Source organism: Ceratotherium simum, chromosome 13 (assembly GCF_057802395.1).
Source record: "Ceratotherium simum simum isolate JZ-2026a chromosome 13, ASM5780239v1, whole genome shotgun sequence".
Classification (NCBI taxonomy): domain Eukaryota; kingdom Metazoa; phylum Chordata; class Mammalia; order Perissodactyla; family Rhinocerotidae; genus Ceratotherium; species Ceratotherium simum.
The window spans coordinates 26856271-26996813 of NC_141912.1; the positions used below are offsets into that span (position 1 = coordinate 26856271).

Below are 140543 nucleotides of genomic sequence, written 5' to 3' on the forward strand. Positions count from 1 at the left end.
TTTCACTTAACTTTGAGATGGTTTTTGTCAATGAATATATATCACATTCTAGACATCCACTTCTGATTGGCAGACACAGGAAGCTGTTTCTATTTTCAGGCAATGACAAATCCTTCTGTAGGGAGCATGCTAGTACCCACCCCCCTCCCACCCTTGGCCCCAACCCCTACAAGTTTGTAATGTCTCTAGGTTCAGTACTTCGAATTGCTGAGTCTTTCAGAATCTGTTTTTAAAAATGTTTTTCTAAACCCATCTCCCATATTTTCTTCTAAGCATTTTAGAGTTTTGCTTTTTCATTCTAATGTTCAGTCTTGTAGATTCTTTTTCCTTTTTTGGTATGGTGTAGCACAACGGTCTAATTATTTCTCCACATTGAGAAGCTGTTATTCTGGAATGATTTTTTGAGTATAGTATCATTTCTTTCCTGATGTGAGATGCCATTTTTACCATATACTCAGTTTCTATAATACATGGATATGTTTTTAGACTGTATATGTTTCCACTTGTTTGTTATTTATTAATGCAGCAATACCAAAGAATTGTAGTCCTTATAGCTTTTCAACATATATGTATTCAGGATAATATGGTCTAAAAATGACTAATTTGTTTTTTCCTAACTTTTTAGTTTTTATTTCATTGTGGTAAGAACACTTAATATAAGATCCACTCTCTTAAACAGATTTTTAAGTGTACAATACCGTTTTGTTAACTATAAGCACAATGTTGTACTGTAGATTTCTAGAACTTATTCACCTTGCATAACTGAAACTTTATGTTGATTAGCAACTCCCCATTTTCTCCCTCCCCCAGCCCATGGCAACCATCATTCTACTCTCTGATTCTACGAGTTTGACTATTTTAGATACCTTATATAAGTGGAATCACGCAGTATTTGTCCTTCTGTGACTGGGTTATTTCACTTAGCATAATGTCTTCAAGGTTTATTTATGTCATTGCATATGGCAGAATTTCTTTCTTTAAGGCTGAATACTATCCAATTGTATGTATGTAAATGACTGTCACTGGTCATTTAGGTTGTTTCCACATCTTGGCTATTGTGACTAGTGCTGCTGTGAACATGGGAGTGCTATCATCTCTTTAAGATCTTGATTTCAATTCTTTTGGATAAATACCCAATAGTTCTATTCTTAATTTTTTGAGGAACCTCCATACTGTTTTCCATAATGGCTACACCATTTTAGATTCTACCAACAGTGTACAGAGTTTCCAGTTTCTTCATATCCTCACCAATACTTATCTTTTGTTTTTTGATAACAGCCATCCTAACAGGTATGAGGTGATATCTCATTGTGGTTTTTATTTGCATTGTCCTGATGATAGTGACATTGGGTATCTTTTTATATTACCTGTTGGTCATTTGTGTGTCTTCTTTGGAGAAATGTCTATTGAAGTTCTTAGCCTATTTTTTAATCGTTACTAGTTTTTTTGCTATTGAGTCATAGGAGTTTCTTATATATTTGGGGCATTAACCCCTTATCAGATACGTGGTTTGCAAATATTTTTTCCTGTTCCATATGTTGCCTTTTTACTTTGTTGATTGTTTCCTTTGCTGTTCCTTTTCAGTTTGATATAGTCCCACTTGTCTATTTTTGCTTTTCTTGCCTGTGCTTTTGGTGTCATATCCGTTAAATCATTACCAAGATCAATGTCATGAAGCTTTTCTCCTATGTTTTCTTCTAGGAGTTTACAGTTTTAGGTCTTAATTTTAAGTCTTTAATCCATTTTGAGCTGATTTTTGTGTCTTTTCTGTAACTTTTAGACCTCTGGTGTGTTAAGCACTATGTACTGATCAGGACCTCCAAGGCCCAACCATGGTGAATGGTAGGGAGATAACAGGCATCCTTGCCTTGTTCTGAGTTTATTGTGACTGCTGCTAAAAGTACAGCTTTATTGAAGACACGCACACCGATGTATGTTTAACATTCTTGTTAAAAAACAAGAAAACAGGCCCAAAATGGAGTCACTTATGCTAAGCCCCATGTCACCAAACTGAGACTTAACCAATTACAATTTTGGCTCTCCCAGAAATGGAATCTTTTTTTTTTTTTTTAATTTTGTTTATTGCAGTAACATTGGTTTATAACATTGTATAAATTTCAGGTGTACATCGTTATACTTCTATTTCGGCATAGATTTCATCATGTTCACCACTCAAATACCAATTACAACCCATCACCACACACATGTGCCGAATTATCCCTTTCACCCTCCTCCCTCCCCCCCCACCCCCGTCCCCTCTGGTAACCACCAATCCAATCTCTGTCTCTATGTGTTTGTTTATTGTTGTTATTATCTACTACTTAATGAAGGAAATCACATGGTATCTTAAACCAGTCAGTCAGGAATCGACTGATCAGCACTAGTTAGGTAATTGGCCCTGTCATCCCCTAAACGAAAGTACCCTTGCAATAACCAACCTGCTTTTTTTGCCTAGTATATTTTATAGTATAGCATCTTCCTTGTTCCCTCTCCCTTCTGCCTATAAAAGTCTTTCATTTTGTACAGCTCCTTGGAGTTCCTTTCTATCTGCTAGATTGGATACTGCTCAACTCAAAATTTTACTCAAATAAACTCTTAAAATCTTTAATATGCCTCAGTTTATCTTTTGACACTCTGGATACTTTAATACTATTATTACTTGTTTTATTTAATGTGTATTAAAAAACAACTTGAAACACTTTAAAATACTTTATTAGTTCTATGTAAGTTCCGTGGAGGACAGGAACCATGCATTTTTTATAGTTGTACGCACAGTGCAGGGCACATAATAGATCCGCAAATATTGTTGAATATATGGAGAGCTCTAACTCTATGTCCAAAAATGATCATTTAAATTAAAGTAAATAAATTGTGCATGTCTTGAATTCATATATATTTCAACATGTCTCTGCATTTGTAGTCATCACTTTTTCATTCCTTCCTCTGTAATAGAGATCTTCTTCCTTCTCCCTAGGAAGAAGGCCTCTTCTTCCGCTTCTATTTGATTTCCTTCTGTTTTCTCAGGAATCCATCCACCATCCTTTTTTTTTAATAGACCTAATTTTTTTAGGTTAATGGCAAAATTGAGCAGAAAGTACAGAGAGTTCCTGTATACCCCCTACCCCTACACATGCACAGCTTGGTTAAAAAAAAATCTTTAGACTCTCCCTATCTGCTGCATGTTTCCTGTCATCAATTAATCATGCTCAAGTCCTAAGTTGAACACAAATGCCTTTAAGCATCCCTATTCCATGCCCTCTTCCAGCTACTTATCAATTTCCCTCCTTAGCAGAATTTTCATGTTTACTGTCTCCAACCACACTCCCTCCGTGCTGTCTGCAGCCCACTCCAATGTGCCATTAGCCTACATCACTACCAATGACCTTGTTGTACATTCCAATGGACAGTTTTTGGTGTTCACGTTACTTGCCATCTTGATATTTAAACTTCTTAAAACTCTTCCCATGTCATCAGTAATACCATACTCTTCCTCCTTTCTCTCTTGCTCTTTCTTATAAATTCCCTTCTGTGAGGCCATCTCCAAGCCATTTTTCAAAGCTTAGTCTTTGGCCCCTTTTTTCTCTCCATTTCATATATAATACCTTGATATAATTGTTTGTTGGCCCTTCAAGAACCCTTGTTGGTTCTCTTCTCATATCTGCAGTCCAGAACTTGCCTGGTGAGCATCTCTACTTGAGTAACTCAGCATATGTGAAACTGAATACCTAACATCCTCCTTTCACCAAAAAGGATGGAAGAAATCTTGCATTCTCTTTTGCTCTTTATTGTTCCATTTATATTTGCAGCAAAGCAAATCACCCCACTACATAGTAGCTTAAAAGGAAACATCATTCACCTTGCTCCCAAGTCTGCAATTAGGTCAGGGTTGGCTTGTCTTTTTTACAAAGTGGTTTCGACTGGGAAGGCTCAGTTGGAGGATCCACTTTTAAGAGTTCTCGCTTCCATGCTTGGCAAATTGGTGCTGGCTTTTGGCTGGGAGCTCAACATGTGCCGTGTGCTGGGGCTATGGTTCTTTTCAATGAAGGTGGATGACCTGAAAGTACACAACCCAGGCTGCTGTGCTGGTGCTTATCAGGGGTCTTTCATCATGAAGGCACAGTAGGAAGTGTGCAGATCCTTCAGAGCTACACATCAATTCTTGGAGAGCGTCCTCGGTCCTTAGGCTGTGAGAATTTTCAGCTGCGTGATTAGGGAAGCACCAGCCATAGTGTAATAGGGGCCGGGATCCAACAGCAGCATGAAGCAGCAGAAACTGGGCTCCAGCACTGTTCTGCCAGGTCAGCATTCCTAGGAGTGGAGCACCAGCTCTGCCCTGGTGTAAACAGGGGCTAGAGAGTTTGAAGCTTACAAGTTAGACAGGGTAGACAGGTAGCCTGAATTGCCGCTCCAGCACTCTGTCTTAAGCACTGGCTGTAGACAGTTTCCAAGAAGCTGTGCAGGAGGCCAGCCCACAGGGAACCTGTCATGGAAAAATTCACCCATATTCTCAGCACTTCAACAACCCAGAAGACTCCAAGCATCCAAACCCTAAAATAAAACCTAAATCAGGGGTGTAGGGGGGAGGTGTTCTCCCAGTTAGTGGCTTTAGGTTTCAGATGCCATCAACATCATTTCATAAAAAATGAGATTTTTAATCCCATACAATTTGGAAGTATCCATTGGAGAATAAAGAACAAATTGTTAAAGAACAAAATTCGACGGAGTAAATTTAAAGCATCTTATTGGCTTTATTCAGCAGTTCATGAATCAGGCAGCATCCAATCCAGCGCGTAGAAAGAAGCTCCAAAGAGCTGTACAAGCCAAATTTTTAGAGACCAAAGTGAGCAGGAACAAGGATGTTATGCTGGCATTTGCTGATTGGTTAAAGCAGAGTTAGTTTCCTTATATGGAGTAATAAGATTTCTTAAAGCCAGGTCAGGTAACCTGTGCTGAGCCAGCAAGCCCTGATTGGTTGGCCTAGGCCTTCCTTTTCTGGGAGAGCTGAGCATAGATACTTAGTTAAGCTTTGGTTTGCTAACATGGGGTTTAGCATGAGCGACTCCATCTTGGGCCAATCTGGTTACTTTAATGTCATCTTAAGAAAAGTCCCTGTGGTATAATGGGAGATGTATTTGGTCTTTCTTCCTGGTTCCTGGCACAGATCTCCTAAAACTCTTGGAAGTCCTGAGTGATAGGAGTGTCTTTTGTTATAATGAGCCCTTTCTGAGCATGCCTGAGTTTATGCTACTGAGGTGACTTAGGGTGGGACCCCTAGATAGCCTTAAAATGGGGGCTAGTCACCTGAAAGATCAAGTGATTAGAGGGTTGGAACTTTCCGCCTCACACATGGACTTCTGGGAAGGTGGGAGGAGGGGTGGCTGGAGATTAAGCTCTATAAAAACTCTTGAGATGAGGTTTGATGAGCTACCCTGTTGGTGAACACCTGAAGGTGCTGGGAGGTGGCTCATTCTGAGAGGGCATGGAAGATCCACACCCTTTCTTCCATACTTTGCCCCATGCATTTCTTCCATCTGGCTGTTCCTGAGTTGTATCCCTTTACAATAAATTGGTAAACATATAAGTAAATGTTTCCCTGAGTTCCTGAGCTGTTCTAGCAAGTGATCGAACTCGAGGAAGGGGTGTCATGGGGATCCCAATTTATAGCCAGTCAGTTGGAAGTACAGGTGACAACCTGGACTTGTCATTGACTTCTGAAGTGGGAGCAGTCTTGTGGGACTGAGCTCTGGGATCGGATGCTATTTCCAGGTAGACAGTTGTCAGAATTGAGTAAAATTTGTAGAATACCCAGTTGGTATCTGATGAGAATTGGAGAATTCCTTGGTGTGGGAAAAATCACCACACATCTGATGTTGAAACTGTTGAGAGTGGAGGAGAGAAATAGAATTTTCCCTTATGTCTCTTACCATTTCCCTGATTTTCTTCCTGGAGCTGCTGGCAGTGAAAAACAGTGTTTCAGAACCAGTGAGTTGGGCCAGCCCCATGGCTTAGCAGTTAAGTGCGCACGCTCTGCTACTGGCGGCCCGGGTTCGGATCCCAGGCGCGCACCGATGCACCACTTCTCTGGCCATGCTGAGGCCGCGTCCCACATACAGCAACTAGAAGGATGTGCAGCTATGACATACAACTATCTACTGGGGCTTTGGGGGAAAAAGAGGAGGATTGGCAATAGATGTTACCTCAGAGCCGTTCTTCCTCAGCAAAAAGGGGAGGATTAGCACGAACGTTAGCTCAGGGCTGATCTTCCTCACAAAAATAAATAAATAAATGCACTATTAAAAACAAACAAACAAACAAAAAGAACCAATGAGTTCATTGGTGTGCCAGAAGTGACATTTTTAAAAGTTTAACACAGAAAGTGGGAGTTAAACCTGGATTCAAGAATTGCCTCACTATTTTCTGGCTTAGGGATCTTGGCCAGTCAGTCCTTTTCCCCATGCCAGGACTTGATGTCCTTAGCATAAAATTAGAGTCTGTGTTTGACGACATGAATTTCAAGGTTATTTATGAAAGAGAAGAAAACTGCACACACTTGCAGGCTGCGTGCAGTGGCTGTAACCCATGACAAGTTACCTTCGGCCTAAGTGGCTGTTTTAGCAAGAAGCTGTGAAGGACAGCAGCATTTTCCCGACTATACAGAGAAGAAATGGCTTATGCTCACAGCCTCAGGAATGAGACCTTGGAGTAGGGCTCCCTCCAGAAGTTCGCACCCATGGGTGCTGGTGTTTTACACTATTCTTTCCCCTCCTGATTTTCCTGAAGGATTAAGAAGAAGGAAGCCCCAGCTGAGGGACACTGAGAAAATCATGCCTGTTCCAGCGGTACAGAGTGTGTTGGCAGGTCAGCAGGGTAAGGACCCTGCATGAATCTTCTCTGACTCATACATGGGAAGGAAGGGGGTGGAATTCCACTGGTCTAGCAATTTCATGCCTAAAAAGTAAATGAAGGATGTGGCGGAGAATAATGGCCTCCCAAAGATGTCCACAGCCTAATCCTTAGAACCTGGGAATATGTTACCTGATATGGTAAAAGAGACTTTACAGGTGTGATTAAGGTAAGAATTATGAGATAGGGAGATTATCCTGGATTCTCCAGGTAAACACAATGTAATCACAAGGGTCCTTATAAGAGGGAGGCAGGAAGATCAGTCAATAGTAGGAGCTGTGGGGCCGGCCCCATGGCTTAGCGGTTAAGTGCGGGTGCTCCGCTACTGGAGGCCCGGGTTCGGATCCCGGGTGCGCACCGACGCACCGCTTGTCTGGCCATGCTGAGGCCGCGTCCCACATACAGCAACTAGAAGGATGTGCAGCTATGACATACAACTATCTACTGGGGCTTTGGGGGAAAAATAAATAAATAAAATTATTAAAAAAAAATAGTAGGAGATGTGAGGGTGGAAGCAAGAGGGTGGGGTGATGCGAGGAAGGGGTCACAAGCTAAGGAATTAAGGCAACCTCTAAAAACTGAAAAAGATAAGGAAATAGATTCTGTTGTCTACCCCTCCCTCAATGTAAATGCGGAATCACAGTATCCACATGCTAGGAAAGAACACGGGACACAGACCAGCCAAAGAGGGTATAACACGTGTCCTGGAGTTCACGTGATAGGATGGCTGATGCGACTGATAATCCATCAATAAACCAGGCACGTGGCAACCCTGAAAAAGACTAACAGAGCTGGCAGGGTCCTGGGATGTCATCTGGGACTAGGACCACTGCTACCCTACTTGTGACTTCATGTTAATTAAAAAATATTTCCTACTCTGTGTGGGCAAATTAGAAAAAGTCACCTTTTCTGGGCAAATGAAGCTCTGTCCCAGGGCACATGGCTTCAAGAGCAGAGGACTTTCCATCCTTCTGCCCTTGCTTGGCCCCTTGACCGCCCTTGCTTGGCCCCTTAACCACTTGTATAGTGCGTGAACTGCACAGTCATCCATGGCAGCACTGCCTGGATCTGCCTCTCTAGAGGAAGATTTGGAGTCTGATGTCTAGAGGGACCCAAGCAAGCTTCCCCATCTCTGATTCACGAGTAATAATACCTAGTAATACCCAGTGCTGGATATTTTTTGTTTGACCCTCTAGATTCACCCTCAACCCTCCTCCACTATTCTGTCTTGGGAGACTGACCTCTATGGACTATTAAATTCCTTGCGTGCTGGCTTCTGGTTGGATTCAGCTAACAAGAAGTACCAAATGGAGATTGAAGGGTGGGAAAAGTGAGACACCAGGCTATTAATGCAGCCGGGTACGTGAAGCTTACTATAAATATTCAATAAGACCTTTCTATCTTGTTCCCAACACAGACATAGATGAAAAGAAGTTAATCCTGTCGATTTGCTGTTTTCTTGTTTAACCTGAGGTGTGACTCAAGGTCACAAGGATTTATGAGCTTGTTTTACAGAAGAAAGAGAATGCCTTCAAGAAAGTTACAATAACCGGATAACCAGCCCCAGCTGCCATTGATGCCCAGAAGTCAGATTGCCCAAGGGCTTATCTGGAGTGAAAGAAACATGGATTACCCCTTTGTCTCTCTGAAACTCCTTCTGCCAAGCCCCTTAGCTCTATAAAACCCCCTACTTTCTTCTTTTGTGAAGGCAGGTTTGAGAGAACCTATCCTTCTGTCTTCTTGTTTTGGCCAATTTGAATAGACCTTTCTCCATCTCCAAGCACCTGATGTCTCAGTGATCGGCTTACTGTGCATCTGACACAAGAACTTAAAATTAAGAGGTTCGGTCTCATTAATTCCCTGATTTCTTCCTTTTCAGGCCATAGGTTGGCAATGGAAATATTGTTTTATAGAAGCCCACAGTTCCTGTTGGGCAGCTCTCTCTGACAGCTACAGGTCTCACCAGGTTCTGGTACCTACTCCCTCTCATGCCTCTTCTAGCATAAGAATACAAGTAACTTTTCACTGTTGTTGGCCCTAGGGTTACATTATCACCCCATGTTAATTTCTCTCAACTCTGCCCCTACTGTTTAAGCAGTTAGATAGTCCTTTCATTTAAGTCTTCAGTGACTCTTTTTGAATCTGTCATCCTTATTCTTGGAAATCACCTCACAGCATTGTAGTATAGATAATATTTGAAAGTACATGTTGAGCTGTTGTAATATAGTGATATAATAAGAAATATATATTTGGTCTTTTTCCTGGTTCCTGGCAAAGACCATCTAAAACCCTTGGAATTTCCTAAGTGATAGGGATGAGAGGAACATCTTTTGCTTTTAAGACCCTTATAAGACCCTTTCAACCATACCTGAGTTTATGGTAATCAGGTGACTTTTGGTGGATCCCTAGATAGCTTCAGGATGGGAGCTGGTTGCCAGAGGAACCAACCATGTGATTAGAGAGTTGTACCTTTCAGACAACCTCCCCACCTCTGGGCAGGGGAGAGGGGCTAGAGGTTGAGCTCAATCAGCAATGGCCATGATTTAATCAATCATGCTTGTATAATGAAGCTTCCATAAATACCTCTAAATTGTGGGGTTTGGAGAGTTCTGGATGGGTGAATGAATCCATGTGCTGGGAAGGTAGCACACCCAACTCCACAGGGACAGAAGCGCCTGTGCTTGGGATCCTTTTGGACCTTGCCCTATGTACCCCTTCATCTGGCTGTTCATTTGTACCCTTTATAATAAACCAGTAATAGTAAGTAAGTGCTTTCCTGAGTTTCTGGAGGGACCTAGGCAAGCTTTCTGTGAACCATTCTAGCAAATTATCAAACCTAAGGAGGGGATCGTGGAATCACTGGATTTGTAGCCAGTTGGTCAGAAGTATGGCAGACCTGGGACTTGCGATTGGTGCCGAAGTGGAGGCAGCCTTGAGGGACTGAGCCCTTAAACTGTAAGGTCTGCACCTATTCCTGGTAGGTAGTGTCAGAATTGAATTAAATTGTAGGATGCCCAGTTGGTGTCTGGAGAGTTGGAGATTGGTTGGTGTGAGGAAAAAGCCCACACACTTGTTGTCAGAAGTATTGTAGGTTGAAACAGTTCAGAGCTGTTGAAAAAGAATGGTGACTATTGTGACTAGTGAGAGAAAGGAGGTGTGGAGAGATGAAGTGTCATAGGCAGTGATCCTGTGGCAGAGCCTGGGCTCAGAGCCAGCACCCCTAAATCCTACATGGTAGAGTCCCTTCCACCAGGCTGCCTGGTAGGGGAGGCAAGGTGACAAGACAGGAGCAGGAATCTTGGAGGCGCACTAAGGGCTGCTCCCATCACCCTGCACATCAGAGCACTTGATGTCTGTTTACTCCTGGAGCCATGTGGGTTCATTTGTGAGCCCAGGTAGCAGGACTGAGAGAGACCTTGCAGCAATGGGGAACCTTCAGCCTTCACAGTGGACAGTGTTTATTAGAGAGATATTGAGTGGGACTTTTCTAGTTGTTCTTGATTAGAGACTGTGGGGTTTATTCAAAAACAAGACTTATTCAATACTCCACATTCTTAAAAATGCTGCCCAGAATGAGGCCATCTGCCTTTCTCAAGGCTTACTAAAGGTGGTAGGACCATCTTGAAGACGAGTCACCATCTCGATCTCCCTTCTCTGTCTCTACAGGAAGACCAGGGAAGGAGAGAAGAGTGAGAGGTCAGTGCCACTGGCCTTGTAGGGAGTGCGGTTTTCAGGTGAGGGGTTACTCACAGCTGCACCCACACAGAAGGTGTCCAGCCCAGTCCTTATTAACTTGAGAAGCAGCAACCACAATAGAGAGGCCTCAGGCAGCAGCCAGTTAAGTGAGGAGACAAATGTTTCTTTCCCTCTTATCCTCCCCAAACAATGGAGGAGCTGGGCCTTGAAGAAGTGGGGAGGGGGATGTCTCACTCTCCATCTGACCCTGCACCCTCCTCTACTCTCAGCAGACAGTTTATCCCCCCTCCTCCACCTATCCCCCCGTCTCCTTTACTTCCCTCTCCGTCCCTTCCTCAGGCCTGAACTGTGAGGAGACTGAAATCAAGAAATCTGGTTTGAGACGGAAGTTTTTAACTACACAGTTTTAATAATCAAATATATCCTCAAATATATGGAATTTTCCCACAGGGTAGGAAAGAGAGATTTAATAAGACATGTCCTAACACAGTAGTTCGAGAAAAATTAAGTCATTTCATGTTGAAATGTCATGGAGTTGAGACTCCCCACAGCTGTATGGGTTGTCTTGAATGTTTGCTAGGACAGATCCACGGCCTCTGGGCACTTGGTGAAGAGTGACAGATGCCACGGGAACAAGCACACACTGACTGAGGTACACTCACTCTCTTTGGGAGCAGAGGGACCTGGACCTAGGGACAAAGAGATGGAGTCCATATCTTACTCTGGCTCCATCAGACTAGGGGTCCTGGCAGTGCAGCAGGAGCAGAATCCAGGCTGTCTCTAGTCCTACCCTGAAGAATTGCTTTTTTGATAGCCTCATCACATTTGGCAGTTTTCCAAGGAGGACAAAGTTTATTAATTCAGCAGCTCACTCTCCTGTGATCAAGACATTAAAACAAGGCCTGAGACTCAGGAAGCAAGAAGTACAATAAAATTGCAGCCATTCTTCAGGAACCAGTGCAAATGCCTTCAGCCCTGGGGAGTCTTCTCTGATCATTCCATTTGGCAGAGTCACTTCCCATGCAGAGTTCCTTGACGACAGACCAGAGTTTCCTCTCTAGTGCTGCACCTCTTACTCCACTGCCTAGTGGAGTAAGTCTTGGTATAGTGTAGGGGCCCATAAAGAATTTGGGGTTACAGAGGTAAGAGAGGGAGCCTCCTACGCCAAGTGAAGGGACTGAGGGTCCCTTGAATCCTCAGATTCCACAACTGTTCAGAGTCTCTCCAGAATTTAGCACAAGAATTTTTAGAAGATCCATTATCAGCCAATCCACATGTCAGCAGCAGAATAGCACTCGTGACCCTTTCTGTTGCAGAGAATAACTTTCCTTTAGGGGGTAAGAAGTGCTCACTCACTCATTGCACAAACGTATGAAGCCCCTCTTGAGAGCAGGGGCTGACAGAAGTTCTTTAAAAGAATGGAAGCCCCAGAGGCAGGACTTCTGTCTGTTTTGTTGATGCTCATATCCAGAGCCTAGAACAGTGTCTGGCACAGAGATAGTGCTCAGTAAATATTTGCTGGATGAATAAATGAATGTTTCTCACAACTTGTTTTTTCTTCAAAGACACTTTGGTGCCCAGGACCCCTGCATTGCAATCGTGGTGAGAGGAATCTGACAGTGCACAGTGAGAAGTAGAATCCTCAGGAATAAGCATGGCACCCACACACACACCCACTCAGCACCAGAGTGAAGAATCAGAAGCCTGCACTTTGCACTGCTGTGGAAAATCTGGCTGGATTTTAAAAGTAAACGGAGAAAGGGTATAATTCTGATGATACCTGGTCTATTGCAATATAATTCTGATGCTAACCACCTGGAGTTAGCGCAGATCCTACAAGCTGAAAGGCAGGGTCCCCAACAAGAACTGCCCCTACTTCAGACGCCAGCCACAAGTGGAGTTCTCAGGCCACCTAAACATCTAAACAAATTCTGAACATCTGGCTACAAATTCGAAGTGTTCCATGACTATTAAAAAGACAGAGCAAGCATCAGGACTAGACTCATATGGCAAATTTTTGGAATTATCAAACCAGGAATTTAAAACAACATGATTAATATGCTAAGGGCATAGAGGAGGAGAAAGTTTCCTTGCCCCTCTTAGAGTACCCAGCTGGATCTGAAAATTAGACTGACAAAGACAGATTAACAGGAGAAAAACATACAGATTTATTTAACATAAGTTTCACATGACATGGGAGCCTTCATAAGGAAATGAAAACTTGAAGAAATGGCTAAACCTAGAGGCCAACCCAGTGGTGTAGCAGTTAAGTGTGCGCGCTCCACTTTGGTGGCCCGAGGGTTCACAGGTTTGGATCCCGGGTGCGCACCAATGCACCACTTGTCAACCCATGCTGTGGCAGCATCCCGTATAAAGTAGAGGAAGATGGGCATGGATGTTAGCCCAGGGCTGATCTTCCTCCCAAAAAAAGAAATAAATGGCTAAACCCAAGTGTTTTTATGCTAGGTTTGATAAAGAGTGGAAAGTTGTGGAAAGATATGATAGGACAAAGAGTGAGCTAAGTGTAGTAAACTGGGGGAAACTTAGCAAGGCGTGTTTGTTCTGGTTCCTCGGTGTCCCTTTATCTTCAGAGATAAGGATGCTCCTTTCCTTTCAGAAGAAAGAGTATAAGGAGGGCACCTCTCACATGAGGGTTTTATGACCTGCTTCAGAGGAAGGTCAGAAAGTCCTTCCTGCACATGCCATTTCTCAAATTCCTTCAGCTTGAAATATTCAATATGCCAAAGTGCCATATTTTGGGGTAGTGTGCCCTAAACCCCTTCAGGCCTTAATAGAAAAAGTGGACAATAGGTAAGAACAGAAGAGTAATGTAAGCAGACAGATGGAAATTCTAACAAAGAAACCAAAGGAAATGCTAGAAACCAAAAATGCAGTAACAGATATGAAGAATGCCTGTGATGGGCTCATCAATGACTGGACATTGCCAAGGAAAGAATCAGTGTGCTTGAAGAAATGTCAATAGAAACTTCTGAAACTGAAATGCAAACGAAACAGAATGAAAGAAATGGAACAGAATATCCAAGAACTGTGGGACAATTACAAAAGGTGTAACCTTAACCTATGTGTAAAGGGAATACCAGAATGAGAGGAAAGAGAGAAGGGAACAGAGGAAATGTTTGAAGTAATAATGACTGAGAATTTTCCAAAATTAATGACATATACTAAACCATAGATCCAAGAAGCTCAGAGAACACAAGCAGATAAATAACCAAAAATCGACACTAGGCATATCGTATTCAAACTGCAGATAGTCAACAACAAACAGAAAATCTTGAAGAAGCCTGGGGACTGGGGGCCACAAACTTTTCTTCCAGAGGAGCAAGGACAAGAATTACATCGACTTTTCTTCAGAAACCACTCAAGCAAGAAGAGAGTCAAGTTAAATATTTAAAGTGTTGAAAGAAAAAACAACCAGCATAGAATTCTGTATCCAGTGAAGTTATTTTTAAATGAAGGAGAAAAAAAGACTCTCTCAGGCAAACAAAAATAGAGGGAATAAGTTGCTATAGATGTGCTTTGCAAGAAATGTTAAAAGAAGTACTTCAGAGAGAAGGAAAGTGATACAGATGAGAAACTCAAGTCTACACAAAGTAAGGAAAAATATTAGAGAAGGAGAAATGAAGGTAAAATAAAACCTTTTATTTTTCTTATTCTTAATTCATCTAACAGATAACAGTTTGTTCAAAATAATAATGGCAACAATATATTCAGTCAGGATAGCTTATGGATAAGTGAAATGAAAGACAGCAAGGTGATGAGGAATGGGAGGGAGCAATTGGGAATATTCTGCTATCAGGTACTTGTACTACCCATGAAGTAGTACAGTGTTATTTGAATGTGGACTTGGATTAGTTGTAAATCTTGCAAATCTTGTAGATATAGCAAACTATAGGATAACCACTAAAAAACATAATAAAAAAACGAAAAGTATAATTGACACGCTGAGAGAGGAGAGAAAATGAGATCTTATTCAATGCTCAATTAAAGGCAGAGAAGGCAGAAAAAGAGTGGAAGACACAAAAAGAAAGAACAAGAGCAACGAATAGAAAACGGAAACAAATATGTTAGATATTAACTCAACTATACTATAGTCACTTTAAACACCAGTGGTCTAAGTACACCAATTGAAAGTCAGAGATTGTCAGAGTGGATGATAAAACAGGACCCAACTGTATGTTGTCTACAAGAAACTGACTTTAGATATAAAGACACAGATTAAAAGTGTAAACTTGAGAAAGATATACCATGCTAACACTAGTCAAAAGAAAACTGGAGTAACTACATTACTGGGAGCTGGGGGATTAAAGGAAGGTGATAAATCTCACCCTTACAGGGTAAGTGGCAGTTCCCAGGACTCCAAATCTGGTGGTCCCAGGTCAAGTCCTTTTGGGAACTAGATCTGCTTGCTCAGGATCGAACTTGTCCACATGAATCATTCCCACCAGTTTTCTCATGCTTCTGTTCTGTAACATCTTCCTAACCCCAATATATCTGCCCATGTCTCAACCTGTTTCTTAGAGAAGGAAAAGAGAAAACTCAAATGGAATTGCTGGAGAGTGAAGGGCAGCAGAATGTGCCACTCCAAAATATTCCACCTTGGCATAAGGACTTTTCGAGCTGAAGGCAACTGAGAAGCAGCAGATGCAAGAAAAGCTCTCTGCCCTCCCCCTATTTGCCTAAAAGCAGGACATAAATTTACAAAGGTGTTTGTCCTTGCATTTCTACTAGGAAAGACAAAGATTAGCCTTTGGAGACATCTTTAGACCCTTATCAATCAAGAAGGCACTGATTTAAATCTGTATACAAATCTTACTCTTGTTTACCATGCTTTTCCTCGTCACCTGCCCATAACTGGCCTCCTCCACACTTCTCTTTCCTTTGTCTTTAGCTGAAGATATTTAAGTCCGAGTTCTAAGCCACCTCTAGGAGTTACTCTTTTTTCCCTGGGTATCTGCCAGGTATATGTGAAGTAGACATGTTAATAAATTTCTGTTTGTTTTACTTTTGCTGATCTGTCTTTTGTTAGAGTTCCCAGCCAAGAACTTAGAAGGGTAGAGGAAAAAGTATTTTTCCTTCTCTACAAGAATAATGGCCATCAACCCCCTACCTGTCCTGGCACTGGAAAAACAATTGTTTAAGAAAGACAGAGAAACCCCTGAAAAGACAGAAGGAAATTGGTGAAGGAGCAATAGGAAAGCTGAGGAAAGGACTTGACCAGCAAAGCACAGGATAAAAGGCTGTCAGAGGTCTCTATTCAGGCCTGTTGGTCTGAGAGAGCCAACATTCCCTGAGGGCGGGAGAGAGCTTTCCGCAGACAGGACCTAAACGGATAGGAAGCCTCTTTTCACGAATTCAAGGACAGAGGCCTGCACGGGTAGACCAGATGCTTGGGAAGCTGCAAATGGCATTTAGTCAATACATAGAAATGCTGCTTCTAGTTTCCTCAAATTTTCTTGAAGATGGGAAATGGAGTGTGCTGGTTAATATACTTCCTCCCCAAGAATAGTAAGTCTGACTTCATGCCTTCTCCGGTTATCCCAGAGGAAGGACTTCTGAGGGCTTTGCTCGACATGCTTCAGAGTTCCTTCTCTGAGCTCAGAGCAGCTCCTAAAGAAAAGATGTTAGAGCTTGACGCAGCTTTGGCAGACTGGGGAAGTGCAACTCGGCGGAGTGACTGCTAGAGTCATCTGGTTCTTGAGGGAAGTGGTCTTAGAGAGGCCAAGAAGGGAAAGGGGAAAAACGGAGAAAGTAAAGGAAAAGCAGACAGGAAAATGAAAAACATTCATTTTGGCAAAGTGGCTTATTTTTTATATGGTAAAGAGAAGGACAATGCTGCTGAGCCAAGAGCAGAGTGGCGCAGCGGAAGCGTGCTGGGCCCATAACCCAGAGGTCGATGGATCGAAACCATCCTCTGCTAACTGTTTTTTTCAAATAACTTTGTTCCAGAGTCTCAGGGAGAAGATGGTCTCTGAGAAACTCTTTGATTTCATAAAATTCACCTCTGACGCTGTACCTGATTTCTAGAAATGCATTTGGTATTTTCCTTCCTTCTCCTCCAAAGGATTGCATAATTTCCTTCTCACTCGTTTCAAAACAGAGGCAAATCTTACTGCCAGAGTAAAGGAAGAGGAGGTGACAAATTCCATGTTCCAAAAAATTAACCTTCTACCTTCCAGTGAATAGAATATGCATTGAATTAGAATATGATTTTATATTTTTCTTGCACTTTTTCTTATAGTCAAAGGAAAAACATTGTTACTTATTTTTGCCTGAAAACATTGGTTACTGTAAATCCATGTTGCCCTTTTACTTGGGGAGAGTCCTGCTCTTTTCACGCTTTTGTTCATTCCTGTGCATGATTTATTACATTCATTTCAAGTTAATGGTGACGTGCTGTGAATTCTTCTCTAAAGCAATCTATGTAACGATAATTGGGAAGACATCTTCCCAATTACTCTTCCCTCTCCCCATCCATACTTACATAAACTAAATTTATGGGAATGTTATGAGAAAAACAAGAAGCAAAGAAGTTAAATGTGAAGTGGTAGAAAACATCGGAATACATGAAAATAAAAGGTTTTGTGCAACAGAATTCCATGGACACACTCAGAAGAAATATAGAAGTTTTACTGATATATTTGCAAAAGAAATTGTGAGAAAATTACTAATTAAAATATTTTTTTAATGAGTGCCTATAGTATTACAAGAAAATATAAACTTTTTCTTTTCTTGAGGAAGATGGACCCTGCACTAACATCTGTTACCAATCTTCCTCTTTTTTTCTTTTTTCTCCCGAAAGCCCCAGCATACAGTTGTATATGATATATGTATTTGATATAGTTGTATATCACAGTCATAGAGTTGTAGCTCTTTTACATGTGGCACCGCCTCAGCTTGGCTTGATGAGTGGGGCCTAAGTCTGCACCCAGGATCTGAACCCCGGGCCCCCAAGCAGAACACATTAACTTAACTGCTATGCCACCAGACCAGCCCCAAAATATAAACTCCTTTAAACAACGAGAATTCACAGAGCAAAATATCAAAAGGCAGGATATTAATAAAAATGTGCAGAAGGTGAAACTGTTTTGTTCCTTTACTTTGCTGGTGAAGATGTTCTTGTTTGGTGGACCAAACATCTTCAATTTATTTTGCTTGCTTACTCCCTAAAAGCATTTTAACTAAGTTTAAATGTACAGGCATAGGAGACTGGTTGAATAAACTGTGATACATGCACTCAAAGAAGTGCTGTGCAGCTACAAAAAAGATAGGGAGTGATTTCCAGGAGATAATAAGTGGGGAAAAAAAGTGCAGATGAATATTATAGTATGCCATCTTTTTTCCCCATATCTTTTTCAAGGTGTAGGAAAACATGCACGTGTGTTTTTCATTCTAAAAAGAAAACATAGCAAAGATAAACCAGTGAGGCTGGCTATCCAAAAGGGTTGTGACAGGTAAATGGAGTATAAGGAATATGGGAAGAAATTTTCTCTGAGTGTACTTTTTGGTATACCTTTATCTTTTGAAAGCATATGAATGTTCTACAGTCTCAAAAATTAATATTAAACCAATAAGGATCAGAAGTAGAGGGGAAAAAAAACTAAACCGAAAACAAACTCAATGCTGTTCCATTGTCATAACTACACAGAAGAGAAAAGAACGTAATCTGTGAACATGGCATCTGATGGTACATCTTTACTCTTGGCCAAGAGGGTGGGGGTTAGTGGGGAGAACTGCAAACAAATCTTTAACTCTTTTTAGTAGACGTTTTTTGGTAGTGGATGGCCAAAGCAATTCTGAAACTATTGTAGGTGCATAGGAAACAAGTGAGTAAATGTGCTGATATTGTTGGAGCTGGGGTCTCCGTGTGGAAGAAGGGACACATACAAATATGGAAGGAGGGAATGCAAGAAAGAATCCTACAGATAGATTGGAGTTGGAGGTATTGGTGTGAGCTCATGATTTCTAAAATACGTACATGTGTGTGTATAGGTATGTCTATGTGCACATATATGCATGAGCATGTGTGTAAGTATATATGTATATGCACACATATATGCACACGTATGTACATGCACACACATTTCCCAGGTCTTTCCGTTAAAAGAGCCAAGAAGCAGACATCATAGAAGCCGTTAGTACACTAAGCTCCCAATATTGTTCTCTAACACGGTTCCCCACTGAAAGAAAGCAGGGAGTCTCTGGGAAACGGCTGACTTCAGGGCTGGGGCAGAGTGGATGAAAGTCAAGCCTTGAACAATTTGTTATGCCAGAAAGTAAGAATGTGCTCAAACAAATGATGGTGGTACGTTATGAGGACTCAGAAGCCAGCTAGAAGGGGATCCCTCTGGCTAAATATGGGTTAATTTGAACACCGATATAATTAAGGACAGTAGTGAAGTATAAACCATTGAAAAAAAATGATTCAATGAATCCGTATTGATGATAGATATTTAATTAATGGAGAATAGGGAGGACCCTTGCTTAAAACAGAACACTGAGTGCAGACTGGTAAATAAGGAGAGGTTACTCCGAGGAGCCCTTTACAGCTTTGTTTCTGCTGCTGCATCTCCTTCCTCAGTCCTCCGTCTTGTCTTCCAGGCCCCAGCTATGGTGACATTCTTTCCTCCTCAAGCTCCGTGTTCTCCTCATTTTCTGCCTGCAACATTCTTTAGCCCTCCCCTCTGCTCTCACTTCACCTCTTTAGTTCTCCTTCCTCAGATCTCATCTCAGGCATCACAGCTCTTCCTACTGAGGCTTCTCTGGCTTCCTTTATCTGGGCTTAGCTGCTCCCATCTATGTTTCCTCAGCACCCTTATTTTTGCCCTTATCATACCACCACATATTTTAATTGCTTGTTTAATAATATCTCCCTCCTGCCCTCTAGCAATATCCCCTGAGGCCTTGTTCTCCTAAGTATCCCCACTGGCTAGCACAGTGTCTAGGTCAGGATAAGAGTTCATAGACACTTGCTGGGAGCATGTCCTGTAATTTACCCTGTTTTGATCTTCCCCAGAACCCAGGATGGCTCAGTTTCCCATTTTGTCCCAAGTCTGTCTGCTCTGTTTGTTCCCAGATTTCTTCTCCTCCTTCCTTCTTCACTGATCCCAAGCTTGCTTGCTTCCTAAGGGCACGTGTTACACCATGATTAAAACAGAAGTGGCTGTGAAGCCACCAAAAGATGGGGAACTTGACCATTGTTTGTATGGTAGAGAGACTTCATCTTGGAGAAAAAGGTTCCAGTTCACTCTATTCTTGGCCATTGGCCTGGAGAAAAAGATCCACACTTGTCTTTTTGTACCTAGTTGTATACATTTAGCTGTTAGTTGTAGAGGCCCCATCTTCTTGTGCAGTGTCTGTACTCTGGAGGAATCACTAAAAGTTTATGGAAATGAATGGAACGTTTTGAGAGCTTACCCACAGTCATCAAGGATTTATGCTGAACTTGCTCACCATTCTCCAGCCATTTCATTCCTGAGGCTCCACTTCAGAGGTATCCAGCTTAGAAGGAAATTCTGAGTTTTCCCTACATAGGGTAAATTCTCTGATTCATATCTATTATAAAAACCTCAGTGTGATTTCAGGATTTGAAACTGCCATCCGATCTGTAGGTCTCTTGCAGTAACCATTTACAAACATGCTTAATGTTATTCAAGTGCTTCTGACAGTTTCAAATCTTAAATGCAGTCCTTCAATTTATCTCAAAAAGAGCATAATTTGCAGTTGGTTTACTTTACAAGTAGACAAGGAAGAGAATAAAGAAAAAGAACGGGGCTAGCGGGAGACATCGAGAAGGAATAGGGAATAGTGGGAGAGAGAAAATAGGAAGGTCATAGACAGTCCTTGAGGCGTGGATCATGAAAACCAAAAGATGTGCCTCACAGATTGCATCCTTAGCTTCATTTGTACAAACTATGAGCTTTATCATATTCCAAATATCTCATATGGTATTCCAAATATCTCATATTATATTGCAAATATCTCAAACTAATGCTGAAGCCCTTTTATGACCTAGGGTTGTTATTTTCTGGATCTCTCCAAAGCCTGAAGAGTTCACCAAGAAAACTCTATTGTGCTTAATGAGACCAATGTCCTTACTATGAGTAAGTAACTAACCAAAGATCCAAAAACTGGAATCCAACTCCTGGGATTTCTCTACTCCAGGCAACTGGTTCATAGGTATGCTCATCAGCAGCCCAATTTGTTCTCAATTCTTTACCGGAAGCTGGAAATTATAAAATGAAACATTATTTGAGTCTCCAACTTCTCCCTCTTGATCTTCTGATTCCCCTGTACCTGAAAATGTCAAATACCAGGGGAAGAATGCTCTTGGGGAAGTAAAATGTACTAAGAGAATATCTAATCAGAAGATCTTAGCATCATCATAAGTATACACAGAGGGAAATAGATAAATTAAAAAAATGGATACAAAGATACATGGAACTTAACATATGACAAAGTTGATATTTCAATTTAGCAGGCAAAGGTGATTGTAAAAATAAATTGTCATGACTCACGACTAACTTTGCCTATGGAGGAAAACAAAGATGGACATTTACTTCTCAACCATGTAAAAATCAAGTTCCAGATAGATTAGTGATTTAAATACAAAATATAAAATAAAACATATAGTTGCAATTAATAAGGGAACTCAGAAAAGAAATATTTACTTGGAAACTATTGCATAGGAAATAATTGAGCAACAAAGGCTTAATTAAAACGTGCGTCAGGGAAAGCCTAAGAAATCATAATAAAAATACAAATCACCTTAAATGTAGTCAAACAGGAAATTCACAGAAGAAAAAAATCCACCTGAAAGTTAGAAATGAATGAGTCTGAGATGATGGGGAGGGGGCTGCTGTGGTCCATCACTTCGTTGTTTTAACCAAGGACAGTGTCTTCAAGCTATTTTAATTCCTTAGAGTCTTTATGAATTGTCACAATATTTTTGTGCTCTCAAACATTGTTTTCCAGTGGTCTTCTAAAATGTTTCTTTTAAAACAACAACAATAATGAGAACATGATGTAATCCATGCAGAAATAGAAGTATAATGATGTACACCTGAAATTTATAGTGTTATAAACCTGAAATTTATAGTGTTATAAACCAATGTTACTGCAATAAACAACAACAACAAAAATAATAAAACAACAACAATAAACAAACACATAGATATAGAGAACAGATTGGTGGTTACCAGAGGGGAAGGCGATGGAGGGAGGACAAAAGAGGTAAAGGGGCACATTTGTATGGTGATGGATGGTAACTGGATTTTTGGTGGTGAACACCACATAGTCTATATAGAAGTCAAAATATAATGATGTACACCTGAAATTTATATAATGTTATAAATCAATATTACCTCAATAAAATAAATAAAATAAAATTTATGAACTTCTTCATAAATTTAAATCATTCCAAAGAAGGTTATTACCAGTAAATCGTAAAATTTGAACATTAAAAGAGTTTAATCGCTCATTGAATTTTGTCCGTTGGAACCTAAAAACTAACAATTTGATGTGCACTAGCATCCTTTAAAAATATACTTGACATTTAACAGTCGAAAAATGTTTATGAATTCTTTTTGTCTTTCAAAGGCGTTTCTATTCTATATCTACCATGGAATTTTATCCCAATATATTACATTTTTACACTTAAAGGCTGTGACTGATTACACTATCATACTACTCTGAAACAAAAATATATAAAAATTGAAATATGATTTTTGGTTATTTCCAGTGTTTGTAAGTCTCTATTATAAGTGTTTTTTTTTTTTTTCTGGTTTGAGTTGTTTTTAAATTTAATAGTAGCATGCAATCAATAAAAAGCAAATATATAATTTTTGATAAGTACTTATACAGTATATGAAAAATAAAATTGTACTGAAACTTAATGAAAGGGACCAGACTTTTTTCCCCCAGTTAACTCATATGTCTGCAGATAAAAATTTCTAGGGGCTGCTGTTTAAACAGTAGTTAACGAATGTTAACTAAACTTGTTGTGGTGATCATTTTGCCATATGTACAAATATCATATCATTATGTTGTACACCTGAAACTAATGTAATGTTATATGTGGATTATATCTCATTACAAAAAAAAAAAATCCTTAAAAAAAAGGCTGTTAAATACCAAAAGCCTACAAATTCCAGAAAAGTGACATAATGTTTTACTAATTAACTACCTGACACATCTCTATAATATTTTTTTCCTATATTGTTTTGGCTTTGTAATCTTTGATCATCTCTCCATATGACAAAATTTTGTCATATTTTCTACACAGAGTAGTAAGATAATTCAATCTTTCCTCTAGCAGGGTTGATTGAAATCTATTTTCTACAATTGGTTGCTTAGAAAAGAGTCTCTCTGGTTTCCAAGTCATTATTAGTAAAGTCATGTACATTTTTAAGATTGTCCTGAATTTTAAAAGTCCTCTATTTTTGTTCTTTTAATTTATGAACTGCTGCAGATGCCTTGTTTTTGTAGTACTGCTTCAGATTTGCCTGAAAACTCTGAAATTCTGATAAATGTGGTTGCATGTGATTCCCATGAGTGTAGGAAAGAAAAAAATACATACAGTGTATTAAAATCGTCTATGCTGCATTTTTAAGTGTATTCCTGATGGGAAAGAACTTGCATTTGGACTAGAAACTGAATCTTCCATTTACCGATGATTGGAAGAATGTTCCACAGACTATCTTCTGGCTTCAAACATTTCAAACCTTGTTTCTCCTCCACTCTCCTCATACTTCCAGTGCCAGATGACGCAGAACATGTCCATGTCAAGGATGGCCTCTGTCCCTCCCCTGCATCTTCCCGTCACAACTCCCAGTGAGTCGGTACAGTGGGCTGTAGGAGCATTCCTAGCAATAGCTTAAGTACATGGAAGAGACCACAGCACGCATAAAGATATCCCACTAAACCCAAACTAGATGTGTGTGTCTTCAGCTCAACTTCCTCAAAATGCCCATGGACACACACATACCACTGACAAATGGGGAAAAATGATGGAAGAGGATTTGCGGTAGAAGAAACAGGGTCTTCACTGATTGTGGTTAAAATATCTCTTGCAAATTTTATTAAAACGATTTTTTTTCTAGGAGCTGGGATATGAAAGATTGGGTAGAAATGGCAAAATGACCAGTAGTTTGCAGAGAGTAAATATGAGAATACAATTAAATGGATTAGTTTAAGGTCCCACCGAGATTTGAACTCGGATCGCTGGATTCAGAGTCCAGAGTGCTGACCATTACACCATGGGGCCTACCGGCTATCACGGCTTCATAAATTCTTTGATGACATAGTTCTTCTAAATCCCCTGATCTGGTTGTCTAAAATGTATAAGCACATTCTGCCTTTCCTCCTCTAGGATTAAGTCATGGACGCTTGCCTGTCACTTGCCTGCACCCAATCATCCTTTACCCAGGATCTTAATGAGAAACATTGACTTTCACGTGTCAGGAATCCTCCCCTCCACCCCAGCATTTCCTCCCGAGTGGTTCCGGAACTTGTGCTCCGCAGCCTCTCTTCCTTTCTACACTGGAAAACAAATAAGGTCGTTAAGACTGAGCCCTTACCCAGGGCTAGGTTGTGACAAGTGTTTGTATTGTTACCTCACCTAAGGCTCACAATCACCCTGTGAGATGGGGACCTTTGTCGCTATTTTACAGGTGAGGACCTGAGGCAGAGGCCTGAGCTCCTTCACTCTGCTTTATCAGATCCTATCGCTTTCACGGAAAATCCTCTTTCACTATGGTGGTTTATGCTGCTTTTGCGGACGCATGATGGAAAGATTTTACCAAACTCACAGGGCAGACATTGGTGTTAAGGGAAAACTGAAATAAACGTACTTGGACGCCGAGGCTGGAGGAGGACCAGCAGCCCTGGGAGCGCAACTCCGACTTGGGGGCGGTGATGGGAAGAGGGGTGAGGAAAGGGCCCCTCGGGAGTTTTCTCAGGACGGAGCACAGCCCCGCGGTCCTCCTGCTCCCCTTTCACCAAAGGAAAATATGCGCAGAGGAGACTTCCAAATGGACGCCAAGAACATTCCCCTCCCCCGCCTGCCATATCCGTTTCCCGCAAACACACAGGGGCCTGCACTTTACGAAAACCCACAAAACAAGTCAGTTTCTGTGATGGATCTTGGTGAATGTTCTGAGTCGCTCCTAACTTGGTATCTTCGTAAACTCCCCTGGTGGCTTTTTGCCGGCTCGGAGAGAGAAGATATTCAGCAGCACGAGTTTAGGAGTGAGGGCTTCGGCAATTTCTTTAGTGGTATAGGGGAGTCCAGCTGTGCTCCAAGTAGTTTACTACGATTCGATGGCTGTCGGATGAGAGCCGGCCTAGTGGAAATTGAATTTCAAGGCTTGCAGTTTGGGGCTGCCTTCCAGGACTGCAGGTTTTAAGCCAAGAAACGCTGGAGGAGGCTTTGAGGACGGCGCGCCTCTTGTGGACACAGACCATAGGCACCACACCCACCCACCCACGCATAAAACACCCCAAACACACAGACACACACACCCATACAACACCTCAAACAAAAACGAACAAAAAACAACAACGAAAAACTCCACAACCCTGTAACTCTTCCTGTAAACACCAGGCTTCTTGTAGGATCCCTTGCAGTGGGATTTTTGCAAGGTGGCTCTTACTGGACAAAGTCTTCAAATTGGTTCTGGAGGAGAACGACTATATCACCCCAAAGTGTGCACTCTGGCATATTGATTATTTTGAGTTAAGTTTACTTAAAGAATCAGCCAGTGCAAGAAGGACACTTTGACTCTCCTTTAACCCCCTGAACGCAGGATGCAACTCTGCCATATGAAAGGTACCCTCCCTGTACCAGGAGGTAGAGAGACATCCTTATCACCAGAGACAGGGAACTTAGGGCCCAGAAGGCTGTATAAACAAATTTTGTTACTTCTTCACTAATTTACTACCCCAACTGCAAATTTCTTTGTCTTGTCAATTCTTCACAAATTTATTGTTTCTTCCTCTAAAAGATATAAAAGCTGCCTGCCCCTCCCCCGCTCCCAGCCCTCCCTACCTTTAGTTATTGAGTGGCCTCATTAAGACAGTCATGGTTGACGTTCATCTCCAGGGAGACTTCTGCTCCAGTCTTGGGCAAAGACTTGTTCTTAGACTGTGCGTAGACTTGAGATCATGGAAAGAAAAGGGGTGAGAAGAAATCCGGGAAGAAACAGAGCAGCATGTTTTGGAACCAAACATGGACATGAGCTATCCTGGGTTCTGGGGTGACCAGACCAGATTAGCAGCAAGTTCATGCATTCAGCAAGTATTTTTTAACCCCTATCAGGAGCCAGGCACTGTGGGACTGAGAACTGAAAGGTGAACAAGGAAGGCCACAGTACTGGTCCCTCTGCTGGGAGAACTTGCTGTCTAGAGCAGGAGGGAGGGCTTATTAAACAAGCTATTAAAATATGAGATTATATGAGAAGGGGATTTTAGGATGCTGAAAAAACACAGATGGGGCACTTAAGCCCAGATAAAGGGAGTCAATGAAGGCCTCAGTAAGAAGGGCTGAGAGATCTAAGTTAGCATTTGAGGAATGAGTAGAGAGTTAGACCTTGTAACATGAGGGCAGAGGGGGGGAGGGCAAAAACATTTTGCAGGTAGAAAATGTGGAGAGGAGAAAAATGGAAGAAAAGAAATAATTTGACCGTGGCTGGCGACTAGAAGCTAATTTTGGAGTATGTGTGTGGCAGGAAGGGTGACAAATGGGGCTGGAGATGTGGGCAGGTTAGGGCAGTGATCATTAAAATGTAGAAAGCTGCCCCAAGCAAAGTGGAAAGGACTTGTCCTGTAGTAGAATTGTCTAAGGTGACAGCAGAGGCTGCTCACTCATGGGCTGCTACCTACAGTGGGAAGAACAGTACCACACAGATCAACTTAATCTCAACTTAAAGTGCGCAGGTATTACTAAAAGTAAGTCTACTAAAGAATCTAAGAAGTTTGCAGCTACGTAGAAAGAAGTGGCTTAAAAGTGGTTAAGGCCACAGACTGCTAATCCATTTGCTCTGCTTGTGTGGGCTTGACTGCTATCCTCCCAGAGCGTGCAGTGGAGAGTAAAGCCGCCAGGGAGAGCAGAAGCACTCCGCCTTCATCGCTTTGAAATCAGATCGTTTATCACTTCTCAGTTCAGACTCCCTTTTCCAGTCGCAGAGTAACGTGGCCATTCTTTTAAAAACAAGAAATCCTTTTTTTATGAACACACAAATTCCTTTCTAGGAATCAAGCCAAGCGGAGACACCGGAGAGACGAGCCCTTTCTCACCCGGATCTGGGCACAGGTCATAGCATTGGCGGCTGCTTCCGCCGTGCTGGTTTCTGCACATGGCCTCGCTCCAGCAGACGGGCTCAGACTTCCGAAGGCTGACAGCGACACTTCTGCTTATTACGGCTGAAGTATGGTGGGCTGGATTACAGGGAGAATGCTGATGTTAAGGGACGAGATCACGTGGAGAATAATGAAGAAAAAGTAAGGGAAGGTCCCACCGAGATTTGAACTCGGATCGCTGGATTCAAAGTCCAGAGTGCTAACCATTACACCATGGGGCCAGCAAGTAAAACAGCTTAATAGGTATCTCTTGGGGCAAATATTCATGACTGAGGCACTAGAACCTACATTTTGAACAACGGTTTTAACAAAACTATACTGCCCCCTAGAGGGGTATTTTGAAAATTCGTGAGTATTTGGTCTCAATAGCTGGAGGCACAACTGGCTTTTACAGGTCAGGCCCAGCAATCCTGGAAGTCCTGCGATGCTCAGGACAGTCCTACACAAAAAATTATCCTTAAGACTGCACAATTTTTGTAAAACGACCTTGTATGTTACGTCTGGATTTTCAGGGGCCTTTTCTAACAGTGAAATCCCTGCTCCCACATTGTACCCTCTCACTGAATCATCTTATATACAACTGGCAATGCTGTGTATGATCTTGTTAGGATTTTGACTTTCATTTTGAGATGGGAATTCACAGCTTCCGTTCGGGTGTCCTAAGAGACATGCCTTTGGAATCCTGAGCTATCCTAAGAGAAGTCTGGCCTCTCCGAGGCCACCATACTGTTAGGAAACCCAGACCACATATACATGCTTTGGCGGCCAGTCCCAGCAGACAGCCAGTATCAGTTGCTAGACAAATGAGTGAAGATGCCTACAGATGCTTCCAGCCCTCAGCAGCTATCCCAAGAATCACCACAAGCCAGTGAGCTTCCACCTGAGGCCCCAAACATCTTGGCGCAGAGAAAGCCATCCCCACTATGCTCTGTCCTCATTCCTGACCACAGAATAATCCATGAATATAATAAAATGTTTATTATATTATAATAAAAATGTTTGTTTTACACCACCAAGCTTACTATGCAGTAATAGTAACCAGAATAACTCCGGAAACAGGGATTTTCCTTGTCTACTCCCTTAGTATTACCCAATAGGACTGTCCCCAATTTTTTGCCACCATAATTCTTTAGTGAACATCAGTGTTCATGTCTCCCCGTGGCCTCTTTAAGAATTTATGTATTTTCGAAAATCATGATTGGTTATAAAATTGTTGGCCCTGAGAGTAGAATGAAATGTGAAAAGTAAAAAACATTAAGTGCATGATTAGGGATAAGAAAACTTCCCAAAAGACACCCTCTAAACGCTATGTATTATAAAAAGACATTTGTCAGGATGCCTTTCATTCACCGTACATTCGAGCTTCTGCTCTTGGTGCTGGGGGTACGGCTGAGAACAAGACTCCTTCATTAGAATTCACCTCTTTAGGGACGGTTCTACAATATTGTTTGGTCTCCTAGATCTAGCAGAGGTGGGGCCATTTTCTCTTATTTTACAGTGCATTTTTCCAGCAGCTATTTAAAGAATCGCAGGTTTTTGAGGCTCTATGAAGAAATTAAGTTGGACTAAGAAAAACAGGCAGATACGTGAAGCTCAAAACTTCTCACCCCAGGGCTCCCTGTGCTCCAAATCCACTAGCCTCTCTTGCTGCTCCCAGAATACGCTACAGAGACCTGACTTGGGTGGTTTCTTCCACCTGGAATGGCTTCCCCCAGATAGTGACTCTCACCACTTTATGCCAATGAGGTCTCAGTGGGGCCTTGTCTGCATACTCTGCTTAAAGTCACAATCCCCAACTCCCTACCCCTTCCCTGCTTTATTTTTATCCAAATCACTTATCAAGTTGCTCACATATTAAGAATTTTGTTAATTTACTTTTTGTCTGGCTCAATCCTCCCCTCAAAGTGCCACAAGAACAGGAATTTCACATGTTTCTTTTTTTACTGTGTATCCTCAATTCTAGAATAGTGCCTGTCATATAATAGGTGCTCATGTTTTATGATTAAATAAATTAATTTTTTTTACACTGGCTGATTAGGTCACATAGAGGTAAAATTACTGGCTCTACAATGATTTGCCTGACTTATAACTAGAGATTGCAATAATTTCTATATTATTCTTCTTCCCTTAATGCATGATGCTGAATTATTTCCCTGTTACATATATTTTTACTCGATTCAAACAACTTCCTGGTGAAATTGGGCTAGTTTTCAACCCCTATTTTGCAGATAGCTACAATGAACGTCACTGACTTGTCTGTGATTGCACAGTGACCAAAATGGCATTTGCCTCTTTGTGGTGGTGAAGTCACACCTCTGTGATCTCAGATCCTCAGTTTTTTTTTTTTTGTCAAGGAACCAGGGTCCCAATATCTAAATGTTCCAACTCCTATCTTCGCTGCATGGAGAAGGACAGAAAGATCTGTGGGTCAGAGTGGGAGGTTGGACTCTTTTGCTTGGTTAACCATGCGGGTCTTCTTGTGCCTTTTTCTTTCTTCCTACAGCACAGCTTTTATAAGTGACAAAGTCTTGTTTGAAAATTCCGAGTCTGTAGTCTTTTTTGTCCACACAGATACTGAGATTCCAAATCAACACACTTGAGAGCCTGAACTGTGCTAACCTCTCCAATACGTGAGTGCATCTTTTGGAGCTGTCATCCAGGAATTCAGTTTTACAAGCCTTAACTGAGGTTCTTTCCCAGAATTTGAAGAGACAGTCAGAAATAAAATATGGTCATAATATGAATAGGAATAAAACGGATGAGATTCTTACAAAGCACTTCCAAGCCTCTACTATTTCTCAGATATTGAGAAATAATGCAGTCAAATGTAAAATGATATAAAGTGAAACTCCAACAATCTAATGACACATGTGCATAGGAGTTTTGATGTAACGCTTAGAATCTGAACAAAAGGAAAACTGAAATGTGAGGACTGTTGACAAGCTATACCTCAAACCAACCGAGGAAAGACAACTGGGTCAAGCTAGATTGGGAGTGTGACTGTTTAAGATACAATTATACCAAGAGGAAAGAGAGACAAGCTATAATGCTAAAGATTTATGGAAATGTTCCTTAGGAATCTGGCTACTTCGTTTACTTTGACTCTTTGCTCACAGAAGCAATTTCTGATCAATAGCTTGCGGTGAGTTCTTAGGCCAGGCATATTTCCCACTACAATTTATACAGTGAATTCTAGTTTGGTGACTATCTCTTGTGAGTTTTGTTATCATGAATATATTCCTGAGATGCAAGCATCCTAATAAAGTCCTCACTTGAAGCACTCCATTGCCACATCCAGTTTATTACAGCAGAGGCTCATGAAACACCACAGAGGAAGACAGGCAAGGGGAGAATGTCAGGTTTGCAGGACCCTGCTTAAGGTTTTCCAGCCTTAAGCTCTATGGATTATTCAGGCCTTTGTTACAGCTCAGATCTTATAAACTTTCTGAGACAGATGGAAGAGTAGGTTCTTATAGGAGACTATGAGGGTATAGGGAACCAATTTAGAAAAAAAACTTGCATGAAAGAAGATGGGGAATGTACCTACAGTAAACATATGAAAATAACAAAAACCAAAGAATACCCTTATTATTGACAATCAGCCAATGTGTACATTAGAATGAAGGACCTCCTAGATGGTGGAAGATAAAGCCCTGTTGAAGGACACTACATGCCCCCTATTCTCTTGTTATGAAATAAAATCCTCTTCAGCCTCTTTTCTATTCCTCCATGTAAAATATGAACTCAGGCCTGCTCTTTCTTGTAATATTGACTAATAAAATTTCAGAACCTAGCCTTAGAAATCAAAGTCTATAATAAGATGATTGTCAAAACTAAGGAGATAGTCCCTTTCCCCTGAAGCTACAGGTACAAATCTCTTTTATAAAAATATTCAAAAGAATGTGATCTAATGTGTCGTTAGATTCTCTCTTGTCCAATATGGGGTTCTGTGCCAGTATTCAAAACGACTAACAAGTTGCTTGTTCTCAGTTAATAAAAATGCAGACTGTCATTTGATTTGTAAGGGGTCTCCTAGGACATCCAAACATTAGATATTGCCGCACATCCCTTAGATATATATCTATGCAGCATGCAATTCTATCCATTGGCTTATTTGATCACATGCTGTGAGGGTTGCAATGTTGTATTTGACATCTCTCTCTCTTTTTTTTTTTTTTTTTTAATTTTATTTATTTATTTATTTTTCCCCCAAAGCCCCAGTAGATAGTTGTGTGTCATAGCTGCACAACCTTCTAGTTGCTGTATGTGGGACCCAGCCCCAGCATGGCGAGAGAAGCGGTGCGCGCCAGGGATCCGAACCCGGGCCGCCAGCAGCGGAGCTCGTGCCCTTAACCGCTAAGCCACTGGGCCGGCCCTGACATCTCTCTTTTTAACTGGTGAAAAAAAGACTATGTACTATTTCCAAAAGGGACCAATGGTACTTTCATTTTCTCCTTCATGCTCTGAGGAACAAAGAAAATCCTGACTACTAGATTAATTTAACAAATAATTTGAGAGTCTGCTCCATTTAAATAACCATACAATGTTAAATTGGCATCTAGAATTGTGCATATTTCAGAATCTTACTTGATAAGCTCTTCACAGTTCATACCTAGTTGTTTTATCCTGAAGTTCTGTCATCATTTTGAGAAGCCTGCCCATAGTATAGAAGGAAGCCCTTGGTGTAACATTCAGTCAGACTACTTGCTCAGCCCTTTGGGCTGCTCCCTTCTGCCCACCTCTGTAGACTTTAGCCCCACCAACCATTTCTGATTCCTTGAATGTGATCCCGATTTTCTTACTTCATCTGCCTAGAATGCTGTTTTGTACTCTCTCTACCCCCACTGGTAATATTATTTATTCTGTGCTCCGTGGGCTTTCCATACACATCTCTACCAAAGCATTTATTATCTTTTGTGTTTTATTTATTTACTTATTTATGTATGGACAATGCACACATACGATTCAAAATTAAAGAGCATAAAAGGGTTACAATTGAAAAGATCCTCCATCCATCCCTCCCCCTAAGCCATCTAGCTTTCTTTCCTCAGTGCTAACCAATGTTAGCAGTTTATCTAGTATCCTTCTAGAGATATTTTACATTTATACAAACATACTAATACAAAATTCGACTGCATACTATCCTGTACCTTGCTTTTTGCACTTGACAGTAAATCTTGGACATCATCATATTATCAATACCTGGAGAGGTCGTATAGTACACAGTGGTTACAAATATGGATTGGGAGGCTAGACTGTTTTGAATTATGTTTTTACTACTTATTAGCTGTGCAACCTCAGGCAATTTTCTCAACCTCTCTGAACCTCCATTGTATAATCTGTAAAGCAGGTATAATGCTGGTAATTTAACTCAAAATGTTGTTATGAAAATTAAATGATTTAATGCATGTAAGGAACTTTTTAGGATACTTTCTGGAACATAGCAAGCAATAAATACTAGCTGCTATTATTATGAAAAACAGCTGTCTCATTTGCTTTTAGCATCAAATAGAATGATGTATTGTGATTTACTGCTTTATTTTTGATCATTCAGATCGCTTCTAGTCTTTTGTGCTACAAACTGGGCTGCTGAAAAACCCTGCACATATGTCATTTTGCACATTTTCAAGAATGGTAAATTCCTAGAAGTGGGGTTGCTGGGTGTAAAAATATATACATTATTAATTTTGATAGATATTTCCAAATTTTCCTCCATGAAATTTCTACCAATTTTCAGGGCCACCAGTAGTGACTGAGAAAGTCAGGAAGTCTTATTCACGGTTTTCCATTCCTATCCCAGCATACAATGACTGACCTATAGTGAATAGTAGATGCAGAAAAAAAATGTTAGTTAATTGGATGGAAAAATGATTTAGCAAATACAGTTGGGTTTAGGCGGCAGCAAGAAAAACATTTTAAAATCCACTTTAGTATTTTGTTTGCTGGTAAAGTCATTGAATATTATTACAAGGCAAGGTAGAAATAGTTAAGTTTTACTGAACATTTTGAGCTGGTCTGTTATAACAGATATTTCTTTTAGAATCTTGAAAGGGAGATAGAAAAGCACTACTGAAGTTTTGTTAATACTGTAATGCACAAAGGTGGCAGGAGATCATTAATAGAAATTTGGCCAGAACTCTATTGATTTACTGGCTTTCTTGTAGACAAGTGCTTTGTTATTGTAATGGTGTGCCTTCACATTTATTATCTCATGTGATTCTGATACATATGCAAAGACACAAGAGCAAAAAGGACAAAAGAACATGGAGTGGCTAAATGCTGCTAAGCTTTAAATTTATCATTGCAAATCTTCAAGTTATTCCCCTTTTACAGACAAAAGATATGGAGTCGTATACCTTATGTAACTTGCTGCAAGACAGAGCCAAGTGGCCTAGTTGGGCTAAGGATCTAGCACAGCACTCGGAATGTGGTCAATGCCCAATAAATTTGAATAAATGAAAAGTTACCATGTGAGAGTGACCGATAAAGCAAAGGCCTATTTCAGTGCTTCATTTGCACTTTGTTTCCACAGAGGTGGATTAGGACCTAAGACAGGCAGTAGATTCTACTGCTAATAATACAGACTCAATTTTGGCTGCTTAAATTCCATTCACCCTATTTTTTGTGCCGTGACCTTGGGTACATTGCTTCTGTTTTGCCTTACTTGAGAAAGGAAGGTGATGACAGCACCTACTTCACAGAGCTATCCTAACAGGTTAACAGACATGGAGCACTGTAACATGCCATGTCGTGCACCGTGTGTTTGCTAACAGCATGTTCACTCTACAGATCAATAATCAAGAGTGGGTAAATTTATCTATGGTCACATAGCAAATAATGTAGCTGGGGTCAGAAGCCAGTCCTTCCATTCCTAATCCAGCTTGGGCTGCGAGCTTCATTATATCCTGTGTTTACATCTGCAGTTTGGCGGGTAGCAAGTGGAAACCCATATTCACTGACTAATCGCTTTTTCTTGCCTAAAATATTTACATCTCTGAGTCTACAGCATCCTTTCTCCCCTCCCAGGGCACCGCACAGCCTGCCTCACCTTTATCCAAGAGGCCTCAGCGACTCGGGAGCAGCCTCGGCTGGTGCCCCCTGCTCCACCTTTGTTAGGAACACGGAAGGGGGTGGATCGAGAATTGCGAGGCTTTCCCGCCCGCGTTCTTCTAGTTTTCAATTTGGTCCGAAGGATGCAAATAAAAGGCTGGCCTCTTTTTTTTTTTCTCACGAGAGCTCCGTTTTTCGACTTTTGTTCTTAGAGTTCTGGTCTATACTCTCAACATCATGTCCGGCCGTGGCAAGGGTGGGAAGGGACTAGGTAAGGGTGGTGCCAAGCGCCACCGCAAGGTCCTGCGCGACAACATCCAGGGCATCACCAAGCCCGCCATCCGGCGCCTGGCCCGGCGCGGCGGCGTCAAGCGCATCTCCGGCCTCATCTACGAGGAGACCCGCGGGGTGCTCAAGGTCTTCCTGGAGAACGTGATCCGGGACGCCGTCACCTACACCGAGCACGCCAAGCGCAAGACGGTCACCGCCATGGACGTGGTCTACGCGCTCAAGCGCCAGGGCCGCACCCTCTACGGCTTCGGCGGCTGATTCCATTGTATCTTGTAAAAGGCTCTTTTCAGAGCCATCTACTCTTTCTTGTAAAGAGCTGAAAGGCTGTTCAGACTGCTGATTTGTTCCTTCCTTCCTGCACTTGTGTAGGTCATTGTGATCTGAGGCAAAGTGCTAAGAGAAAAGACATGGGTGTGCATAGTGAGTTTGAACTTCAACAGAGGAGAGCTTCAACAAATAATTCCTCTAAATTGAAGAAACTTTTTGATATCAGAAATGCTTGCAAATGTGCAGCGGTAAATGTCCATTTTTCAGATACCACGCGCAGTCGCCCCAAAAGCACAATCCCTTTTGAACTGATAGGCAAAGTGCACCAGCTCTTTCTTGGGTAGTTAAGTGGCTCTGAAAAGAGCCTTTGGGTTGTGGGTAGCTGCGGGCCTGCTCATTTGGAGCTGGTGTACTTGGTGACGGCCTTGGTGCCCTCGGACACGGCGTGCTTGGCCAGCTCCCCGGGCAGCAGCAGGCGCACGGCCGTCTGGATCTCCCTGGACGTGATGGTCGAGCGCTTGTTGTAATGCGCCAGGCGCGACGCCTCGCCCGCGATGCGCTCGAAGATGTCGTTGACGAACGAGTTCATGATGCCCATGGCCTTGGACGAGATGCCGGTGTCGGGGTGGACCTGCTTCAGCACCTTGTACACGTACACGGAGTAGCTCTCCTTGCGGCTGCGCTTGCGCTTCTTGCCATCTTTTTTCTGGGCCTTGGTCACCGCCTTCTTAGAGCCCTTCTTCGGGGCAGGAGCGGACTTGGCTGGCTCAGGCATACTGAACGGTGGCGAAAGTGAAGCAAACAGACCAACGGCCTCTCTTTAACTATAGTGGCTTATGCAAATTAGGTGGCGTCGAGGTCTCTGGTGATTGGCGGGTATCCTTGGTTACGTCACAATCCAGTTTCACCCAATCAAGATACGCATTCTGCATAGTCGCGTTTCCATTGGTCTAAATGAAAATAAAATATTAGCCAATCGTACACCTTCCTTTTCGCGCCCAGCAGGGCCTATAAACAATGTGTTTCGGTACTTTCGCTTTAGTCAGTCTTGACAACAGCTGTTGCGCGCTTAACCATGTCTGGACGAGGCAAGCAGGGCGGCAAGGCTCGCGCCAAGGCCAAGACCCGCTCTTCGCGGGCCGGGCTGCAGTTCCCCGTGGGCCGAGTGCACCGCCTGCTCCGCAAGGGCAACTATGCCGAGCGGGTCGGGGCCGGCGCGCCGGTGTACCTGGCGGCGGTGCTGGAGTACCTGACGGCCGAGATCCTGGAGCTGGCGGGCAACGCGGCCCGCGACAACAAGAAGACGCGCATCATCCCGCGCCACCTGCAGCTGGCCATCCGCAACGACGAGGAGCTCAACAAGCTGCTGGGCAAAGTCACCATCGCGCAGGGCGGCGTCCTGCCCAACATCCAGGCCGTGCTGCTGCCCAAGAAGACCGAGAGTCATCATAAGGCCAAGTAAAGAGCAAGATTGGAAACAACTACACAAAAGGCTCTTTTCAGAGCCACTTACATGGTCATAAAAAAGGTGACACTTGTGTTTTCAGTTGTTAATTGTTCAGTACAACTTGCTACGTGACACTTACACTTACTAGTTAAGCTTCAGTTAGTCCTAGCTTCTTTAATCTCTTTGTCCACATTACAGAACTGGTAGTTAGGAATTTTGCCAACAAAGTAAATTGGCATTTGTGTTACGAGTAGGACTTAAAATACATTAAGTTGAATCAGCAAGATCAACAAATTGACGAAGGATAATTACCTCGGTTCATGTCTGGAGTTAGCTGTAGGTGACAAGCATCTCTTGTACACAGGGGTGGTTTCCATAAATGATGCACAGAAACCCATTGGGGTGTCAGTAGGAAGACAGTAAATCTTTTTTAAAACTTTGAAGGATTTGTTTTCAATATGCTTACTGAAAGTCCTTGAATATAATTTATATTTATATCCTACCTGACTATGTATATTACCATACTGCCAAATGAGTAGATGTTAAAGTTTAGTAGTCCAAGTTTGGTTGTAACAACAGTGGTACTGGATGCTATTAAATTGATTCCAGAAGCACTAATGATACCTATAGTTTGAAAAAATATGGATGCCTCTTCTGAAAATACCAAAAGCTATTTTGAGAATCGTGATATCAAAGATTCTGGTATGCTGTCCATATTTCTATATGGGCATAGCAAGTTCCTTTTATTCTAGGCCTAGGGAAGGATTGAAACATGCCACTTACCAGTTTGCCAAGCCAAACCAGGCACAAAAACTACTTCTTTTGTTTCCCCTTAGATTCTAATGTACTTAAGCTTTCCACAAATATTTACTTCACACTTAGGGTCCATGCATTAAGGATACAATGTTAAAAAGACACTGCCTATCCTAAAGAAACTCAATCAAATAGGAGAAATACACAAAAGCAAACAACTAAAGCACAATGTAGCAAGAGAAGTAAGCACAGGATATTAGGGGAGCATAGAGAAGTAAGATCTGTGAGAGGTAACGTCTCATCTGAGAATTAAAGAGATTGGGGAATTAGAGCAAAGTGTAGGGATTCCAGCAAAGAATGAGCATCACCAGACTCATGACTTGTGACATGTGCAGGCAAATGACAAGAAGGTGGATATTGGCAATAAGGAAGAGGTTACAAGAGATAGGAAAGTGCCAGAAGGGATCTGCAGGCCTCTCCCTTGATTTTAAATACCTTTTATATGCTAATAACTCCCAAATCTTTACATCCATCCCAGACTTGTCTCCTGAGTTCATACATTCATATTCATCTACTTTCTGAAATTCTTGTATATCTCCAGGAAACTCAAAATCATATCTTCTTTCGTTACTTGGTATCATCATCTACCCACTAGCATGAGCCAAAATGGTCCAGTGTCATTGAGCATTCTTTTTTGTGTGCCATTACTATAGTAAAATTCAATTCCTTGTATGGGGTGATGAGAGCATGTTGAAAGCCCAGAAAGAGCCTAGGTAGAAGGCTACCAGACCATCAGTTTAGCCCATGGAATGTTTTGAGAGACATGAAGTATCCGTATCCACATACTTAGGAATGTGCACATAACTAGAACTACTCACTGCCCTTGAGTAATTCACATAATCAGAGCTGAAAGATTAATTTGGAGAAGTATATTGACTGCATATCTCCAGGAGAGAGTGCCCTACCCAGCCAGCAGAAGTATTGATAAGTGTAGAAAGGGCCATCTCTGTTGTGGACCCTTCCTGACTTACTAATACCTTAGTTTCCCAACCCGGAAGGAAAGAAGGCACCGCATACACACTCAAGAATATCAATCTGTTTAGAAATTGGCCTTAGATTGGATCAGCAAGGCCCCCAAGGAGGGGGTGCCAGGGAGGACAGTACTTCCTTCCAAATATTGAATCTTCCTTTCCAGAGGAAGGCTGATTACTGAGAGCGGACACTCAATGCTTTATTTTGCTTAAGGTGTTGATTCAAATAGAACATATTAGAACATTTTAAACTGCTAACATATTAGCATTATCCTGAATTCCGTATGTGGAAATCGTAGATTCTACTGCCCGTGAACCCATTCACCGGAATGTAATGAGCCTGATTATGATCGAATAGTTTGACAGTTGCACTAGTTATGTAACTGTTAAAAAAATGTATTTGTAGGTAAATTCTACTTGAATGCTTAGATTAAAAATATTTTTGTTTTGGGCCAGCCCCGTTGCTTAGCGGTTAAGTGTGCGCGCTCCGCTGCTGGCGCCCCGGTTCGGATCCCGGGCGCGCACCGAGGCACCGCTTCTCCGGCCATGCTGAGGCCGCGTCCCACATACAGCAACTAGAAGGATGTGCAGCTATGACATACATCTATCTACTGGGGCTTTGGGGGGAAAGAAAATAAAATCTTAAAAAAAAATTTTTTTTTTTGTTTTACCAGGGGGAAAGCGTTGTTGTACACCACCACAGCCACAGTTGGAAGGTAGTGTAAACTGGGGCACTAACCTGTCAAGACAGCTGAGAGAAAGAAAAAAAAAAGCACTTGTAAGGAACTTCTGCCCGATAGTCTCCACTGGAGAACAATCTTCAGTCTCTAGAAAGCAAGATTGTAAAGTGCCTGGAAATGGAGACTATCTTGTCACAGATAAAACTAATACCATTAAGGGTTACAGGGAAACAGTCCTTTTCAGGGTATATGTGGGTGGCTCTGAAAAGAGCCTTTGGAGATGAGTGGGAGACCTTGAGTCTTAGGCCCTTTCGCCGCGGATGCGGCGCGCGAGCTGGATGTCCTTGGGCATAATGGTGACGCGCTTGGCGTGGATGGCGCAGAGGTTGGTGTCCTCGAAGAGCCCCACCAGGTAGGCCTCGCACGCCTCCTGCAGCGCCATCACGGCCGAGCTCTGGAAGCGCAGGTCGGTCTTGAAGTCCTGCGCGATCTCGCGCACCAGGCGCTGGAAGGGCAGCTTGCGAATCAGCAGCTCGGTGGACTTCTGGTAGCGGCGGATCTCGCGCAGCGCCACCGTGCCGGGCCGGTAGCGGTGGGGCTTCTTCACGCCGCCGGTGGCCGGCGCGCTCTTGCGGGCCGCCTTGGTAGCCAGCTGCTTGCGGGGCGCCTTGCCGCCGGTGGACTTGCGAGCTGTCTGCTTGGTGCGAGCCATCGTCTGAACGTTGGATTCGTGTAGGAAATGAAAGCTGGCCGCATTATTTATACTGAGAGTCAGAAGCTGATTGGACAAAAGGAGACCAGGCCCACCCAACTGGTAACCGGATTGGTTAAGAAATCGAAATTTTTATTTGTTGTGCCTCAAATCCTCTGATATTCTTAGTTGTCCATAGTCTCAATATTTTTTTTTTCCTATTTTTCCTGTAAAGTTATTCGCTCTATACCAGCCATTTCCGGTAGAAATTAAATGCGAGCTACGTAAGAAATATAATGTTTCTAGGATCCACATTCGAACAAAATAAATCCAGGAGAAATTACTTTTAATAATATGTATTTTACTTAACCCAATAGATCCAAAACATTCATTTCAACATGTAACCAATAAAATTCTTAGATATTTTTCATTCTTTTTTTATTTTGCACTAACTTCAAAATCATGTGTGTATTATACATGTACAGCACTTGTTCTAATTCTGATTAGCCTCGTGTCCAGTGATCACTAGCCACAATTGGCTAGTGGCTACCATACTGGATAGCTCAACTCTATACCCTTTCCCCTCAATTTTCTATCCTTTGAACAATTAAAAGCTTAAGAATTTTTTTTATTTTTCAGCAAGAAAAATATGATTTGCATGTGAGAAATTCTAGGGCTAATAACTTCCTAGAGAAACGCATCCTTAGACGAATTTCTTTTCATTTTCAGATAATATAAAACAATTCCATTGCACCATAATTTTTCTACTATCCTAGAAATTCAAAAATTTAACAGAAATATACTTGCTCTTGTTTTATTAATTTGGGGGGGTGGAGGGGTGCTGGCTTCACCAGTGGCATGAAGCAGTATATGTCTCTAATCTAACCGGGTTACTTGTAATTCCTTTGCTCTTAAAGAATGTAATTCCCCCCTACCAGTAACCTGTGGTTAGGACAAGCTAAATCACTCCTTGAGTTTCCATCCACATCCAATAGTTCTAATCAGCAACTGGCAAAACCATATGATAGTTTCCTTGCGTGTTAACTGATACATCTGACTGCCACTCCAAGGCCTAGAAGTGACCAAAGCAAGCAGTTACAAAAGAGAATATAAGTCCATCCGTGCATCAACAAGATCTTTAAATCACAATAAAAAGACAAACACATTTTAAAAATAGAATTTAGCATTTTTTATCCTGACACAAATGACCATCACTTATCAGGCACCTCAATTAACTTTTCCAAAAAAAAGGCTGACTAAAATTTTCCTTAGCTTAATTAAGAATATGAAACAAATTTATATGCTGATATGAGATTAGGTCTTTCTCAGAAACCTAAAGGCTCAAAAATGAGCCTCTGGCCTAGCATAAGGGTTTGGGTATACCCCTGGATCCACGGTATGTTAATTGCTAAGACACAGAAAAAAGAAAACAAGCGTCTTAAAACTGCCACATTTGCCCCGGCAAAAGCAAATAGTCCCATTACCAGAGACGGGGAGGAGGTGGGGGAATATGAGACTCAGCCAGACTCTACGTTACCTAACTCAAGTTATGAAACTGATGTAGTTATCTATAGTGGGTTTTAGAAGTACCCAGAGTTGAAACCTTTAAAAGCTAGTGCTCAGTTCTTCCAAGCAAGTGGTAGGTGGCTCTGAAAAGAGCCTTTGGTTTGATTGGGAGGCTTGAGTTGCTGAAACTAGTAACTTCTACTTGCCCTTGGCCTTGTGATGGCTCTCGGTCTTCTTGGGCAGCAGCACGGCCTGGATGTTGGGCAGGACGCCGCCCTGCGCGATGGTGACTTTGCCCAGCAGCTTGTTGAGCTCCTCGTCGTTGCGGATGGCCAGCTGCAGGTGGCGCGGGATGATGCGCGTCTTCTTGTTGTCGCGGGCCGCGTTGCCCGCCAGCTCCAGGATCTCGGCCGTCAGGTACTCCAGCACCGCCGCCAGGTACACCGGCGCGCCGGCCCCCACCCGCTCGGCATAGTTGCCCTTGCGGAGCAGGCGGTGCACTCGGCCCACGGGGAACTGCAGCCCGGCCCGCGAAGAGCGGGTCTTGGCCTTGGCGCGAGCCTTGCCGCCCTGCTTGCCACGTCCAGACATGGTTAAGCGCGCAACAGCTGTTGTCAAGACTGACTAAAGCGAAGTACCGAAACACATTGTTTATAGGCCCTGCTGGGCGCGAAAAGGAAGGTGTACGATTGGCTAATATTTTATTTTCATTTAGACCAATGGAAACGCGACTATGCAGAATGCGTATCTTGATTGGGTGAAACTGGATTGTGACGTAACCAAGGATACCCGCCAATCACCAGAGACCTCGACGCCACCTAATTTGCATAAGCCACTATAATTAAAGAGAGGCCGTTGGTCTGTTTGCTTCACTTTCGCCACCGTTCAGTATGCCTGAGCCAGCCAAGTCCGCTCCTGCCCCGAAGAAGGGCTCTAAGAAGGCGGTGACCAAGGCCCAGAAAAAAGATGGCAAGAAGCGCAAGCGCAGCCGCAAGGAGAGCTACTCCGTGTACGTGTACAAGGTGCTGAAGCAGGTCCACCCCGACACCGGCATCTCGTCCAAGGCCATGGGCATCATGAACTCGTTCGTCAACGACATCTTCGAGCGCATCGCGGGCGAGGCGTCGCGCCTGGCGCATTACAACAAGCGCTCGACCATCACGTCCAGGGAGATCCAGACGGCCGTGCGCCTGCTGCTGCCTGGGGAGCTGGCCAAGCACGCCGTGTCCGAGGGCACCAAGGCCGTCACCAAGTACACCAGTTCCAAGTGAGCCATCAGCTGCAGAGCAACAGGTCCGTCTTTGTCCACACCCCAAAGGCTCTTTTTAGAGCCATCCACGTTTTCCAAGGAAGAGCTTGTTCGCTATTGGCTCTATTGTTCTGTTTAAGGTATAAATGACCATTTTTATGCTTTCTGGAACGTGTGAGGAAAACTAGGTAAAATAAGTTTGGGACTTTCTTCGTGTATATTTTTGCACGTTTAAGTTGCAGTTGCCTTTTAATGTCAAAAACTTCGTGTCCTTAATGAAGAATTAATAATGCAAATCATACCTCGGCCCTTTGGGTTGTGGAAGTATTTGAAAATCCCGCCGTGTACTGCTAGTAGCCAGAACGTCACAGCAGTTCCCGGGGTTTTCTTTCAGTTTATCCCCGGATAGATAGATGCTAATTATTGCCCTTGGAATTGGAGTAAGGAATTAGCGCAGGATCCGGAAGTTAGGTCTCACTTGACAAGGCAGCAGAACTCTACAGTCAGTGTCTGAGTGCTTGCTCCTAAAGCTGCAGTAGGCCCACAACCTCCTGTAAACTTTTAAAACCTCTAACTTTACAGTTGGAAGATAAGGTGATTTTAAACAATAGTGCTGACCAGACTTAGTGACTTGTTATGAGGCAGCATAATTTAGATTGTGTTCTGCTTTCTCCTTTCTCACCTAGTTACCTCTCTGTACAGTTTGCCCCTGGTCCACCACCTCCTATCCTCCCCTGTAAAATTATAGGCATGGTTAAAGGGATTAAATGACTTAGTTGTGTGACAATAATGGTTTGAAAAATAAACCTGAGTCCTTTCTCTTGTGTCAGGCTGAGTGAAGAGTTGGAAAGCTCAAAATTTCTTCTCCTTCTCCACCTCTTCAGTTCTCTTTGAAATAATATATCCAGTAAAGCAATGTGTCTTTCTGTGTTGGCAGAAAATCCTGGTATCTCAGATGGTAGGAGAAGCCAAAAGCCATGTCTGGTGTGGGGGGCTACGTTGGGCTACTGGTGGAGGAAATCCACCGCAGAACTGTTGTTATATCTTTGCTCAAGAGTAAGAAATTGGAGAGTAGATTGCAGGAAATAAAGTACAGTATGGTGAGTGTGCTTGTTCTTAAGGCAAGCTTCGAAATTTGCTTATTCAATCCGTCTACCATTTTTTACTCTTAAACATTTATTCAGCAAACTGCTCTTGAATGCCTAATATGTGCTAAGAAATATTCCTGAAATGGGAAAGTCCCAGCATCCTCAGGCAAAACAGTTAAGAAAATGACTAAACAGAAACTGAGAAATAAGCAAAATGGAGCCTGCCTAATTTGATAGGATCCTGTAGTGGGGGAGGGGAAGGGTGCTCTAGGCTGAGGAGTCTGAACACAGAGTAGGCTGGTGGAATCATTTAGAGCTGCTAGAGGCTGGAATGGCTGGAGATAAATGTGGAAAGGTAAGCAGGAAGTGATAGCAAGGGGCTTTGTACACCTTGAAAAGTGATATAAAGTTTATCTACCAGGGGAAGGCAGAGTCTATGCAGATTTCAAAATCTTGTTAAAGGTATGATTCAGATTTATTATTCTGATGGCTCAGTTGAGAGTAAATTGGAAGGGAGTGAGATCCAAGTTGAAGAGGTTGCAAATAGCAGCCAGTGGTGAGGGTCTGAACTATGGCAGAGAGAGCAGTCAGAAAGAGGAGGAGGAGGGGATAAAAAGGAGATTTTTTAAGGAGATAAACAGATAAAGGAGGCAGAAAGGTTAGGGCTTGCTGCAGACTGACTTGCAGGGGGTGGTGAAGGAGAAGGACAAGCCTGGAATGATGTCCAGGTTTGCTTGCGCAATTTATGTTCTCAAGAAAGGGGTTTCGGAAGGTGGGCCAGGGAGGAAAAGAGACTTGCCATTGTTCATTCTGATGGGGTTCAGCATGCGCTACCCCAAAATATGGTGCCTTGGCATACTGAATATCTTATAAACTGAAGGTGTTAGAGAAAATGGCAGAAGCAGGAAGGTCACTCTGACTGCCCTCCACCTCTCACCCTTCTTCCCTGAAAGCAGGAGATAAATCTCCCATGTCAAATGTACCCTCCCTGTACCAGGAGGAAGGGAGACACGGTCCTTATCACCAGAGACAGGGAATTTAGGGCCCAGAAGGCTGTATAAACAAACTTTGTTACTTCTTCACCATTTGCTACCCCTAGCCCAAACCTCTTTGTCTTGTCAATTCTTCATAAGTTTATTGTTTCTTTGTCTCAAAGGCGTAAAATCTTCCTGGTCTGGTCACTTCTTTGGTCTTTATTCTCTTGCAAAGGCTACCATGTACATATAAAAGTTCAATGAAATTTGTATGCTTTTCTCCTGTTAATCTGTCTTTGTCGGGTCACCACTTAGGCCAAGCAATCTTTGTGCCCTCAATTTGCTTGGGTGTATTCTATTCCAGTTTGCCAAGTTTGTTAACAACCTCATTTAAATCCAAATGTCACAGCTGATTATTCTGAAGCAAGGATTAAATTCTTTGAAAAGAAAAAAAATCTAGTTTTCTGCTGTTAGTCTTAGGACTGTGAACTGTCTAAAAAAGACTAATTCCTAGTAAAGATGGTAAATAGACTTGAATTTCTTGTGGAATAATAAAAGAGCAATACTCAAATGAATTTTGGGTCTCCTGTTTTGGAAAAGGGTAGGTACACTAGGCAAAGGGCAGTGGTTTAGGGCAAAGACTCAGGGTGTTCTTTTTGGCTGGAGATTAAGAAACTTTTCCTGAGTCTTTCAGGAAGTCTTTCTAACCAAAGTAGTGACAAACTTCCCTCCCGCTTAGGCAGCTTCTTGATTTTATAAATTTCTTCTTTCATATCTTTTATCTATGCTTACTATAATTGATTTAAACTATATAAGAAATATTCTCTTTATTGATATAATGGTTATATTTGAAGGTTGGGAAATGGAGAACCTTCAAGGAGGATCTTAATGTGATTATATCCTACGTATATTTTAGCTATAGGATACTGTTTAGAAGTCATTTTAAAACATGCCATTTTAGGTAAAGATTTATACAAATATATTAGAAATTTAAACAAAATAAAAATTTTTATAAGTACTTTATTTGAACGACATGCAAATAGAAAAAATGTGAATTATGTAGGAGAGGAAAAGTAATTTTCCCTCTATGCTTCTAACTTCTTGGCTGAGACCCCTGTAATAAAAGATTAACAAGAGAAAAACATACAAGTTTTTTGACATGTATACATGACAGACATCCAGGGAAAAACAAATAACTCCAAAGAGACTGCTTAGAATTAAGGTTTAAATACCTTTTTCACATGGAAAGGGGAGAGAGGATGTAAGCCTCTTAGGAGAAAGTAAATGTTTTTTTTTATGTATAGATCTCCTTTATTTTATTTATTTTTTTTATTTTATTTTATTTTTTTGCTGAGGTCAGTGATGGTGACAAAGACCTCCTGGCGCACAGGGCTGAAGAGAGAATGCAGGGGTTCCTCTTCCACCAGCCTTGGATTGTCCACCCAGCCTCTCTGGAAACTGCCCCCGGCCCACAGGAATGGGCACCTCACAGCCATGTTTCTGCTAAGTCGTTCTGTCCTGCTAGTCACAGCTCATCTGTCCAGGAGTAGACATCAAGGTCAATCAGATTCTGTCTCTCAGGAATCTTCCCAGCCTTCAATTGCTGTCAATGGTGCCCTTTCCCAGGGCTCATTAAAAAGATGGTTTATGACTTTTTTTCTCCTTTATTCACTTCCCACATCCAATCAATCACGGCAATAGCTACTCCTTGCTCTGCACAGTTCCTGATTGTCCATTCCTGCAGCCATACACCTCACATGTGGATGAAGGCAGGGCCTCTTAGCTAAATCACCAGGCCTGCAATCCCTCTGGCTTCAATCTACTTGACCACTTCTGCCAGAATAAACTTTTTTAAATCAGTTTAATCAAGTATGAAAGGCTCATTATTTGTTCACAATTATGCTAACCACTATGGGGAACTCAGAAGTGAGAGGCTATTTTTGTTTGTAAAGTATTGGTGTAGTAGGAACCTCTCGGGGTAACTACTCAGATCACAGCAATCACCCCTTCTTTGGGAACTGCCTCCCATACACAGGGAGGGACACCCAGAAGTCATTTCATTACTATATGATGCTGCCTTAGATATACTGATTGATGCAAGAGTAGAGAATAGACCCAGTCTGGGCTAATCAGATTCTGTCTCCCAGAATTTGGAATTTTAGAGTGACAGACTGGGAGATGCTGAAGGTTTGAGTCACAGTGATGGCAGAGCAGCCCCTGTCTGTGAAACCCCTGGAGCTGTCCTGGAACATGCTCTTCTGGAGGCTTGATTGTTAAACTTCTTCCTTAGCATCCTTTTGAGCAAACTGTATCCCAGCATCCTTTTTGTTTGTTTTTAATCTAAGCGAGCCAGAGTTGATTTTTGTTGCTTGCCCCAAGAAGAATCTTAACCAATCTTAACAAAATGAGACATTTTTCTATAGGTCTTAATGAAAGGCAGACAGATATAACTATCTCCATTTTCCGGGTGGAGCTAGAGGTTCAGAGAAACTAAGTGATTTGTCTAAGACCACACAGGTTGTGCTTGACAGAATGGAACTAGAAATTGTGTCTTCTGATTCCTAAAACAGCTCCCTTTCCTCTCCACCTTTCTGCTTCAGGGAGCTCAGACTCTCACTAGGACAACTTAGATCTCCTTTAAAATAGAAAAAAAATTAGAAAGCACATTATTGTTAAATACTAGAAATTTTAAAATATATCATAGAAGATGCTTATGTTGGAGTATTATGCAATCAGTTTTTTCATTTTCTCTATGTAAATTTTCTAAGTTTTAAATTTTGCGTTCCTGTGAAAAAGCAATTTTTAAAGTCTTTAAGCATAATAACAAAATAGTTACTATGGTACAAAACAGTACAAGGGAACACAAGCCCGTTTTGCTGCTGTTATATGCCCCTCCCCCACTTGGGCGAGACTTCCCGCCTCTTTTCTTAGGTTCTCAGTTCGGTCCGCCAACGGACGTATAAAAGCCTGCATCAGCTGAGGCAGCGACAAGACGTTGTGGAAGTTTCTCTCTCACTATGTCTGGCCGTGGTAAAGGCGGGAAGGGTCTGGGCAAAGGCGGCGCCAAGCGCCACCGCAAGGTCCTGCGTGACAACATCCAGGGCATCACCAAGCCCGCCATCCGGCGCCTGGCCCGGCGTGGCGGCGTCAAGCGCATCTCCGGCCTCATCTACGAGGAGACCCGCGGGGTGCTCAAGGTCTTCCTGGAGAATGTGATCCGGGACGCCGTCACCTACACCGAGCACGCCAAGCGCAAGACGGTCACCGCCATGGACGTGGTCTACGCGCTCAAGCGCCAGGGCCGCACCCTCTACGGCTTCGGCGGCTAAGTGTTGGCGCTTTTGTCTCCGTTCCCTTAGGAAAACAAAAGGCCCTTCTCAGGGCCCCCTACTCTTTCACCTGAGGAGCAGTAATGCTGGTTTGGCCTTTTTGTTTTTGCGCTTGATCTGGTTTCATACTCTTAATTAGCTGGTTTTATTTTTACTTTCTATCCTTAAATCTTTCTAGGAGAACTCAATCCATTCTTGGATTAGTGAGAGACGGAAAGTTTGCAGTGGTTTCAACATGGTTGTATTGAATTTAATTTGGCTTTTCCGTAGTTTAGCTGGTAACCCTACTGGAACGGAGTGTTTCCATTTTGATAGGCGTGGTGTGACAGGACTTGGAAAGAAACATCCAAATACATAGGGTTTGAGAATTTTGAGCAGAATGGCATTCTCTGATTTGTAAATAAGATAGTGTATGTGTTAGGGATGGAAGGAATGAAGGAAGTACACCTGGCACCTCAGCGCTAATTTGTGAGACGTGGCCCATTCAGTATACATGAGGCCTTAAAACTTGACCGGCAATTTGGTGACACCTATTGGCAACATACGTTCTCTCTTCAAGAAACAAAACTCACGGCTGTTCAATAGGCTGATTGGAGAGCTGCAATTGTGACCAGCCATACTTACCTTTTCAGGTCTCTTCTCTGATAGACCAAGTGTGTCATTGGCCCCTTGCTCCAATCCCAGTTAGCACTCATCAGTATGGAAGGCTGGTAGAGTTCTTATGTGCTAACTTAAGTAATATACCATAGAACAATTGGTGAGGGTGGGGTGCAATTAAAATGGATCTCAACTAAATTATGAGAGAAATGAGGTTGCATTACAAGGCAGGCTTCTAACCCAGGAGGGCTACTAAAAAGAGACCCTTGATATAGAGTGGAAAAGGAATCAAAAAAGGAAATAAATCTAGGCCTCAACTCAAAGGAGGTTTTAACATTCTCCCAGAGGAAGTCTTAGAAACTATAGAAAGAAACTCAAAGGTGAAAACTTGGGTGTTGGTGGAAACCTTGAGTGATGCAGATACACAGACTAAAGCAGCAATTATCCACATGTATATAAAAAGAGGAAACAATGACCAGATTTATATATGTTAAAGCTAAAGTTAAAAATTTTAAAAACTCTCTTGCCTCCCCTAGACTTGCTTTGTAAAATGAAATGCTAAATAAGCATCTAGCCATTCTCCCAACTCAGGAATGTTTCCTCAAGGACCCTAGAGCCATGTCTTTGAAATATAGTCATTACGGAAGATAACACTCTGTCTCCCAGTTTCCTGGGAGGAGATGGCCCTATCAGCTATCACATGCCTCCAAGTTGCAAAACCTTCATGTTTTGAATGGGTTGTATCCACTTGGCTGTATAAAAGAGAGATTTCTTTCTGTCTTTGCAATCTCTTTAGCAGACTGCCTGTGATGCGTGTCACAATGTGGTTTAATGCTTACTCAATAATAAAACTTTTCTGTTTCTATTACCTTTGTGGAGAGGTTGTCTGGATTGGGAGATTTTTTTTTTTTTTTTTTTTAATAGAGCAGGGGATTTTATTGAAGTATAATTGACATACAATATCCTATTTGTTTCAGGTGTGTATCATAGTGATTTGATACTTATATACATTATGAAATGATCACCAAGATAAGTCTAGTTACCATCTGTCACCATATAAAGTTACTACAATATTATTGACTATACTCTCTATGCTTTACATTACATCCCCATGACTTACTAATTTGGTAACTGGAAGTTTGTACCTCTTAATCCCCTTCACCTATTTCACCCATCCCCCAAACCCTGCCCCCTCCAGTAGAAACAGATTCATAGATACAGGAAACAACCTGGTGGTTACTGGGAGATTTTGTTTTTAATTACATTTCCTCAACACCTTCTGAGGGTCTATTATCTATTTGTGGCTTTTCATTGATTTCTTGAATATTTTTGACATCTCTCAGTTCTTAAAAAAAAAATCCGTAAGTATTTTCTGCATTAATTTAAATGCTATTTTTATAGCTAATATTTTAGTATTTGTCTTTAGAAATCTATGACTTACATTCATAGCCTCATGTAATGAAACATTTGAAACTTTTAGGTATTATCTTTTCTAAATCCAGGCCCCAAATTTTGAATAATAAAACCATTAAGGTGTTACTGATACCTAAACTATTTTTGTAGTTTCCCAAGTGGCCACTAGGCCACACATAATATTTGTTCTCTAATTTTATAAGCAAAGACATACTCAATATTTGTAATTAGCCATATACAATTGTGAGAACTATTCTGTTATATATTGTGCAATATGGAAAAAGAGGGCAAATCAAAAAAGGAAACTATACATCCCTAAGTTAATCAGATAAAATGTTAGTAATATAAATGTTTAACAATTATATTTTTTAAGTTGGATAGAACATACTTATATTCATATAAAAGACTGATGCAAAACTACCAACAGATTTTATTCCCAGGTATAAATGCCTTTCTCATTTGGTGACAACAATAGTAAATACTTTATGAGATATATCAGAAGGCTTTTGGAGATTTATCATTGTCCTCACTATACCTAAATAGAGGATTCTATCCTACTCCATACTGATAATATTGATTAATGTAATAAATTAACCAGACATATTCTTATTTGTCATCAACAAATGGTTACTGTTTTTTCATACACTTATCTCTGAAGGCTCCTGCTACAAAATACGGATCTGAAATTGAGTTTTCCAGAAGAAGCATCCAAAGAACTTTAATAAATAACTGTACCAGATACCTGTCGGACTCTACCACAGAACTGATTTAAGATTTTCCAAGCCATGTTAGAAGCAGGCTATTTAACCCAAGATCAACAAAGCAAGAATTAATGACTTAGGACTGAATGAACTGATTTGATTGTGGCTAAAGTTTCTTTACTAAAGCCATTTATACTTTCAGTTGCTATCTTTTGCACACTGATTCCTCAAATTTTAGAAAGATATTCTATTAAAAGGACTTCTGATAAGTTGTCAGGAATACTTAAAGAATAATGACTCTGTAGAAAATATATGGTACATATTGATTGGCCCTGTCTACAAAACCACACAGAAGAATGATTGGATTTTATACTAAATTCTTTTTCCCAGGAATCTGGTTATTAACCTAGGCTTAGAACTAATTTTTCTTCCTTAAAACAAGTAGGCCTTTATCCCTTTTCACAACTATGTCATTAAAACAGACCAAGTTGAACAAAAGATAAAATTTAAAATATTTATTATAAAATACCTAAGGGTCTGATCATATTTGATAAAATCCCTGATCTTGGTTTCCTAAACATTTTGATATATGTATTTCTTATACTATTTGCAGAGATTTAATTCTGCTACAGAGAAACAAATGTGATGGATGAAACTCATATGATGCAATAAGTATAGATAAGTAGTTAGGAAATAGAGAGAGGGATACAGGACCAAGAGATGTGTAATATTCATGAGGCACTAGTTATACTTGATACGCTTGGACACTAAATATGCATGAGATACATGAGGCACTAAATATTCATGATACATTAAATATACTTGGGACTTGTGGGACCTCAATTCAGTCACCCACTGGTGGTAGCCATTCTGGCCCCAGGTGTTCTTTGCCCAAGATACACAACTAAAACCCATGGCTATTTGGCAGGCAAATTGGTGGGCAATAGCTGTGACCAGGCATAATTGTCTTTCTTCAATGAACTAAGTGCCTATCATTGGCCAAGGGTACTTTCCATTTGTGGAACTTCTTGCCCAAACCTGCAGTCTGGGATTCATAACCACACCATCAGCAAGGAAGGCTGGTGCAACAGAAAGATATCTGAATGTTATATAACCCATGGTCCGTCACCTTACACCTTTATCATAAGTCTTAACTTACCCCAGGTCTTTCCCCTTGTCTCAGGCTGTGTTTAAATTGATTTTAAAAACCATGCATTCCCTAGCATTTTAATTTGTTCTGAGTCTTTTTGTGCCGGGGGAGAGCTTGCCTGGTAGTGTAATATTTGGAGCCTACCAGGGCATCAAGGTAATTTCCCACAGGACAGTGGAGAATCAAACGTGGAAGCAGGGAAAACACTAAGGGCACTGAAGCCAGTAATTTAAAGGAAAGATGACAGTCCTCACACCAAAGTGGTAGCATGATGGTATTGAGAATTGGTCAGTTTCCATATATATTTTAAAGGCAAAACCAAGAGGATTTCTGGAAGAATCAAATGTAAGTATGAAAAAAGACAAGGATGAAGTTATTATCAACTGAATGAAGGAGTCTTTTAATGAAAAAAGATTATGAGGGGGGAATATCAGGGTGTTTTTATTTTGGATGTGTTAACCTTAAGAGGTCTATTAAACTTCCATGTGAAGAAAGAAAGTAGGGAGTTGGGTACAAGTCTGGAGTTTGGGAGAGAAGCCTGGGTTGGAGATATAAAATTGAAAGTCATTGATGTACAAGTGGTATTTAAAGCCTGAGTCTGGTGAGATCTCCAAGGAGTGAGTGTAGAGAGAGAAGTAGTAAAAACTTAGCCCTGAGTCCCCCAACCTTAAGGGTTTGGGGAGAAGAGATGAACTAGCAAGAGACACAGAGCCTCTGGTAAAATAGAACCAAGTGAAGAAAGTATATCAAAGAGAAACTGTAGGGTCAACTATGTCAACGTTTCCAATAGGTCAAGTAAAATGAAGGCTAATAATTGGCCACTGGATGTAACAAAGCAACTTTTGTATTAGTTTATTTTCTGTCTTTTCCTAGCAAAAGGTAAATACTATGAGGGCAGGAATTTTTTTCTTTGCTATATCACCAGTGCCAAGCACAGTGTCTGAAGCACAGCAGTCATTCAGTAATATCTAGTGAATAAATAAATTAATTAGGTAATGTTCCTGATGCTGTCAACTGAGACCCCACCTGATTGACTATATTAGGGTATATTCTCTAGGGTAGAGTCCTGAACAAGAGATGAAACTGTCAAATCTGTGTTAAGTAATACATGCTAATTCTCAGTGCATTTAGTCATTATACTTTTTTCTGTTTGTTAAGGTTTTAGAGTAAACACTGTATAGCTGGAAAAGAAAGCCAAATGACTGTCCTAGGTTTTTGATGTTTTGACTCTAACTACTGAACGTAGTAGATGTTTATAGCAAGATCTTTTTACACAAGAAGATTTAATCCATTAACCACAGATTAAATAAACCCATGAGCTTTGAAATGAGCTTTCAGATTAAATTCCTCCCATGAGCTTCCTCTCTTGGGAGGAAGATAAGAACTTGAATTCCTGGGCAGGACCTGTAGCTTCTCATTACAACAAAGAAAGATTGATCCTTTGTCCCTTAATGTGGGTCAGAGCTTTGGGGCTGAGTTCTACAGCCTTTGAGCGTGTTCTCTTATTTAAAGTTGAAGTTGATTAAAAGATGCTATTAAAACACTGAGATTTTCCCCTAGATTTGAAAAGATCTGTGGGACCAGTATCAATGAGAAGGGCTAATGAGTCATATTTGAGGTGACCCAACCCTGACATTCTGATTAAATTGGCCTAGGGAAAGAACCAGTTATTGATATTTTAACAAACAAAACCTTTTCCAAGTAATTCTTATGTGCTGTCACATAAGAGAAAGATCTCTGGTCCACATATTGTCTGGGTATCTTTCTGGCAATTAAATTCTATGATATTCAGAAAAATGAGTTGAGATTAATAGAAAGTTAGCGAGAACATGGAGTTAGGGAAAGACAAAAATCACAGCAAACCTATCCAGTCATGTCATACACATCCTCAAAAGACTAATGAAGACTCCTCCTACCCTTCATTTACCACCCAGACTGTGAGTACAAATGAACAGTTATGATATTGTAGGAATAATCAAGATAATATCTTGTTTGGGAGGAGGAATTTTCCTCTCCGGTTCAAAAGTTCTTTCAGCTGGTCTAATAAACCAACATGAGACAGATTAATAGGAGAAAATCAAATTTAATTGCATACATACAAGAACCCCACATTCATGAGAGAGTCAGAGACCCCAAATACATGAGAATTTAAAGACAGAAGGGTAAGATGAAGTATTTACACCATCTTGAGGCAAAGAATGGGACAGTGGCCTGGGGCTTCAGAGGGGAGGAGGGTAATTCACAGGATGATAAGAGGAGCAGATGTACAGTAATTAGATGGTTGCTCTGCCATACAGATGGGTCATAAAAATGTATTTCTGGTAATAATTCTTATTATGAGCAAAGCTCCCAATTTAAACTCTTTAAGGTAGAGGTAAAAGTTTCTCTTGAGCCTGCAGGGTCTCGATTGCCTTTAGCTCAAAACATTCCACATGCCAAACTAGCACATCTTGTAGAGGCCTATTCAGAATTTATTCCATATCCATTTGCAAAAATTGTTTGGAAAAAAGTACTGACATTAGGGTATTTCCCCTGGCTCCATAATGGAGACAAGAGTATCTCCTAATCTAATCACGCAATGGTTGGCTGAATCTTGCCTGAAATGTAGTTGTTAAAAAAAGTTGCTCACACCCAGAGCTTACAAAGTCAGATGCAATTAGGGTCAAGGCATTTTAAATGAGTAATAATAAGTGCTTCACATTGCACTTACTGTGTGTCAGGCACTGGTATTTAAGCACTTTTCATTTATCAACTCCCTAACCCTCATAGCAATCTTTTGAGCTAGGTACTACTATCATCATCATCATCACACGATTGTACACATGAAGAAACTGAGGCCCAGAAAAGCCATGTAACTTAACCTGTTTTCACAAGTAGAAAACGATGGTATAGGTTTGATCCCGTCGTCAGTTTCTAATGATTGTGCTTAAACATTTCACCATCTTGCATCACTTTGGTAGTAAAGTCGTAAAACAGGACATTTACATGTTAACTTTTAAAATATTTTGTTTTTCTTTTTTTTCATCCTAGACGAAGAGATTATTCTTTATGTCTGAAGTATATGTGGGTCCGGTTAGTGGTGCCAGATCTGACAATTTTTCAAGAGTTAAAACTAAATACAGAGCCAGACCTGATGGCCTAGTGGTTAACGTTCGGTGCTCTCACCACTTCGGCTGCCGGGTTTGCGTCCGGGTGGCGGAACCACACCACCAGTCTGTCAGTTACCACACTCTAAGGGCGGCTCACGTAGAACTAGACAGGACTTGCGACTAGGATATATAACCATGCACTGGGGCTTTGAGGAGGGGGAAAAAAAATGAAGAGGGGCAACAGATGTTAGCTCAGGGCAAATCTTTCCCTGCAAAAAAAAAAAAAAAAAAAAACCCAAAAACATTTTTCATGTAACACGTTTACATTAGTGATAAACTCAAATTAAGAAAAAAAAAAGTCATCTAAATAAAACACATTTGCACTCCACAGGTGAACCAGAAATTTTGTTCCTTTGCTGTATCTCAATCAAACTTACTATCACTGTCCCTCCCGAGTTTATATTACCACCAAAGACTCACATTCATCATTTCACCGTCATAAATTAACACCTGAGTGCCGATTATGAGCCTTGTTGTTAAACACCCTTACTCAAGATTCTATTAATGTAGTAATTTAAATTTAAAAAATCTATTCTCTCCTTTGTGGTATGTAAGTGATTGAGACTAGCAATAGGTTTATTAACGTCCCTCCAGGCACATAGAACATGCCAGCGACCTCCTGATTTGAGAAGACAGTCATTACGTTTAGACGGAACATAGCAACCTCTAAGGGATTCTTCCCACAATCTTGATTTCCTTGCGCAAATTACGCAGCTAAATGAAGTTCTCCCACTGTTAACTTTAAGAATTCTTGGTTATAAAACCGGTAAACAGGAGCGAGGACCTGTGCTGACCACGGGTGCGACTGCGCACGCGTTGAGACCCGGAGCTGGCGCCCAATAGTGACGCAAACGGGCGGTTCCAGCTTGTAGTCTGAACGCTTAACTGCACGCCATGTGTACGTTACCAAAGCAGCATCACCGCTCCTCGGGTGAAAGAGTGGGGGGCCCTGAGAAGGGCCTTTTGTTTTGTTAAGGGAACGGAGACAAAAGCGCCAACACTTAGCCGCCGAAGCCGTAGAGGGTGCGGCCCTGGCGCTTGAGCGCGTAGACCACGTCCATGGCGGTGACCGTCTTGCGCTTGGCGTGCTCGGTGTAGGTGACGGCGTCCCGGATCACGTTCTCCAGGAAGACCTTGAGCACCCCGCGGGTCTCCTCGTAGATGAGGCCGGAGATGCGCTTGACTCCGCCACGTCTGGCCAGGCGCCGGATGGCGGGCTTGGTGATGCCCTGGATGTTGTCGCGCAGGACCTTGCGGTGGCGCTTGGCGCCGCCTTTGCCCAGACCCTTCCCGCCTTTACCACGGCCAGACATAGTGAGAGAGAAACTTCCACAACGTCTTGTCGCTGCCTCAGCTGATGCAGGCTTTTATACGTCCGTTGGCGGACCGAACTGAGAACCTAAGAGAGGAGGCGGGAAGTCCCTCCCTAGTGGGGGAGGGGAATCTGACCAAAAAAAAAAAGACTTTCATGTGTTCCCTTGTACCACTGTTTTGTACATAGTAACTATTTTGTTACCATGTTTTAAGGCTTTAAAAATTGCTTTCAAATGAGAACGCAAAGAAAATTTACAGAATGCCGTATAGGACATTTTGGAACCTCTTTACACTGATTATATTTTTATCAATTTCCGTTCTAAGGAGAAAAAAGTTATTTTTTTCTTGTTACTTAACCCATTTATTATAGGCTAGCAATGTTTCAAATGGCAAAGCTTCTACTGGTCTTTCAATTCCTTCAGTCTTCTGATGGCCAACTTGACTGTGATGGCAGGAGTGGTGCTGTAGGTCCAGGCACCACCAGCTACCGTTTTCATGCAGGAACCACAGTGCCAGATCCCCATAACGCATCTCTTCATCTTGGTTTTGCCACAGAAGGAGCAAGTGTACTTGTCGCGATGGCTGATTACAATTTTCTTTACCATTTTCCTGAGAGAGGAACCATAAGGGGCCCCATATTTACCGATGATTCTGACCTTCTTGGTTTAGGCCATGTCACCAAAAACTAGGTCCGAGCCCAAAGAGGGGAAAAAGTTATTTTTAATGTCAGCTTGTTATTCCTTCTTATGAATTCTCCATAGTACAATTTTAACGAATTCCCGAGCAGCCAGTTCTTGTTTTTTTAATAATTCATTTTTTCCACACTTAAATTTACTTCTATGCTATACTCGGGTATACTGTACTATACTGAAATTTCTAATGAAGGGTAGCAGAATGTGCCACTCCAAAATACGCCTCTTCGACATAAGGATTATTTTGAGTTGATTATTTTTGAGAAAAAGGAGATACAGGAGAAGTGCTAAAAGTAGTAAAATTTACCCTTTTGTAAGGGAAGTTTACATTTATAAGTGAAATCTCCATTTGTAAGGGTATCTCCCTTTTTGTATCAGGAACAGAAGGATAACTCTAAATCACAGGAAACTCTTATCAATGGAGAAAACACAGACTTAAATCTGCCTAACAACTTTATCCTTGGTTACTGTGCTTTTCCTAGTAACCTCCTATAAGTGGCCTCCCCCGTCCCCACCTCCCTCTCGTCCCCCTCTCCAACATCTTTCTTTTGTCTTTAGTTGACGATGATATTTAAGGAGGTGGCTTGGGCCATTTAGAGGTGTTTTACCCAGTTCTTCTGGGTATCTCCCATGTACGTATACATGAGCTGTACATATTATTAAACTTTTGTTTGTTTTTCTCTTGTTAGTCTGTCTTATTACAGGGGGGTCTCAGCCACAGAAACTAGAAGGGTAGAGGGGAAATTATTTTTCCTCCTTTACACAATTCTTTTTTATTACATCAAAAAATTTAAATTGTAGGGGCTGACCCTGTGGCCAGGTTCGCTGGTTCGGATCCCAGGCACGAACCTACTCCATTCATCAGCCATGCTGTGGTTGTGACCCACATACAAAATAGAGGAAGATTTGCACAGATGTTAGTTCAGGGCTAATTTGCTCAAGCAAGAAAAAAACCCAAAACTGTAGTTGTATTAGAGGTCATAATTTGGTACTGCAGTTCTCATTATTTATTTTCAAAATTTCATAATCTAGTTTCACAAGATTCCTGTTTTGGGCAACTTTAGCATAATTTTATGGAGTTTGAAAAAAAATCTTTGAGATTTTAATCATAATTGCATTAACTTTATAAATTAATTGGAATAGAATTAAGAACCTTTAAAAATCACGTTCTTAAATCGAGAAACTTGGTGTTTCTAGTTTTTTAAAAAGCCTTTTATTTTTTAGTGACCAAACTAAAGATTTGGTTTTCATACAATTTTTAATATGGAATCTTTTATGCATACATTGAATTTTCTTTCTTTTTTTCAAGAAATACGGGGTTGTACTCTGAAATTCTTTTATCACGAATGTAATTTTTAAAACTCCTATAACTATTTTAATGGAATCCCTTGTTCTTCAATTGTTTTAGAAAAATGGATAGGAGCTGAATCTTTGGAGTTGGAAAAACCTGGTCTTAAATCTTTTCTACTGACCAGATTTTAGCTGACTAGCTTATGCTGTCTAAATCTTTGCTCATCCATAAAGTGGGATGGGGGTAGTGATGCTACTTACCTCATACAGCTGCTGTAAGAATTAATGGAGATGATTTATATAAAATACTGAGTACAGAGCCTACCTCTATTTAGTATAATAAGTAATTTTTATTTTTAGTAACTAAATTTAAAATATTTTATATTTTTGAAGGGGTTCAGAACAAGTATCCCCAAAATATGCCACTTTGGCATGCTGATTATTTTGAGCTGAAGACAATTAAGGCCCAAAGACTCAGGAAGAGCTTCTTACCTCCCTGTCACTGCCTAAAGGAATTTAGATAGAGGGCCTGGTCCAGGAAGAGAGCTATCACCAGAGATATCTACAAAAAGTATGGGCTAGGTGTGGTAACTGGGAGGGAGCTTGGCAGGGCCTGTTTGTTCAAATTCCTCTGTGTCCCATTATCTCTGCATAGCATGACAAATATTTGTTTGCCAAACATTTGCTCTTTCCATCTTCCTGTGAATTGTCTTCCTTCTCTTTGAAGCCTCAGATCCTTACCCCCTTCTCTAAAGCTCAGGATGGCATGTAAGCCTCAATTGCCTGACTGTTTTGGAATCTCTCATGTTTATGTGATGCTCCTGTATATATGAATTTCAATTTGTTTTTCTCCTGTTAATCTGTCTTATGTCAGTTTAATTAATAGACCAGCCAAAAGAACCTAGAAGGTGTTGGGGAGGAAAAAATTTTCCTCTACCCTTCTAGGTTCTTCTGGCTGATCTAAGAATTAAATTGACATGAGACAGATTAACAGGAGAAAATCAAATTAATTTTGCACATATGGGGCCTCCATAAGAATATGAGGCCCAAAGGGCAGCCAGGTAATTGAAGCTTATATAACATAATGAGCTAAGGAAAGGGGTAGTGGTCTGGGGATACAAAAGCGTGGAGGACCATTTGCAGGAAGGTGAGAGGAGATGTTTGAAAACAAAAGTTTGCTCTGTTATGCAGATAAGTTTCTTAGGTAAAAAGGAATGGCTGGTAATAGCTCTCTTCCTGGTACAGGCCCCCTTTCCATTGTAAATTTAGGCAGTTGAGGGGGAGCTAAATAGTTTTTCCTGAATCTGCTGGGTTTGGATTGCTTTTAGCTCAAAATACATAACCTTTATGTCAAAGTGGCATATTTCTGGGACACTTGTTCTGAATTCCTTCAACGGGCAGAGGAAAAATTTTTCCTCCCCTACAATATTATACTTTAAATTACATTTACAATATATTTAAAATATATTTACATTAATAAATACATACATTTAAAATATTTAATATTATTTAAAATAATATATTAAATAATTTAAATAACTAATATTTATTCTTACTATAAATTATCATATGATATTAACACCCAGTCTGTGTTTATTTTAAACATGTATTTATAGAATTTTATTGACATTTATTTTTGGTCAAAATATATTTTTAATATTTATTAGCCTGAAGAAAATAAACATCTAGTACTTTGTTTTTCTGTGCAAATTTCTGATATATGTATGTAAATCTTTATCAAGTATTCTCTGTCTTGAAACAACTTCTAATCAGTATCCTAACAACTGAAAATACAAGTGGAGGATTGTCACAGTGAAGGACCCATTGCTGCTCCCTCTTTACCAAAATCTTGCCCTCAGACACCACCACCACAGCAGTTATACTAATATTTCTATATAAACACTTGAAATAGTAAGCATAGATAAAAGTCTGGAAGAGGAGAAATTTATAAAAACCACAAAAAACAATTTTAGAGGAAAGGCATTATTTGGGAGCCTCAGAAATTTGTATTGTTGGAAGATCATAATTTTCCACCCTCAGGTTTTGCCCCTTGTCCAGAGTCCCTGCCTTGCTCTAAACGACCGGTCCCCAAAATCACTCAAGCCATTTCCTTATGCCAGCAGATAATTTATATTCATTAACATCAGTAGCATTTATTTAAATGTGAGATTGTTGGTACATTGGAAGAAGAAGCAGGAGGTAGACCCAATTAATAACGTCATCCAGATCAACCTTTTTCCAGGTAAATTAATTTCATGAAGTGATAGGGCAATATAAATCTTTCCAAGTGGTCTTTGCCTCATGGACCCCTCTGATCTTAAGTCTGCCTCCTCCATTTTAACTACTTTGAATATTCATTTAACAATCCCTACATTTTCCTACATGCAATCTCATCCTCATTTAATTTTCAACTGCTTTTTGGCTTTTATTTTATATCACTTACTTTGTATTAATTTCATAATAATAAAAATTCTTATAATTTATTGACCATATTTTATAGGCTTGTCACTGAACTAGGGTCTAGGGAGATGTAAAATATAAATAAAACCCAGTTTCCACTCACAGGGACTTTGTAAATTAATAGATAAGATACACAATGAATCTAATACAGGAAAATACTGTTAGGTGCTTTCATAGTTGTCCAGAGTCTGCAAAGAGAGAAATTAACAGGAAGGCCAACTCCAGAAAGAAAGTTTAAATAATTCTTTCATAAGTTTTCTGCCACTAAAATTGAACTTCTCCTCTTATGAAAATAATTTTACAATATAAACCATGAAGTTCTAAAACCTTCTTCAGGATCTAATTGCAATTAGAAATATCTAAATTATTTTAGCAAGATTTTTTGAAAGTTTTATCTCCATTTTTAAGTATCTTTTAATTTTTTTCTGATTATGTAGATAGTTCATCTTCATGTATCAAGTAAAGAATAGAGGTGCTTTAAATGACTAGTTTAATGAGACCAGAGCAACAGTCAATTAAAAAACTCAGTAAACATGTGGAATTATAAACAATGATATGCGTATCACAAATGAATATTTTACTTTACTTAAAACATAAAAATTTATATTCAGGGGCCGGCCGGGTGGTGCAAGTGGTTGGGTGAGCGCACTCCACTGCGGCGGCCAGGGGTTCACTGGTTTGGATCCCGGGTGTGCACCGACATACTGCTTGGCAAGCCATGTTGTGGCGGTGTCCCATATAAAGTGGAGGAAGATGGGCACGGATGTCAGCCCAGGGTCAGTCTTCCTCAGCAAAAAGAGAAGGATTGGCAGATGTTAGCTCAGGGCTGATCTTCCTCTCACACACACAAAAAAATTTATATTCATTTGTCAAATATTTGATTATTGGTTCATTGTTTGATAAATCAAAAACACACCAATAATTATAATGGTATGATTTTAACATGTGTTGGTTCTTATTGGGGGGAATAGAAATGAGGCAATAAAGCAAGTGTTAGTAACTGCATCATCAACATCAATAATAATAACAATAGCATATTTTATTATTAAAAATTGAAAGAACTCATAGGCCTTCCTTGGAGCTCTATCATTTACTCTACTTGACATTTCTAGTTCTAAGAGAAATAGTTGTTTAAAATTTACATACAAGATGCACGAGACTTTTTAGAAGGAACAATTGAATAATAAGATTCACTGAAATCAGGGTTTGGGTCCTGCAACTTCAAATAATCATAAGTTAAAAAGGAAAAAAAAGGTAACATTTACTTCCTATTTGTGATTGCTGTGGTCACTTCTATTCCAAGGAATATTATTTGCATGTAATTGCAGTTGAGATTTAAATATAGGAGATAGAAATATTTCAAGAGACTCAGAAAATAAATTTATTCCAATGGACTAGAAATGCCATAGAAATTCACTTCCATTAAAATGTATTCATGAGGAAAAACTAAACAGTAGCTGACGTGTGCTTAGATGGAGGGGAATTGAAGGTCCTCTTTAGCTAAAATGACTTGGTGATCTGAGAAGGGTGAGATTGATGATGGTGGGGGAAGGGGGCAACAAAAATCATTGACAATATCAAGACTATATGATCCTGATATGGTAAAGAGTCTGATTTACAATATCCACCTTTCCTATTTGTTAAGGCTCACACTCTTCCTAATTAATTCCATACCACGTTTACTTCACCATCATTTATGTAAATGGTCCATTATGAAATGTATTCTCTGCCTGAACTGATTTGAAACAAGGAATTTACCTACCTGGTTTCCTACTGTACTGCCATTTTGGAGGGTGAGGGTGCTCAGGAAGATTCAACTGAATTAGGGGAAGGTAATGTAGGGAAAAGTCATACGGTGCTAAGTTTTTGTCCCAGATGGACAATTGATCCTGCACAGGGATCACAGTGATATCCAGATTTTGCACTCATGGGTTTACCAAACAACTATGAGCAAAGCTTTTATTTTTTACAGGGCAACTTAATTCAGGGTCTTGGGAAAATATAACACTATATAAATGACATAGCCAAACCTTTTGTATACCCGTTCATGTTCAACAACATCTCTCTGCTATCCCACAACAATGTGACTTGAAGAAACAGCTCGTTTTTGTGATAAAGTGGGTGGCTCTGAAAAGAGCCTTTTGGTTTGGAGACAAGGCTGAAGCTGCTAACTATACCAGATTTCTACTTGCCCTTGGCCTTGTGATGACTCTCGGTCTTCTTGGGCAGCAGCACGGCCTGGATGTTGGGCAGGACGCCGCCCTGCGCGATGGTGACTTTGCCCAGCAGCTTGTTGAGCTCCTCGTCGTTGCGGATGGCCAGCTGCAGGTGGCGCGGGATGATGCGCGTCTTCTTGTTGTCGCGGGCCGCGTTGCCCGCCAGCTCCAGGATCTCGGCCGTCAGGTACTCCAGCACCGCCGCCAGGTACACCGGCGCGCCGGCCCCGACCCGCTCGGCATAGTTGCCCTTGCGGAGCAGGCGGTGCACTCGGCCCACGGGGAACTGCAGCCCGGCCCGCGAAGAGCGGGTCTTGGCCTTGGCGCGAGCCTTGCCGCCCTGCTTGCCTCGTCCAGACATGATGGAGGTATAACCACTGCCCCGATTAGGGTGTAAATTGAATCAGCCAGAGCTACATTACTTATAGTCTTTACTGGGCGCGAAAATGAAAGTGTACCATTGGCTAAAACTACACTTTCAGTTAAACCAATGGAATCGTGGTCTTGAAATACACTTATTTTGATTGGACAAAATTAACATATGACGTTTCCAGGATTCACCACCAATCAGACACACGACTTTATTCACTGCCTCCTTTGTTTAAGAAGCTGTGACTGAAGAGGACATTTACAGCCTCATACTCATTCTTCCTATTACTGTCTAGCGCTTCTGCAGTTACTGCGGACCATGCCTGAGCCCTCCAAGTCTGCCCCAGCCCCGAAGAAGGGCTCCAAGAAGGCGGTGACCAAGGCGCAGAAGAAGGACGGCAAGAAGCGCAAGCGCAGCCGCAAGGAGAGCTACTCCGTGTACGTGTACAAGGTGCTGAAGCAGGTCCACCCCGACACCGGCATCTCGTCCAAGGCCATGGGCATCATGAACTCGTTCGTCAACGACATCTTCGAGCGCATCGCGGGCGAGGCGTCGCGCCTGGCGCATTACAACAAGCGCTCGACCATCACGTCCAGGGAGATCCAGACGGCCGTGCGCCTGCTGCTGCCCGGGGAGCTGGCCAAGCACGCCGTGTCTGAGGGCACCAAGGCCGTCACCAAGTACACCAGCTCCAAGTGAGCCCACCTACAGTCAAGCTAGGCCCACACCCCAAAGGCTCTTTTCAGAGCCACTCAGTCTTCTAAAGAGAACTGGCACTGACTTTTTACAGCAGGTAAGTGTTGTTTGCTGCAAAGAAACCATTTCCGTGTTTCCTTATTTTGGTCCTGTTAGAAATTACTTTCACTACAATGTGCGTGCTGCAGCAACGCTCGAGACATTTTTATGAATGATCCGGTTCATCATCAGACAAACGTAGTAAAGGAAAATAAAGTACCCTTTGTCCCAAAACAAAATCTGCGCACCGTTAAAAATGTCAACCAGGCAGAAGGTTTTGTTAACAACGCCTTGAGCGCTCTGTCTTTAATTTTAACGTGTGCCTTAACAAATGAAGCACTTGGCACACACTAAGAAACGTATAGATCGTTTTATTTACGTGTGTTTTCTTTTGGGGATGGTCTTGGCTCTCTTCCCTTCCTCTGAGTTTGGATTTGCCAAGAAAGGCAGAAGAAAAAGAAATGGAAGTTGGAATTCAATTCAAATTATTTAGGCTTCAATCAGGTGCCACGTTGGTACCCATAGCCAATCCAGACGCTGCGCGGGCAGTTTGAAATTAACCACCGGTTTCCTTTTGTGAGTCTGTCCGAATTGGGAGAATTCTGGGCAGCGCGGCTTTATGGGAGGAACTCGGCGGTTTTGCCCACTCCCTCATTTCTGAGTGGAATTCCTTTTTATGAAAAGGATTAGGTTCTATTCCCCACCTTTCCTGTCAGGATCTGCTGCATGTTTTTCTCTCTGTGTCACTTGCATTTACTGCTTCTCTATTAATTAGAGGAAATTTAAAAAGAAAATTAGGAAGTAGAACAAGAGAAGGGCTATTCCCTCACCCCCACCCCCAATTCAGGAAGTCAACCCATTTCTCCATTTTAAGCTCTTAGGAATGGCATATTTAAAACTATTTTGGTATTTGCTGGCAATGGTGTGGAAACGCTTCCACATGAATTGTATTAGCTGAAGGTTTTTGAGGATACCCTTTATCCAATTACAGTACTCCAGTGACAAAGAGTTTCACTCTTAGGTGTTTACCTGAGAATATTCTGCACATATGCAACAGGAGACATACAAAATGGAGCAGCACTATTCTTAATACCAAAATGCTAGAAGCAATTACATGTTCATGGCCAAAAGAACAAACAGATTTATTGAGGTACATTCACACAATAGGATATCATATAGCAGAGAAAATAGTTGAAATACACAGTACTTGGTTGAATTTCAGAAACATAAATCTCAGAAGTTTCATATATAATACCATTTTATAAAGCTCAAAAATAAAACTAAATTATCTGTTTATTTGAGCATATGTACAAGTATGTGTAAGTGTGTGACTTAAAAACTTTTTAAGAGATAGCTTCGTGAATAAATTTTTTAAAATATCAGACAGTGGGTATCTCAGGGATAGAAGTAGGGCAAGGGGATGGGGCAAAACAGAGGGAGATATGAAGTTGTTGCTGACATTCTAGATTTGGGGTTAGAAGTTCCATCATAGGTGTTTTATCTACTTTGCTTTATACCTTAAATATATGTTACATATATTCCCTTTATGTATCAGATACTGTACTGAAAAATATAATAGACAGGGAAACAACCTGTGTATAAAAACAAGTTCCAAGCAACATATAGTTTGTCATAAAGGAAAACTTGTAAATGAGAACCCAGTAGTGATTCTGTAGATAATATTACATTCTTTTAGAGAGTAGGAGAAAAAGAAGACTGTCAGAGGCCATTAAAAAGGCCTGTGGATTCAGAAAACAAGATTTTTGCTACAGTTAAAGAGTCAGCAGCTGATCCCTCCAGCTCCTCCAGCTCCTCCAGCTCTTGTAAACTTCCTGTCTACACAGCTTCTTAAAATCTTTGTGACAGCTCTCTGGTGGAGGTGTGTATGTATGCATCTGCATGTGTGTATTTTGTACATATTTTATGTATTTATGTGTGTATATGTGTATATCTCTCCCTCAATTCTGTTAGAAGAAAAATTATACTTTTTCATTTCTGTATCTTCTCTCATTCTACCATCTCCCTCTCAAGATATTTGAGGACAGTAAATTCACCAAAGATTTGGGTTTTTTAAATCTCTACTTTTCAGAGTGCATGTGCCTTTGATCCTGTCTATTAATCCACTAAGTCAGAAAATTGGCAGAAAATTCTGATATTGTTTTGTTTTACAGAATGAGGAAATCAGCAGATAAAATTCAGGAGAGGAAATAGGAAGAGGATTTAGAGAGATAAAGCTACCTAAATGCATTCCCAGGCCCAGGATATATATATATGAGTTTGGACATTCAGGGACTGATTAATGACTTGGAATTGTCAGCAGGCAAGAAGATGTCTAGAATAGTATGGGGGGGGGGTGGCTAAAATCTGTATGCAGAATGGAAAGGAGAAAGAAGAAGGAATTTGTGGCCCCTCTATACAAGGTTCACATATCAGGTTCATTACACTCCAGTATTTAGAAAGTTAAAATTCCTAAAAGACAGGGAGAGAAAAATAAAAAAAGAACTCAAAGCTAGATCTTGTGGGTTATTTGCATCTTGGTGAGCCAAGCGTCTAACCCTTTGTTGCTGAAGTTATCTTGATTAATTTATGCCATCATTGATCAGCCTTGGGAAATTGATTTAAGCTAATCCAAACCAGGATATCACCTTACTGTTGTACCCTGGAATTTATACTTGGTATCTTCAAGAATTCACATGATTTGCCCCAAATAATTTTTTGGTCAATATTTTTTTTCCCTAAAGAACAATTTACAGAGCAGAAGGGAACTGATTGGTGCATAGAAATAGATGAGAGAATCTGATCCTAAAGGACACTTTTTCCAAGTTATGTCACCTGAAAATGACCTTTGTTCAGCCTAGAGAAATTTGTGTTTTCCCCATTGGAAAGAGCACTTCCTTCCATGGAGATTGTTCAAAATGTACTGACAAAGCTTAACTCTTTTTTTACTCCTTTCTATATTCCATGCAGTTTGCCATCCTTCAGTTATGACATTGTATTGGGGACATTAAATTAATTTGATTACAATTTATCTTAGTTACATTTTAGATCCCTTGATGTGGAAAACACCTGCATCTCATCCTCCAAATATGTCTGATCCATCTCAAATGTGTATTACTTCTACAGATGACTAGTTTATCCATTTCGTAATACCTTTTAACTTCTACTTCAGAGGTTGACCTTTTCCTATATAGTCCCTAAATCATAAAGATGGTGCCTATTGGGAGACTTCATGAAGTAAAGGAGAAGTGTGGTACTGAAAAAAAAGAAAACAAATTAATAAAAAACACAAGGAAATTTTTCCAGACTTGAATAATGATCAAAAAGTTCTATCAGCTCCTACAGAGTGAACACACACATAAGTATTCCTATAGGGTCAATAAATGTGACTGATTCCACTTAACAAGAGTTTAGTGAGGCCTGAAGAGTGCAAAGAACAAGGCTAAGAACTGGGTAGGGATAGACTATGAGGACAAATAACCCCACCCCCTGCAGGTGTGTAACAATTCCCATACCTGATATAAGGAAGAATAACATAAGTGCCTCAGCCAAGGGTCTATATTTACATTAGAAATAAGCAATTATTTTTGATGGAGAAATTATGAAAAGCTGTATGGGAACACTGGGATGCCAAGGATATTAATTTGGGGAGAACCTTTACATTTCAAGACACAAGGGCAGAGGCTTAGGCCAGGTTCCAGTGCAGCCACTTGGCGTAGCAGTGGGGATTGTGACCTGTGCTTATTGATGACCTGTGAGGTCAACACTTATGCAGTTTATTAAACAATACTATCCAGCAATTGTGCTCCTTGATATATACCCAGAGGAGTTGAAACTTATGTACACACAAAACCCGCACATAGATGTTTACAGTAGCTTTATTCATAATTGCCAAAACTTGGAAGCAACCAAGATGTCCTTCAGTAGGTGAATGAATAAATAAACTGTGGTACATCCAGACACTGGAGTATCATTCAGTGCTAAAAAGACATGAGATATCAAGCCATGAGAAGACATGGAGGAACCTTAAATGCATATTACTAAGTGGAAGAAACCAATCTGAAAATGCTACCTACTATATGATTCCAACTATATGACATTTTGGAAAAGGCAAAACTATGGATGACAGTGAACAAGATCAGTGGTTGCCAAGGGTTGGGGGGGACGGAGGGATGAATTGGTGGAGGATAGATTTTTAGTTCAGTGAAAATACTCTGTATGATACTATAATGATGGATACGTATTATTATACATTTGTTCAAACACATAGAATGTACAACACTAAGAGTGAACCTTAATGTAAACTATGGACTTTGGGAGATTATGACGTGTCAATGTAGGTTCATCAACTGTAACAAATGTACCACTGTGGTGAGGGATGTGGAAAATGGAGGGGGAGGCTATGCATGAGTGGGGGCAGGAAGTATATGGGAAATCTTTGTACTTTCCTCTTAATTTTGCTGCGAACCTAAAACTGCTCTAAAAAATAAAGTCTTAAAAAAAGGCAAAGATAAAACAACATATAATTGTGTATGTATTTCATATGTATTTAGCTAGTAGACTTGTGAACTACCTTGTCACTCAAGAATAAAAATATATATGCTATTCTGGGGCCAGTCCCACCGCGAAGCTGTTAAGTGTGCGCGCTCCGCTGCTGGTGGCCCAGGTTCCCATCCCGCCGCGCACAGATGCACAGCTTGTCAGGCCATGCTGTGGCGGCGTCCTATGTAAAGTGGAGGAAGATGAACACGGATGTTAGCCCAGGGCCAGTCTTCCTCAGCAAAAAAGAGGAGGATTGGCATGGATGTTAGCTCAGGGCTGATCTTCCTCACACACACACAAATATATATATATATACACATACGCTATTCTACCAATTGACCACTTGATGCAAAATTTCCCCTTTGTTCAAATTGCCTATGAAAATATATAGGTGACTTAATATGTTTAACTTGGCATATGGCAAGACACAAATGACTGGCGAGCCATGAAATGTCTCTCAAGGATAAGGTCTTGAGACTGGGGAGGGGGGAATCTATTTTGAATCTTTGCTTAAGGCCTAGCATTCAAAGTTGAATAGGTGTGGGCTACATCTTTTTGGAAACTGTTATATTATTTTTTCTAGGTGATTTATAATTCCAAATTTTTGAATTTTTATATTAGACTTGACTTTAAAAAGAATAATTTTAATGTATATTATAATAAAGTATAGAAAAAAATATTTCCAAGAAGATTTCCTCAGATGCTTGGAATGAAGAAAAGTATCCATTAATAATTTAAGAGATTTTTGCTGTGTTTTAATTCTTTAAAAATGACTTTTTATATCACTTCTGCTTTAATTGTGAAAGTAATACAGAACATAAAATTGAGAGTGTAAGTATGGCCTATTCATGCAAATATTCAGGATCTGCATAAAACCAAAATGTTCGATAATGATAACTTTCTAAAGTCCCTGCAGTTATCTAAGAAAAAGAAACTATAAAGTTACACCACAATTAATATTAGGAATATATATATGTGATGTGACTATGGAGTTGCATCTAAAATATGTTATAATCTAAATATACCAGTGTCTTTTCCTAGTTGGTTCTTGTGAAAGAGTGTTTTGAGAATATGGAACTATATAAAATTCTCTCACTCAAATTTGGAAGGTGACATTGTATAAATGTAACACAGGACTTTTAAAAATAATTCTTTATTAATTTGATTGCATTTAGCTTCATCTTAATTTACTTGTTTTTTTCCCAACTTTTTAAACTGATATCTTGAAAATAAACCAGTAGAATATTAAGGTATTCTGTATGTGTTAATGTATTTGTATTTGGCCAAAAGTCTTAAGAAATTGAAATTCAATGCTGCCTGCAATTAAAACCATTATGAGTGTATATGTATATGTGTATGTGTTTATGCATATATATAGTATATACATACAAAATATGTATTATTTGTAGATATATACACTAAAATATTTTATATTTTAATTTTTCTAACACTCTTACTCCTAGAGGATACCACAAAACACAAAGGCATTGGCTGTCCAGTTTCTGATTATTTCATGCTCATGGTACAGAACAGTAGTGAGATGGGGAATATAGATAGATCCAATCCTTTGAAATTTTAGCTATATATTCCATGAATCAAAATACATTTTATGCATTCATACATACACTGAAACAAATATATATATTATACATATATTTTACATATATTTTTGTTATACTTAATAGAATTAATGAGATAATCAGAAACTGGACACTCAATGCCTTTGTATTTTTTAGTGTTCTCTCAAAGTAAGAGTGTTAGAAAAATTAAAATTCTATTTTGTTTTAAATAACTGATGTGCAGATAATAATGACTGGGAGAATCATTTGGAACTATACATTGCAAAAAAAAGAAAACATAGAGTATCCTCATGTTCATTAGCTGTGGACTTTACTAATTTTTCCAAAAGCTCAAAGTGGAATATTAAAATTATTAATGTGTCATGGGTATTCTGTTAACATATACCTGGATAACAGTCCATTGTATGCTTTCTAAAAATTTTTTTGAAGCTATTAGCTCAGGAAGAAAAGTGAGTTAGATTAAAAAAATTTTTTATGCTAGGACAAGGTAAAAAACTTAAGTGAAAAACGGTAACGTGCACTTAGCCTTTAAAAACAGTATTTTTAATCTGTCATTAAAGTGGTCTCAAAGTCCCCTGAGTTAGCCAGGTACATCAGTGCTCGTGCAGAACAATCTAACATAAACCCTAGTATGGAGATTTCCATCTCTATTCAAGAACTGAAAGTCCTTCAAGAGGAACTGATTACAAGTTTTGAGGCAAGGGAAATCCTGATGGGTCTAGGACATCATGCTGACCGAAAGCAAGGGTTATCTCAGATGTCTGGAGTAACAGTAAAAAGAGTGAGAGCAGGAGAGAGGCAAGAAAGCCTGAAAGAATCCCCACTGTGTAAGTAGTGCTAATTTGAGAATTAAAATTAAACAATTGTAGTTGTCAATTAGAATAGATTCAGCATGTAAAAAGCCATGAATCCGTGATAATAATCAATTGGAACAAATAGTAGAATAAGCTGAAAAAGAAGTTTACCCTGTGCGTCTCTCGATTCATTTCTTCCCAGGCCACTGTGCCCTACATGGCTGAGATCAGCATCATGTTCCCCAGAGAGCACCCATCCTCGCAATCTTAAGGTTCTGTTGTACTTAGAGAAAGCTCCATCTCCTGCAATGCTATAGATGAAGGCTCAAAAAACAGCTCCCTGAGAAACTCATTGATGCTTTGTTCACTGAAATTTAATTTCAGAAGAGCAAATTTCATTTTAATGACTGTCTTGGTTGGGAATCCAAATTCTAATTCCCAAGGCATTCTCAAATTATCCTGTGTATCAGCTTCTGACACAGCCACCCCAACAGTACCACCAACAATATGGTTATTAAATAAATAAATGAAATGTTTGCTTTCTTTTTGTCCTAAAGGCAGTGATTCTCAAAATGTGGTCTGGGGACCCTGAAGGTCCTTGAGATTCATTTGGTAGGTCTGTGAGGCTGAAATTATTTTCATAATTATCTTGAAACTTATTTTCCTTTTCCACTCTCATTTTCATTTGACAGTTATTTTGCTACAGATCAAATGCACAAACAAATACAAGAATCTGTCTTCTAGTAAGCCAGACATTAAAAATATTTGCAAAATGTAAAACAAGGCCACTCTTCTTACTAAATTTTTTATTTTGAAAATATAGCTATCTTTGTAAAATATATCTGTTAAAGTGGGTTTATTGTTGTAATTTTAAACCAAATTGATAAAATAAATATTTTTCCAGTTTTAATTTCTAATAAGGTAAATGTTAATAGCTATAACCTATGGAAACACAAACTCTTTGGATCCTCAGTACTTTCTAAGAGTGTAAGTGGGTCATGAGACCAAAAAGTTTGAAAACTGCTGGCTTAGGGCATGTCGCACTAGGAATGCTGGAACTACTGTTTTTTAAAGTATTTGGAATATTCCTTCCTGTGTGCTTATGTTACCATCTGGATACACAGATCCACTTGCTTCATTTTGCTGTTTATATTTAAGGATTGGGCTTTTAAAATTTGGTTTTATTATTACATAAAATATTTTTACATATTTCCAAGGTCAACTTTTAATGTTGTGAGTTCTCTTTCCATTGTTTGTTTGTTAATTATAAGCAATATATGTATGTATTCTTTTTTGTGTGTGTGAGAGGAAGATCAGCCCTGAGCTAACATCCGATGCCAATCCTCTTTTTTGCTGAGGAAGATTGGCCCTGGGCTAACATCTGTGCCCATCTTCCTCTACTTTATGTGGGATGCTGGCCACAGCATGGCTTGACAAGCGGTAAGTCGGTGCATGCCCGGGATCCGAACCTGGGAACCCTGGGCCGCCACAGCGGAGCGTGCGCAGTTGACCCCTACAGCACCAGGCCGGCGCCTATGTATGTATTCTTCCAGCCCTCTATTAAATAAATAGTAACACCTACACACAATTTTCTCTAACTTGCTTTTTTCACTTAAAATATATATTCTGAAGATCATTCCATAATAGTATATGGAGCTTTTCCTCCTTTCTTATTTTCTAGCTGCATAATACTCTGGGTTTTCTTCTTTTTCTGGTTTTTGGCTCTGTAATCCTTCATTGTCTTGATAGCTGCCTGATACCTTCAATCAGATTGTTTTGTAGTTGTTTTAAGCGTTAGGTTTGATCTGAGTTGTCTAGTCTACTATTACTAGAAATGTGAGCAATAGTATAGTAGTTGTTAAAATATTTTTTAAACGTCAGCACCTAAGTTACTCTAGGACATCCAATCCTTAAAATCTTTACAATGGGGCCGGCCCCGTGGCTTAGCGGTTAAGTGCGTGCGCTCCGATGCTGGCGGCCCGGGGTTGGGATCCCGGGCTCGCACTGACGCACCGCTTCTCTGGCCATGCTGAGGCCGCGTCCCACATACAGCAACTAGAAGGATGTGCAACTATGACATACAACTATCTACTGGGGCTTTGGGGGAAAAATAAATAAATAAAAAATTAAAAAAAAAATCTTTACAATGCAGTTGTATAAAATTGATATATGTCGGTGCAGTGATACCCTCTGGTCCAGGGATGGTTTCCCCATGTAATAACTCAAGTTCTCACTAATGATGCTCAAGTTAGCAAATCGGTTGCCACGGTGGGTTGGTTGTGCATGACCAAAGAAGTGAGATGGTCAATTGAATGTAAATAAATAACTAGTCATAGGACTAGAGGAAGAGACTAAACATTGTATTGTTGGGTCAAGAAATCATGTTTATAAACTTAAATAACTCAATAACTTTATAGTTAAAGTGTCTGTGAAGTCCAAAATTTAAACATACAGAGATTAATTGCACCACCTTATTGGTAAAGGAAATAGGATATACCTAAAATGTATATGTCATATTTGAGTCAAATTTCTTGAAGGTTAGGTGTTTCATTCTGGCTGTATATTTTTGCAGAGTCCACACCAAGGAGCTTAACATTCAACCATTCAACCATCTTGACCTCACCCTCTAGGACATTTTTATCTGCTCATCACATCTTTCTTCCTTGATCTTTCACTTCCACTCTGTTTTCCAGAATTATATCTACCACTTCTTGCACTAAAACAATTCTTCTCAAGCCATCAGAACACTAAGTTCACCAGAGCACTAAGAATGACGTTTACAACAGCTTCACCACTTCTGCCACCCTGATGATCCTCTGATATATTTTTGTTGGATCCGAAAATCTTGATGGAGGGAAATCCCTGAACACCATCCTGATTTCTTAAAGGTGGGATGCCTAATCCTTCAGCTACATCAACCTGCAGTTCTTGCTTCCTTCCAGCTATAGACTTTTTTTTTGCTGAGGAAGATTTGCCCTGAGCTAACATCTGTGCCAGTCTTCCTCTATTTTGTATGTGGGTCGCCACCACAGCATGGCCACTGACGAGTGGTGTAGGTCTACACCCGGAACTGAACCCCGGCTGCCAAAGCGGAGCGCACCAAAGTTAACCACTAGGCCATGGCACCAACCCCCATCCATAGACTTCTACAAGCCACAAACCATAATTTAAATAACTTTTCACTTGTAATTTGATGGAGTTAAGAATCATAGAAGAATATATACCATTCATCTGCACTATGCCCTGCTGTTCCAGTGTCCCTGCCTTCAGTTCATTCTATGTAGGAAGGTGACGAATGGTCTGCAATAGACCTTTAAGGCTGCTATCACTCCATGTCTATGTTATAGATGAATAAACTGAGACCAAGAAAAAGAGTACTTTGTCTAAGTAGTTGGAGGATCAATGACAGAGTCAGTTTATGATCCTCGTGGCAGTCACCTTCACTGTAAAAGTGAAAGATTCTGTGGTCTTTTGTTACCATCACACTAAATTCTGTCAAAACAAATGGAGATGAGCCATTCATATTTGTTTTAATACTGCAAATAAGATGTCATTCTCTACTTAAAAATGTTTTTCTTCCTTTTGTCCCCAAGGACAGGAAAAAATAAAATGGAAACATTTTCTTGGAGATCACTGGTCAAATTCTCTTTGGAGGGTCATATAGCTACTCCCTATCATCATACAATTAATAACTTTTGCCTTTCCTGTGGGAAACAAGCATGTATAGCAAAGTCTGCCTGTTGAATACTGTACAGAAATTAAGACAAACTAAAATCGATATGTAACTTTTCCAGAAGATAACATTCAAAAATTGCAAATTATATATCACATAATGCTTGCAAACACCCTATATATCATTTGTCTGAAATGTGTTCCAATTTGCAGCTAAATCATGCTACCAAAGAGCAGAGAGAAACTTATCCACTGAAACCGCTCCATATGAGATATGGAGTTATCTCACATCTGACCATCATTTCTGCCTTGAAGGCAGTGATGAAATAGACCATAAGAGTCCCCCCTCTGAAGCAGTAGCCCCCATGGGAAGACCCTCTGTGCTCACTCTCCCAGAGGGTAGCAGTCCATATTTGCCCAAGTGAAGACTAAAAAGTATCACTGTGGATGAGACATGAATGTTGTTTAATTATTTTCAATAGATTTTTTTAAAGTAGCAGTTTAAACATGAACTTATCCTTATTCTTAGTTTCCTTTTGTCTGCCTCATTGTTTATTATCAAAGAACCAAAACTAGGCCTAGTCCAGAGCACCCCTGATTTCTATGGGATATTCTACTTAAAGGAAGGCAGCTGTTATGGGGTGAATTGTATCCCCTGCCAAATTTATATGTTGAAGTTCTAACCCCAGTACCTCAGAATGTAACTGTATTTGGAGGTAGAGTCTTTAAAGAGGTAAATTAAAATGAGGTCTTTAGGGTGGGCCCTACTCCAATATGACTAGTGTCCTTTAAAGAAGAGGAAATTTGCACACAGACATGTACAGAGGGAAGACATGAAGATAGAGGGAGAAGATGGCCATCTATAAGCTAAGGAGAGAGAAGTCTGGAACAGGTCCTTCCCTCACAGCCTTCAGTAGGAACTAACCCTGATGGCACCTTGATCTTGGACTTCTAGCCTCCAGAACTGTGAGAAAATAAATTTCTGTATAAGCCATCCAGTCTGGGGTACCTTGCTATGGAAGCCATAGAAAACTAATATAGCAGCCAATACATTAATGTAATGTTACATTTTGAGTCATCTGTCTCTTTATCTGTAGACCAAAGATACCACTAGTACTTACCTCACTGGATTGAAAAATAAACTAGAGAATGCAGTGTCTAGAAGATAGCGCACACACACAATAATTGCCAGCTGATAACAAAAGTTATTTTTTCTCCATACACCAAAAGCAAGATGTAAGTGCCATAGAGTTTATTCCTTGAGGGCATATCCTTAAGTGCAGAGCCATAGGGTAAACTCTGACATACAGTAGTCCCACAAATAGCAAAATATTAGAGCAAACTAAATCAAGAACTTCCAGATGTGTAGGGGGATAAGCAAGAGAAATACATGAATAAGAATAAAATACTGAAAATAGAAAAACTGGATGGAGCACCAAAGCAGGTCATTCTGATGTTCCACATTAATTAAGAACCTACCCAAGCAGCCTAAACAGGTGGAAGGAGCACAGGAAACTCTTTGGAGACTGATGTTCTACTCCATACTTCCTAGCTGGGTATCTTGGATACTTCGAAGAGCCTGTGATTCTCTTGATTGTCTGCAAAATAGAGGTAATAATAAGGTCCCAGTTTTTTAGAAGGATTTTATGAGATGATGTACACTGCTTCCAAGCATGTTCTTGAGACCTGGATGAAGTGCATATGTGAAAGTTACTACAAAAAAAGGCATTGCATAAATTTTTTCTTTCAACAAGATAAGTATTTGTTAAATAGTGTGAGAAATAAAAATGAGTATACTTTTTATAACTGTTCCACCACAATGTGAGCTTCTCTGGTTGTATATTTTTTTTATATTTCCTGAGTTAGGCATATAATAGTGGCTCAATTAAATAATACATTAACTAAACTAGTGTTTTCCCAGATCTCTACTAAGTACTACTGGGGGCATGGGAAATTATTCTAAGTAGTATGCGGACTCTGATATTTGAAATGTTGCAAAAAAGAGTCAAAATATCATTCTCTTTTCTACTTTCTTTAAATCTTTCTGATTAAGTAACTGGGAAAGTGTCAATTCGGTGATGTCAGGACTTTAAGAACTCACTAATACTTGTTAATGCCTCTTCACCCCCACTTTTTAACTTAATAACAAAGAACAGGTCTCATGCTCAAAGTAGTAGGCAGCAAACAGCTTATAACTGGGATTAAATAATATATATATGTTTAAAATATTATTTTATAGTTGCCTTCTATTTATGGTCAGAGGTAGATATTTTCCACTAGGGTAGAGATGTAAAGTTGTCTTTTAAAATAAACCTATTTCATTTTCTAAAGAGTATTTTTAAAAAAAAATATTAAGTAGGGGCCAGCCCTGTGGCCTAGTGGTTAAGTTTGGTGCACTCCACTTTGGCCACCAGGGTTCGGTTCCCAGGCACGGACTTACACCACTTGTTGGCAGCCATGCTGTGGCGGCAACTCACATACAAAATAGAGGAAGATTGGCACAGATGTTAGCTCAGGGTGAAATCTTCCTCAGCAAAAAAAAAAAAAATAAAGGTTAAGTGAAAAGTAATACTGATTGCACCCAGATGCAGCAAAAAGGAAAAAAATTGTAAAAGTGGTAGTCAAATGACTGTGTAAACACTACTGAATAAAAGAATATAAGCAATGTCATAAAACAGTAAATGCCAAAATAATACTATGGTTACATTTTATATTTCTATCTAAATTATATATCTAGATATGTTATATAAATATATAAATTATATCATTATAATATTAATACAATACTAATTATGTTATTATATAATATATATAAATTTTATATATTATAAAATATTTATATAATATAAATTATATAAAATATAATATTGTGTAATATAATTAATATTATATACAATATATTAAACTATATTTAATATGACTACTGTGGGAATTTGGAGAGAGTAAATATTATTCTGGAATGTGGCAATCTGGGAACATTTCTTTGAAGAGGTATAACAAGGTTCAACCTGGAAAGAAAGGCTTTACTTGGACTGGAGCTCCCAAGGTCCAAAAAAAGGCTCCATCATATGACTTTTAGCTGGAGGCTTCAGTCCTCACCATGTGGGCATCTCTGTAGGGTTACTTATGACCAGGGCTGGCTTCCTTCCCCTGCAGCAAGTGATCTAAGATGGAGTGTGAGTGATCAAGATGGAAGTCTTTTATCTAACCTTGGAAGTGACGTTCCATCACTTCTGCCATATTTTGTTGACCAACCCTGGTACAATGTGGGAAGGGCTACACAAGGACACAAGTATCAGAAGGCAGGGGGTCACTGGGTGCCATCTTAGAAGCTGCTTCCCACAGTTGACACAGAACAGTGTGCCTCTGAACCCTCACAGCCGTTAGCATCGCCTGGGGAGATTCAAATGTACCGGATGCCCAGGCCCCTCCCCTGATCAATGAAATCATAATGTCTAGGGTGGGAGCTAGGCAATGATATATTTTTTTCAAAGATCTACCAGCAATTCTGATGCATGATTAAAGTTGAGAAGCACTGGATGCAAGAGGAGTGAGAAACTGGGAATATAAAATGAATCAAGTGAGAGTGGCCCTTTGATTATTACCTAGTTATATGGATAATGTACCGTGAGAAGAAATATGAGAGATTTTGCTCTCTTTGCTCTCTTGGGTGGAAATAAGGTTGGAAAAGGTAAACTGGCAGAAAAGTTAAAATTCAGGAGTGGACATATGTATCAAATGGCGGGCATGCTGTTTATCATTTGAAAGACAGTCTGATTTTCCAGAGGCCTTTGTGTGGTCCCTGGTGATCCCAACTGGAAGCAGATTCAAAACTGGTGATTCTCCCACAGGAATTTGCTCAGTTCAGGAGGCTATGGAGAAGGAGACTGTTCTGGAACAAGAAGTAACTGCTGAGAGTGAAAGGCCTGGGGCTCCCATATCTGTAGGGAAGGGTCTGGCACTTCTCTGGGGTCCCTGATGCCCTGACTCAGCCTAGGAATCCTCCTTCACTCTAACCTCTCTGGGAGGTTTTAGCAAAAGATGTAAAATAACACACACAGAGCACCTTGCATATTGTCCCTTTGAAGTCCTGGATCAGGGGTTGAGATGAGCCACAGCTGATCACCCCAAATCCACAGCCTTCTGCAGCTGCTTAGAATTTGAAATACTTGACAATAAAATCCAAAGCCATTATGCTGTCATATAAGGTCCTACACATTCTGGAAAGCCCCCTCCCCACCTGTTACCCCACCTCCAGCTACATTCCTCCTTGCTCCCTCAGTTCCAGCCACATTGGCCACATGCTGTTCCTTAACTAACACAAAGTGTTTCCCCCTCCCCCCTTCAGATACATCTCAGGGCCTCTTTAGTTGTTCATTCTTCTTTCTGCCTAGAATAATCTTCCCCTATGGCCTTCTCCCTCATCTCCTCATCTGTGTTAGAATTTCACCTTCTTGATGAGCATTCTGTGATTATATTATTTAAAATGGAAAATACAAAACCACTCCTTGTCTTCCTTTTCTGTTTTGTTTTCCTCCCAAACATTTAATATCTTCTGACACTTTTTTCGTTATATGTTTGTTCCCATATTAACATATTAGAGAAAATAAACTCAATGAATGTGTGATTCTTTTTCTGTTTCGTTCACTGCTATATTTCTGGCAGCTGGAAGAGTTTCTGGGACATAATATGTGCTCAACAAATATTTATTGAAAATAAAAATGAACTAGGAAACAACTACAGTCAACACTGTATGGGCTGAACTTTGAGGTTCAGTTTGATGAGTAAGTGAAGATGTCCTAAGCCTTTCAAATGGCAAAAAATGCATAAGATTCCTTTTCAATATACAAAAGTATATGTGTGCTTAATAATCCACAATTCATAAAATGTTCATAAAGCATTCCCACCAGTCTTCCCAATAGTCATGTGGCTATGAATTGCTGTTATCCCCAATTTACTGATATGGAAAATGAGTTTTAGAGAATCCAAAATCTGGCCTCTTGAAGTAAGTAACCAACTGTTTTAGGAATTGGTCTGCTAATTTCAAAGCTGGGTACCAGTGTAGGTCTCATAGGCCAACCATAACAGAGGAGACAGGCAATGTTGGTTAAAAATGGATCATAAAACCAAAATATTAAATACTAAAAAAAAGATTGTCTAGAAACAAATTACACTTCTGAGATTCTTAGGTCTAGTGGAGATGAAAAAGTAAAGATACAAGAAAGACAGGGAAGTCTCAGCTTGCACATGTGCAGGGAGAGATTGAAACGAGAAAGAAAAAACTCTGAAGAAGCTTCAAGAAGGGTAAATAATGCAAACTGGAATAATCAGGGAAGGTTTCAGAGGATATTAGCTTTGTGATTGGCTCTGAAGGAAAGACAGGTTTGGATGGTAGATGAACAGGGACTTTACAGCAATGAACAGCTATAAAGTGCATTTCATGAAATAATTGTACCTTTGTGAGCCTAATTTAGTTCATTTCTTCACTGTATCAGTAACAGTACTAATTTTATATTCAATATTGATTGATGTAGTAAGGAAATGGACTAATATTGATCCCCATAAGTATTCTACAAGTGTTTACAGCCACCTTTTCAAGGCTGGGGGAAGAGAGCCACTGGATTTGTCTGCAGATTTGGTTTAACTCTGTCCTTTGCTCCCTGAGTTCAAAAATTCAGCCCATATTTTGTGCCTTTTATTCCCACAAGCCTGTCTAAGGCCTTCTGTCTTTTAATGGAAAAAGACTGAGTAATAGCTAGAAAAATAATAAACACTTTGGATTTTAAGATCTTAATAACTGATGGTCTGTAGAATGGTAAGGACTTGTATTCCCACATAGATTCTTTTTGTTGTTGTTTCTGTGAGGAAGATCAGCTCTGAGCTAACATCCATGCCAATCCTCCGCTTGTTGCTGAGGAAGACTGGCCCTGGGCTAACATCTGCGCCGGTCTACCTCTTTATACGGGACGCCGCAGCAGCATGGCCTGACAAGCCGTGCCTCGCTGGGTGCCCGGGATCCGAACCCTGGCCGCCAGCAGCGGAGCGCGCGCACTTAACCGCTACACCACGGTGCCGCCGCCCCATATATTCTTGGAAAAGCAGAATCAGCTCTAAAATGCCTGCCTAAACACTGGGAGACTGTGCTTCGCTCTGTGAGAAAATGCCTTCGCGCCACTCTCTCCTTCCTGGTTCAAAAAGATTGCCATTTAATTTATAATTTCTCCCTTATTATAGAAAAAAAAGGAGAGGGTGAAATAGACTGAAATGAAATGTGGAGCTGACTCAGAAAAGAAACTGACCTATATTCTAAACTCTTTTTCCCAAGAAAAATTTTGACCATGTAAAAATCAATGTGCAGAACGGCATCCCCTAAAGAGGTAAAACGTTAAAATGTGAGTGAAGAACATGAAGCAGGATCAAATTACACCTTAGTGGCCTTTACTAGGAAAGATGTGGAGGTGGAGATATACACGCTATGTGCATCTACCCAGGACAATGTACATAAAGCGACCGGTAGAAAAATTCAAACTGCTGGAGTAGCTCTGGATTAGCAATGCTCATCCCCAACTGGTGAAAAGAGGTGATTTTCATGTAAATGAAAATGAAAAGTTTACTTATTTCCTCTTTCCCCATCTTGATCCCAATACTATTAGGTTATTTTGTGCAAAAGTAGGCCTGGAGTGAGAGGTGGCAAGAAGGTACATACCCAACAGTGATGTTACAAGAGAACAAGGGAAAGGGAATAAGGTCTGGCGAGTTTCCCTTAAATCACTTTACGTGATATTCAGAGCGTCCTACTGTGGAGGGGTGCGGGTGAAAAACGGTGGTGGAACCTGTAAAGGAAATAAATGTTCAGCCAGTATGATTTTTCACTAGTTGTTAGATGTTTTTTCCACCTGAATGAGCATTTGAAATCTTTTAGCCATGAATTTACTCAACGAGTGATTCTCAGCATTAAATAGTCTCGATGATAAATGAAATAAACAACAAAATTCCCTTTGGGTTTGAGGTTTGTGACAAAAAAAATTGTTAGCAAAAATCTTAATTCAAACACACAAGACCAAAATCTAACTTTTGCGAAATTAAGACACCCTTGCCGGAAGGTTAGGATTAAAAACTGCCTTTACCTACCTGTAAAATGGAATAAAATGAGTGCCAGCTCTCTTTAGGAAGCGTGGATGGCTCTGAAAAGAGCCTTTGGGTGTTAAGGAGCCTGATCAATCGCTCTGGGGAGAGCGGGCTCACTTGGAGCTGGTGTACTTGGTGACGGCCTTGGTGCCCTCGGACACGGCGTGCTTGGCCAGCTCCCCGGGCAGCAGCAGGCGCACGGCCGTCTGGATCTCCCTGGACGTGATGGTCGAGCGCTTGTTGTAATGCGCCAGGCGCGACGCCTCGCCCGCGATGCGCTCGAAGATGTCGTTGACGAACGAGTTCATGATGCCCATGGCCTTGGACGAGATGCCGGTGTCGGGGTGGACCTGCTTCAGCACCTTGTACACGTAGATGGAGTAGCTCTCCTTGCGGCTGCGCTTGCGCTTCTTGCCGTCCTTCTTCTGCGCCTTGGTCACCGCCTTCTTAGAGCCCTTCTTCGGGGCCGGAGCAGACTTGGCCGGGTCCGGCATGACGAAGATCAACTGCCAAAGACACTGAAAAGTAAGGAAGAATGAGTGTGGGGTTGTAGGTATCCCCATTTATTTACAGTTTCTTATGCAAATAAGATGATTAATAAAATCATGTCTGATTGGTGGTGAATTTTGAATGACGTCATAGAATGCCCAATCAAAATAACTGTATTTCAAAACCACGATTCCATTGGTTTAAGTGTGACTTTAATTTTAGCCAATGACACGGCTTCCTTTTCGCGCTCAGTAACGACTATAAGTTGTCCAGCTCTGGCTGATTTCAGATCTTACTCTCTCTGGTCATTATCTTCCAGTTATGTCTGGACGTGGCAAGCAGGGCGGCAAGGCTCGCGCCAAGGCCAAGACCCGCTCTTCGCGGGCCGGGCTGCAGTTCCCCGTGGGCCGAGTGCACCGCCTGCTCCGCAAGGGCAACTATGCCGAGCGGGTGGGGGCCGGCGCGCCGGTGTACCTGGCGGCGGTGCTGGAGTACCTGACGGCCGAGATCCTGGAGCTGGCGGGCAACGCGGCCCGCGACAACAAGAAGACGCGCATCATCCCGCGCCACCTGCAGCTGGCCATCCGTAATGACGAAGAACTCAACAAGCTCCTGGGCAAAGTCACCATCGCGCAGGGCGGCGTCCTGCCCAACATCCAGGCCGTGCTGCTGCCCAAGAAGACCGAGAGCCATCACAAGGCCAAGGGCAAGTAAGCCCTCAATATCAACTTTTCCACCCCAAAGGCTCTTTTCAGAGCCACCTACTATTTCCGTGGAAGAGCTTGGACAATGGTTTCACTTAATCTCGTCACTGTCGACTGAGAAAAGGAAATGGTTTCATTTAGAACGAGTCTGGCAAGCAGTTTTAGGAAGTGATTTTTCAGGTTCAGATTTTAAATGCCATATTAACATTCTTGGATCTCTCCTAGTCATGTCCCTGGGGTGTCAAGAAAAAGTCAGGAGCTTTAGTGGGCAAATAAAAGTACAGTATCAGTTACTGAAATGAGTAAACGTTGCTAAAATGGCCCCTGAAGCCAATCCATCCTTTCTGAGCTCATTTCTGTCAACTTCGTCTCACCCAATGTTACTGTATTTGGAGGTTTTGCTTTATTTATTATCTTGATTTCTGCAATACATTTTGAGAGTCAAGGAAAAATATGAGCATGAGCGGTGTCATGTTTTGTTGAGCTTACTATTTGTGTGATAGCACTTATTGGAAAGGAAAATGCAGTGTATGCCTCCACAACTGTACCAGCTAACTTCCTATTACTTTAGTCTATGTAAATATACTTTTAAAATCTTAAATGAATGATACCATGCATGTACACGATACTGAACTTGCTCCTCTTCTCTTCTGGTTAGGTCTGTGGCTTGTGAATGCTGCCTATACTGCCAATCGATCACATAAAGTAGTGTACTAACTGGCATGTAGGTGGCGCGTCAACCGGAATTAAACTTCCCGTCGAGCGAGTAAAAAGAATTGACCAATCGGAACGTGCGCGGGCTTTTTAAAATTCTAACCACTTCCTTGTCGTAAGTAAGAAACCTGAATCAAAAACTCCGAAAAGCCGATGGTGAGCCATCTATTCAAGATACGATTCCCCGGAGTTTTTTACAGAGGGGTGGCACACGTAGGGGCCCTTAACTCCCCTTGCTTTAGTAAGCCTTGCTTACTATGACATTAACTGTAACTTGACGGTTTCGCTTTAAAGTTTTAAGTAGAAAAGCTGAAAACGTAAACAAGACTTTAGTAAATATACTGTTGCACGGCTCTTATTATGGAGGTTGGTCGGGAAGGCAACAATGATCGTAAGTTATTCAGTGCACAGCCATTTTCGGAGATCTCTGGGTGGCTCTGAAAAGAGCCTTTGGGGTTCTGTCGTTTTTAAACGCCGACTACCTACTTCTTTTTGGGAGCTGCCTTCTTCGCCTTCGCAGCTTTGGGCTTTGCTGCCTTGGGCTTGGCGGCTTTGGGTTTGGCCGCCTTCGGTTTCACTGCCTTGGGCTTGGCGGGGCTCTTGGCAGCCTTCTTCGGCTTGGCGGCAGCTTTGGCCTTCTTGGGACTCTTGGCCACTTTTTTGACGCCAGCGGCCGCGGGCTTCTTGGCCTTCTTGGGAGTCTTCTTCACGGCTTTCTTCGCTCCCGCAGTCTTCTTGGGCTTTTTAGGAGTGGCCCCTGCAGGCTTCTTGCCTTTGGCTGCCCCCGCCTTCTTAGCCTTGGGCTTAGCTTCACCAGAAGCCGCTTTTTTGTTGAGCTTAAAGGAACCCGAAGCACCGGTACCCTTGGTCTGCACCAGAGTGCCCTTGCTCACCAGGCTCCTGAGACCCAACTTGATGCGGCTGTTGTTCTTCTCAACGTCGTAGCCACCAGCCGCGAGCGCCTTCTTGAGTGCAGCCAAAGACAGGCCATTGCGCTCTTTGGAGGCAGCCACAGCCTTAGTGATCAGCTCAGAGACTGGGGGCCCGGTAGCCTTGCGCTTAGCCGCGCCACCGCTCCCGGACTTCTTGGTTGCCTTCTTCTTGGCAGGAGACTTCTCCACTGGCGCCGGGGCAGCCGTCTCAGCAGGAGCGGTTTCCGACATAGTGATGAAAGTACCTACTAAAGGAAGAGAAACTCAAAATGCAAAGAGCAAGGTTTGCAATGCTGTCTTGCTGGGGCCCGGGGCTTATATAAGCCGGTGCTGCCCTCTGATTGGTGGAGCGTCCAATCCACCTCCCTCGGGCAGCCGCCTCTCCCGGTTGGACTCTCAAATTGTGTTTGTTAGTCCCCAAAATTTGATTAAATGATGAAAACAATAGTACAGAATTTGACGCTTTGATGCTCCAAGGGAGGAAAACAGCCTTCGGGTTTACGTATTTGTTTGTGTTTTCATAAATCACGCACAATTGATGAAAGATATATTTAAAAATCCCTTAGGCTTTTCATATGAATCCACCCGGCTTAAGTCGTCCTGCTACTTAGTTGCATGTTGCGATAAATTTTTACTAAGTATCAAGTTAACGTTTTTTAAAAAGATTTGTTCCTAAATTCAGCCTTTGATTTTTGCAGGAGGAAAGACACTAGGTTCCTTGGTTTGGACATAAACTTTGTTTCAAACTGTAGCAAGTAACACAGGCGTAGGGTGGCTGGTTGCCTACAGCCCCAAATTAAGCACATGGACCTTACTTTAAAAACCGGTTCTGCCTCCTAGGAGTTTCCACATGCCAATGCCTTTAGAGAATGGTATTTTGCAGCTTGGAAAAGTTCAATTGCCAGAGTGACTTCTTCCACCTTGCTCCAAGAGGAATAGAAATTGCTTTGGCTTCAGGATCCGTCGACTTGGATTCAAATTCAAACTTAAATTTGGTACGTTTTTATTGAGATGCTTTCTCTCTTTGATTCCTAAGTGAACCCATTAAAATAAGGACGGAAAATGCTTAGCCCAGATAATGTCCTTTAGAAAAATCTCTGAAACCTGCTTCCAGTAGCCTTCAGGAGCACAAACTGTTTAGATGAATGGGACTTGGTCAGGTTTTCGAGGTGCTCTTCCCAATGCTCTCACTCAAACTCCTTACCTCCATCAACATTTACCAAATTGCATCCTCAGGAATACCCTCTTTTGTAAGCAGCCAGAAGACATCAATGTGGGTATTTTTTGTGTGTTTAAGTGAGGATAGACGTGTAGTTTAGAAAAATAATTGGCTACTGACTATAAGAAGGGTAGATTGGGTATTGAGGGACAGGAGGTTATAGAGGTTCTGAAGAATTCAGGAAAATATTAACATCCAAAGGAGTTCAGGCAATGACCATGAGTTGGAATGGAGAGTGAGGTTTGCTATTTATTTGGGGGTGGGGTGGAGAATGGACAGGATTTTGTGCCTGGATGGTAAGAGATCAGGTAATGGTTATGATCTCTAATGCAGTCAACAGTCAATGCTTCCCTGTGAAAAACTGTTAGCCAACACACTTCATCTTCTCTCCAGGAGCTCTTGGATTTGAAAATTCAGTCAACTATGGCCAAATCTGGACAATGACTTGTTTTTGTATGGCCCTCAGGCTAAGAGTGGTTTTTATATTTTAAAATTGTGTTAGGGGCCGGCCCCGTGGCTTACCGTTTAAGTGCACCCACTCCGCTACTGGCGGCCCGGTTCGGATCCTGGGGGCGCACCTACGCACCGCTTGTGCCGCCATGCTGGGGCCGCGTCCCACATACAGCAACTAGAAGGATGTGCGACTATGACATAGAACTATCTACTGGGGCTTTGGGGGAAAAATTAAAAAATAAAATAAAAAATTAAAATTGTGTTAGAAAAGAAAAATGCGATGAAGACCATATGTCTCCTGCAAAACCTAAATAAACTATTTACTAACTCTCTGGCCCTTTTGCTGTGTTTTGAACTCCTCCACATAGACGCAGTTCATGGTATATTGCTACAAGCTTGCCTCTTTCAGAACAATGCAAATCGAGAACTAAAAGAAAAGATTTTAACAAGAAAATGTTCTGAACAAGCATTTCCACTGTTTTTATCACAAAACTTTCAGAAGATCCAGAGGAAAAAACCTTCCATGTTTAAGCAGCAGGAGAGGGTGATAACTTTAAGAGCTAATATTCATTGAGCATTTACTAAGTACCAGGAACTAATCTAAGATACTCTACAGGTTTTAATTTGTCACATCATACAGCTGGACAAGCTGAGTCCCAGAAAGAGGATGAGTAATTTACCAAAAATTATACAGCTAGTACTTGGCAGCTCTGAGTTTGAACCTAGACCGCTTGGCTTCATCTCCATTATGATGGGGAGATCCTGGAAGGGATGCAGAGAGAGAATAATCTTTGAAGTTTGGAAGAGGCAGCATCAAATCGTCCTTACACCTAGCAGGAAGCCAAAAAAGGAGCGCTAAATTAATCTGTAGGGAGAAGCTTCTGGCTCCATGGATCAGAACCGTTTTTGCTGAATCATTTCCAAAAAGCTTTAGAAGGAGCCAGTGATGAAATATAAGCCTCTCTGGAAGGGCAAATACAAAAATAGGGGAAAGGAAGGCTCAGATGGCTGACCTGCCTTCGAACACTCAGGAGAAAAATTGCCTTCACATAACTCCGCTAGCTCCTGGAGTTAGGATGTGTACCCAAAAGCGTAAACAGAAAAATAAGGCAATGATAGTCGTACATGAGGAGACTTTTTAAAAAGCTGAAAACATTGGACAACATTAATAAGGAGTCAAGTTTGGAAACAAGGAACAACTTCAAAATGACATCTCACCTTTAATTTCCAGTCTCATTCTCTATTTGGAAAAACAAAACAAAACAAAATATGAACATCCAATTTATAGACTGACAGGCAGATTTTGAAAATACTTGAGCAAATTTTTTTTTAGATTTTTACAGCTATTGGGAGCTCATTTTACAGATGACAGCCTGCAAGTCAAAGTGTCCAGGCCTTTGTGGGCCCACTGTTTTCCACACATAATCACATACATGCAAAGCCCCTAACATATGCCTTTGTTAAACGTTACAAAAGAGCAACAGAAAAGCTAGCAAGTTTCTAAACACTCATGACGATACTTGTTCTATTCCTTCGTGTCACAGGAAAGAAAATTAAGAGGCATATTTCTTAGGTCATCCCAGGAATCCTTGGCAAAATTAAGCTGTATTTGCCATTTGCACAACTATCCACAGTAATTTGAACTAAACTTTTCTAAGGCATAAGCCAGTGTTGCTTCGGTTACTACATGTAGCCAAGGGTGTTTCTGAAATGCTTGTATCATTTTAAGAATGCTTATCCAGAAACAGCTCCTCACTGCGCAGAGTACAAGCAAGGTGTTCCCGTGGAATCAAGTCGTTGGGTTTACAGAATACACAGCCACCTCTCCAGCCTGTAGACCAATCTCCCAACTGAGCCCACAATAACTATTTCGTCGAAACGCTCTGCACTCTTTTCATATAGTGCTACCATATATTCTGTAGAACAGCTCCCTTTTGGTGACAACGGAGGGGCTCTGAAAAGAGCCTTTTGGGGTAGAGTATGTCAGGTGGAACACTAGGAAGTTTAAGCTCTTTCCCCGCGGATGCGGCGCGCGAGTTGGATGTCCTTGGGCATGATGGTGACGCGCTTGGCGTGGATGGCGCACAGGTTGGTGTCCTCAAAGAGCCCCACCAGGTAGGCCTCGCACGCCTCCTGCAGCGCCATCACGGCCGAGCTCTGGAAGCGCAGGTCGGTCTTGAAGTCCTGCGCGATCTCGCGCACCAGGCGCTGGAAGGGCAGCTTGCGGATCAGCAGCTCGGTGGACTTCTGGTAGCGGCGGATCTCGCGCAGCGCCACCGTGCCGGGCCGGTAGCGGTGGGGCTTCTTCACGCCGCCGGTGGCCGGCGCGCTCTTGCGGGCCGCCTTGGTAGCCAGCTGCTTGCGGGGCGCCTTGCCGCCGGTGGACTTGCGAGCTGTCTGCTTGGTGCGAGCCATAGCTAAGCAGAGCCAACTACTTAACACTAATGAGAGCAAGAAGCAGTCGTCCCAGTATTTATAACGACCCTCGCGTTCTGATTCGACAGCAGACTGCTGCCCCGCCCCGCCTCGCCCTCAGAATTGGCTCTTGGAAAGGAAGCGTTTTCCCGCCTCTCCTTCAGTTTTTAAGATAACGTACAAAGAGAATCTTACTGGCTTTTTAAAAAGCCTCTAGGATGCATCAAAATTCTCAAGAAAATGTTGTCTTCAGAATGCGAAAGCACCTTGCACTATTTTAAGTAAAAGGCTTCATGATTGCATCCTTGGCAAAAAATCTTTACTGAATAACATGAAAGGGAACCGAGAATACGTTAAATGTAAGTATTGAAGCGGGGTTTGAAATTCTAGCCACTATGGGCTATGCCAGTGTTCTCAAACTTCACCGTGCTTAGGAATCAACGAGCTCGTTAAAACAAGGGTCAGCCAACTCTTTAAAGGTCATAGTTTACTGTCTTTGCCATTGTAGTGCGAATGCAGTAGACAGTAAATAGATGAGTCCGACTTTCAATCTTTGTTGTAACAGGTAGCGCATATTTAATAATGGCCGGAAGATCTGCCATTTTACTAGGTGATGGAGATGCTGATGGGGGGGAGGCGGCTACCGAAGCAGTTAGGAATGTTTTAGGGACCTTACTGTTCAAGATCTTACATTTCCCAAAAAACTAATCCGACGCTTGTACCTGCTTAGCGTACGGTGCTACTGAAAGATGCCTACAGCTCTTTAACAGATTTTGTGGGTGGCCCTGAGAAGGACCTTTGAGTGATGGAATAACGTGTTAAGACAAATCTAGCCGCCGAAGCCGTACAGGGTGCGGCCCTGGCGCTTGAGCGCGTAGACCACGTCCATGGCGGTGACCGTCTTGCGCTTGGCGTGCTCGGTGTAGGTGACGGCGTCCCGGATCACATTCTCCAGGAAGACCTTGAGCACCCCGCGGGTCTCCTCGTAGATGAGGCCGGAGATGCGCTTGACGCCGCCGCGCCGGGCCAGGCGCCGGATGGCGGGCTTGGTGATGCCCTGGATGTTGTCGCGCAGAACCTTGCGGTGGCGCTTAGCGCCGCCTTTGCCCAGACCCTTCCCGCCTTTGCCACGACCAGACATGTCTGCGACTCGAGCAGATGCAATCCGTCAACCCTCCGCGGCAGTGTTTTATATAGTGGTGTGTCGGACCTGTTTGAGAACTGCGCACGCCAGCTGTATCCGCCCAGTGGAGTCACAGACCCGAAGCCCTGCCCACGTTTTCGGGAAAAATGGAAAGGGCGGTGCTTAAACTCTGGTCTAAAATCACGCCTAACTAAAAATGCCTCAGTCCTACTTCTCCTCCCACAGTGTTTTGCGCTCTCCCACCGCTGAAAGCCGTTCCTTTGTCTGGGTCAGGCTTTGCTGTTTTTTTTTTTTTTTTCTGTCACCTCTTAGAATCGATCGCACTAGCGCCTTGTGGCTGGTGGACGCGAATGGCCCATTTCGAGCTGTGATTACAGTCATTTGGGGGCATTTGTGAAACCTTCTCGTACATAAAGTGCCTTCGGGTAGTCTCAACTTAGCCTGAGAAGCGGCTGACTGCAATTAACGCCGCCAGATTATAGACAGCTTCGAGGTGGGGTTCCTCACCTTTCTCAACTTGGGTTCTCTCCTCTTTTCCTTACCTTTTACTCATCCTATCGGCTACCTTTCCCTTCTCTCCCTCACTGGCACATTTTTGGGGGAGAACTGGCTTTTTCAAATTTCCTTCATCAGGCTTGGAAACTTTAGGAAGTCGTTTGAGGAAGAAGGTCAGCTTTACTCGCCATTTCCTTGGCAAGTCGATGAGCTGGTGAAAACGCCTTTCAGTGCACCCTCCTCTTCCCCCTTCCCTCCTTTGTTGGACTGGGAAATCAACACCAGAAACCCTGTGCCTTTCATTTACAACTAAAGTGCAGAATGTAGAGACCAGGAAGGACTCTATTCCAGGAAAAGAAACTCTGAAAGACGGAGTGACAGAAGGTTTCCATGACTCCAGCTGTTTGGAATGACCTCCTTCTGGCCCTGGCTTGTCTTCCAGGTATCAGATTCCGTTTCTTCCGGGAAACTTGGACAGCCTTCTCCCACCCACATCCACCTTTCTCTTTTCCCGAGCATCAGTAATGTTTACCCTTTCTATTTCAAATTGTGTGATTGATTTACTCCTTGAACAAATGTCTAATTTTATTCTAGGAATCAGTTTCCAAGTTCTTTATAAACTCCTCTATGGTTACTGTAGGTGCAAAACATTACCTGCCTATGTTCTATGGGTTAGTCTATTTTTTTATTGCGCTTCTAGTCTGGCCTCTTTTTCTCTCCGTGTGTAATAATGGCATCTGAGTGCTTAACCTTGAAAGTGTAAACCCGGTATCTGCTGGTGGAATAATCTCAGCAATCCTCTTGCCTTGCAACTAAGGAAAAACCAGGGGGCATTCTGCCTCATGCTAGCAGCTGTTCTGGAATATGTTATTTTAGGAGCAATCTTTTCAAGACAAACTGAGAAAACTTATCAGTGCTCCTTTATCTGGTGACGGTAACATACTCTGAAAGATCTGTAATTTGGTTTGGTTGCTTTGACAATGTTTTGCCCTGGAAAGGATATTTATGTTCACATCTGTTTCCCAGAGGTATAATTCTCTTTGTTAAATTAGATACTTTGTTAATTCTCTTCTCCCACCTGCAGAGCAAATAGACTGCAGATTTTTTAGTTTAAACAGAGTTTGAAAATCTCGTTTCATTTAAATTAGGCACTATTAAAATGCTTCCTTTTGGTTTTTCTTAGCCAATAATAATGCTAATTGACGTGAGTTGTCCAATAAAATCTTGTTGAATAATTGAGATAAATACTTAGGGGCTTTTTTCTCACATTAGGAGAGAGATTCTTTTCCAAAGGAAATGTTGGCAGTGTTTTAAATTCCATAGAATTCTCTTCCCCTTTAATCAGATGAATAAATGAGGTGTACTTGCCTTTCCAGGGTTCTGAGGGTTTCTTACTGATCCACACTTGTTTGGTTGATAATTTCTTAACGTTATTAGTTCCAAGTTTTGGGCTCAAGCCTTTTCACTATTGTTATGTTTTCAATTTGATATGCTACACATTATTTCCTAGACACCTGATTTTGTTTGGTTTGTTTTGATTAAGGCTTTGAAATCGGCTGGTGGGTTGTGTTTTACATCTCTTTTACTTTTCTTTCATTATTCTTCATTCAAAATTAGCTTACCTACTACTAATTGGTACCTCTCCTAATTGTCATTTGTCTTGTCTCCAAAATACATACGCACTCACACATAAACATGCACCCACATATACTAATCCAAAACACCATTAGCCCTTTAGATCCACTCCATGAAATTATCCTCTCAATTTTTTTCTTCCATTCCATAGTGTCTCACCCTTCCAAATATATTGGTCTTTTACCAGGTAAGAATCTTAAATATGAGACCTGGAAGCCTGGAGTTTCCTTTCTTCCTTGGTCCCACCTCAGAGCAATCACCATCCCTGCTCTCATCCTTAAAGCTGCCTTAAGCTTCTCTGCCTCCATGTGCTACTAAGAGCAACTAAAGCAATTTGAAGATGGCAGAACCCACTGCCTTCCCTGGCCTCTTCCTGTCTTCGTCTTCCCACACCCTCTTTCCTGAGGTTCACTCTGCCATATTCTTGTCTGCTCATGGCTTGAAACCTGATTGGCAAAACCCTTTTGTCAGAGAAACCCCTTACTTTCTCCCAAAACTCTCTCAAGACCTAAATGTATTCTCCAATATACAAAGCGTTTCATGCCTGACACTCCCTCCTTGTTTTATGTAATGCCGTACCTTGTTTCTGCAGTTTCTTACAACCGTATGACAAATGATGGTTTTTATATTCCCTTCTAAGTTTCTCTTAATTTAACTGGTTTTCATGCCTGAAATATATCAAACAATAGTTGCCAGAAACTCGGATTCTCTTTCACTCTCCTCACCTCACTAACATCTTGAGGGTTGGTTATTGAGAGAACAAGAATCAAAATGAAAGTGAGGGTCCCTGGTGTAGGGGTCTGCCGTTGCCTCATCCTCCTGTCTTCAGAACAGGGACAGAGGCTAAGAACACAGTTCCTACACTTCTATTCTTAAAAGCAGACTGGTTGCTATAGATGAAATGTTTGTGTTACCCAAAATTCATATGTTGAAACCTAATCCCTAATGTGATAGCATTTGGAGGTGGGGGGTGCTTAGGTCTTAAGCATGGAGCCTTCATGAATGGGATTAGTGCCTCTGTAAGAGCCACGCCAGTGATCCATCCTCTCTTCCACCATCTGAGGACACAGCGAGAAGAAGATGGCTGCCTGTGAACCAGGAAGTGGGCTCTCAGGAGAAACCAAATCTACAGTGCCTTGATCCTGGACTTGCCAGCCTCCAGAACTGGGAGAAATAAATTTCTGTTGTTTATAAGCCACCGAGTCTATGGTATTCTGTTATAGCAGCCTAAGTGGACTAAGCCACCAGTGTTCTGTAAATCCCGTTCTTTAAAAAGTACTCAGATTAGATGCCTATTCCAGGTTATGTGGAAGTAGAGCAAGAAAATTCTGTTGGCGATCCTGCACAGGTGTGCTCAGGTATGAACTGGATGACAGTAGCAAGGTTGACTGAGCCTTGGGTTCAGTTCTTGTTTTTGCCTTTTACTTGTTTCTTGACCTCAGAAGAAAGAGAGTATTTCTTATTATGCATCCACTATATTTTACTTATTCATTCCCTTGAATTATCTCTACCTTCCTGCTAGCACAAATAGTACTTTGACGAATATTCATTTGTCCTCTTATGGCTCTGTAGCAGAGTTCCTTGGGGCATGGCCTGGGCACACCCAATTTTACTAAATAAGTTAGCCAGTTCTCCAAAATGTCTTGTGCAAAACCACCATCAGTAAACCACCATGTGAGAGTTCCTCCACCTCCCATCCCAACACTTGGTTATACCCAGCTTTCTGATTTTGCCAATCTGATGGGTGTTAAGCAATATTTCATTGTTGTTTTACTTTGCATTTACCTGATTATAAGTGAAGTTAAATTTTTTTCTTATGATTATTAGCCATTCAAGTGTCTTCATTTAAAAACTGAGATTTTTTCTTCAAGATAGGAGATAAATATACTCAAGGCATATTTTCTTACACAGACCTCTCATTCCTATATACCGTGTCAGGCCAGTTATGTAGGTGAAAAATTTAATGTAGCTTCTACCAGTTTCTATCTCAAGAAGTACACTATTTCTAATCTTGTCCATATCAGAAACTTTACATACATGTTGGCAGAGATATATGAAATATCCATTTCTTTTTACATTTCAGAACCTCTTTCACAATGAGAACCACATCAGTGGGAAAGACTTTTGGCGGCAGATCCAATTACAGAGTGAATATCCCCCTAAGCTTCATTTATAATGAATTCTTGGTGACTTTGCTTGTTCTTCTGTTACATATCCTCTCAGGGCTTCAAGCTTTCTGGAGAGGTGTTGAGGGCAGAGCAGTTCTGAAAGCATTTGCTCTCATCTAATTGTTTCAACATCTTTCCTGCTTCCTAAGCAGAGATTGTTCCTGTGCTCCAAATAGTGTCCAGAATTTGAAGACAAGAGAGAGAAATTTCACCTTGTGAGACAGAAACTAAGAGAAATCTTCAAAGAAACAAGATTGGCCATTAGCAGAAGTCACATCACTAAAATGACTTGCTGATGTGTTACTGATTAAATTGGATTATTTCCCAAATGTCAACCAATGACAATCTAATCTTATCAGAGGACTTGATTGTATTTTCCCAATTCTACAGAAGGCACCAAACTAAGATTCTGAGATGAAATTACGTTCAACGACCATTTATTGTGTACCTGATATGGTCTCTGGGGTACTCTCCTAGATACCTTCATATATTACCGCACTTAACCTTTAAAGCAATCTGTTGAGGAAATAAAGTATTCATTTCATAGTTAAGGAAAATGGCATCTAAAATAACCTGTAATCTAATTGATTGTTGGTCTATATTGGTGTGGGGTCTGGAAAAAGGAGAGTCACAGAATAATGATTTGTAATGGTTTATTTACCAAGTATATCTGACCATTAGAAATGGTACCTCTGACAGGTAGAAGTTTTCCATAAAGAAGAGAGGGCTACTAAGATAGAGCAGGGAGTCAGCTCCAGTCTCTAGCCCTGCCTACATTAACACCAAACTTCCCATGCCAAGAATTTCTCTTTGTGAAATAGCTGGGCCCTAATTAGGTTTTCCAGTTCCAACCTACCTCACAATTTTCTTTTTTAGTCAAATTTGACAATAAATGTAAAAGACCTTTATAAAGTAAAGGGCATACAAATATGAATTGTTGGCTATTCTGCTGGGAAATGGTAAATTTTTTAAAAAAAATTCAATACTGATTTGCAAGTCAATGTCTGGTCACATGGAATTTGATTCCTTTTCTTACTCATTGCTAGGTGAACTGAAACAAAAAAAGTGAGTTTTTTTTCCTCACTCCAAAGTTGATAGCCAGAAGTGACCATACCAGGTGCATACCTGCAAACGAGCCCTATCTGAACAGTCAATAGATTTCATCCTCTTTCTAAATCCTTAGCAGCACTAAGCTGGTCTCAACCTCTCTGGATAGCAGCAAAAGAAAATCCTGCTGATTACTGGACAATGACTAAGGCAAGCAAGTTCCTGCAAGCCCAGACTTCCCTGTGGTGAGGTGTAGTGCTGTGGGATGTGGTCATCTCATCTAGACTAGTGGAGTCTATCCAATGACTCCAAACTTGTCTTATTTTTTCTATTGCCTCAGTTATTTATTGTTGTGTGAATTACCCAATAACTTAGAAGCTTAAAACAACAAACATTATCTCACACAGTTTCTGAAGATCAGGAATCAGAGAGTGGTTTAGCTGGGTAGTTCTGGTTTAGGGTCTCTCAAGAAGTGAAGTCAAGCTGACAGCAGGAGCTGTAGTCCCCTGAGGTTTGATTTACATGGCTGTTGTTAGTTCCTCAGCGTTTGTTGGAGAAGACATCAGTTTCTCATCATTCAGGCCTATCCACATGGGCTGCCTGAGTGTCCTCCCAACATGGCAACTGGGGTCTCCCGGAGCAAGGGAGAGAGAGCAAGCAGCAAGCATAGTACCTTTTATGACCTAGTCTCCAAAGCAGCTCACCATCACTTTGGCTTCCTGACATTTGCTTCATTCTGTTCACTAGAAGCCAGTCTCTAAATCCAGCCCACTCTCAAGGGGAGAGGAATTAGGCTCCATTTTTTTGAAGGGAAGATTGTCAAAGATTTTTTGAACATTTCCAAAAATTACCTTTTCTATGCCCAAACTTAGGCTTTGAACAGAACATATCCTTACTGATCCATAGTGCACTTCTGAGATCTGATCTTCTGAAGTTCAGATCTCAAAAGACTTCCAAATCCCAGCAGACGTCCTTGCTGAGGAGTTGGAAGACAACAACTCTAGCTTCTGCCTATCCACTTAAAGGACAACACGCCTTTCTGCCCAGCTTTGTTTTTTTTTTAAAAAACTAATTCTCCTTCTTTGTTGTCCTACAGCCATTGGAGGCTTATCCAGATGTCCTTCCCTTCTAGGGTTTGTTGAAAGAATCCCAAACTGAGATCTATCAGCTTTGTCCCCCAATACTTGGACAACTTTGGCAAAGAAAAACTTTTCTAGAGCCAGTGAGGGAGTAATAGATACCCTGTCTAAACCCAAAGAGCTATTGTCAGGTTCACAAGCAAAAAGACATGGGAAAATACTTTGGAAACTGTAAAGTTTCCTACATAATTGTTGTTAGTATTTTATCTACTCACTATAGGAATCAAAATAGAGGTGACAAAAAGCAACTGGGATGAAATTTCTAATGCAGGAGGGGGAAATGTTTAGTGACTACCTGAGGCTGAGTGGGAGCTACCTTGTGTCTAAAAGATAGCAAATTAGCAATGCATTCATTCAACTAGAATTTGGTGAGCATCACCATGTGCCAGGCTTTTTCTATTCTAGAGACACAAGAGCAAACAGAATGAAAAAATCTTTAGCCTTATGACATGTACATTCTATAAGGGAGAGAAAATGGGGCAAAATTTGACTTTTAAAACAGGTTCACACAGAGTTGGGGGGAATACTCTCCTGGAGGTAGTGTTTCATACATGTGAGTTTTGTCATGTAAGGGGTAATGAGTCATAGGAAGCTCTCAGGTGGGGTAGGTGGTATTACTGCCTCAAATGGTCCCCCTGTGCCTTCTACCTCAGGGAAGTCACCACAATGTCAGATGATTGGCCTCCAGATGTTGATGGCATGGTGCCTGTGGATTGCTCCTCCAGCACATGTCTGCATTACCAGGCTCCTGGAAGCTGGCAAATAAAAACCAAAGGGCTAATTTGCTAATTGCACAACATCACAGTCTTAAAATGGGTTTGAAGGAGAGGAAACATTACATAGCTCTAGCCTATAGGCTTACCAGGTGTTACTGCTAAACAATGAGAAACTCACTTATCACGAGAACAATAATGCTCAGTCTGAACACCAGCCCGTTTTCTTGGTAAACAGTGTCAGCCAAATTCCAATTTTTTGTTCTTATTGGAGTTGTATAAAAGAAATTATTATTAAGAAAATCTGAGGTCTGCCCACCATTGCTAGATCCTAGACAAAAAAACCAACAGTACCTGATTTACTTAACCTAGACGGGCTCGACACCTCCTGAGAACCTGTACAGTTCAAATTAGTCAACTTTTATGGAACAATTACAATGTGCAAAGTGCTCTTCGATGTGTTGTGGGTACATCAGAGAGAACTTAACCAAAACTCTGTTCCCAAATTGTTTATATCTGATAAATAAATGGCAAGCAATAGGATATATTGGAGCATATGAGGAAGACATTTAGTGTAAAACTAATTCTGCCTGACCTTGTTTTTCCAAAAGAGCCTGTGGCCTTTGAACATGCATTGTATATCTGCTTTAAGCAATTAATATGTCCCAAAGACAAGAACAAATGCCCTTAAGATAAGGATGCAACTTCCCCCACACTGGCCTTTCCTTAAGGATAAGCATTTCTCCCTAGGCTAGGATTCGATTGCTGCACTCATCCTGTGACCACCCAACTTGAGACAACAGACCTGTTACCTGCTGAGCCCATCAGTCGCTGTGCTTGCAGGGCAATCTTGTGACTATTGTAAAAGGGACATTGCAATTGTAGGATCCCAAAAAGGAAACCCCAACTCCAGTCTCGGGAAGGCGCGGACCCACAGACACAGAAGACCGAGCTTGATGCAAACGCAAGAGGTTTATTAAGCGGAGCTCTGGGTCGACACGTATCTCTCGCAGGAGACAGAGGAGTCGACCCCGGACCTTAAAGGGCAAATTCTTATATAGGGTTTGGAAGCACAAAGCGGGAAAAGGTTGGCGTGGTCTTACATGATTGGCTAATTTAAAACATTTAAACAGTTACATTTTATGGCGCGAATTGCTATGGCGCGAAGCCATTATCAGGTTACACACACGCGTCCGCATCTGGACCCCCTCCACCCCGACCCTCCCAAACTTATCCCTCGGGAGCACTCTTGTTCTCAATTCTTCCCCGAACAGTTTAGGGTGGGTCTTTCATGAATAGAGTCAGTCAGGATCGATAAACGTTCCCCCCTATACCAGGAATCCTTAGGGCGTGGAGGTGCCTGTCTCTAAGGTAGTAACTTTTTAATTTTTAATACAATTTTTACTTCCTTCACAATCATATGTAACACATGCTCTTTGAGGGTATATAACCACTCTGTACACCCCACTTCTTTGTGCCCTTCCTTCCTTGGAGAAGGAAGGCCCCTGGGAAGGCCCCCGGGCTATATGGTCCTCAAATTTGCATCATCATAAACTCACCTCAATTTTGATTTATAGATTATGGAATATTTGCTTCGACATATCCAAAATAAGGGGAGGGAGGTACCAATATCTGCTACTATGGATCCTATTTTACTTGATTGGCAAAGTTCCTTTTCTGTTGATTGATTCCTTCTTCTTAATTCCTTATACCTGCGTTATTCAAAGGTCGAGGGGTGACTGTGGAAACTCTGTTGCCTTTAAAGATTAACTGCAGAAACATTGTTGCTTTTAAAGATTAGGTGCCGTTAAGCAATTTCCTTTCCTTACATAGCTAATGTAACACAGCATGTAGGTCTTGGCAATCGCATTTATACCGGTTTCGCACGAGTAAAATCAGACGCTGTTTTTCTTAGAAGAGACCCCGTTATCCCTTCCCACTTCCCCTCAATTCCGCCCTTGTTTACATTCCAAACACCCAACCCAGTAATGTAACAGCTACTCTCAGTGAGAACGTTAGTGGCTCTGAAAAGAGCCTTTGGGAGACAGAAGGCAAACGCGCCCAGACAGTTGAGGATAGTTTATGCCCTCTCCCCGCGGATGCGGCGCGCGAGCTGGATGTCCTTGGGCATGATGGTGACACGCTTGGCGTGGATGGCGCACAGGTTGGTGTCCTCGAAGAGCCCCACCAGGTAGGCCTCGCACGCCTCCTGCAGCGCCATCACGGCCGAGCTCTGGAAGCGCAGGTCGGTCTTGAAGTCCTGCGCGATCTCGCGCACCAGGCGCTGGAAGGGCAGCTTGCGGATCAGCAGCTCGGTGGACTTCTGGTAGCGGCGGATCTCGCGCAGCGCCACCGTGCCGGGCCGGTAGCGGTGGGGCTTCTTCACGCCGCCGGTGGCCGGCGCGCTCTTGCGGGCCGCCTTGGTGGCCAGCTGCTTACGCGGCGCCTTGCCGCCGGTGGACTTGCGAGCTGTCTGCTTAGTACGAGCCATTACTAGAAAACTTCTGCTGTGAAAACAAGCAACTGGAGAGCTGATGCCGGACCAGAATTTATACTGATGATCTGATCCTGATTGGTCATAACTGTTACAGGAGTAACCTGATTGGTTCTTAATCCAATCTTCATTTGCTCCTACCACGCCCGGAACGGTTTTGTTTTCCATGCTGTCCTCCATCCTGAGTTTACTGTTTTCGGCCCAAACGTTAAGATTCTACCAGTGAAAAGGGAATCTGATCTGGAATTTGTGGAAGTCAGTGCCTAAATTGTTCTTAAAGAAACGCATTTTCATTGGAGCCTTTTTCCCTTTTCAGGTAATGTGGGGAAAAAATTACAGCAGAATAATGTATTCGTAAGTCCCTTTAGAAAGTAGTAACGGTTTCATAACTGTATCGTTAAGATTTGCTTTTAACGACTGTACCAAGACCTAGAACAAGGAAAATTTTAAGATAGATTGGCACACCGGCCCCCTAGAACACCACAACATCAGTTTGCCCAGCATGGTGTGGGAAGAGGGCAGCTTGTGTGCTTGACTGAATTCCAGTGAGTGATCTGACATCTTCATTAATGATTTCGATGCCATCAAACCGCTGGACTATTTAATATGTAAATTGCTTACCTAATTTAATCAGCAGGTGTGGAGTGGTGATTGATTTACATTAGTGATTAGAGCTTTTCCTGTAAATAGGGGTAGCTCTGAAAAGGGCGTTCGGGTTAGGATGCTTTTAGTTGACCAGTGGACCATCAGATTCTGCAAACGATAAACGCCCAGAAACAAAACAACAAAGAAAGTTGATTTAATATTTAACCTATTTGTTGAAGCAAATAATCACGAGGAATTTGCTTTTTGACTACCCAGAACGTTGTGTTCGTGGGAAGGGGACAATAAAGGCGGATGGTTTCAGTCTTATAATTGAACAAACTGTGAATTGAATGGTCCTTACCAGACCTGAGTTAACCTATCAAATCAAAAGGGAGGCTAGATTTCATATTCTTTAAACTTAGGTATTCGTTGTAGGTTTCAGAAGAGTGCTCAGTTCTTCCACAGAAATGGTGGGTGGCTCTGAAAAGAGCCTTTGGTCTTACAGACTTAAGTATGAATTCAGACTTTATTTGCCCTTGGCCTTGTGATGACTCTCGGTCTTCTTGGGCAGCAGCACGGCCTGGATGTTGGGCAGGACGCCGCCCTGCGCGATGGTGACTTTGCCCAGCAGCTTGTTGAGCTCCTCGTCGTTGCGGATGGCCAGCTGCAGGTGGCGCGGGATGATGCGCGTCTTCTTGTTGTCGCGGGCCGCGTTGCCCGCCAGCTCCAGGATCTCGGCCGTCAGGTACTCCAGCACCGCCGCCAGGTACACCGGCGCGCCGGCCCCCACCCGCTCGGCATAGTTGCCCTTGCGGAGCAGGCGGTGCACTCGGCCCACGGGGAACTGCAGCCCGGCCCGCGAAGAGCGGGTCTTGGCCTTGGCGCGAGCCTTGCCGCCCTGCTTGCCACGTCCAGACATAATAAAATATCTGTGACCTACGCCAGAAGTAATGGAAACGAAAGTAGAAAAATCCACATTTTATAGATGCAGCTGGGCGCGAAAAAGAAGCTGTGTCATTGGCTACAGTTGCAGTTCCATTTTAAACAATACAAAGGCAGTTCCTTAAAATGCGTGTTCTGATTGGACAATGTTGACAGTGACGTCATCCAGCGTATCCGCCAATCAGACATAGGACTTTACTATATCTTATTTGCATACGGACTTGTAAATAAAAAAGACACGACCCATCTGGTGCTCATTCTTTTGCTTTTCCGGGACTTTTTAACTCCTCTCTACTATGCCTGAGCCCGCTAAATCCGCCCCAGTTCCGAAGAAGGGCTCCAAGAAGGCGGTGACCAAGGCCCAGAAGAAAGATGGCAAGAAGCGCAAGCGCAGCCGCAAGGAGAGCTACTCCATCTACGTGTACAAGGTGCTGAAGCAGGTCCACCCCGACACCGGCATCTCGTCTAAGGCCATGGGCATCATGAACTCGTTCGTCAACGACATCTTCGAGCGCATCGCGGGCGAGGCGTCGCGCCTGGCGCATTACAACAAGCGCTCGACCATCACGTCCAGGGAGATCCAGACGGCCGTGCGCCTGCTGCTGCCCGGGGAGCTGGCCAAGCACGCCGTGTCCGAGGGCACCAAGGCCGTCACCAAGTACACCAGCTCCAAGTGAGCAGGCCCGCAGCTACCCACAACCCAAAGGCTCTTTTCAGAGCCACCCACACTTTCAGAGAAATAGCTGGTGCATTACGTCTGTAGTCTAGTTTCTCTTAAAAGGGTCAGGGGCTGGTTTGGGAGCGGAAGAAAACTGGAAGGCAAGGTAAAATGTTAAAAAGTCCTCCGCACGCATTCTTGGGTAAACATTTAGGAGCAGTGTCATGCCAATTTAGTTCTTTGACGCCCTTTGAAAAAGAGGCTTTCAGGTCTTGTTCTCTCCTACAATAGCCAAAATTCCCCTTTTGGTAACACTTTATCAAGGCAAGTAACGCCCCGTCTCTGATTGGGCAGCAGCACTATTTGAAAAGCCGGCCGTGGTCTGCAATTTACCAGATAGTCTGTTATCTGGTAACACTTTATCAAGGCAAGGAACGCCCCCGTCTCTGATTGGGCAGCAGCACTATTTGAAAAGCCCGCCATGGTCTGCAATTTGCCAGGTAGTCTGTTATCGGGTTGTGAGTTTCCAAGAGAGTCTCCGGAAAGTACAATTATGACTTCTGCCTTTTCTGCGGGAAGGCACCGGGCTCTGAAGCCAAAAACCCATGAACTGAAAATTAACAGTTTTGTGTTCTGCACTCGGATCCTGAGCGAAGTTAACTTCCTGTCCATTTCCCTCAAACCACCGAATAGTTACTAACAACACTGCCTACCCTACGGAGATATTAGGGTGAGTTGAAATGATTTATGTCGCAGCGCAATGGGAACATTAAAGGTCAGGGAAGCTCCTTAAGGATAAAATGTTTAATGAGGAACCCAGCAACTTGGGAAAGTCGCGTTTTCCAATGTTTAATCGAAATGCGTTGGGTGGGAGATATGCCTGGACTCACCGGGACGACGGGGGGCGGCGGGCAGTTTTCAGGTTGAGAGTTGAGTCCACGATTAGAAGTCCTGCGAAAGAAGTCGAAGAACCCAGTGTTAAAGAGAAGCAGACCACAGAGGTAGAAAATTGACCAAAAGCGTGGGCTAGCTAGCAATACCAGGGAGTGAAGACTTCCAAGGCACGATGGAAACGGGAAAGTCCTTCAATTCCCCCCTCCCGTGCATCTTTCAATAGTCCCTAAATTCTTTCTTGCATCTCAGTGTTAACATCCTCTGCCACCCTATCATCCCCTCTCCAATAAATGATGAGTATTGTAAATCCAGTTTTTCATTAACACAAAATAACAAGCCCTCCACCACATCCCCACACCAGGCTTCAAGTCACCTGTTAATTTTTCCTGTCTTTATTGTCACTTTCCTTAAAGTTGTGGGTGTGGACTCGATCTCGGAGGAACAGTCTTGCTCCCGTCACAGGCAACAAACATCCCCAAAGTTGTGCCAATAGGTCAGCGGGTGGTGCAAAATAGGCAGGTTTGTCGTTCACTTCTCTAAAAGGAGGTTCTCTTTCCCCAGTCCCTGCGCCCCTGTCGTTAAGGCTTGGGGGTTGGTGACAGAGCCCACCGACAAGCTACCCTACTTGGTGGAGAGCAGTCCCCTAATTTCATTGTGTTCCTGAACTCGTCGGCATCATGCTCATCCTCTCCTCTTATTTGCTCTTTCGGAGGTTGATTTTTTTCCTCCATTCTTGAGAGATCATCTAAGGGATAATTACCGAGTGGGTTGGATAGGACTATTTGTCCTCTTCTGCCATCTTGTGGCAAAACAGCAGAAGCACAGATCCACGGCGTTGTGTTTTCTAGACCCAATTGAAACCTTTCCTAACTTCAACTTGCTGTGGACAGTCAGTGAGTTGAGGTAGGTAGAGTTACCGTTCCTGTCTTCCTTTGACCGCTGGATTTAACTCAGTTTCTCCAAGAGTCACTCGTGGGCAGGAGATGGAGGGAGACAGAGAGAAAGTCGTGTTGGGTTTTGTGGTTTGGTCAGAGCTGTCCAAACGAAAAAATCAAGAACCAAAATACTCTGCACCCTAAGATAAATAAAAAATAATAGGGTTATGTGCTCTCTAGTTCTGGTCCTCATGGTCCTCAAAGTAATAAACACTTGAGTGTTTCCTGTAAACTTAAACACCTGACAAAACAATGATACCCCTAATTTTTGCTAGGCTGCTCTTTGAAGATATGTCAGGACATATGATTATCATGTGACTAAGTTGCAATTTTTCCACTGTAAACAGGCCAATGTAAACTCGGTAACCTTGGTCACTTTGCAGTTTCCCTCCGCCTTAAATACTTGTGTGTGTGTGCATGTGTGTGTGTGTGTGTTTTCCCCAAAGTCGAATTCTCTTGCCCTCTTTGCAGGGAGACTTTTTCTTTTCTTTCCAAATGTTTCTGTTCTTAGTCCTCTTATGACAATTTCTACTGCTTAACCAAGTGCACACATCTATTAAAATACTTGTATTAGTTTGCTTGGGCTGCCACAACAAAATACCACACATTAGGTGGCTTAAACAACAGAAATTTATTTTCTCCCTGTTCTGGAGGCCAGAAGTCCAAGATCAAGGTGTTGGCAGGATTGGTTTCCCCTGAGGCCTCTTTCCTTGGCTTACAGCTGGCTGTCCTGCTGTGTCCCCATATGCCCTTTTTTCTGTGCTTGGGCGCCTCTGGTGTTGCTTCTTCTTCTTATAAGGACACCAGTCCTATTGGATTAGGGTCCCACTCTTATGACCTCATTTAACCTTAATTACCTCTTTAAATGCCCTCTTTCCAAATACAGTCACATTGGGGTTAGGGCTCAAACATGAATTTTGGGGGAACACAATTCAGAACTTAAGGCCATTTTCCATGCTTTGATCCCAACCTTCTATTCCAAATTGTCTTTCATAAAATGTCTACATTTAACTTAGACTGTGGCTAGAGAGATGGTTGTGATATTCCCTAAACCAGAGGTTAAGTCAAATGCTCACAAGGGCCCAGCAGATAAGAGTAAAAACGGCTGGATGTTAGAATCCATGCCTCATCTCCACAAAGAAAGGAGCTCTTTGCTATTTTTCTTAAAGTGCACAGATGTTCAACACTGTATATCATTTTCCCAGTTTTAATAGCATATTTCCCTGTTCTCTTAGTACTGCTTTAAGAACAACCACAGCACAAGGATGTTGATAAATGCCAGCTAACACGTGGAAACTAAGTGGGAACTGCAGAGAACTGAAGAATACAAAGCCTGTGCAAGGCAATTCCTCTTGATTGTTCCCTCGTGGGGCTGCAGACCCAGGGACAGCGAGTCTTTCAATTTTTCAAGACGATATGCATTTTAAAAAGGAATATTCTAAACTTTCAATGTGGGCAACTAATAAAAAATTTATAACATGGTGCAAACAAAAAATGTCTGCAAGCTTCATCAAACTCTTAATCTCACAGCTGGAGATCTCCAGACATTAACAGAGATTTCTGTGCCTGTGACGAGCTGTCCAGTATACCCTCCCTGCCACCAAAGCCCAGGTCCAATGCCCAGATCTCCCCAGCTTCCTAAATCCTCAACTGAAAAGAATCTGTTCCTCACTGGACAGCTCTGGACAGAGCACACGGTCACACACACAGCAGACATTCCAGAGCTACTTTCTGCAAGTTAAGCAAATGGATAGAGAAGTAAACTAAAAAAAAAAAAATTAAAACTCTTTAAGCTCACCACCAGTAATGAGATAAAAATGGTGAAAGGTGTTTGGAGTTGTTTATTGTGGATGAGTAGTTATCTGGATAAATAAACCTATTCTTTTCTAATTATGTTACATTTCTCTTATTGTACTATGTTCTCCTCTACTTACTTTTTTTGGTCCTGTCTCAAAATTTCCCCCCTTTTCTTTAGTGATTGTTCCCAGCTCTCCTGAATAAAATGAATAAAAGGAAAGAGGAAGGTAGAAGCCACAAGGATCTTACGCTGAAGCTCCACCTCTTCCCTGCCTAGTATGACCACCTTCTGCAAATGGCCTACGCTTGTTCCCTGAACCCCGCTTGTCTCTCTCTCTATTTTTAGCCCCTTATTTCTGACTGTCTATTTAAATGAAGCATAGACTCTCAAATTCTGTTTAAATCAGACATCTATCTAGTGAATCACCGATTTTAATTTTTTTTTTTTACTTTACCTCCATGCATATGGGAGAAGTAGGAAGAACCAGTTGTCTTCTTTTGATTTAACAAAGAAATATCACAAAGATAAAGCTCTTGAGGCAAAAAGGGGATGCAAATTAGCATCTTATTACTACGGCAACACATTTTTAAAAAGAAAGACAATCAAGTACAGACTTAGAATTTAAATGTTGCTGTCATAGGTCATAGTAACAATCTCTGAAGTTGATGTCTTTGAAAATCCTTCATCAGAAATATCAGGTCCATTTTATGAAGCCCTACAGGATCTCTTCCTCTGCAGCTACAAGGAAGGGGATTGTCTGATCTTACTGATCCCCTGTTCCTCAACTAAAAGTGATCTCCAAGGTCTCTTCCAGCAGAAATAAATCTGTTACTAAAAATACATTTCCTTCATGAGGGTCATTTGTTAGCTATCACTAGCAAATGTAACATATGACGAGCTTTGTTTCAATCTTGGAAAAAAGCAGTACTATATAAAGAGAGTGTGCTTTGAGGACCCACAGTCTCTGGTTCTTTTCAAAATGACTATCTTAATATAGGTGTTCTCTTTTCATTTTTATGCTTGTTAATAAGAAATTCTTCATAGACAGCAGAATTAGAGCCTCGTAGAAGATTAGGAGGTAAACAACTTACCACTTTGAGAAGATGCTCAATCTATGGTTACATTATCCAAGAACAAACTGAAAATCTATTTCTCAAATAGGACCCAGGAGAAAATAGGAAATAATGTTTCATCTTTCTTGGCAATTTTTTTCTTTTAGATTAACCACATGTGCCTCTGGTAATCTGTGAGATTAGAAAGCTTGTTACTGAGAAGAGTGTTTTAAAATTCATCTCAGATGGAAATCATATGGGCATATATGTGGGCAAGAGTGAAAACGGAATGGGATCTCACCTGGCACCTAAACTGAATATTGTGGTTCTGTACTGTGATGGGAATTTCATGTGAAAAAAAGCAATCAGTCAATAAAAGAACTTTAATGACAGGATTTCTAAAACCTCTATTGCCAAATTGATAAAGATGTTGCCTCCATTTTGGAACCAACAGAAAATCAAATATAGCCCTTTGGCCTTCCTTTCCAGACACCTGTGTAGATATTAGGTATGCTTGTATGTAGTCTGTCATAAATTAACACATAGAAATAGACAATATAAACAGTATTGTAATGGAAAGCCTTTTATGTGGATACTCATAAAATAAATGCTTTTTAAAATAAGCATTGTGTCATTTTAATGAAACCATTAATATAAGCTGTTCCCATACTCTTTGCAAATAAAAATTATTCATTGAAAAAAATGAAATGAGAGAGATGCACATCAAATTCACGAGAGTTGCCCTGAGAAAGGGAATATTAGGATTGGGGATGCAGTTGAAGAGTATTTCAATTTGATGTGGGTCTTTTTGTTTTCTTAAATATAAAAGACATTTGTAGTGAATATGCAATAATGTTAAATAGTAGATCAATTCTGTGTGATCATTTTTGGTACTCTTCTGTAACTTTTTAAAAGTTAAAAGAAGAAGGTGAGAAATAATGTCAAACTCTGGTGTTTGGTGTATTAGAAATTGCGGCTTTTAACGTATTTACCAAATCACAAGTGCCTAAAATGAGCCACACAGTGTTCTAGATGCTACAGAAACCACAGTGGCAAAACAGACAAAAATCTCTGCTCTTGTAAATATACATCCCATGGGGGAGAAAAGACTAAACGAATAAATAAAATCTACTGTGTACTACATAGTGATAAGTGCTAAGGAGGAAAATAGAGCAGAGGGAGAGATTGTTGGGAGAGCTGTTAAATACTCTCAACTCCCTGTAACTGAATCTCTGAAACTGAAATTAGCTATATACGGTTCTTTTGAACTCTAAATGTACATTCTTGTTTACAGTATGGGAGCAGGTAGAGATGGAGACCTTTCAACTGATGGGCTAATATTAATTCTCTGTTCTCTGAGATGCGGCACGTGACGTTTCTCAGTTAAAAACTTCAGATTTGTAATTTTCGTCACAAAATATTCCTGGGATGAGAGTACTTCCCTGGCCGTTGCCCAAGGTTTTTTTAGGTACAGAAATAGGACAGGGTTGTGAAGATTATGTTCTAACTGCTTCCAATATTTTTCGAGGGGCAAAAATATTGATAGCAGAGGATGGTTTCGATCCATCGACCTCTGGGTTATGGGCCCAGCACGCTTCCGCTGCGCCACTCTGCTAGGCACAATCCACAGGGCTTTGAAGTAAGTCTTTTAATTATATGTTCCTTTAAAGGTTGCTGTTTTCGTACGTTAAAAAAAGTGATTTTTTTTTTTTAATTCAAAATCCATTCATTGGTTTTACGCATGCTTCAAACAGGTGAATGAGTCCAGAGTACATTGACTCCAAATATTCTGAACGCAAAAAAAAATTCGATGTTTCTGTTAGGAAAACAGCCCGTCGCCAGCCTGCCCCTTTCACCTAACAGAAGCGACTCCAGGTCTTATTGTCACAGAATGTATGAGTAGGCCAAAATTCGAATGTAGAAAGTATTCGACTTCTAAACTGCAGCATTTTCAAGATGATTGGAAGAATTAGAAAAAAAAGAGGAATTAGAAGAACTGGGGGGAAAAGAAAAGTTAAAATTGCTGCATTGGCCGGGAATCGAACCCGGGCCTCCCGCGTGGCAGGCGAGAATTCTACCACTGAACCACCAATGCTAAGCTGACAACAAGCCTCTGTTAACTCTAGAAATGTTTTCTGCCTGTTATTTTTATCGAAATATTCACATTTTTTAAAACAGAAGGCTGTTTAGTTTTTCTCTCATTATCTAGAACCTGGTAATGCTCCTTCTTCCTTTCTTCTCAGGGAAATCCCCCTTGCACTGCAAGTTCAGAGCGTCCCCGCGACACTGGAGGCTGGGGCGGGTGTGGGCGGCCATCCGGGGCGCGTCTCAGGGGCGCCCTAGGACCGCTCCGGCGGTACCAGCACCTCGGCCCCGGCACCTAGCGGGGCATCCAGCACCCTCGGCATCTTTTCCGCCGCCGCTCGGGGGCCCTGGGGATCTAACTAGAAGCCTAATTCCCTACTTTGCTCTGGAGGCGGGAAATATTTTTTGTCTGTGGGGAGGCTCCACGTCCGGGCGGGTTCTGGAAGGAAGGGGAGTAGAAGAAACAGGGAACAGAGGCGGGAAAGAAGAAGAAAAGGGAGGGGAGGATCGAGGAGGAAAGAATCCGAGGAGCGGAAAGAGGCGGGGAAACAAAAGGAGGAATGGAGGGGAGGAACAAGAGGGAAGAGGAAGAGAAACTGGAGCCTGGCGTTGTTCTCTATTGGTCGCTGGGCGATCTAGGAATTCTATGGGTTTGCGGAAGCTTCGGTTGCCGTGGTCATGGAGGCGGCACTGGAAACTCCTTCCAGTCAAATCGAAAGCAAAGGTCTCATTAAAAAGGTAATTTTCCAAAAAAAGGTACGATGAGTCTCATACAAATATAAAAATGAACCCCTTTTAGATTTTATTTAACTCATTAGTGAGGTAAGTGGTGAGGTGGTACTACCACTTCAAAGGAGAATTCAAGAAATGGGTGCCACTTATAGATCAGGAATATTGAAAAATATGTGTAAATAAGGTCAAAACTGGCTTTTCAGCAGCGGGGAGGGGGGCGGAGGGGGATGGGGGGAGGACTGGGGAGGAGGAAAATGTCCCATCACGGGACAGAATTAATTTGCATGTCTATAGACACGAAATATTTTCTATTGCTATCAGTTATCTACAATTTACAGAGTTGTAAAATAGCTCCCATAGAACCAGAATCAGATAATACAAAAGGGTGTGCTGTAATTTTCCCTTAAAGCGCAAATTTTCCTGACAGTCGTTTTCTTTTTCAGGGAAATTGCCGTCTCTGAGGACAAACGGTAAAAGCTAAACTTAGAAGTTAAACACACCTTTAAAAGCTCACCATTGCTCAAAGCCAAGGGCGCCGCTCTGCTGTTTCTGATCATCTTCCCTTAAAGTCTAGGGTGGGGAGTTCTTAACATGTGGGTTCACAGATCCCGGTAAAAACGTGATGAAAGATCTGAGCACACTCCCTAGAAGCCCCTGCATACACACATGTATTTGCATTCAATTTCAGGTTTGGGACGGAGGATGAGTCCCTTCACCAGTAGTTCTGGGGTCTCTGTTCCCCCTCTTTTAACCTGGAAGGTGGTCTTCATTAAGCACCATCCTCCCCGTGCTACTCATTCATTCAGTCTCACCCTTACCCTCTTCAGGACCTGCAGCCTCTCCTTTATGAAGGCCCCACATGGGGGCTCAGCTTAGATTGGGGGAGAGGAGGAGATAACGTGTAACTGGATATAGATTAACCTGTGTTCCTTAAAATCACGCACAAGGCCCTCCCTACTTGCCTCCCCTGACACACACCTCATCTCTTCCCACTCCAGGCAGTGTACACTGTGCTCCAACCATGAAGAACCATGCAGCTATTCAGAACCCTCCAAGCACAAGCCCAGAACAAGCATTTACAGTGTCTCTTCCCTATGCTCATAAAGCTCTTCCCCCAGATATTCATCTAGGTCTCTCATCTCCTTCAGTCTCTCTCCTCCTTAAGAGTGTCCATCATCTATGAATTATAAGTCATCTTATCCCCGAGGCCTTTCCTGAACTCTCTATTTGACAGACAACACCCTCCCTCAGAAAAAGATACACACCCTCCCCTCTTTCTTTTTTTTTTTTTTGTGAGGAAGATCTGCCCTGAGCTAACATCCATGCTAATCCTCCTCTTTTTGCTGAGGAAGACCGGCTCTGAGCTAACATCTATTGCCAATCTTCTTCCTTTTTTCTTTTTTCCGCAAAGCCCCAGTAGATAGCTGTATGTCACAGTTGTGCATCCTTCTAGTTGCTGTATGTGGGACACGGCCTCAGCATGGCCGGAGAAGCGGTGCATCGGTGCACACCCAGGATCCGAACCCGGGCCACCAGTAGCGGAGGGTGCGCACTTAACTGCTATGCCACGGGCCGGTCCTCCTCTTTCTTGCTTTGTGTTTTTCTTCATAGGATTTAGTTCCTTCTGACATACCATAAATTTTACTTTTTTGTGTGTGTGTCTGTGTGTGAGGAAGATCAGCCCTGAGCTAACATCCATGTCAATCCTTCTCCTTTTTGTTTTTTCCCCTTTTCTCCCCAAAGCACTAGTAGATAGTTGTACGTCATAGTTGCACATCCCTCTAGTTGCTGTATGTGGGTTGCCGCCTCAGCATGGCTGGACAAGCGATGCGTTGGTGCTTGCCCAGGATCCAAACCGGGGCTTCCCATAGCAGAGCGTGTGCACTTAACTGCTAAGCCATGGGGCTGGCTCCCAAGTTTTACTTTATTTTCTGTCCACTTGCCAGATTAGATGCCTCAAACAGAAGGAGATTTTTGTCTGTTTTGTTTGCTACAATGCCTGAAACCATGCAGACAACTACTAGATGCTCAGTAAGTACTTATCAATTGAAGGAATGAATGAATGAATTTGCACCCCTTATCTTGGTGTTGTTCACATAGTACACCCTTGAAGTGCACAATGTTGATTGACTCCTCAGCATTCCTCTTTTGCCTCTTCAAGTTAACATTGCAAAACTCCAATCTCAAGATCTTCCAATTAGTTTAAACTAGTGGTTCTCAAACTTCAGCATGCATCAGAATCCCCTAGAGGGCTTGTTGTGTTACCACCAAAAGGGGGTCTTCTATTCACGGCAAGACAAGCCAGCAGTCGAGAGGCAAGGTGGTAGGAGAGCAAGGGTTTTTATTACAGCTTGCCAGCAACATGGAAGATGGGGGACTAATGTCCAAAAGAACCATCTTAAGGGGGTCACAGATCTTCAAGTGGGTTCTATAGGCCAGTGGGTTACAGGGGAGGAGGTTAGGAATGTTGACCCTCTGGTGTTACATACTGGGAGTCACCACACCAGATCTTTCAGTTCTCATGGATATCAGTATAGAATCTCTGTCCAGCCCGCCCTAAGCCCTTAATGAACTTGCCTGTAACTTGCTACAGCAGGCATTTCCCAAAATGCAATTCCTCTGCTATTACTGAATAACCTCAATTTCTGGTAATTTGAGCTTGCCTTGATTTACCTCTTTATTTAGGTTGACATCCCCTAAGTGACTGTGATACTGGCTCAAGACAAGGTTGACATGAGGGAAGCCATGTTGAAGAAAAGAAACCCTATTGTAAGTTTGAATGACCTCTGACAAACTAACCCAGCTGGATGTGCACCCTCCAGGAGGTCTAACTGCTCTGCAGATTTTACGACCCCTGCTTGTGCATGTACCTCCCAGCTGTGATAAGATGATAACTTTGTTCTTTTGAGTTGCTTAGGAATGTGATGACCCCCAAACAGAGAGTCTATGCAGATAGCCATCATCAATGAAAACTGAAAGATCTGATGTGGCACTCCCAGGCTGTAACAGCCAAGGGTCAGCATTCCTAACCCCCTCCCCAATAACCCACTGGCCTATATAACTGCTGTAAGATTTTGTGCCCCCTTAAGATGGTTCTTTCAGACATGAGTGGGCCATCTTCCCCCTTGCTAGCAAGCTGTAATAAAAAGTCCTTTCTTTCCTACCACCTTGCCTCTTGGCTATTGGCATGTCTTGCGGCGGGCAGAAGGCCCCACGTTGGGCGGTAACAACTGGAGAGTTAAAAAAAAAACTGTACACCAATTTTTATAGCAGCTTTATTCATAATCACCCCAAACTGGAAGCAATTAAGATGTCTTTCAACAGGAAAATGGATAAACAAACTACAATACATCTGTACAATAGAATACTATTCAGTAAAAAAAAAGAAAATGCTATTGAAGTAAGTGCCTGGCATGTAACAGACACTCAGCACGTACTTCCCTGAGCACCTCTAAAAGAACCTCCAAGGCCAGGATTACTGTCCTAATTTTTCAGATAAGGGAGTAGAGAGGTTAAGTCATTGTCCTCAGTCACTCAGCTGATAATAAATGAAATCAGGAATTGAAGACAAGAATATTTATACTTTATTAATAGAACAATACATAGTTACCACTCAACTTGATGGAGATCCAGGGTGTCTGAGGCCTATACTAGGCACAGAGGAATGACAAAATGAACAATGAAGAAAAAACAGTCCCAATTTCAAGTAACTTATGTTTTAGGGAAAAGAGACTGGGAAGTGATGGCTGAGGATGCAATACAGTACTTTAAAAGACACAGTGCGAAGGACTGTGGGATGCCCATGTGTGAACAAGGGTAGAAGTCTTTACAGAGGAGGTGAAATCAATCTGAGGGGCATTTGAGAACTTTCCTATGTGACAGTATGTTTGTAGGAGTTTTGTTTGTTTGTGTTTAGTGTCAATAGGATCTGAGTGTGCATTCTATTTTGAACCAGAAAGCCCCCAACAGCATGTTTTTTGGTAATTATATCAGTGCAGCTTCTTCTGCATAGAGTTTCACATTTAATATATTTGCTAATTTAAAACTTTAAAAAGTAGAATTTCATTGCTTGCATTTCCTTGCTCATGCAGTTAAACATTTTTCGTGTTTCTTAGAAAACATTTTATAGTTTGAGAAAACTTGGATCATATCCCTTGCACCTTTTTCCTTTTTCTTTTTGAGTTTCATGTTTTATTATATAACACATATGGACTACAGAAAAATGTCTTTTAAAAGATAGATGTACCCGAAAAATGACTGGAAATTCACCACGCAAGAATAACTATTACTAAAATGATTTTGCTGTTTATCCTTCTAGACTTCTCTCGTGCACTCTTGTGTGCAAATCACATATACAGTAATTTCCTTGTGGTGACCCTCACAACAATCTAGAAATACAAATATTACTTCCATTTTCTAGATGACCTAAAAAAAAAGGACTAGGATTCACTAACGTTAAGTAATTTGACTCGGATCATTGGGTGCTACGTGGTGACACTGGAAAAAGAATCCTGTTACTTCTCTTTTGAATGGCTTCCTTTCTCTCTTTACATTCTGGTTCCCTCAACTGTAATGTTTGGAAGTTGGTCTAGAATCTAAATTATAGACTCTCTCTCATGTTCCTTTTCACTGTTTCCACAAGAAATCTGCTTACTATATCCTTAAGTCCTCCAGTGTTGACTTTGGAAGAAGAAACTCATGGAGCATAGAGGCAGCCAGTCAGTCAAGACAGGCCAAAAATTTGGAACAGGCAGTTTCAAAATTAAATTGCAGAAGAGCAGTAAAGGTTGACTTTCAAGTTTCCTACAGGGGCCACTGAAAGGAAAGTGATTCCATTTTCAGGGACAGGGAATACAGAAGGATGGGCAGGCCTGCCGGTTTTGTTTCTCAAGGTGGTGATTAAGTTATTTACTGATGATCTCCTCCACATGGTGAGCTCAACACTTTAGGTATCTCAGCTCCACTAGAGGCTCACTGGAGCAAGTAAAGCATTGGATCCTTTTCTCCTGCAAAGTCTCATTTCTCATTCTATTCTTATTCTTTGGATTCTGTTTCAGCAACAGCTGAATCATCCTAGAAAGTCAGAGGTGGAGAAGAATCAAATTCAGTAAACCTGGGATCCTCGTTAGCAGGCGGAGGAAGAGAAGGGAAAAGAGGCTGTGAACAACCACATAATTTTTACCTCTGTCTCAAGAGACTTTATCTTGTACTTTTACTTTGTTTACTTTGGATTCAGCAAGGTATAGTAGAAAGATTGGGATGAGAGAGCCATGGAAGAGAGGAGTTTGGGAACTTAGTGTGGGACAGAGGTACTGGAGCAGCTCAAGTCCTGAGATGTGGTTGTGGTGGGTTTACCTGGCAAAAGGATCCCCTGTAGCTCCCTGGTATGTGGAATGCCTTCGAGCCTCTGAAGACTGAGGCGTGACAGGGATGGGTAACACTGCTCCTGTCTTGGGTGAGCAGGCCTTTCATCTCTACATCCTCAGCACCAGATTTGCAGAATGACCTGGCTAGTACTTTGTAAAAATTTGTTGAATGGGTGTTTTATGAATGTCTCTGGATAGAAAATAGATTCAAATTTTTTATATCACACTGTTCTAATTAGAAACGTATCCTATTCAGTTCAGAGTATTTCTTTGTGATTTCTACCAACGTGGTTAATAATCTATTACATCACATTGATGTGTTCTAAGATTCCATGCTATAGGATTTCACCTGAGGCACAGGCCCGAAAGAACATAAAAATTTTCCTTTTCACTTATTACAATGACAACTATCAACCAGTATTTGATATGCTGTTTCTCCTCTTATTGCATGGTTCCTCAGGTTCAAAACTTTATAGATACAGTTAGTTGCTGTTTTATACCAAAGTTCTTCATGCTTATATTTTTTTAAACATGTAACTATGTAAAGAGTTTTCCATAAAAATAAAATTTCTATGACATCAATGATGTAATATCTCAGATAATTTTTAAAAATTCTCTTAAAATAGAAGTAAATATCACCATCTGCTGTTACCCAGGGCACCATTGTAAGGAAGATACTGATTATAGGTGAAGAAATCTAATGTCAGAGGGGTTGGGTAATTTCCATAAGTTACGTAGCTGGTAAGAATTACTGCTGGGATTGGAATGTAGGTCTCTCCAATTCTACATCTTAAGTGATCTACTTGTTTTAAAAGTTATTTTGACTGTAGAAATTGTGGAAAATAAAAAATGTACAAAGAAATGGTGGGGCCCAGGGCATGCCACCCCAAAATATCCCACAATAGCATACTGATTATTTTGAATTAAAGTTACTTGAGAAGCAAAAGCACAATTCTGACCCTCCTGTCTCTGTTCTCCATGAAAGCAGGAAATAAATCTCCCGTGTGAAAGGTGCTCTCCCTACATCCTTACCACCAGAGCTAGGGGATTGAGGGCTGAGAAGCCTGCATAGACAAACCTTGCTAATTTACTACCTGGACCCTAAACTCTGCTTAAATTCCTCACTAATTACATACTTCAACTCTAGGTTTCTTTGTCCTATCATTCCTCAAGTTTATTGTTTCTTGTGTAAGAGATATATTTACGGCTTGCTTTGTTCACTCTCCAAACATCATTTCTGTATGATCTCCAATACATATGTATTAAACTGGGTTTTTCTCCTGTTAATCTAGTCTTGTGTCAATTTTTTAAATTCATTTTTTTTTTTTCTGTGAGGAAGATCAGCCCTGAGCTAACATCTATGCTAATCCTCCTCTTTTTGCTGAGGAAGACCGGCTCTGAGCTAGTATCTATTGCCAATCCTCCTTCTTTTTTTTTTCCCCCAAAGCCCCGGTAGATAGTTGTATGTCATAGTTGCACATCCTTCTAGTTGCTGTATGTGGGATGCCGCCTCAGCATGGCCGGAAAAGGGGTGCGTCGGTGTGCGCCCGGATCTGAAGCCTGGGCTGCCAGTAGCGGAGCATGCTCACTTAACCACTACACCATGGGGCCGGCCCTGTCAATTTTATTATTAGTCCAGCCACAAGAACACAAGAAGGATAGAAAGAGGGTTTTCCCTCTCCCTGAAAGAAGAAAATAAAAGTCCAATGTAATCTTACACAGAGATGACCACTCATGTTTTGGTGGTTTCAGCCTTCTTTTCATTGCACATGTAAATATAGGGCTCTATATGTATATATATTTATATAGATTCCACCTAGTTATATATACTTGGAAAAAAATCATTATGATTTTGGCATATTATGAGAAGATAATCAGAAAATATACCCATGTTGATAATGTTTCTTCTTAAAATTAGAATTTCAAGTTCTTTACAAAAGTCAAGTTGGACATGATTTTTTGAAACCAAAATTATTTTAGATGTTATGTCTATAGAGTCATTTCTCACAAACTCTTAGCATTGGAATGAAAACAAAAGAGTGGAAATAGCATTGTTCTAATGTCAGGAATACAACTTAAATATCCCTTTATAATTACTATATTTAATATCTGTTCATTATTGCCTTATGTATTAAAAATTATAGGAAACTGCTTACTAAATTAACCCTTTTAATGTCCTACCTGATTCTTTCACGGCCTTTGAGAGTTAATGAACAATAAATTTTTAAACATCTCAAGTCATCTGATGTCTATTCAGTGTTTGGTAATCAATACTGTGCCATAACTACTTCCTGGTAACGGAATGGTTTGACCTAGTCTTATTTTATATTCTCTTCTGAGTTAGACTATTCTCTTCTGACATATGGAAACACTTAACTTTTCAAAAGATAATTTTTTCTTTTTTTTCTTCAAATCTAAATTTAGATTTCAAATGTAATCTCCAAGCTACAAGTCATACTCAGACTTTGAGGCTTTGGATCCTGGATCCTGGACGAATAGCCCGGGAAGGAGGAAAGAGGGCAGCTTGCTCAGGACCAGGGCAGGACTGCTGACTCTACGGGAACCTGAGCACGGCCACCAGCAGCAGTACACATCAGTAGAATGCCTCACAGCAGATTCAGCAGTGGACTTCTGGACTGCCTGCTGAGCCAGTTGGACAAAGCAAACCTGAATTTCTACTAACTTGGATCTTAGGCTGGATCAAGACTGCAGTCTTCTAGAAAAAGGACCTCAAACAGTGGACTTGTGTTTCCTTTATCTTTCCATTAAGCCACAGTACAAAGAATTATCAGCAGGAAGAGTATACTGTACACTGAATGAGTATATCAAGTCAGGTACTATGGGCTTATGTTTCTCTTCACTTTGGAATGAAATTTCCACGGTGGACAGAACAGTGGGCTGGGAGTCAGAATCCCTGGCTTTAACTGTAGATTTGTTACTTTTATGCTGTTAGATATGCAAATCACTTAACTCCTCTAAGCCTCAAATTTCTACAGTAATTTCCTCCAGCTTGTATTCTGTGATTCTTTTTAATTACCCAAAGCACCTTGGATGGTTCTGGGCACTTGGCAGGCCTCAAGAAAAATACCTGTAGACTGAAAATTACTTCTGAAAGTTCTGAAATGGCCAGTATTTGCTGAGGCAGATCTTGAAACTTAATTATATTAATAATAACTCAACATATTTGCTTCAGATGGACTTAATGACACTGGTGACTAGATTATTTTAAACCAGATAAACTCTGTTTACAACATGAGTATTTAATAGTGAGAGAAAAACTGGGGCTGTGACTAATTTCTATCAGGTATGAATTATTTCAGTGATTCATCAGACATTGATTGCATACCTACTATTTATTTGTCACTGTGTGACAAATGGTATGAAAAGATGAAAATGATACCTTATCTATTCTCAAACTACAGTTCATAATCTAGTGGAGATGCTAAGCATGTTTGATGTATTATCTTATTTGATCTTCACAACAATCATATGAAGTAGGTCCTATTGCTATCTCCTCTCTCTTGAGGAGGAAACTGAGGCACCAAGAATTAGTTGAGTTGCCCAATAACACCAAATGGTAATTGTGGATCCTAGATTCATACCTGAAGCCTGGCCTATCAACTATTCCCCCATCACAGCAGCTTGTGAAGAAGAATTAGTCCATACCACTTATTCCAGATGTTTTAAATGCATATCAAGTGGCACAAGCTACCCTGATCCTTTCCTAAAATCAAACAGAAGATAGGAGGTCAGGACAACTGTACTGTCGCAGTGGGAAATGGAAGAAGTTATGTTTGTTCTCTGAGCAGTTTTGTTGGATCCTTCTAATGAAATACAATTACTCCACTAGAATGAAAATAATTGCTACCCTACATGCACAGTAAATTTTGCCTGGCCTCTTTTAAAGCATTTTTTATCCTAAGTAATTCTTGTCTTAACTGCTGGTTCTGTTCTATCACTGATGTTTGGCCATTTTGTTATATTTTTTAAAAATCCTGATTGAGTTCCTACACTTTTGTAGGAGCTTTTTACTCTTTGGCAAAAACAATACAAGATATAGTTTTGAAAACTAGAGACAGAATTTGGCCATCAAATGTAAAAAAAAAAAAAGAAAAGATTATTTAGTTATGCCAATCTTTTTTTATATTAATCTTCTCCATTGAATGGAAATTTACTGAACAACAAAAAATTAGTATAAAAAAATGCAAATAGGAATATAAATCTTACTTACATGCTGAGGAGAAGAAAAAGAAGCAAGAAACAAAATAAGCAAATGACCTTTTGGAAGAATAGGATTGGGAAGGCCATCTAAACACTGTCCAGTGTCCACATTAGCAAAATGCCCAAGCTACAACTCTGTGTAATAATTGAAAAATCAGAGCCACTCTGACTGATCATTGGAATTGAGCAGGGATTCAAAAAAGTGTAAAACCATAGCAACAGATCAACATAGAATCTTTGGTCCACAAGGAACTTCCTTTTTTTTTTTTTGTGAGGAAGATCAGCTCTGAGCTAACATCCATTCCAATCCTCCTTTTTGCTGAGGAAGACTGGCCCTGAGCTAACACCCATGCCCATCTTCCTCCACTTTATATAGGACACCGCATGGCTGACAAGCAGTGCCTCGGTGCGCGCCCAGGATCTGAACCCAGGCCGCCAGCAGCGCAGCGCACGCACTTAACCTCTGCGCCAAGGGGCCGGCCCCCACTAGGAACTTTCTGAACTATCATTTGTTATTTATTGGCTGAGTTAAGTAAAATCATTTTCTTGTGTTATCCTGTTTTGATATTTGGTTAGATAAAGTTCAAATGATTCCTCAAGATACTTTATTAGAAGTTATGGCATGTTTCCTGTCTCCTACAGCTAAAGCCTTGGGCATTGTACTTTTGTTTGCCATGTCAGGGTCAAGAAAAGGAGGATAAGTCATGTGCCAGTCTTAATCCCTGTTCTTTCTCTTCAGCTATTTTTGCCCACTTAAATTCCTACTTGTTATCATTAAGCTGACTTAAGGCAGAGAGGGAAAGAGGGCGAGAGTGTGAGGCAGCCAGGGAGAAATATCTGTCACATTCAGAGTATCTCACCTCTTTCTTATCCACACTCATGCTACTCTATCTTGGTTGCAGATGAGAAGGGTTGCCATTGAGAAGACTGGTCTGTGGGTTTGTGACTACTTCAATCAACACAGTATGACAGAAATGATACTTTGACATCCAAGATTAGATCCTAAAAGGACATGTGGCTTCCACCTTGTTGGTTAGAACTCACTGTTGGAGTTCTGAGCACCATATTAAGAAGTTTGACTACTCTGAAACCATTCTGTGAGGAAGTGCAGGCCACATGGAGAGGCCACTAGCAGTGACCTGGCTGACATTCCCAGCAGAGTCTAGCCTTCAAATTATCCCAGCCCAGGTATCGGGCATGCAAGTGAAAACGGCCTTATATAATCTAGTTCCCAGTGTCTGAGTCTTCCCAGATGAGGCCCCAGACACTGTGAAGCAGAGACAAACCATCTCTGTGCCCAGCCCAAATTCACCCACAGAATCCATGAGCATAATAAAATGGTTGCAGTTTTATGCCACTGAGTTGTCACATGGCAGTAGAAGACTGGAATATTTACTGATCTTTGTATCCTATCTCTGTTTCAGTCTCTGGATTGTGAGCTTCTTGAGGACAAAAATCCTTCTTATCCATCTTTGTATCTTAGCACTGTTATTGGCAAGTGACGACTCTCAGTCATATTGGTGTGTGAATAAACTGCTTTTGTTGGCTAAATGGAATGGAATAAATAGGGAACCCATTTCTTTTCTCAATTTTTTTAAATTCTAAAATTTTCTACCTTTTAATGTACCATTAAATGTTGGGTATAGTAGAGCTTGAACTAATTGTGTAGACTCTTCAAACCAAAATAAAGATGAGAGAAATGACACAAAGTCCTATAAATATAAAATTTTTACTCACTTACGTATATTATCTTTTGATGCTTAACTATCAAAAAAGTTTGGGATCAATGGAAAACAACTTTTTAAACACTCTGAATTACATGTAAAAACACCAATGGGTTTCCCCGAAATGTAGACAACCCCATTGCATTAAATAACATATATACAGAAAAAATCAACACTCTTTAAGTTGGGAGGACTCTTCTGCTCTTGTTTTTTCTTTTTGAGGAAGATTGACCCTGTGCTAATATCTGTTGCCAATCTTCCTCTTTTTCTTTTTTCTCCCCAAAGCCCCAATACATAGTTGCGTATCATAGTTATAGAGATGTAGCTCTTCTATATGGAATGCTGCCTCAGCATGGCTTGATGAGCAGTGCGTAGGTCTGCGCCCAGGATCCAAACTGGTGAACCTTGGGCTGCCAAGGTGGAATGCATGAACTTAACTGCTATGCCACCGGACAGGCCCCCTAACATTCTTTAAAGGAATGGAAGACAACATAATCCAGACACTTTGCATCATATCAACTAAATGTCCAACATACAATAAAAAATTATCAAGCTTGTGAAGATATAGAAAAAATGTGAATCATAATTAAGAAAATCAACAATAAATAGAAACAGATCCCAAGATGATCCAGCTGTTAGAATTAACAGACAGGGACCTTAAAACAGCTATTGTAAATATGTTTGCTATAGACTAAATGTTTGTGTCTCCTTAAAATCATATGTTGAAGCCTTAAACCCCAGTGCAGTTGTATGTGAAGATGGAGGTCTCTAAGGAAGTAATTAATGTTAAGTGAGGTCATAAAGGTGGGGCTCTGATCCAATTGGATTAGTGCCCTTGTAAGAAAAGACACTACAGAGTTCTGTCTCTTGACACACACACAAAGAAGAGGCCATGTAAGCACACAGTGAGATGGCAGCTGTCTAAAAGCCAAGAGAAGAAACCTCAGAAGGAAACCTACCTTGCCAGCCCTTATTCTTGGATTTCCCAGCCTCCAGATCTGTGAGAAATAAGTTTCTATTGTTTAGCCACCCAGTCTGTGGTATTTTGTTATAGTAACCCAAGCAAGCTAATACAATGTTCAAGGACTTGAAAAAAAAAAAGAATATGAGGAATGAACAGACATAGAATGTCAGCAAAGAAATAGAAATTATTCCAAAAAAGGAAGTTATAGAAATGAGAAGTTCAATGTTTAAAATGAAAAAATTGAGTAGATAGGCTTAGTATCAGATTGGAGATAGCAGAAGACAGTGTCAATGAGCGTGAAGAAAGTTTAATAGAAATTATGCAATCAGAAAAACAGAGAAAAAAGATTGAAAAAAAGTAAGAGTCTCAATGGCCTATGATACTATCTGAAATGATCTAAAAGAAATGTAATTGGAGTTGCAGAAGGAGAGGAGAGACTGGGGCAAGAAATTATTTGAAGAAATAATGGCCAAAATTTTATCGCATTTGGTGAAAACTATCAATTTACAAATCCAAGTAGTTTAGCAAATTTCAAGCAGGATAAACAGAAAGTAAAGCCTACTTAGACACATAATAGACAAATTGCTAAAAACACAGGTAAAGAAAAATCTTTAGAGCAGCTAGAGACAAAAGATACAAGGGAACAAGAAGATGAATGACGTCCATATCTCATTAGAAAAATGGAAGCCAGGAGATAATGGAACGATGTTTTTAAAGTGTAAAAAGAAAAGGAAAACCTGTCAGCCCCAAATTCTATATGTAGTAAGAATTTCCTTCAAAAATAACAGTGAAATAGACATTTTTCATTTAAATAAAAGCAAAAGGAATTCATTGCCAGCAGACATGCTGAACAAGAAACGTTAAAAGAAGTCCTTTAATATGAAGGAAAATGATACTAGAAGGAAACTCGGATCTGCTATAGGTGATTTGTACTTTGTGTTGTATCCAATGAGGAGAGATATGCTGTCTAGTTGATCCACTATCAGTGATTCTAAGATTGACCACTGGATTAGGATCAGGACGACCTCTCCCCTCTATTGTTCTCCTTTGTGGCTAGAAGGATATATATGTGGTACTACTTTGGCACTCCACAAATGCCTACTTTCCCGTCATCTAAACACCCAATGATTTTAACACTATTTATTCTTTGCCTGAGCCAGTATTTTCATTGGGGGTTGCAGAGTGATAATTCACTAATTCTTTCATTTCTTCTGCATATTTAGTTAGTAGTCTTCAGTAAAATAGAGCTGTTCCTCGTGAAATGGCTGTATCTTTACTCTGAAATAAACATAAAAATTCCCAGCTTGCTATTTTTTTTAAGTATCATCAAAGAGTCATGAAGTTTCATTGCATTAATTTACTTCAATTAACTAAACTCATTATGCTTTTAGACCCTTTGGCCTTTGGGAGGCGTTTCAAATGGACCCTGTGTCCTTTTCTGGCACAATAATATGTCCCAGGCTCACCACTTACCTTCCTTGCCCCACATACATAATAAGCTGTTTCTTCAAGAAGATCTCATTCTTTCTAGTGGCAAATGATATTAGAGACCAAACAACTAAGGAGTTGTCAGAGCAACCTTATTGCTAATAAAATGATGTTACTTCTAGGCCATTCACTGAACAGAGCTAGATGATATATATTTTAAAACTCATGAGTGCATATTGTTATTTTCAATTCAATTTTAAATTTAAAGTGTTTTCACTTTATTAGTTTATAATTATATCTGTATCATAATAAAAATCTGATTTCTAATCTCAACATGGTTAGATTTGCTGTCTATCCTACAATATGAAAAAAATTAAATAATAGTATATTTTTACAAACAATAAAACAATTGTTTTATGGCTGGGAGCCCTTTATTAAATGATACTTGTGGGGGCCAGCCCCATGGCTTAGCGGTTAAGTGCGTGCACTCCGCTCCTGGTGGCCCAGGTTCGGATCCCAGGTGCACACTGATGCACCGCTTGCCAGGCCATGCTGTGGCGGCATCCCATATAAAGTGGAGGAAGATGGGCACAGATGTTAGTCCAGGGCCAGTCTTCCTCAGCAAAAAAAAAAAAAAAAAAAGAGGAGGATTGGCATGGATGTTAGCTCAGGGCTGATCTTCCTCACAAAAACAAAAACAAAAAAACAAAACAAAACAAAAAATAAATAAATAATTGATACTTGCTGGTTGGATCAGCATGTCTTTTAAACTTTGATGCTTTACACCAATCAAGCAACCTTTTAATTTTATTTTTTTTCAAATTGTTGCTTCTCCTAAAAAAAAGTTTAATAAATTAGACTTCTCATAAATCATTTTCACCTGAAATTTTGTCTTCACAAGCTAGTTGTCTGAAAGTTTAACTGCTAGATCAAAAAGAGGTTCTCGTAGGTAAAATTCTGGAATGCAGAAAGGCAAGCAAAATCCATGCTGATTTTTTTAAATTTTTACTTTTTTTTACATATTTTCTCATTTTATTAGGAATAATTCCAAATGGGTTATGGAGGAAACTTATTTACTGAATTTGCTGAATTTTCCAAAAACTCTTAATGAAGATATGTCACCAATAAACAATAAAACATCAGCAGAACTATCATATACTGGACAAAGAGTCAGGCTGATACACTATAAAAGTGTATACACTAAAAAGATACACTATAAAGGAAGATAATCTGCTGAATATTAAAAATCATCTCAATACGAACTCTTGGTAACCAGCACAGAACTAGTTAGCTTTCAAATCCAAACCACACCAAAGTAAGCTTGGCTGATGGAAGCCAGGAGACAATAATGGGAAAAAAATAAGTTTCTCAGTGCAAGAGATCTCAATAGTGTTTTGAAGCATTTTCCTGGTTGGTACAAGCACTATTAGAAAATCTGTTTGGCAAGGGAAAAAAATAAATACAAATGGAATGCTACATTTTCAAATCAGGAGACTGTCCCAAGAATGATAAAAGTATCAGTAAAATAACAAGGTGATAACTTTAAAATATTGTTTGTTGTGGGTTCAAAAAACATTCAAAATAGATTTATTTAAAGGTGTCACAATAGCTATGCCCAGGCATTTAGGCTTAAGGGAAGTAAAATTAAAAGAAGACACTTCTTTCCCAAGTTAAGGAGAATTTCTTTAAAACTAAGCGTATTGCTAAATAGCAACACTATACTTGGTAAAAAATAATTAGCGTCAAAATAAGTATAAATGCTCTAATGTTCTGCCCAAACCAGTCCCAGATACCATTTAATAACCAAGATGCAAACTGATTTTGTTGTAACACACCTAGATCAATTCTATCCAACATGCCCGTGGTTAAATATCCAGTTTCATTTAACTTTTTGAAAGCTCATTTGACAGCCAGTCAAGCCCCTCATACAGACCAGTTCCTTGTGTAGGTGGCACAAGTGGCTTGAACATACCATGTTTTGTTACAAAGAGACCGAAGATCTAATTTATCCATCATTTCACTGATAGCCATAGCATTTGGCAAATACTGTTTGTTTGCAAAAAGCAGCAACACTGCATCTCGCAACTCATCCTCCTGAAGCATTTTCTGCAGCTCTTCTGCTCCTTCCTGAATTCTTTCATGATCATTGCTATCTACTACAAAAATAAGACCCTGAGTATTTTGGAAGTAGTGCCTCAGAGAGGCCGAATTTTATCTTGACTACCAACATCCCATACTGTGAAATGAATGTTCTTATATTCTACCGTTTCCACATTAAAATCAATGGTAGGGGGCCGGCCCGGTGGCACAAGCCGTTAAGTGCACGCGCTGTGCTGCGGTGGCCCAGGGTTCGCCAGTTCAGATCCCGAGCGTGTACCAACGCACCGCTTGTCAGCCATGCTGTGGCGGCGTCCCATATAAAGTGGAGGATGATGGGCACGGATGTTAGCCCAGGGCCAGTCTTCCTCAGCAAAAAGAGGAGGATTGGCAGATGTTAGCTCAGGGCTGATCTTCCTCACACACACAAAAAATCAATGGTAGGAATGATGCTGACTATGTCCACTAACTTCAGTTTATACAGAATGGTCATCTTGCCAGCAGCGTCAAATCCAGCCATCAAAATGCACATCTGCTTCTTGCCAAAGAGGTGAGAGAAGAGGGAGGAGATGGTGAGGCACATGGCAATAGAGGCACTTGTGATGGGCAGAAGCAGAAGCCATGATGATATTCTTTTATATCTGTTCACCTCCTGTCATCAAACTATGGTTGATACAAACTCTGTACAAGGGAAAAAAAAAAAAGGAAATTTTTAGTTTGAAGAACTTTAACAATTTTATTTTTTCAGATGTGGCCAAAAGAAATTAAGAGACTTCCTTAGTCATACTGCTAGTTACTGGCATAGATAAAACTAACACCTTGGTCTTCTGATTTTCAGTCGCATTATATTATCATCTATGCCCAGGGATGTGCTAGAAAATGTTTAACATCCAGCTCTATGTAAAAGGAAAACACAAATACACATACACAAGCACACACACATACACACTTTACTGATATACAGGATGCGTAGCACACAATTTACAAATAATAATAAAATATGCGATACTCTTTATTATAAATTCTATATAGTCTATTGATTCACTCAGAATGCTTATGTTGATTTTTTTCCTGAACTTGTTACCACCCAATGTGAGGCCTTCCGTTCACCACAAGACATGCCAATAGTCAAGAGGTAAGGTGGTAGGAGAAAAAGGACTTTTTTATTACAGCTTGCTAGCAAGAGGGAAGATGGCCGACTCATGTCCAAAAGAACCATCTTAAGGGGGCACGAAATCTTACAGCAGTTATATAGGCCATTGTGTTATTGGGGAGGGGTTAGGATTGTTGACCTTCTGGTGTTACAGCCTGGGAGTGCCACAACAGATCTTTCAGTTTTCACTGATGATGGCTATCAGCATAGATTCTCTGTTGGCGGGTCATCACCTTACTAAGGAACTCAAAAAAGCAAAGTTATCATCTTATCACAGCTGGGAGATACATGCACAAGCCGGGGTCGTAAAATCTACAGAGCAGTTAGATCTCTTGGAGGGTGCATATCCAGCTGGGTTAGTTTGTCAGAGGTCATTCAAAGTTACAGTAGAGTTTTTCTTTTCTACAATATGGCTTCCCTCATGTCAACCTTGTCTTGAGCCAGTATCAAACTCTTGTATCTGTAACCAAATTATGGTTGTAATTCAAACATAGTTTAACAAATGAAGCTGCATTCCAATCTGCTCTTTTCTTAATAACTTTGTAGTCAGCAAATCTGATATGTGACATGAATAGTGGTTGATATTTTTATGTTAAGAGTAAGATGAAAATAAAATGACAAAGACATATATTGAAGCTTCATTTGTTTATCAGTGATGTGAGAAACTTTTTTGCTGAATCGGACAATAGTTTTCAAACTTTGGAAGAATATCCCATCAATATTTTGTGCTATTCACAATATAATGGCTACAGATTTGACACACATTTTTTTTTTGGTGATGAAGATTAGCCCTGAGCTAACACCTGTGCCAATCTTCCTTTATTTTGTATGTGGGATGCCGTCTCAGCATGGCTGACGAGTGGTGGGTCCATGCCTGGGATCCAAACCAGCAAACGGGGCCTGGGAAATGGAGCAAGCAGAACTTAACCACGATGCCCTGGGGCCTGGCCTTCCAGATTTGACACACTTCTAAGTTTAATTTGCATTATTAAAATTTTCTCCATCACTTTTTAAAGTCTAGACAATTAAAAAAAATAAATCAAGTCCTTATTTGTAGCTTTTGTTAATTTCTACATGTAACTACTCTCACCACGGTCAATTTCAAGCTGCCAACGTGATGAAATTGAATGTGGAGCTGGAAAGAGATGTGAAGTAGCTCACCATTATACAGTATTTCTACCATACAGATACAAAAGATGTAAAAAAACTTCCAGAGCATAGAGCAACTATGGTAAGATAACTAGGATGCGATGAGTTCAGAATATTTACTGTCTTCGTTTTAAATATAATTTATTTAATTATAAGTTTATATAATTTAATTTTAATAATGGCTATGTTAACCTAAAAATAAGAGTCAAAATGAGAGACAGACAGGCATTTATTTGGGATCGAAGAATTGCAATTCGGGGAGCACGTATCCAGGTAGAAACCCAAATAATATCTCACTAGGGAGTAAAAGCCAGGGGCTTTTAAAGGCAAAGAAAGGAGGCTTGCATTACAAAGAATGTTAATTGGGGTTGTCAGCAGAAAGCTAATCTTGGCTAAACATAGTTGATTGTTGAGGCTAGCTAGAGGGAAACAAAAGTCCTTCACTGTGATGAGTTGCAAATTTCTTGCAGTGTTTCTCAGTTCAAAAGGTCACGTTCTGCTGGAGAGGGCGTGCATAAGGTCTATTTCCTTAATGGCTTTCCGGCTCCATTTTAAAGCCCTTAGACATAAATGACTTGGTTTTGTTTCACATTTCACAGCTATGTATAATGAGCAGCCTTACAAAATTCCTATACATTTAATAATCTCGCACAAGCCTGTACAAGTGAGCTCTACTACACCTGTATAAATTATACCACTTTTTGTATGAAATTTACACCTTGCGCTGGAGAACAAAGGCCATCTAGACCTGTAAAAGCAGGGTCTTTGTCTCATTCGATTCTGTATCCAGTATCTAATACCTGGTAAATATTTCTTCAGAACTGGTTGAATGAATGAATGAATGAAATGCAAAGATAAAATTCAATATACACATTTAGTTGTTGGCTTTCCATAAGAGATACAGCATGCCACATTTTTTTTTTAAGGAAGATTGGCCCTGAGCTAAAATCTGTTGCCAATCTTCCTCCTTTTTTCCTTTTTTTCTCCCCAAAGCCCAGGTGGATAGCTGTATGCCATAGTTGTACATCCGTCTAGTTGCTCTATGTGGGACACCGCCTCAGCATGGCTTGATGAGCAGTGCTGACATCCACGCCCAGGATCCGAACTGGCCAATCCTGGACTGCTGAAGCTGGGGGCACAAGCGTAACCACCATGCCCCTGGGCCAGCCCCCAGCATGCCCCATTTTTACTCTCATTATGCTCATTATATATAGCAGCATTGTATACAGTTAATACATAAGGGGAGGATAAAGGTCATTGATGTTTTTCCCATATGGAAAAGAGGAAAATGTGTGGCTCTGGAACCAGATAGGGCTCAATCGCTAAACAATTCACAAGATCTAAGTGACAATGTTTACAAATGTACAAATTGCAAGAAAAAAGTATAAGTAGTTCTCTCTTTACAGATGTTTCGATATGTTTTCTAGGGATAAATACTGTGTTTTAAATTTTGCCTTGCTGATGCAATTTCTGAGGAATGCTATATACTGAGAGGACATGAAATAAAATCGTTTATGTGGATTTCTATGGTTTCTTTGCCAATATTTCTCAGGAGAAGGGCCCTGTTAAAGTACATTGTACATTGGGAAATTGGGAAATATGTGAACATAGGATGGTAAGTTTGGTCATTTTCGAAGAATAATGATCATTATGACTAAAGTCCCCCTATTAGAGTTTCCTAATATACTTCTCAAAAATTGCTTCTGAAGAGGAAGTGTCACTCATCAGATCTGGAACCTCAGATCTGAGATAGGGAAATATATAAAAGATCCTTTATTATAAAACCCTTGGTTTAACGTCAAAGTTGATAGTTTTTACTGTTGAATTTTACTGGGTTGGAATTCTGACCCTGACACCCCACTTAGAATAATGCCTGGCACATGGTTAGCACTCATTAAACATTAGGTATTATTTTTATTATTATCACCAGAATCAATATTATTATTACTCACTGCCTACTTCTTCTTGGGTGGATTTTCCGTTATCTACCTGGATACATGTTATATATGATTTCTTCTTCCTAGATTTCAGCTGATTTTCTTAACTTGACCACTAACTCATCTGGATTACAAAGTATCTGTCAAATGTCTTCCTGTCCAGTCTAAGTCTGAGTAATGGCACTCGGGTTTCAGATCTGTGAGACTGACTACTGATAAGTTAGTCTGAATATTCATAGATTAATACATGCGTGTTTAGGTGGTTGGAGATATCTGCGAAGGATGTACATAGAAACAGATATGAGTATATGTATTTGAATGTCAGTTATCAAAGATGGCTGAAGCTGGCCCTGACCAAGAGGTAATCTTGTAATCAGAAAAATTTAACCTCTTCCTGAAGAATAGTTACCAGGGGTTGAGCCTAAGTAAAACATTATTGATGTTTTCTCCAGAAATATATGTAGTTACACATAGGGTAAGCAACTCTCTCAGATTTCCCAGGACTGAATGGTTTCCTGGGACACAGGACTTGCAGTGCTAAATCCCGGACAGTCTGGGGCAAACAGGGACTGTTGGTCACTCTAGCTACTCATAAAACTGTGCATATATTTCAGGGGTTTCCCTGACCCCTTGAAGTCCATCCATGGACCTTCTAGGGTTCCATGGACGTATAGCTAATAAATCTTGGTCTAAGATAAGTCCACTCCTATGACTATATAAGGCCATCCAGTCAGGTTCTCAGGAGTAACAATGAAATTCACATACTGCAATTCATGATTGCAATAGCAACTATGTCATGACTGCCACCTAGCCAACAGCGATTGTAAGATGTCATTAATTATAAGATGAATCACAATTTTTAGAGAAGTGAAACACGAAAAATTGTGCATCTTGGAATTTATGAAATTCAAGGATATAAACTGGGGAGCATGGAAACAAACATCTATAACTGAACTAAGTTTCTCTTAAGCTTGCAACACCTAATACTTGTTTTCCCATAGCTCTTATACCCATGTGCAATACCCTCCAATATGCTAAAAATGAAGTAGGAAAAATCATGCACCAGGATGATATTATCACCAACTCTCTTACCTGAAATAAAGATTTTCATGATCTCTGTGATTTTTGTGAAATGTGAGGGGATATTGGAAGTCATAACATTGTTAATTGTTTACAGAAAATATTTCATGTAAGCTATACAAATAATTTCATAAATATTTATAAGTGGAATTATATTTTTATTTTTAAACCTCTTTACCTTAAAAATTTATTTAGCTTTCATTCATTTATGCCCAGCTCAGGAGTTAAGATCCTGTCTCCTGGTTTTGGGTGAGCAACAAAAAAATTTTCACTGGTTAATCAGACCTGAATATTTTTATTTAAAACATGGAGGAAGAGGGGGAGAGAGAGAGATTATTCACCAATCAACAAATGCTAAGGAGGTAATACACATAAGTAGCCAAGAAAAACCCGGGAACCCGTCAGCGTAGCAGAATCAATGAACACAATGACCAGGGATCAAGGAAAAGAAAAATGGTTTAATTTTGCCAGCAAAATGAGGCTGTGGTGGGCTCAAATGCCACCAAATCCACAGTCCTCCTGAGGCATTAGGAGTTGGGGTTTTTAAAGGAAAGTCTGTGGGAAAGAATGTATCCTTGGTGACTGTGATTATTTGTTGGAGGAGGGATCCCAGCCCTCTGGCGCCAAGCCGGCTGTTATCTCTATCTACAGCAGGAGATTTAGGGCTCCATCAATCAATCTTCTCGCATCACTCGAAATTTGGCCTTGGGGAGTGGACGGCAATTGCCTCCAATTAACGATTACAAAGTTTACAAGGTTTTAGGTAGGGGCGGGGGAGCTGTGGCTTTGCAGTTCGGTGTCCTTCCATCAACCTGCATTTGGCTGAGTTAGGGAAGCTGCAGGTGTCCTCTGTTTGTCTGTCCCTGTGACGAATGGTGGATTCAGTGCCAGGAACCAGGAGTTGGGGAGCTTCAGCTTCTTGATAATTTCCAGATATCAGTCTCCCTGTAACAAACCTCAAGAACTGGTAATTAGCCAGAGTTTCAGTTTGTAGCTACCTGGGCTTTTAACAATTTATTACCTCCACTCGCCTTGTGGAATTCAGGGACACAAAAGATAAAACAACCAATATCTACATGTGAATGTAACTTAGAGAAGCAGGGAAGGGGGAATGAGTGCTTTTTGATTTTAACCCCGTATATGCTGGGGTCAATGCAGGGGAACAGATATCAGGGCCGGCATCATATACTATGTGCCTTCAGAAAAAAATTTGAAACTCTGTTTAAAGTAACCTATTTAATTAAAATTCTATTTAATATAACCTAAAAAAGTCAACAGCTGACAAAAAATTATAAAGAAGATCTTACATATGGAATGACTTACAAATATTAATAGATCTATAAACAATCTGGTTCAATTGACAAACTGCATTATTCATACTGCATCCTTTTATGGACAAGAAAACAGAGAGATTAAATAACATGCCCAAGCCCACAGTTAGCCATGGAGAGCATGTCACTTCTCTACCACTCTGCCTTTGACCATCCATCTGGGTAATCTCACAGGAAGTTACCCTATTATGAGGTTCTGTTAGATGTAATGAGTTAGGTTATACTGGCTATGTAGGAAATGGTCTTAGGCAGTTTTTCATAGTGACAAACTGTGTTATAGCAAAAATGCGGAATATACTTCAACACTGAGGAAAATTGTGAAATGGATTGTTCATATATCATAAAGCTTTATCTTTTCCTAGTTTTATAAACTTCCTCTAAAATATTTAGTGAGTCATTAACACATTCAAGAGTCAGATAACGTGTCCTAAACTTGCCAGTATTAGGTGCGAAGGGAGGCTGAGCTGTCCCACTACTGGCTGGTTGTAATGCTCAGCTGCATGTGGTTGTTGTGGGCCCTTCAGTCTCTTCGTCAGGTGTGGGGGGCCCCAGCACAGATGGCTGCAGGGTCTAATGGTACATTCCTGTTGCAGTGTTTCTGTTAGGTAAGTAGGCCCCCAGCACGGCTGGTTGTTAGGCTCAAGGGCTTACAACTGCTATAGACCTCTGGCCTATAAGGCTCTTGTCAGCTCTCTGAGGATTGCAGCTAGGTGGGGCTGGCCCCAGGCACAGGAAGACCCAATTGTTTCAGACTTTGGAAGGTGGGGCTAATCCCCATGTGGCTGTTTGAGAAGACTTTTCTGCAGCTGACAAACCCCACCACCCACAGGGCTACACACACTGTCAACAAAGTCCTGCCCCATGCATGTGACCCCACCCACTGAAGCGGACCCAGTCACCCTATGGCAGAGGCCTCACACACTCCACCGGCTCCTAAGGGACCTCTGAGACAACATCAAGCACACTAACATCCCTGTTATAGGTGTTCCAGAAGGAGAAGAGAGAGACAAAGGGGCAGAGAATCTATTTGAAGAAATAATAGCCAAAAACTTCCCTAACCTAAGGAAGGAAGCAGACATTCAGGTACAGGAAGCACAGAGAGCACCAAAAAAAATCAAACCAAAGAGGCCCACACCAAGACACACATCATAATTAAAATGTCCAGAATTAAAGATGAGAGAATCCTAAAAGCCACGAGAGAGGAAACAAGTTACATACAAAGGAAACCCCATAAGGCTATCAGCTGACTTCTCAGCAGAAACCTTACAGGCTAGAAGAGAGTGGAATGATATATTTAAAGTGCTAAAAGGAAAAAAATCTACAGCCAAGGTTTCCACCCAGCAAGATTGTCATTCAGAATGGAAGGAGAGATAAAGAGTTTCCCAGACAAGCAAAAATTAAAGAAGTTTATCACCAAGAAACTAGTCCTACAAGAAATGCTAAAGGGACTTATTTAAGGGGAAAAGAGAAGATCACAAATAGGAAAAAATTATCTATTTCCATGATAAGAGGGTAATGGATACAAATGCACAAAAAAGAGGTTAGATATGGTATCAAAAACATAAAATCTGGGAGGACAGGAGTAAAAGGGTAGAGCTTTTAGAAAGAGGTCGAACTAAAGAGACCATCAACTTAATATGGATTGCTATGTACGTGTAGTTTACTATATATGAACCTCATGGTAATCACAAACCAAAAACCTATAATAAATACACGAAGAGCTAAGAGAAAGAAACCCAAACATAACACTAAGGAAAGCCATCAAACAACAAGGGAAGAGAGCAAGCGAAGAAGAAAGGGTGAGGAAGAACTACTAAACCATCCAGAAAAAAGTAACAAAATGGCAGAAAGTACATACTTATCAATAGATACTTTAAACGTCAATGGACTAAATGCTCCAATCAAAAGGCATAGGGTGGCTGATTGGGTAACAAAACAAGACCCATATATATGATGCATACAAGAGACACACTTCAGACCCAAAGACACTCAAAAACTGAAAGTGAAAGGATGGAAAAAGATACTTCATGCAAATGTCAATGAAAAGAAAGCTGAGGGTAGTAGTACTTATATCAGACAAAATAGACTTTAACACAAAAACTGCAACAAGAGACAAAGAAGGGCACTACATAATGATCAAGGGAACAATCCAATAAGAGGATATTACACTTATAAATATCTATGCCCAACCAACATAGGAGCACCTAAATATATAAAGCAATTATTAACAGACATAAAAGCAGAAATAGACAGTAACACAATAATATAGGGGACTTTAACACGCCACATACCAACGGATAGATCATCCAAACAGAAGACCAATAGGGAAACATTGGCATTAAACGACACACTACAGCAGATGGACTCAGTAGATATACACAGAGCATTCCATCCAAAAACCAAAGAACACACATTCTTTTCAAATGCACATGGAACATTCTCCAGGATTGATCACATATTAGGCCTCCATAAATTTAGGAAGATTGAAATAATACCAAGCATCTTTTCTGACCACAATGGCATGAAACTAGAAATCAACGATAGGAAGAAAATCAGAAAAGCCACAATATGTGGAGATTAAACAAAATGCTACTGAACAATGATTGGGTCAATGAAGAAATGAAAGGAGAAATCAAAAAATACCTGGAGACAAATGAAAATGAAAATATGACATGCCAGAATTTATGGGATACAGCAAAAGCAGTTCTAAGAGGGAAGTTTATAGCAATACAGGCCTATCTCAACAAACAAGAAAAATCTCAAATAAGCAATCTAACAGTACACCTAAGGGAACTGGAAAAAGAAGAACAAACAAAGCCCAAAATCAGTAGAAGAAGGGAAATAATAAAAATCGAGGAGAGATAAATGAAATAGACACTAAAAAAACAATAGAAAAAAATCAATGAAACCAAGAGCTTGTTCTTTCAAAAGATAAACATAATTGTCAAACCTCTAGTTAAACTCACCAGAAAAAAAGAGCGAAGGGTCAAATAAATAAAATCAGAAATGAAAGAGAAGAAATTACAATGTATACCCCAGAAATACAAAAGATTATAAGAGAATACTACAAAAAGCTTTATGCCAACAAATTGGATAATCTAGAAGAAATGGATAAATTCTTAGAATCATATAACCTTCCAAAACTGAATCAAGAAGAAATAGAGAATTTGAATAGATCAATCACCAGTAAGGAGATCAAAACAGTAATCAAAAACCTCCCCCACAATAAAAGTCTAGGACCAGACAGCTTCCCTGGTGAATTCTACCAAACATTCAAAGAAGACTTAATATCTATCCTTCTCAAACTCTTCCAAAAAACTGAAGAAGAGGGGAAGCTTTCTATTTCCTTCTAAACAGCCAACATTACCCTGATACCAAAACCAGACAAGGACAACACAAAAAAAGAAAATTACAGGCCAGTGTCACTGATGGATATTGATGCAAAAATCCTCAACAAAATGCTAGCAAATCACATACAACAATACATTAAAAAGACCATACACCATGATCAAATGGGATTTATTCCAGGGATGCAGGGATGGTTCAACATCTGCAAATCAAGCTATGTGGTACACCACATTAACAAAATGAAGAATAAAAATCACGTGATCATGTCAATACATGCAGAGAAAGCATTTGACAAGATACAGCATCCACTTATGATAAAAACTCTGAATAAAATGGGTGTAGAAGGACAGTATTTCAACATAATAAAGGCCACATATGACAAACCCACAGCTAAAAGCATTCTCAAGAGTGAAAAACTGAAACCTATCCCTCAAAGAATAGGAACCAGACATGGATGCCCACTTTGACCACTCCTAGTATTGAAAGTCCTAGCCAGAGCAATCAGGCAAGAAAAAGAAACAAAAGGGATCCAAATTGGAAAGGAAGAAGTGAAGCTGTTAATATTTGCAGATGACATGATTTTATATATAGAAAACCCTAAAGAATCCACCAAAAAACTCTTAGAATTAATAAATGAATACGGTAAAGTTGCAGGATACAAAATCAACACACAAAAATCAGTTGCATTAGTATACACTAACAATGAAGTAGCCAAAAGAGAAATTAAGACTACAATCCCATTTACAGCTGTAACAAAAAGAATAAAATACCTGGGTATAAACTTAACCAAAGAGATGAAAGATCTGTACACTGAAAACTATACAACATTGTCGAAAGAAATTGAAAAAGACACAAAGAAATGGAAAGATATTCCATGCTCTTGGATTGGAAGAATTAACATAGTTAAAATATCCATACTCCCTAAAGCAATCAATAGATTCAGTACAATCCATATCAAAGTTCCAACAACATTTTTCACAGAAATAGAAAAAGAATCCTAAAATTTATATGGAACAACAAAAGACCCTGAATAGCCAAAGAATCCTGAGAAAAAAGAACAAAGCTGGAGGTATCACACTCCCTGATTTCAAAATATACTACAAAGCTATAATAATCAAAGCAGCATGGTACTGGCACAAAAACAGACACACAGATCAATGGAACAGAATCGAGATCCCAGAAATAAACCCACAAATCTTTTGACAGCTAATTTTCAACAAGGGAGCCAAGAACATACAATGGAGTAAGGTAAGTCTCTTCAATAAATGGTGTTGGGAAAACTGGACAACCAAATGCGAAAAAATGAAAGTAGACCATTATCTTACACCATACACAAAAATTAACTCAAAATGGATTAAAGGCTTGGATGTAAGACCTGAAACCATGAAACTTCTAGAAGAAAACATAAGCAGTAGGCTCTTCAACGTTGGTCTTAGCGACATATTTTCAAGTACCATGTCTGACCGGGCAAGGGAAACAATAGAAAAAACAAACAAATGGGACTACATCAAACTAAAAAGCTTCTGCACAGCAAAGGAAACCATCAACAAAATAAAAAGACAATCTAACACTTGGGAGAAGATATTTGCAAACCATATATCTGATAAGGGGTTAATATCCAAAATATATAAAGAACTTATGCATCTCAAGAACAAAAACACTAACAACGCAATTAAAAAATGGGCAAAAGACCTGAACAGACATTTCTCCAAAGAAGATATAAAGATGGCCAATAGGCACATGAAAAGATGTTCAACATCATTAACTATCAGAGGAATTGCAAGTCAAAACTACAATGAGATATCACCTCACTTCCGTCAGAATGGCTATAATGAACAAGACAGGAAACAACAAGTTTTGGAGAGGATGTGGAGAGAAGGGAACTCTCATACACTGCTGGTGGGAGTGCAAACTGGTGCAGCCACTATGGAAAACAGTATGGAGATTCCTCAAAAAATTAAGAATAGAACTACCATATGATCCAGCTATTCCACTACTGGGTGTTTATCCAAAGAACATGAAAACATGCATGGGTAAAGATACATGCACCCCTGTGTTCATTGCAGCATTATTCACAATAGCCAAGACTTGGAAGCAACCTAAGTGCTCATCAAGGGACAAATGGAGAAAGAAGATATGGTATCCATACACAATGGAATACTACTCAACCATAAAAAGAAATGAAATATTGCCATTTGAGACAACATGGATAGACCTTGAGGGTATTATGCTAAGCGAAATAAGTCAGAGGGATAAGGTCAAATACTGTATGATCTCACTCACAAGTGGAAGATAAAAACAACAACAAACAAACACATAGAGACAGAGATTGGATTGGTGGTTACCAGAGGGGAAGGGGGAAGGGTGGAGGATGAAAAGGATGATTAGGCATATGTATGTGGTGATGGATTGTAATTAGTCTTTGGGTGGTGAACATGATGTAATCTATGCAGAAATAGAAGTATAATGATGTGCACCTGAAATTTATATAATGTTATAAGCCAGTTACCGCAATAAAAAGCAGATTAAAAATTAAAAAAAATTTTAAAAAAAGCCATATAAACTATATCAATTATTCATATCTGCCCCAAAGAGTTTTATTTTTCCACCAATTTTTCGCCAATGATCAATTCAATGTATGTATTCAAAAATTATATAATCTATCTGTTCTATAGTTTCAAACAGGAAAATATATATAGCTTAAAAATTCTAATGATAAGAGATAGTGATGACACTAGGAGTAGGAATAAAGTTGGATTCTTGCTAATTTGATCAATAATCTAAAAAAAAAGACTTCTCAAAAGTTAATGTTATTCTCCTTTCTTCAGGGGACGATAAAGCACATAACTCTGAATGTTACAGATGGTGTAGTAGGTTGAATGATGATCCCCCCAAAAGATATGTTCACTTTCTAATCCCTGGAACCTGTGAATGTTACCTTATATGGCAAAAGTTGGATTAAGTCAAGACTCTTGAGGAGTTTATCCTAGATTACCTGGGTGGGCTCTAAATGCCTTCATATGTATCCTTATGAGAGAGGCAGAGGGAGACTTGACTGAGGCACACACAGAGGAGAAGGAGGTGTGAAAACGGAGGCAGAGATGAGAGCCATGTGACCATAGGTCAAGGAAAACAAGACAGGCTGGCAGCCACTAGAAACTAAAATAAGACAAGGAACAGATCTTCTTCCTACCTCCCACAGCTTCCAGAGGCAGTATGACCTTACTGACACTTGATTTCAGACTTCTGGGCTCCAGAGCTGTGAGAGAATAAATTTCTGTTGTTTTAAGCCATCAGTTATGTGGTAATTTGTTATGGCAGCCCTAGAAAACAAATACAGTTGACTACTCCACTGTATCCTTTATTTAAATATTTCATTACATCACAAATTTTACCTCTAGGAAGTTATTTTTTATATCTAACCAAATCCCCTCTATATTGTTATTGACACAGCCATAGACTTGCTGGTTTAGAAGGGATCTTACAAGTCATGCAGTACAACTTCCCTCCAGTATTTAAAAGTTATATCTCCACAGAGATATTTACCCGTTCAAGCTATTCCATTTTTTTCCAGTGTTGACTTCCATATGTTGAATCAGAGTAGCTTCCACCTAGCTTTTTTCCTTAGAAGCCACACTCAACTTCTTCTACATGACTTTTTGCCAAACTTGTCTTGGTTATATCTATCATTTTCTCTATGTCTGCTTTTGTTCCTTTGGTCATTAACAGAAATAGTTATGACAAATGTGATTTAACTATAGGAAATTTCCAAAACAGAATTTAAAGAGAGAAGGCATTAGGTAGATCATTTAATCTCATTTTATATAGATTTCTATGTTCCCACATGGCCAGAAGTGTTCAAATATTTCATCATAGTATAATATAAGATTTTTGTGAGTTCTTTCTTATATCATGCTAAAATCTGCTTCATTTTTACCCAGTAGTAGGAATTCTAACCTTTATGGAACAAGTTATACTCTGTGCATGACTGTCCTTTAAGTATTTGAAGAGAACTATCGTATCATGTTTTGACAAAGCATTTGTGACTGTGTTAAACACATCTATGTCTTCAATAATTCTTCAAGAGGCATGATGTTCTGATCCCTCGATTCTCTGGTCATTGTTCTGTAGAAGCATTTTAGTTCTACAGTGTATCTCTTAAATTGTGAGTCCTAGAACTGAAGCCAAAAATCTACATGTTTTGTCATCAATATGTTCTCAGTTGAGATTTTATGAAACTCACTGCTAGTCATATTTCTACTATCCTGTGGAATATAATATGAAGTAAACACCTCAGTATTAATTTAAATAGTTAAATTTCACCCATTTTTTATTGCTTTTATTTTTAAATTTTATTTCTGACTTCTGTAGAATTATCAATTTCTCTCATTTTAGTGTCACTTTTAATCTATTATGCCTGTCATCTTTAAGCTTATACAAGTTATTAAGTGCATATTCTAGTAGGATAAAAAGATGTAAGTCCTGTAACAATAGTACCTTCCATCCAGAGCAGTAGCACTTAATCAATCACGTTTTGAGTGAAGGTTTTACAAGCAGATAAGAACAAATAGAATTTGTTTACTTAGTCATATTGCTCCATATTATACAAAACTATAATGAAAAGTGTTTTCAAATTCTACTTGGAAATTGAGATATATTATAGATATGCAATATTTCCTTTCTATTTCAGTCTAGTACCTCTATAAAAATAGGTTACTATTTGCTGTTCTAAATGAATCCAGAACAGATTCCAGTTTTATATATATACATAAAATATATAATAAATATATATATTTTTAAATAATATATTAAATACATCAAAAATATATTAAATAGTGTATTACATTAAATAATAAATGATACAGTACATCAAATAATATATTAAATAATTAAAATACATATTTAAAATATATAAAACATTATATTTACATATTATATATAGTTTTTATATGTTATACTTAAAAATAATCTCAAAGTAATTGATAGTCAAATATTTGTAGAATTTTGTTATAAATCACTTTAAAACTTACCAGTAAATAACGTATTGAATCAATTAGTGGTTCATTTTTAAAAATGTAAAATACCTCAATTTCCATTATTCTTGTTTCACTGCTATTTTCTCATAATTCTTTAAAGATCACTGATATTGACTTTGATCACATCAAAATTTATCTCTGGAGGTCTAGCATACCATTTATTTAGATTTCAAAATATGAATGCATTTTCATTGGGCAATGTCCTCTCAAATTTCAATACACTCTTTTAGGGTTTGCTTTTATTTTCTGTTTAATTCTAACATTCTTACTGATAAAGATAAAAGGAACTCAACAAAGCATCTTTATTTATTTTAATTACTAGCATAGCAGTCTTTAAAGTGTGGTCCCTTGTCAGGATTAACTGGAAATTATAAATTAGAAATGCAAATTCCCAGTCCCCGCCCCCCACTGCCTTAGAAACTTTGGAGGTGGGAGTGGGGTGACTCCCAAAGATAGGGATTTTAAAAGCCCTTCAGGTGATTCTGATGCATGTTCAAGTTTCAAGATCCATTGTGTTCTGTTAGAATTACACTGAGGCAGCAATGTACATTGTTACTGTAATGTCTTAAGGAGAAACGTGCTTAGTATGTTTCTTAGTTATTGTATTTTCTGTTTTTATGACATATTTAGCAGAAGAAAAAAATTGGAAAAAGTATAGTGAAAAAAGCAGTTAAAATGTTTACAGTGTAACAAATCATAAAATCAACCGACTAACCAACTCACAGTGTGGAAGCATTTTCCTCAGCACTTTGATGAGCTCTGAAGGCCATATGGAAGAAGTATAAATTACAGTCTATGCTACCTCAAGGGAACTAACAGGGAATTAAGCTTTTCTTCTTGCACAAGAAAAATGCGTTAAACAAGCAATGGACATTATACGATGTGCTATTTTTGTGATTTAGACTATAAGTGCTTTAGGAGTTAAAAGGAGAGAAATAATATAGACAATAGCAGAATCATGAAAAACATTTTCAAGAAACAAGTACTTGATTCAGGTCTAAAACACAGCTACAATTTTATTTGGTAGATAAAATAGAATAAGATGCTTCAATTTGGGAGTGGAAAGTATAGAAACAAGAGAATGAAAGATCTAGGTAAAGCTGTGGAAGAAAAATCATTGTGATTTTAGTATTATATT

General features: G+C 40.6%; 17 protein-coding genes, 5 non-coding genes and 2 pseudogenes across 30 annotated transcripts; 7 read left to right on the top strand and 17 right to left on the bottom strand.

The window, feature by feature from the left end:
• Positions 1 to 16465: 16465 nt before the first annotated feature.
• On the top strand, positions 16466 to 16537 carry TRNAM-CAU (transfer RNA methionine (anticodon CAU)). The gene has a single exon. It is a non-coding gene; the product is annotated as a tRNA-Met (tRNA).
• A 7272-nt stretch (positions 16538 to 23809) lies between these two features.
• On the bottom strand, positions 23810 to 23881 carry TRNAQ-CUG (transfer RNA glutamine (anticodon CUG)). Its single transcript has one exon. It is a non-coding gene; the product is annotated as a tRNA-Gln (tRNA).
• Positions 23882 to 27122: 3241 nt separating this feature from the next.
• TRNAQ-UUG (transfer RNA glutamine (anticodon UUG)) lies at positions 27123 to 27194 on the bottom strand. The gene has a single exon. It is a non-coding gene; the product is annotated as a tRNA-Gln (tRNA).
• A 7051-nt stretch (positions 27195 to 34245) lies between these two features.
• On the top strand, positions 34246 to 34605 carry LOC106803751 (histone H4). Its single transcript, XM_014796304.2, has one exon. The coding sequence runs from the start codon at positions 34261 to 34263 to the stop codon at positions 34570 to 34572; it is 312 nt and encodes a 103-aa protein (XP_014651790.1). The 5' UTR covers positions 34246 to 34260; the 3' UTR covers positions 34573 to 34605.
• A 354-nt stretch (positions 34606 to 34959) lies between these two features.
• LOC147915548 (histone H2B type 1-C/E/F/G/I) lies at positions 34960 to 35369 on the bottom strand. Its single transcript, XM_087438194.1, has one exon. The coding sequence runs from the start codon at positions 35354 to 35356 to the stop codon at positions 34976 to 34978; it is 381 nt and encodes a 126-aa protein (XP_087294320.1). The 5' UTR covers positions 35357 to 35369; the 3' UTR covers positions 34960 to 34975.
• A 252-nt stretch (positions 35370 to 35621) lies between these two features.
• On the top strand, positions 35622 to 36080 carry LOC101394957 (histone H2A type 1-H). The gene has a single exon (XM_014796269.2). It carries the CDS (start codon positions 35657 to 35659, stop codon positions 36041 to 36043), a length of 387 nt encoding a protein of 128 aa, XP_014651755.2. The 5' UTR covers positions 35622 to 35656; the 3' UTR covers positions 36044 to 36080.
• Positions 36081 to 38740: 2660 nt separating this feature from the next.
• On the bottom strand, positions 38741 to 39244 carry H3C10 (H3 clustered histone 10). Its single transcript, XM_014796303.2, has one exon. It carries the CDS (start codon positions 39202 to 39204, stop codon positions 38794 to 38796), a length of 411 nt encoding a protein of 136 aa, XP_014651789.1. The 5' UTR covers positions 39205 to 39244; the 3' UTR covers positions 38741 to 38793.
• Positions 39245 to 40820: 1576 nt separating this feature from the next.
• Positions 40821 to 41298, bottom strand: LOC147915549 (histone H2A type 1). The gene has a single exon (XM_087438182.1). The coding sequence runs from the start codon at positions 41278 to 41280 to the stop codon at positions 40888 to 40890; it is 393 nt and encodes a 130-aa protein (XP_087294308.1). The 5' UTR covers positions 41281 to 41298; the 3' UTR covers positions 40821 to 40887.
• Positions 41299 to 41564: 266 nt separating this feature from the next.
• Positions 41565 to 42295, top strand: LOC101392142 (histone H2B type 1-C/E/F/G/I). The gene has a single exon (XM_014796301.2). The coding sequence runs from the start codon at positions 41580 to 41582 to the stop codon at positions 41958 to 41960; it is 381 nt and encodes a 126-aa protein (XP_014651787.1). The 5' UTR covers positions 41565 to 41579; the 3' UTR covers positions 41961 to 42295.
• Positions 42296 to 46923: 4628 nt separating this feature from the next.
• Positions 46924 to 47381, top strand: LOC106803750 (histone H4). Its single transcript, XM_014796302.2, has one exon. The coding sequence runs from the start codon at positions 47018 to 47020 to the stop codon at positions 47327 to 47329; it is 312 nt and encodes a 103-aa protein (XP_014651788.1). The 5' UTR covers positions 46924 to 47017; the 3' UTR covers positions 47330 to 47381.
• A 7891-nt stretch (positions 47382 to 55272) lies between these two features.
• Positions 55273 to 55683, bottom strand: LOC101392920 (histone H4). The gene has a single exon (XM_014796268.2). It carries the CDS (start codon positions 55650 to 55652, stop codon positions 55341 to 55343), a length of 312 nt encoding a protein of 103 aa, XP_014651754.2. The 5' UTR covers positions 55653 to 55683; the 3' UTR covers positions 55273 to 55340.
• Positions 55684 to 56015: 332 nt separating this feature from the next.
• On the bottom strand, positions 56016 to 56327 carry LOC101397217 (large ribosomal subunit protein eL43 pseudogene; annotated as a pseudogene).
• Positions 56328 to 62214: 5887 nt separating this feature from the next.
• Positions 62215 to 62694, bottom strand: LOC101396946 (histone H2A type 1). The gene has a single exon (XM_004441772.3). It carries the CDS (start codon positions 62670 to 62672, stop codon positions 62280 to 62282), a length of 393 nt encoding a protein of 130 aa, XP_004441829.1. The 5' UTR covers positions 62673 to 62694; the 3' UTR covers positions 62215 to 62279.
• A 280-nt stretch (positions 62695 to 62974) lies between these two features.
• Positions 62975 to 63426, top strand: LOC101396682 (histone H2B type 1-N). The gene has a single exon (XM_004441771.3). The coding sequence runs from the start codon at positions 63000 to 63002 to the stop codon at positions 63378 to 63380; it is 381 nt and encodes a 126-aa protein (XP_004441828.1). The 5' UTR covers positions 62975 to 62999; the 3' UTR covers positions 63381 to 63426.
• A 17799-nt stretch (positions 63427 to 81225) lies between these two features.
• Positions 81226 to 81638, bottom strand: LOC106803749 (histone H2B type 1-O). Its single transcript, XM_014796300.2, has one exon. The coding sequence runs from the start codon at positions 81621 to 81623 to the stop codon at positions 81243 to 81245; it is 381 nt and encodes a 126-aa protein (XP_014651786.1). The 5' UTR covers positions 81624 to 81638; the 3' UTR covers positions 81226 to 81242.
• Positions 81639 to 82040: 402 nt separating this feature from the next.
• Positions 82041 to 84256, bottom strand: H1-5 (H1.5 linker histone, cluster member). The gene is made up of 2 exons (XM_004441759.3): positions 83523 to 84256; positions 82041 to 82284 (listed from the first exon to the last, which is right to left on the bottom strand). Exons 1-2 carry the CDS (start codon positions 84197 to 84199, stop codon positions 82056 to 82058), a joined length of 906 nt encoding a protein of 301 aa, XP_004441816.2. The 5' UTR covers positions 84200 to 84256; the 3' UTR covers positions 82041 to 82055.
• A 2475-nt stretch (positions 84257 to 86731) lies between these two features.
• LOC147915550 (histone H3.1) lies at positions 86732 to 88082 on the bottom strand. Its single transcript, XM_087438181.1, has one exon. It carries the CDS (start codon positions 88053 to 88055, stop codon positions 87645 to 87647), a length of 411 nt encoding a protein of 136 aa, XP_087294307.1. The 5' UTR covers positions 88056 to 88082; the 3' UTR covers positions 86732 to 87644.
• A 756-nt stretch (positions 88083 to 88838) lies between these two features.
• On the bottom strand, positions 88839 to 89223 carry LOC147915551 (histone H4). Its single transcript, XM_087438197.1, has one exon. The coding sequence runs from the start codon at positions 89194 to 89196 to the stop codon at positions 88885 to 88887; it is 312 nt and encodes a 103-aa protein (XP_087294323.1). The 5' UTR covers positions 89197 to 89223; the 3' UTR covers positions 88839 to 88884.
• A 9252-nt stretch (positions 89224 to 98475) lies between these two features.
• On the bottom strand, positions 98476 to 98919 carry LOC106803747 (histone H3.1). Its single transcript, XM_014796296.2, has one exon. It carries the CDS (start codon positions 98885 to 98887, stop codon positions 98477 to 98479), a length of 411 nt encoding a protein of 136 aa, XP_014651782.2. The 5' UTR covers positions 98888 to 98919; the 3' UTR covers position 98476.
• A 1030-nt stretch (positions 98920 to 99949) lies between these two features.
• On the bottom strand, positions 99950 to 100415 carry LOC101392408 (histone H2A type 1). The gene has a single exon (XM_014796299.2). The coding sequence runs from the start codon at positions 100392 to 100394 to the stop codon at positions 100002 to 100004; it is 393 nt and encodes a 130-aa protein (XP_014651785.1). The 5' UTR covers positions 100395 to 100415; the 3' UTR covers positions 99950 to 100001.
• Positions 100416 to 100698: 283 nt separating this feature from the next.
• Positions 100699 to 116940, top strand: LOC101395204 (histone H2B type 2-E-like). 9 transcript variants are annotated; one of them, XM_087438185.1, is made up of 5 exons: positions 100699 to 101805; positions 109015 to 109041; positions 110518 to 110602; positions 111257 to 111340; positions 116362 to 116940. In XM_087438185.1, exon 1 carries the CDS (start codon positions 100714 to 100716, stop codon positions 101092 to 101094), a length of 381 nt encoding a protein of 126 aa, XP_087294311.1. In that variant the 5' UTR covers positions 100699 to 100713; the 3' UTR covers positions 101095 to 101805; positions 109015 to 109041; positions 110518 to 110602; positions 111257 to 111340; positions 116362 to 116940. The 9 variants fall into 9 exon arrangements, 8 of the variants coding, with proteins under 8 accessions (XP_087294311.1, XP_087294317.1, XP_087294310.1 ...); XM_087438191.1 differs by lacking the exon at positions 116362 to 116940 and adding an exon at positions 113629 to 115224; XR_015554020.1 differs by lacking the exon at positions 100699 to 101805 and adding an exon at positions 108418 to 108577.
• TRNAM-CAU (transfer RNA methionine (anticodon CAU)) lies at positions 107298 to 107369 on the bottom strand. Its single transcript has one exon. It is a non-coding gene; the product is annotated as a tRNA-Met (tRNA).
• Positions 107779 to 107849, bottom strand: TRNAG-GCC (transfer RNA glycine (anticodon GCC)). The gene has a single exon. It is a non-coding gene; the product is annotated as a tRNA-Gly (tRNA).
• Positions 116941 to 124157: 7217 nt separating the features above from the next.
• On the bottom strand, positions 124158 to 124954 carry LOC101392746 (ADP-ribosylation factor 4 pseudogene; annotated as a pseudogene).
• Between the last annotated feature and the right edge of the window lie 15589 nt (positions 124955 to 140543).

What these genes read in the sequence shown, in the direction of transcription:
- LOC106803751 (XM_014796304.2), top strand. Translation starts at nt 34,261, where the DNA reads ATGTCCGGCCGTGGCAAGGGTGGGAAGGGACTAGGTAAGGGTGGTGCC.
- LOC147915548 (XM_087438194.1), bottom strand. Translation starts at nt 35,356, where the DNA reads ATGCCTGAGCCAGCCAAGTCCGCTCCTGCCCCGAAGAAGGGCTCTAAG.
- LOC101394957 (XM_014796269.2), top strand. Translation starts at nt 35,657, where the DNA reads ATGTCTGGACGAGGCAAGCAGGGCGGCAAGGCTCGCGCCAAGGCCAAG.
- H3C10 (XM_014796303.2), bottom strand. Translation starts at nt 39,204, where the DNA reads ATGGCTCGCACCAAGCAGACAGCTCGCAAGTCCACCGGCGGCAAGGCG.
- LOC147915549 (XM_087438182.1), bottom strand. Translation starts at nt 41,280, where the DNA reads ATGTCTGGACGTGGCAAGCAGGGCGGCAAGGCTCGCGCCAAGGCCAAG.
- LOC101392142 (XM_014796301.2), top strand. Translation starts at nt 41,580, where the DNA reads ATGCCTGAGCCAGCCAAGTCCGCTCCTGCCCCGAAGAAGGGCTCTAAG.
- LOC106803750 (XM_014796302.2), top strand. Translation starts at nt 47,018, where the DNA reads ATGTCTGGCCGTGGTAAAGGCGGGAAGGGTCTGGGCAAAGGCGGCGCC.
- LOC101392920 (XM_014796268.2), bottom strand. Translation starts at nt 55,652, where the DNA reads ATGTCTGGCCGTGGTAAAGGCGGGAAGGGTCTGGGCAAAGGCGGCGCC.
- LOC101396946 (XM_004441772.3), bottom strand. Translation starts at nt 62,672, where the DNA reads ATGTCTGGACGAGGCAAGCAGGGCGGCAAGGCTCGCGCCAAGGCCAAG.
- LOC101396682 (XM_004441771.3), top strand. Translation starts at nt 63,000, where the DNA reads ATGCCTGAGCCCTCCAAGTCTGCCCCAGCCCCGAAGAAGGGCTCCAAG.
- LOC106803749 (XM_014796300.2), bottom strand. Translation starts at nt 81,623, where the DNA reads ATGCCGGACCCGGCCAAGTCTGCTCCGGCCCCGAAGAAGGGCTCTAAG.
- H1-5 (XM_004441759.3), bottom strand. Translation starts at nt 84,199, where the DNA reads ATGTCGGAAACCGCTCCTGCTGAGACGGCTGCCCCGGCGCCAGTGGAG. An exon ending in AAGGCAGCTCCCAAAAAGAA is followed by an intron (nt 82,285 to 83,522) that starts GTAGGTAGTCGG and finishes CTTGGGCAGCAG; the next exon opens with CACGGCCTGGATGTTGGGCA.
- LOC147915550 (XM_087438181.1), bottom strand. Translation starts at nt 88,055, where the DNA reads ATGGCTCGCACCAAGCAGACAGCTCGCAAGTCCACCGGCGGCAAGGCG.
- LOC147915551 (XM_087438197.1), bottom strand. Translation starts at nt 89,196, where the DNA reads ATGTCTGGTCGTGGCAAAGGCGGGAAGGGTCTGGGCAAAGGCGGCGCT.
- LOC106803747 (XM_014796296.2), bottom strand. Translation starts at nt 98,887, where the DNA reads ATGGCTCGTACTAAGCAGACAGCTCGCAAGTCCACCGGCGGCAAGGCG.
- LOC101392408 (XM_014796299.2), bottom strand. Translation starts at nt 100,394, where the DNA reads ATGTCTGGACGTGGCAAGCAGGGCGGCAAGGCTCGCGCCAAGGCCAAG.
- LOC101395204 (XM_087438185.1), top strand. Translation starts at nt 100,714, where the DNA reads ATGCCTGAGCCCGCTAAATCCGCCCCAGTTCCGAAGAAGGGCTCCAAG.